The 144,179-nt window shown below is 44.2% G+C and overlaps 1 protein-coding gene across 1 annotated transcript; it reads right to left on the bottom strand.

Annotated features, from left to right (window-relative positions):
- Window positions 1-53,375: 53,375 nt before the first annotated feature.
- Window positions 53,376-100,159, bottom strand: LOC138638371 (carboxypeptidase B-like). The gene is made up of 11 exons (XM_069727605.1): window positions 99,921-100,159; window positions 99,768-99,843; window positions 94,508-94,632; window positions 93,207-93,312; window positions 89,971-90,072; window positions 87,153-87,254; window positions 70,671-70,781; window positions 70,487-70,577; window positions 65,430-65,632; window positions 63,906-63,990; window positions 53,376-53,629 (listed from the first exon to the last, which is right to left on the bottom strand). Exons 1-11 carry the CDS (start codon window positions 100,142-100,144, stop codon window positions 53,442-53,444), a joined length of 1,413 nt encoding a protein of 470 aa, XP_069583706.1. The 5' UTR covers window positions 100,145-100,159; the 3' UTR covers window positions 53,376-53,441.
- Window positions 100,160-144,179: the final 44,020 nt, after the last annotated feature.

Genomic DNA, 144,179 nt, shown 5'->3' with positions numbered 1-144,179 from the left:
AGAGACTCAAACATAATCTACGAGCACGCCCAAAATACTTGGAGAACACCCGAGCATGCTCAGAAAGCTCGCATAACGTGCACGCGCGCTCATCACTAGCAGTAAGCAGTCCCTTTACAGTTGATGGAGCCTCGTTGTTCTGGCACACTCAACCCTGTGCTTAAGACAGACAGCTAAACTCTTTTACATTGAGATAGACACAGGGGGGTACTTTACAACTTTTATTGATAGGATCAGTGTAAAACTACAAGAAAAATGAAAATAGTACAAGGCATAGAACATATCAAAAGTAGGGTTGAGCGAAACGGATCAGTCATTTTCATAAGTCGCCGACTTTTGGCAAAGTCGGGTTTCATGAAACCCGACCCGATCCCTGTGTGGGATCGGCCATGCGGTACGCGATCTTCGCGCCAAAGTCGCGTTTCATATGACGCGTTCAGCACCATTTTTCAGCCAATGAAGGTGGACGCAGAGTGTGGGCAGCGTGATGACATAGGTCTCAGTCCCCACCATCTTAGAGAAGGGCATTACAGTGATTGGCTTGCTTTCTGCGGCATCACAGGGGCTATAAAGGGGCGTTCCTGCCGACCGCCATCTTACTGCTGCTGATCTGAGCATAGGGAGAGGTTGCTGCCGCTTCGTCAGAAGCAGGGATAGCGTTAGGCAGGGTACATTAACCCCCATACCACTTGTGCTGTAGCGATTTCCACTGTCCAACACCACCTTTTGTTTGCAGGGACAGTGGAGGCAAGATTTTTGTTCATCAGCTCTGTAGCTTATTGGGCTGCCCTAGAAGGCTCCCTGATAGCTGCATTGCTGTTTGTATGCCGCTGTGCAAACCAACTGCTTTTTTCAAAGCACAAATCCTGTTGCTCCTTCCTTTCTGCACAGCTATCTTGTTTGTTTGTCCACACTTTATACTTTTGTGTGCAGCAGAGCAGTCCTTTTTATTGCTGCCTGCCATACTTTTCTGAGATTACTGTAGAGAGATAGTAATTGTAGTACAGTCCCTTTTTTTTGTTTTGTTTTGTTATATCTCTTCAAGCCACTTTCTGCCACAGAAAATATACTCTAATACAGTGGCCCTGATTTATTCACAATTCTCCCAGAAAAAATAGAACAAGTGGGAGATTAAGATTGGCAAATCTACATCTCTGCCAGTCCTGTCTGTGGCACCTGTCTTTCATTTTATGCCACAGATAATATACTCAAATACAGTGGCCCTGATTTCTTCACAATTCTCCCAGAAAAAAAAACAAGTGGGAGATTAAGATTGGCAAATCTGCATCTCTGCCAGTCCTGTCTGTGGCATCTGTCTTTCATTTTCTGCCACAGAAAATATACTCAAATACAGTGGCTCTGATTTCTTCACAATTCACCCATAAAAAAAAACAAGTGGGAGATTATGATTGGCAAATCTGCATCTCTGCCAGTCCTGTCTGTGGCATCTGTCTTTCATTTTCTGCCACAGAAAATATACTCAAATACAGTGGCCTTGATTTCTTCACAATTCTCCCAGAAAAAAAAAATAAAACAAGTGGGAGATGAAGATTGGCAAATCTACATCTGTGCCATTCCTGTCTGTGGTATCTGTCTTTCATTTTCTGCCACATAAAATATACTCAAATACAGTGGCCCTGATTTCTTCACAATTCACCCATAAAAAAAAACAAGTGGGAGATTAAGATTGGCAAATCTGCATCTCTGCCAGTCCTGTCTGTGGCATCTGTCTTTCATTTTCTGCCACAGAAAATATACTCAAATACAGTGGCCTTGATTTCTTCACAATTCTCCCATAAAAAAATAAATAAATAAAACAAGTGGGAGATTAAGATTGACAAATCTGCCTCACTGCCAGTCCTGTCTGTGGCATCTTTCATTTTCTGCCACAGAAAATATAGTCAAATACAGTGGCCCTGATTTCTTCATAATTCTCCCAGAAAAAAAAAACAAGTGGGAGATTATGATTGGCAAATCTGCATCTCTGCCAGTCCTGTCTGTGGCATCTGTCTTTCATTTTCTGCCACAGAAAATATACTCAAATACAGTGGCCTTGATTTCTTCACAATTCTCCCAGAAAAAAAAAAAAAACAAGTGGGAGATTAAGATTGGCAAATCTGCATCTCTGCCAGTCCTGTCTGTGGCATCTGTCTTTCATTTTCTGCCACAGAAAATATACTCAAATACAGTGGCCCTGATTTCTTCACAATTCTCCCAGAAAAAAAAATAAAACAAGTGGGAGATTAAGATTGGCAAATCTGCATCTGTGCCATTCCTGTCTGTGGTATCTGTCTTTCATTTTCTGCCACAGAAAATATAGTGAAATACAGCGGCCCTGATTTCTTCACAATTCTCCCAGAAAAAAATAAAACAAGTGGGAGATTAAGATTGGCAAATCTGCATCTGTGCCATTCCTGTCTGTGGTATCTGTCTTTCATTTTCTGCCACAGAAAATATACTCAAATACAGTGGCCCCCTGATTTCTTCACAATTCTCCCAGAAAAAAAAAAAAAAAAAAAAGTGGGAGATTAAGATTGGCAAATCTGCATCTGTGCCATTCCTGTCTGTGGTATCTGTCTTTCATTTTCTGACACAGAAAATATACTGTATAAGCGTGGGCCTGATTTCTTCAATATTCTCCCAGAAAAAATAAAAAGGGGGAGATTTTTATTGGTAGAGTGTGCATCTGCGTCAGTCCTGTTAGTGGCATATCTGTCTGCCACTTAAGCTGTGTACTGTTATACATCGGGCCTGATTTTCCCTGCAGTCTCACCCACCTATAAAGGGAGATATAAATTCACCACAAGTTTGAGTACACCTTGTAACTGGTTTTACAGTAACAAATACCGTTTGTTTGTTTGGTTACGTTTTTCAAACAATGAGGAAGTCTGGTGGAAGAGGTCGTGGCCGTGGGCGGTCATTGCCAGCTGGTAATGATGGTAGTGGTGGTGGAGCATCAGGTAGTCGTGGGAAAATCAATATAGCACCTAAGTCTCGAGTTGTTGAGCCAGCATCATCGTCTGGCTACACAAGGCCTCGAACGCTCCCTTTTCTGGGAGTAGGAAAACCGATTTTAAAGCCGGAGCAGCAGGAACAAGTTTTGGCTTTCCTTGCTGACTCTGCCTCTAGCTCTTTCGCCTCCTCTTCGGAAACTGCTAAATGTAAAAGCAGCGCGTCGTCAGTGGATGTTCCCGGTCAGGCATAAGTCGCTTCCTTGTCTTCTTCACCAAGAAGAACAGAGAAGGATGCGTCAGGCGACACAACGGGTTACTCCATGGAGCTCTTTACACATACCGTTCCTGGGTTAGAAAGGGAAATTGTTAACAGGCCATGCCCATTACAAGATGAATCGGACATGGAGTGCACAGATGCACAGCCACAGCCAGATTACTATGCTGTTCCTTTGACTCAGATCAGAACATTGCCCTCGCAGTGTACTGATTCAGAATCTGACCCTGATGAGACTATAGAGCCCCGTCACGAATGCAATAGCACCGGCTTACACGTTGACACAGAGAAAGTTGCACACGACATAGAAGAGGAGGTCATAGATGACCCAGTTGTTGCCCCCGATTGGCAGCCATTGGGGGAACTGGGTGCAGGCGGCAGTAGCTCTGAAGTGGAGGAGGAGGAGGAGCCGCAGCAGGCATCAACATCGCAACAGGTTCCATCTGCCAGACCCGTATCTGGCCAAAAACGCGTGGCAAAACCAAAAGCAGTTGTAGGACAGCGTGGCCATCCGGTTAAAGAAGCTCAGTCTGCAATGCCTGAAAAGGTATCCGATAGTAGGAAGAGTGCAGTCTGGCATTTTTTTAAACAACATCCAAATGATCAGCGCAAAGTCATCTGTCAAAAATGTTCAACTACCTAAAGCAGAGGTCAGAATGTTAAAAATCTAAATACAAGTTGCATGCGTAGACATTTAACCACCATGCACTTGCAAGCCTGGACTAACTACCAAACGTCCCTTAAGGTTGTAGCACCCTCTGCCAATGAAGCTAGTCAGCAATGCTACATCCCTTCCCTCACTGTAAGCCCACCGTTTACCGCACCACCTGCAGTAAATGTGCAGGTTGCGTCGCCAGGCCAAAGCAGTCAGGGAATCACCAGGTTCGTGGTAGGAAACACTGCATGTAGGGCATCAGCAAGAATACCATCTCCAACCCTCTCTGTCTGCCATGTCCACCGGCACCCCCGCTAGTTCCACCATCTGCAGCTCTCCAGTCCAGCTCACCCTACATCAGACACTCGTTAGGAAAAGGAAGTACTCATCCTCGCATCCGCGTACACAGGGTTTGAACGCACACATTGCTAGACTAATCTCGTTAGAGATGATGCCCTACCGGTAAGTTGAAAGCGAAGCTTTCAAAGCCCTGATGGACTACGCTGTACCACGCTATGAGCTACCCAGTCGACACTTCTTTTCGAGAAAAGCCATCCCAGCCCTCCACCAGCATGCAAAAGACCGCATCGTCCATGCACTCAGGCAATCTGTGAGTACAAAGGTGTACCTGACAACAGATGCATGGACCAGTAGGCATGGCCAGGGACGTTACGTGTCCATCACGGCACACTGGGTTAATGTGGTGGATGCAGGGTCCACAGGGGACAGCAATATTGGGACAGTTCTGCCTAGCCCACGGTCTAGGAAACAGTTGGCTGTAGGCGTTCGCCCCCCCTCCTCCTCGTCCTCCTGCAGAAGCGAGAGCTCGTCCACAGACCGCAGTCGCACGAGCACTCCATCCGCAGCTGCCACTGTTGCACACGAGGTGTCCCATTATGGGACAGCTAGTGGCAAGCGTCAGCAGGCTGTATTGGCTATGAAGTGTTTGGGCGACAACAGACACACCGCGGAAGTTCTGTCCGAGTTCTTGCAGAAAGAAACTCAGTCATGGCTGGGAACTGTACATCTTGAGGCAGGCAAGGTACTGAGTGATAACGGAAGGAATTTTATGGCTGCCATAGCCCTTTCACAACTGAAACACATTCCTTGCCTGGCTCACACCTTAAACCTGGTGGTGCAGTGCTTCCTGAAAAGTTATCCGGGGTTACCCGAAACTGCTCCTCAAAGTGAACAGTCTTTGCTCGCATATCTGCCGTTCGGCCATACACTCCAGCCGTATGCAGAAACATCAGCGGTCTTTGAACCTTTCCCAGCATCGCCTAATCATCGACGTTGCAACAAGGTGGAACTCCACACTGCACATGCTTCAGAGACTGTGCGAACAGAGGCATGCTGTTATGTATTTGTGGGAGGATACACATGCACGGGCAGGCAGTTGGATGGCAGACATGGAGTTGTCAGGTGTGCAGTGGTCGAAGCTACCTGTGTCAAGTCCTTCAGTGTTTTGAGGAATGCACACGGCTGGTTAGTGCAGACAATGCCATAATAAGCATGAGCATCCCCCTAATGCGTCTGCTGATGCAAAGTTTGACGCACATAAAGGAGCAGGCGTCTGCAGCTGAGGACGAGGGAAACCTTGATGACAGTCAGCCATTGTCTGGTCAGGGCAGTCTACAGGACGAGGTGGCGGGCGAAGAGGAGGAGGATAAGGAGGATGATGGGGATGAGTATTTTTTGGATGAGGAATCTTCTCAGGGGGCAATAGAAACTGGTGGCGTTGCAAGGCCGGGTTCAGGGTTTTTGAGGGAGACAAGTGACGTTGATTTGCCAGAAACTGCCCCCAACCCAGCACAAGCGCAGATTTGACAACTGGAACATTGGCCCACATGGCGGATTATGCCTTGCGTATCCTCAAAAGGGACCCACGCATTATAAAAATAATGACCGATGACGATTACTGGTTGGCCTGCCTCCTTGATCCTCGCTATAAAGGCAAATTGCAAAATATCATGCCACATGAGAACCTTGAACAAATATTGGCAACCAAACAAGCAAGTCTTGTAGACCGTTTGATTCAGGCATTCCCAGCACACAGCGCCGGTGATGGTTCTCACACGAGGTGCATGGGGCAACAGGGCAGAGGTGTTAGAGGTGCACAAATCAGAAGTGGTGTTGGACAGAGGGGTTTTCTGACCAGGTTGTGGAGTGATTTCGCAATGACCGCAGACAGGACAGGTACTGCAGCATCAATTCAAAGTGGCAGGAGACAACATTTGTCCAGTATGGTTACTAACTATTTTTCATCCCTTATCGATGTTCTCCCTCAACCGTCATTCCCATTTGATTACTGGGCATCCAAAATAGACACCTGGCCTGAATTGGCAGAATATGCATTGCAGGAGCTTGCTTGCCCAGCAGCTAGTGTGCTATCAGAAAGAGTATTCAGTGCTGCTGGTTCAATATTGACCGAAAAAAAGACTCGTCTGGCTACCCAAAATGTTGATGATCTAACCTTCATTAAAATGAACCACTCATGGTTTTCTAATTATTTTGCCCCACCTTTCCCGGCTGACACCTAGCTTTCCTATAAAAAGGTCAAGCTTGTGGACTGGTCTTACTGACTGTTCCAATCTCTTAATTTGCAGCTGCCGTTTGTCCAGCATACGACATGTTTACACCTCCCTAAATGGTCTAACTCCCCCCACGGGGCCGTGGGCTCGCCACTTGGTGCAAGCACCCGTGAGAGTGCCATTTGTCTGAAGAGGTGGGTGTGCCCACTTTTGGTCGACGGCACTGCCACTGGGTCCCTCATAGTACAATGAATTGTCTCTGGCGGTGGTGGCGCGCACCCAACGTCAGATACACCGTTGTAACATGAGAGGCCCTGGGCCTGAACCGCCGGCCGCAAGAGAGTGTCCCCCCCAGCTCAAACAGTGCTCTACCACTTGCAAAATTATCTCTCACAGCTCCACCAATGTTTAGTCTATGCACTGAAATCCTTCAATGCCTGGCACTGACGATACCAATTTGTTGACATGTATGATGCTAGTTAAAATAGTCAGGGGCCGTGTCCTATATTTACACCAGTAAATACTTTGCGCCAAATTACTATGTCTGAAAGTCAGCAGAGGAGCCCACCCCTGTACCTAAGTATGCCACCCTTTTCTTTTTTGTTGTTTTGTTGTTTTGCGAGACATTAACATCTATTTATTTTTTGGGAGTACTAACTGTGTCAGACACTCCTTCAAATTGTCCTCCGCTGACCACACCAATGCTGCCCGTGTACCCCTACCACATAATCAAAGCTGCATTGAGCCTATTTTGTTATTTTAGGCCTACTAAGTCTGTCTGTGGTCCCTCCTTCCAATAGTCCTCCACTGACCACACCAATGCTGCCTGTGTACCCCTGGAACCTAATTAAAAGTGCATAGAGCCTACTTTTTTATTTTGGCCTACTAAGTCTGTCTGTGGTCCCTCCTTCCAATAGTCCTCCACTGACCACACCAATGCTGCCTGTGTACCCCTGGAACCTATTTAAAAGTGCATAGAGCCTACTTTTTTTATTTTAGGCCTACTAAGTCTGTCTGCGGTCCCTCCTTCCAGTTGTCCTCCGCTGACCACACCAATGCTGCCCGTGTACCCCTACCACATAATCGAAGCTGCATTGAGCCTATTTTGTTATTTTAGGCCTACTAAGTCTGTCTGTGGTCCCTCCTTCCAATAGTCCTCCGCTGACCACACCAATGCTGCCTGTGTACCCCTGCAACATAATTCTAACTGCATTGAGACAAATTTTTTTATTTTAGGCCTACTAAGTCTGTCTGCGGTCCCTCCTTCCAATTGTCCTCCATTGACCACACCAATGCTGACCATGTACCCATGTAACCTTTTTTAAACCTGCGTCGATCCAACTTTGTGGTGTAAGGCCTACTAGCAGTGTCTGTCTGTGCCACTCTATACAGCTGTCCTCTTAAAAAAAATGACCTGCAATTGTCAGGTTTTCAGCCTATCGGAATTTTAAAACTGCAGTGGGGCTACTAGTTTGGTTGGGGCCTACTAACAGTGTCTGCCGCTCCAAGGTGTTCTCCAGGTTGCCTTTCCTGACCTTCTATCTTCAGGCTCTTGTTAAATAGTTGTTAAATGGAAGAAATGCAGTGGGGCTCCAAGTTTGGTTGGGGCCTACTAACAGTGTCTGCCGCTCCAAGGTGTTCTCCTGGTTTCCTGTCCTGAACTTCCATTTTCAGGCTCTCGTTAAGTAGATGTTAATATTACACTGCATTTAGCCTACTAGTTGGGTTGGCGCCTACTAACGGTGTATACCGCTCCGTGCTGTTCTCCTGGTTTCCTGTCCTGAACTTCAATCTTCAGGCTCTCGTTAAGTAGCTGTTAATATTACACTGCATTTGGCCTACTAGTGTGGTTGGGGCCTACTAACGCTGTATGCCACTCCGTGCTGTTCTCCTGGTTTCCTGTCCTGAACTTCCATTTTCAGGCTCTCGTTAAGTAGTTGTTAATATTACACTGCATTTGGCCTACTAGTGTGGTTGGGGCCTACTAACGGTGTATGCCGCTCCTTGCTGTTCTCCTGGTTTCCTGTCCTGAACTTCCATTTTCAGGCTCTCGTTAAGTAGTTGTTAATATTACACTGCATTTGGCCTACTAGTGTGGTTGGGGCCTACTAACGGTGTATGCCGCTCCTTGCTGTTCTCCTGGTTTCCTGTCCTGAACTTCCATTTTCAGGCTCTCGTTAAGTAATTGTTAATATTACACTGCATTTGGCCTACTAGTGTGGTTGGGGCCTACTAACGGTGTAAGCCGCTCCTTGCTGTTCTCCTGGTTTCCTGTCCTGAACTTCCATTTTCAGGCTCTCGTTAAGTAGTTGTTAATATTACACTGCATTTGGCCTACTAGTGTGGTTGGGGCCTACTAACGGTGTATGCCGCTCCATGCTGTTCTCCTGGTTTCTTGTCCTGAACTTCCATTTTCAGGCTCTCGTTAAGTAATTGTTAATATTACCCTGAATTTGGCCTACTAGTGTGGTTAGGGCCTACTAACGGTGTATGCCGCTCCTTGCTGTTCTCCTGGTTTCCTGTCCTGAACTTCCATTTTCAGGCTCTCGTTAAGTAGTTGTTAATATTACACTGCATTTGGCCTACAAGTTGGGTCTGGGTTGTAGGGACAGTGTCTGCCACTTCAAGGTGTTCTCCAGGTTGCCTCTCCCTAGCTTCTATCTTCAAGCTCTTGTTAAGTAGTTGTTGAAACAACACTGCATTAGGCCTACAAGTTGGGTCTGGGTTCTAGAGACGGTGTCTGCCGCTCCAATGTGTTCTCCAGGGTGCCTCTCCCTAGCTTCTATCTTCAAGCTCTTGTTAAGTAGTTGTTGAAACAACACTGCATTAGGCCTACAAGTTGGGTCTGGGTTGTAGGGACGGTGTCTGCCGCTCCAAGGTGTTCTCCAGGTTGCCTCTCCCTAGCTTCTATCTTCAAGCTCTTGTTAAGTAGTTATTGAAACAACACTGCATTAGGCCTACAAGTTGGGTCTGTGTTCTAGAGACGGTGTCTGCCGCTCCAAGGTGTTCTCCAGGGTGCCTCTCCCTAGCTTCTATCTTCAAGCTCTTGTTAAGTAGTTGTTGAAACAACACTGCATTAGGCCTATAAGTTGGGTCTGGGTTGTAGAGACGGTGTCTGCCGCTCCAAGGTGTTCTCCAGGTTGCCTTTCCCTTGCTTCTATCTTCGGGCTCTCGTTAAATTGTTTTTAATATAACACTGCATTTGGCCTACTTGTTTTGTTGGCCCTACTAACGGTGTCTGACGCTCCTTGATGTTCTCCTCCACTGAACAAACCAGTGCCGCCTGTTTACTTCTGTTACCAATTTTGAACTGCATTTCGCCTACTTACTGATTTGGGCCTACTCACTGTGTCAGCCTCTCATTACAGTTGGACTCCACTGAACAAAGCAATGCCCCCTGGTTAGTCCTGTTACCAATTTTGAACTGCATTTAGCCCACTTTATTATTTGGGCCTATATCTGTGTTTCCTCCTCATCCTGCCCATTGCCCAGCCAGTGATAGATGAGTCTGCTGGTACATTGACCCAGAACGCTACATTCCCCGTGCACGCTACACAGCAAGAATGTGACCCTGCTGAAAGTCAGGTTCCCCTTCCCGCATACCATACCACCTTACACGGGGACAAAGAGGAAGGTGCAGATGAAAGTGCAGGTTCCTTCATCAGGTGGGGGGGAGAATACTCGTTGGCGACGTCACTGGCACAGGGCCCCTCATAGTACGCAAAAGTGTCGCTGCCGGTGGGAGGCGCCCCTGCCGTGCAAACACACCGCCGTACTTTGAGGGGCCCTGTGCCAGTGCCAATGCCAACGAGTGGGCCCCCCCTGCTTGCTCAGGATCACAGCACTTGCAAAGTTGAAATACTTACCTCTCCCTGCTCCACTGCCGTGACGTGGTCCACATTTCCACTAAATACTTGAACCAGCCCTACCCCCCACAACTTTAGCCAAATGACCCCCAATTTCCAATGCCTAACTATTATTATAAGGTAAATTAAGATTGACAAGCTTCAGTAACAAGAATGGATGTTTTTGCCATTAAAATGGGCACTGTAGGGGTTTTCCTGGCCTCCACTCACTGCCGACTATGCTTCCCCATTGTCTTGCATTGGGTTTCGTGTTTTGGTCGATCCCCGACTTTTCGCGATAATCGGCCGATTTCACCCGACCCGACTTTTGAGAAAGTCGAATTTCGCGAAACCCGAAACAATCCTAAAAAAGTAAAAGTCGCTCAACTCTAATGAAAAGTACATAGCATTATGCATGGTACAGGACACACACAGTAATTACACAACAAAGCAAATATAAAAGCAGAAGACATATAGAACAGAGTAGCTACATCATACAATATGATGAGCTCTAACAAGGGGAACATAATAACTCACCGACTGTGCTATGTGGAGTCAAACACCAGATGGGCTGAAAATCAGAGAGACATGATCAGCATGTCAGCATCCATGAGGGCAAAATGGCTGCTGAAGAAGAAGGGGCAAAGCTAGTGCAGAGGCTGATGGGAAACTACAGAAGCCTTGATGAGCACAGATGAAATTGCACAGTAACCAATGAAACAGGAAGTAAAGCTGTAATGAGAACATTGTCAACAGATGGCACTGTGGGATATGTTTACAATACACTACTATGCAATACTATTAGGCTGTGTGCACACGTAGCAGATTTTTCGCGTTTTTTTCGCATTTTTTCGCTATAAAAATGAGAAAAAATGCAAACATTATGCATCCCATCATTTAGAATGCATTCCGCAATTTTTGTGCACATAATGAGTTTTTTTCCGCCAAAAAAAAAACGCATCGTGGTAAAAGACGCAGCATGTTCATTAATTTTAAGGATCTTTTGCAGATTTCCCACTATATTATTGCATTGGGAACCTCCGGAAAAATCCACAAAAAAAAAAAAACGCACCAAAAACGCGTGAAAACGCAGTAAAAAATGCGCAAAAAAAGCATGCGGATTTCAGAAATCCTCAACGTGTGCACATAGCCTTAGCATAGTGAAACTGATCACATGCATTGGCCGCCGCCAACCTGATATTGATGACCTTTCCTAAGGATAGGCCATCAGTATAAAATAAGGACAACCCCCTTAGGATACCAGATGGTTTTTATGCATTTTCAAAAGAACAGAAGACTATAATAATTATCTTTATTTATAATAATCTTTATTTTATTATATAGCGCCAATATATTCTGCAGCAGGGACATGTACAAACATAGAAGCTGGGTGATGATATACATTTTAGATAAAGTATCTTTATTAAAAGTGTTTTCAAGACTAAAGGTACTGTCACACTAGACGATATCGCTAGCGATCCGTGACGTTGCAGCGTCCTCGCTAGCGATATCGTCCAGTGTGACAGGCAGCAGCGATCAGGCCCCTGCTGGGAGATCGCTGGTCGGGGAAGAAAGTCCAGAACTTTATTTCGTCGCTGGACTCCCCGTAGACATCGCTGAATCGGCGTGTGTGACACCGATTCAGCGATGTCTTCGCTGGTAACCAGGGTAAACATCGGGTAACTAAGCGCAGGGCCGCGCTTAGTAACCCGATGTTTACCCTGGTTACCATCCTAAAAGTAAAAAAACAAACACTACATACTTACCTACAGCCGTCTGTCCTCCAGACAGGGAGCTTTCTAGGTAATTTCCCACGATCTATCTATGAACAGCCAGCAGAGGGCGCCTCACCGCAAATAAAGCTAAATATAGATCATTGATCTATTTTTAGCCTCATTCCCTGGGGTTTTGCAGCGAGGAGCAGCCTGCATTAGCACAGCTCCTTGCTGCAAAATGTTTTAACCCCTTCAGAAGGATTTACATCGTTGGACGTTACAGATCTGCGGAGGGTAAGTATATTGTTGGTTTATTATGTTTTTTTACTCACAGAACGAGGGTCTTCAGTGACTGGATTGGGCGTTGAATAAAATACTGCAACAACCATTGTTTTTATTTCATTAAAATAATTTTAAATAATGTGTTTGTGTTTTATTTAACCCTTCACTACAATTGGATTAATAATGGATAGGTGTCATAATTGACGCCTCTCCATTATTAATTAGGCTTAATGTCACCTTACAATAGCAAGGTGGCATTAACCCTTCATTACCCCATATCCCACCGCTACACGGGAATGGGAAGAGAGTGGCCAAGTGCCAGAATAGGCGCATCTTCCAGATGTGCCTTTTCTGGGGTGGCTGGGGGCAGATATTTTTAGCCAGGGGGGGCCAATAACCGTGGACCCTCTCCAGGCTATTAATATCTGCCCTCAGTCACTGGCTTTACTACTCTGGCGGAGAAAATTGCGCGGGAGCCCACGCCAATTTTTTCCGCCATTTAACCCTTTATTTTAAGAGCTACAACGGCCAAATTTTGCAGATACACACTACTGACATTAGTAGTGTGGAATCTGCAAAAAAAATGGAGAGAAGACATGGTTTACTGTATGTAAACCATGTCTCAAATCATGTCGGGTTTTAGGAAGGAGAAAGAAAAAGCCGGTAATTGAATTACCGGCTTTCAAGCTGTATAGCGCTGGAAAAAATATTAATATATATATACATATATGTGTCTCACTGACATATATATATATATATATATACCTATTCTACGTGTACACATTTATTCTACCTATTCTACTGTAAGCTGTCAGTGTGATTTTACTGTACACCGCACTGAATTACCGGCTTTTCTCTCTAATATATGTGTCTACTGACATATATATATATATATATATATATATATGTATATATATATATATATATATATATATATATATATATATATATATATATATATATATATATATTTTCTTTTCTTTTTGGGACACATGGATCACTTCTATAGCGGTATGTTGGTTTTGCTAGCCTGCGAGAAAACCACGCAGTACGGATGCCATACGGATTACATACGGAGGATGCCATGCGCAAAAAACGCTGACACACCCTGCCTACGGAGGAGCTACGGACCACTTTTTTCGGGACTTTTCAGCGTATTACGGCCGTAATATACGGACCGTATTGTTTTACGCTGTGTGTGACGCCGGCCTTAGATGGGTGAAGGTCTGGCTAACCAGCTAATCGTCTGTCTTTTTCTTCAGTGGAGACTGAATGTAAAAAGTGAACAACTCTGTAATCTGTATAGTGGCCTATCTTGAGAAAAGATCACTGGAGATCAACCGTCACAGCGAAACTAAAATAATGTAGTTGCATAAATATTAGCATCTGCTTATAATCAGGGATGTGCGTTCAGAATTAGCCAATCATATTTAATCTTTTCGCAACCTGCGCCGTACTAGTAATGCTCTACGGGAGGTACGTTCCTGCCCAGAGCAGTACTAGTACAGCGCCTCAATAGCGCGGCCTCACGCTAAGCGCCACGGCGATCGCATGCGGGTGTCAGCTGAATGTGACAGTTGACACCCTGCAGCAACGCCCACGATCGTTGCTAGCACTGTTCGTGGGCATTTAACCCCTCTGATGCCGCTTTCAGTAGTGACAGTGGCATAAAGAAGCATCGCGTATGGAGGGGTCTTCCTGCACGCTTCCCTCAGAACAACGCGATGCGATCGCGTTGTTCTGATGGTCTCCATGGAGATCCCCAGCACCATGATGGCCTTGGGGTCCTTTTGGGTCCTACAGGGAAGGTGACATGCCTCCTTCCCTGCCTTTCAGATCCTGATCTGATACTCTGCAGTGCAGAGTGTCAGATCAGCGATCTGCTGTAAAATAGTAATGTCCCATCCTGGGACGATGTAATAAAGTAAAAAAAAAAAAAAAAAACTATAATGTGTAAAAATATTTTTTTTAAAAATCCCCAAATGAAGAAAACATTTTTTTTAACCAATAAATACATTTATTTATGTAAATTAAGTAAACTATAAAAGTACACATATTTGGTAACAATCTATAAAATTGTCCCACTTGTTAACTCCTTTAGTGAACCCCATAACAAAAATAAATAAAGAAAGAGGCAAAAAACAATGCTTTATCACCATACTGCCGAACAAAAAGTGAAATAAAATGACGGATGTACTGTAAATAAAAATGGTGCCGCTGAAAACTTCATCTTGTTCCGCAAAAAACAAGCTGCCATACAGCTCCATCAGTGGAAAAATAAAAAAGTTACAGTATATCTCTTAGAATAAAGTGATGCAAAAATAATTTTTTTTTCTGTAAAATAGTTCTTATTGTGTAAAAGCACCAAAACATAACATTTTTTATAAATGAGGTATCGCTGTAATCATACTGACCTGAAGAATAAAACTGCTTTATCAATTTTACCACACGGGAAACGGTATTTTAAAAAAAGCAATTCCTGAATTGATGGTTTTTGTTCATTCTGTCTCCCAAAAATCGGAATAGAAAGCGATCAAAAAATGTAATGTACCAGAAAATAGTACCAATAGAAACATCAGCTTATCCCGCAAAAGACAAGCTCTCACATGACCCTGTTGGCCGAAATATGAAAAAATTATAACTCTCAAAATATGGTGATGGAAAAACTAGTTTTCGCAATAAAAAGCGTCATTTAGTGTGACAGCAGCCAAACATAAAAACCTGATATAAATCTGGTATCGCTGTAATCCCACCAACACGAAGAATAAAGTCGCCTAAACACTTATACCACATGAGGAACGAAGTAAAAAAATAACTAAAACCAATTCTTTACATGCTGTTGATTTTTTTCATTCTGCCTCCCCAAGACCGCAGTAAGGCATGGCACATATTTATCCTGTGCTCTGCACCGAGCGCTTACACTTGAGTTTCCATGTAAATCTCTGAAATACATGAGCTAGAACTCTATTGCCACCTTTTGGAAGGTAGCAATTCTACAAGTCAATGTTGACCCTTTAACGAGCTTTGTCACATGACTTAGGATAATAGCCAAACCAGAATCTCAATTTGTAGACGCTTTTTTGGGGTAGTGCCCCTCGTCAGTGCAAAGTGGAGATCTGGTTTGGCTGTGTGAGAGGCGTCAGACCGTTATCCAAGAAGTATTGTTTCTCCTTGCGGAGATCGACATGCTAAGCATGCCGAGATGAGGAGACTTAAAGCCTCAATGCTCCTCTGGGTAATATGCTAATTATGTGAGTCACCCGTCAAGACCGTGGGGTACTCGGTACCGGGTCTGGTACTTAAAGGGATGTGTCACAGCGGCGGTGACTCGGTCCGTGGCCCTGGGCGCCCATGTTAAAGGGTTGGTCTTTAAAGGGATTTGTAGAAATAAGGAAAGTTTGTGACGCCACCTGTGGTATTCGGTCAGGGGTTACCGACGCTGCTTAAAGGGGTCCTCTGGGGTGATGTTATGGCAGCCGGATGGTATAACTTCCCACAGGTGAAGTAGGTCCCCAGGGCTCCCGTGTGTAGATGGAGATGGTGTAATAAGAAACAGGGGACACAAGGTTGCAGTCTCTTTACCTCTTTACTGAAGCAATTCAGGCAGCCACAGTCCAGGGTACCAGATCACAGGTGCTGGTGGTGGTCCGGTCAGCTTGGAAGGAAGTTGGGATTTCCCCCTTACCAGGTGGAGTTAGAAGCCTTCTCCCTAGTGCTGAGGTGTATTTCCTTGCTGCCTATAGCTGTCCAACAAGGTCCTCATGAGGTTTCTGTCCTTTTGTGTAAGTGGGACACTAACCTGTATGTCAGGTGGCTTGAACTTTCCTTCCTCACATGTCGCTCTCCTCTCACCAACTAACTCTTCCTAACTGCCTAGCAGCGGCCTAGCAACTGACTCCTCCTTCTGACCAGAGAGAGCAGCTCCCCTGAAGTCGGGTATAGAGCTCCCCCTTCTGGCCTGAAGTCAGAATGGTGTTGTATGTGCTGATTACGTGATAAATGGATCCTTCCCTGCTTCCAAGCGTGATATCACTCTCCCTGTGAGGAAAGCAATGCCACTGTAACAACCAGTTACCTGGGGTGTTACATATGCAAATTGTCTCTTCGGAGAGGAAGAGAGCTAGAACTCTAGTGCCACCTATTGGCTCGTTAAAGTGTCAACATTGACTTGTAGGATTGCTACCTTCCAATAGGTGGCACTAGAGTTCTAGCTCTCATCCTCTCTGAAGAGACAATTTGCATAATTAGCATATTACCCAGAGGAGCATTGCGGCTTTAAGTCTCCTCATCTCAGCATGCTTAGCATGTCGATCTCCGCATTGAGAAACGATACTTCTTGGATAACGGTCTGACACCTCTCACACAGCCAAACCAGATCTCCACTTTGCACTGACGAGGAGCAGTACTCCGAAAAACAGTGTCTGCAAATTGAGATTCTGGTTTGGCTATTATCCGAAGTCATGTGACAAGGCTTGTTAAAGGGTCAACATTGACTTGTAGGATTGCTACCTTCCAATAGGTACTGATATTTGGAAGAAAGGGAGACACAAAGCGCAAGATAGGACCTTATCCCACAAATAAGCCGCAGACCTTCCAATCAAAAACTGCTCACCTGATATTACAGAGTAGAGCGTGTGTCGATTTAGGCTGCTGCAGATCCACGAGTCGATCAACGACCAAATAATACAGTATACCGCATAGAAAATGTGGATTACGTCCGCGCTGCCCCAGTAATGAAATTCCAGGAAATACAACATGCATAGATACATACATATGTATTTAAGCAATGTAAGTGCACTACCTATGTATGTTGTATGTGGTATTTCCTGAAGAAGGGGTCCTAATGACCTTGAAACGCGTTGAATAAACCACCTTTAAACTTCATCACTCCTCTAGAATTTCATTACTGGGGCAGCGCGGACATAATCCACATTTCCTATACGGTATACCTTTCAATAGGTGGCACTAGAGTTCTAGCTCTCTTCCTCTCTGAAGAGACAATTTGCATAATTAGCATATTACCCAAAGGAGCATTGCGGCTTTAAGTCTCTTCATCTCGGCATGCTTAGCATGTCGATCTCCGCAAGAAGAAATGATATTTCTTGGATAATGAAATACATGATTCAGACAGAACCCCCGGCAGAAAATTCCCTATAATGAGGCAGATGGAGGCACTGTGGGCGTCATAGGACCTGTGATCCGGCAGTGTCTGTCTTTTTTGGATTGCATGAAAGTGCCGTCGGCCACAGTTTTGTGCACTTCTGATAAAAAGGAAACCACGGAAAAGAGGCCAGATGGAGCCCAGAGTAAATCTGCTGCCTCATTATAGTGAATGAATCTATTGGAGGTTTCATCTGAATGACATCACTCAGAGATATAGATGGAATCCCCAAAGTAAGTAGTCAATGTAGAGCGCCGGATAACTGTGAATCCAAACATTACGGAAAATGATCCCAATAAAAGCACTCAGGTCTGTCATCTGCTAACAGAAATATAGTGGACTTCCATGTTACTGGTAGCACAAAGGCTCTGGAAAAGCGAAATGGCTCCTCACCTGCCAAAAGAAATTCAGCAAATTCTCCACTCCCTATTCCAAACACCCCCCCTCCCTTCTGAGCCCCAGTGTGCCTAAACAACATTTATTTAGTGCCTACATGTTTGGCATTTCTGTAGTGATGAGAGCCTGCCTAATTTACAGGTGACTGCAACGTACTAGTCCCTACAGTGTACTGGTCACTACAACGGCAGTTTGCAATTTGCACTCAGCAACACCCACTGCTGAGGTTTATTATTTCCAAAATGGGGTCACTTGAGGAGGATTCTGCTTGTTTAGCACTTAGAGGCTCTTTATATGGAATCCATAAACTAGTCTAGGAAAATCTGGATTCCAGGAGGCAAATAGCGCTCTGTCCCTCCTGAGTCACTCGGTATGGCAAAGTAGTACTGTACAGCCACATATGGGGTATTTCTACATTCAGCAGAAATTGTGAGACAAATTTTGGTGCCATTTTTACCCATTTCCCAGTGTGAAAATGTAACACTTGGGGCTAAGACACAATGTTGGTGGCAAAAATGTAAATGACTTTTTCTTCACTGCCCAATGGTATAAAAGTTTGTGACACACCTGTGGTGTCAATATAATCACAACACCCCTAGATGAATTCATTGAGAGGTTTAATTGGTAAAATGGGGTCACTTATGGGGGGTTCTGCTGTTCTGGCACCTCAAGGGCTCTGTCAGTGTAGCATGGCACCCTCAAACAAGTGCAGCAAAATCTGCACCGTAATATGGTGCTACTTCCGTTCTGAGCTTTGCACTGTGCCTCAAAAGTAGTTTTTGAGCACATATGGGCTATCGTTGAACTCAGGAGAAATTGCACAACAAACTTTGGGTCTGTTTTGTCCTTTTGCCCTTGTGAAAATATAAAATTTGTAGCCAAAAAAGATTTTTGTGGAAAAAATGTGATTTTTTTTTATTTTTTATTTTCACTGCTTGTTATAAACTTCTGTGAAGCACCTGGGGGTTCAAGGTACTCAATACACATCTAGATAAGGTCCCAAAGGGGTCTAGTTTCCAAAATTGTGTCACTTGTGGGGTGCTTCCACTGTTAGGCACATCAGAGGCTCTTCAAACTCGACATGGCATCCGCTAATTATTCCATCAAATGTTGCATTCAAAAAGTCAAATGGTGCTCCTACTCTTCCAAGTCCTGCAGGGCGCCCAAACAGTAGTATTCCCCCACATATGGGGTATCGGCGTATTCAGGAGAAATTGCACAACAAATGGTATGGAGCAATTTCTCCTGTTACCACTTATGAAAATGCAAAATATGGAGCTAAAAAAGATTTATTTGGGTAAAATGTGATTTGTTTTTTTTTTTCATTTTCACAGCTCTACGCTATAAACATCTGTGAAGCACCTGTGGGATCAAGGTGCTCAATACACATCTAGATAAGCGCAGAAGGACATTCATCAATTTGGTTCAGAGAGAAGTAGAACCGGTAATAATAATAATAACAAAAAACGCAGATTTAGAAAACGCCATCAACGCCGTCAGGGTGATTACCTAACCACCGACTCTGACTCGAGTCTGAGTGAAGGAGGGGGCATGAATCTTGAACCGGCAGAGGGATCAACCTCTGAATCATCTATAGCAGCTGCACCCCCTTTAGGAGAAGGACCCGTAGGGGGAAGAGGATGCAGAGGCTACACCCCCGGGTGGGGACACAAGAGGAAGAATGTGTCCTGGAGGCAGGGGCATTAATTTCTACTGCACCTGAGGAAAGTGTCATTAATCTAACCAACCGAATTTTAGAACCAGCACATCTCAACCTACTGGCCAAGGGCCTGAACTATTGCATTCCTGAGGACTTCGAGTTTACGGAATTTCGGATCGATTTGTTTAAAGCAATAAGGAAAATCCATCTACATAAGGCCTTTTCATCGGGTTCTGCTGCAGCGATTCCCCTGGAGGGTGAACGTCCCTGCCATATTGGACCCTTGGGCTTTTTGGCCGGTTCACCTGGAGAAGCGTTGGTGGACTACCGTGATGATGCCGCTCTGTTGTTGAGCCTGACTGATTCTGATTGTTTACCTAATGTGACAGCACCGCCAGAGTCTACCCCTTTTTTGGGGGGGGTCCCGTCGACCTATATACCACCCGTCTCACCAGGGAATATGGCGGATTTGTTTGAGACTCTAGTTTTAAGGGACATGGAAGCCCTTATTTATAAGAAGGCTCCCTTTAATTTGGCTATCCCTGAGAGAATGGCGTTGAGGGAAATGGCCAGGTGGTCTGATGTGATTCTGTGTCCGGCGGATAAAGGCGGGAAGACGGTTTTGCTATCTAGGGAGGCGTATGAGAGGGAAGCGTTGCGGCAGCTTTCAGATGGTGGCACATATCGGAGATTGTTGAAAGATCCAACGAATAAGTTTAAGATTGAGTTGCAATCATTTTTGAGGGCTTCGGTGTTGAAAGGAGTGATTACCCAGACGAAAGCAGAAAAACTTTTTCCACCTTTTCCCACCAAACCCTATTGGTATTACCTTCCAAAGGTGCACAAATCGGTTACCCAGCCCCCTGGTAGACCCATTGTCTCGGGGGTTGGGTCGTTAACCGAACCCCTCTCGCAGTATTTGGAATGGCTGCTACATCCTTTGCTTGCCTCCGTCCCGTCCCTCACCCGGGACACTAAGTCTTTTTTGCAACATATTCGAGATTTTGCATGGCGGCCGGGGTTCTCCTTGGCGTCCATTGACGTGGCTAACCTATATACCAGTATCCCACAATCGCTTGGGGTCGACTGCATCAGGCGTGTTTTATGCACTACTGATAGGAGCCGGGCCTTTGTCGATTTTGTATGCGATGGGTTCAGTTTTGTACTTACCCATAACGCTTTTACGTTTTTGGATACATGGTATCATCAGACCACTGGGACTGCCATGGGGACCCCGGTCGCATGCACTTTTGCCAATCTTTTTTTGGCCGTGTTTGAGGAGGATTATGTGTATTCGGACAGTAATGCCTTCCTTAAGCACATCAGATTATTTTTGAGATATGTCGATGACGTGTTCCTGGTGTGGGACGGCACGGAGGAGGATTTTGAAGGTTTTGTTAATTATCTGAACACCACTAATCAGATGGGTATGTCATTTACCTCAGTGTTTGGGGGATGTCGTTTAGAATTCCTGGACGTGCTGGTCACGATCGAGGAGGGCAATATTTGCACATCTGTCTATCGTAAGCCCACTGCCACCAATGCCATTCTGCATTTTAATAGCTTCCATCCGGCGCATGTCAAACGTTCTCTCCCCTATAGTCAATTACTACGTACGCGGAGGGTGAACAACACGCAGAGGGGGTTTACACAGCAAGCTGGTGAACTCTGCCAACGTTTAGGTGAGAGGGGGTATCCAAAAACCCTGCTGGATACAGCTATGGATAGGGTGGGTTCTACTACTGAAAAGCAGAATAGAGGAGAGCAGAGTCTAGTTGAACCACGTTTCACCTTTTGCTTTAAGTATGGTCCGTTAGACCAGGAGATTCGTGCGTCGATAAGACGCCATTGGCATGTTCTAGAAAGGGATAGGGATCTCTCAGGTAAGGCATCAGGGGGTCCATTGATCTATAATAGGAGGAGTACACGAGTTAGGGACATTCTGGTTCACAATCGGTTGTTGGGAACTCAGGGGAATTGGTTAGATCGGTCGACCCTTAGAGGTAATTACCGTTGCGGTCATTGTCACTTTTGCGCACGACATGTCATTGGACGGAGTATGAGCATAGGCCCTATTAGACACACGATAAGTCAGTTTATTTCCTGTAAGACTGATTATGTAGTGTATGTCATCTTTTGTCCTTGTAGAATGTTCTATATAGGCAAAACGATACGCCAGATGTACGTGCGATTTAGGGAACATGTCCGTTCCATTCAGACGGGGAAAGGCGTTCCCAGACTTATTAATCATGTAAGGGAAATGCATGAGGGTAAATCGGATGTTCTCACATTTGCTGGCATAGAACGGGTTGTGTTACCAGCGTGAGGGGGGGATCTACATAAATTGCTATTAAGGGCAGAAGCGCGGTGGATCATGCGCACTAACGCTACTGGTCCCGCTGGCTTCAATGACAGAATTGACATGTCTGTATTTTTATAGCCCCCTCTGTTGGTTATGCTGCATGAGTTTTGATGATTTTTTCTTTTTTTCTCTCTTTTTTTATCATTTTGCTTATTTCTGCGTTTTTCCTCTCTCCCCATTAGTTTTTTGTCTTTTTGTTTTCTGTTTTCTTTTTTTATGGAATGGTCTGTCACCGTGAGTAGGAAGAGCTGTAATATGCCCCTGCAATAGGCTTTCTCTGGCTTGAATTGATTTTTGTTTACTTTATTATAATTTTGATAGGGTGGATTATGCGTTCAGACCGGAGGCTTAATTTCCCTGATCGTCTGGTCTTGTTGAGGTTCGTCCTATAGTTTGTTTTCCAGGGATTTTGTTTTTAACATAATTTATGTGTAGTTTGTTATGCACCTGTTTTTATTGGTACAGGGGTCGTGGGCGTGCGGCGGGGTGGGGGCGGGTTGCTCTCACTCACCTGTTTTAAGTCGGCATCACTTCCCCTGCTTCCAGACCTGTAGAAGCGCTTGGATCAGCGCGAAACAGCTGTCGTCGTTCACCTGCTCACCTCCCGTCCATCTGCACTCCCTCGGACCGCAAGGCTGTATTTGTTCATGTTTTGAATAAAGAATTGGACCACAGATGGGTGAGTGCTGCCGCATTTTCTGTTCTGATCTACACATCTAGATAAGTTCTATAAGGATTCTAGTTTCCAAAATGGTGTAACTTGTGGGGGGTTGCCTCTGTTTAGGTACATCAGGGGTTCTTCAAACGAGACATGGCTTCTGCTAATTATTCCATCAAATTTTGCATTCCAAAAGTCAGATGACGTTCCTTCCCTTCCAAGCCCTGCCGTTTGCCCAAACAGTTGTTTTCCTCCACATATTGGGTGTTGGCGTACTCAGGAGATATTGCACAACTAATTCTATGTTGCAATTTCTCCTTTTACCCTTATGTAAATGCAAAATTTGGAGCTAAAAAGATTTATTTGGGAAAAATGTGATTTTTTTCATTTCCACGTCTCTACATTATAAACTTTAGTGAAACACCTGTGGGTTCACGGTGCTCAATACACATCTAGATAAGTTCCTTAAGGGGTCTAGTTTCCAAAATGATGTCACTTGGGGGTTTTCACTGCTATGGCACATCAGGAGCTCTCCAAACGCGACATTGCAACCGCGAATTTCTCCAGCATATTTTACACTCAAAAAGTCAAATTGGGCTCCTTCCATTCCGAGCACTTCTGTGTGCCCAAACAGTAGATTTCTCCCACATATGGGGTAAGGGCATGCTCAGGAGAATTAAAATGAGGTCTAAAGGAACATTTTTGTGAAAGAAAAGTAAATGTTTATTTTTTCCTTCCACATTCCAAAAAATCCTGTGAAGCACCTGAAGGGTTAATAAACTTCTTGAATGTGTTTTTTGAGTACCTTGAGGGGTGCAGGTTTTAGAATGGTGTCATTTTTGGGTGTCATATAGGCCCCTCAAAGTGACTTCAAGTGTGATGTGGTCCTTAAAAAAATGGTTTTGCAAATTTTGTTGTAAAAATGAGAAATTGCTGGTCAACTTTTAACCCTTATAACTTCCTAACAAAAAAATATGTTTCAAAAATTTTGCTGATGTAAAGTAGACATGTGGAAAATGTTATTTATTAACTATTTTGTGTAATATGACTCTCTGATTTAAGGGCATGAAAATTAAAAGTTTGAAAGTTACGAAATTTTTCGCCAAATTTCCATTTTTTTCACAAAGACATGCAAGTTATATCAAAGAAAGTTTACCACTATCATAAAGGACAATATGTCTCAAGAAAACAATGTCAGAATCACTGGGATCCGTTGAAGCGTTCCAGAGTTATAACCTCATAAAGTGATAGTGGTCAGAATTGTAAGGGTATGTGCACACGTTCAGGTTTTTTCACGTTTTTTCCGCGTTTTTTCGTGATAAAAACGTGATAAAAATGCATTAGAAACTGCAGACATATCCATCCTATCATTTAGAATGCATTCTGCAATTTTTGTGCACATGATGCGTTTTTTTCCGCAAAAAAACGCATTGCGGTAAAAAAAGCAGCATGTTCATTAATTTTGTGGATTTTTTGCGTTTTTCCCGCTATTCTATGCATTGGGAAAAAACGCGTCAAAAACGCACAAAAAACGCATCATAAACGCGAAAAAAACACATGCGGATTTCTAGCATGTCCAGTTTTTGTCAGGAAATTTCTGCTAGGAAATCCTGACGTGTGCACATATACTAAAAATTGGCCCGGTCATTAAGGTAAAATCAGACTTTGTGTCAGGAGGTGCCAGTATCCTCACGTACCGGAGACACTGACTCATGTAGACACAATAAAATCAATGTGTCTCTGCACATGTCAGCGTGTTTTCACGGACCGTGTGTCCGTTTGAAAAACACGGAGACATGTCAGTGTTCGTGGGAGTGCATGGATCACACGGACCCATTAAAGTCAATGGGTCCGTGTAAAACACGTACCGTACATGGATTCTGTCCGTGTGCAGTCCGTGTGCCGTGAAGGAGACAGCGCTACAGTAAGCGCTGTCCCCCCAGCTTGTGGTGCTGAAGCCCCATTCATTTCTTCTCTCCAGCAGCGTTCGCTGGAGCGAAGGAATGAAAAATCTTTTTTTTTTTTGCGGTGTAAATAAAGTTCCCTGTAACCAACCCCCTCCCACCCCCTCCCTCCCCCTGTGCGCCCGCCCGCTGGCATTAAAATACCCAGCTCCCTCGATGTTTCCTCTCAGCGTCGCAGCTCTTCCTGTATGAGCGGTCACGTGGTGCCACTTATTACAGTGATGAATATGCGGCTCCACCTCCCATAGGGGTGGAGCCGCATATTCATCACTGTAATGTGCGGCACCACATGACCGCTCATACAGGACAAGCACCGACGCTGAGAGGAAGCATCGAGGGAGCTGGGTAAGTATTTTAATGCCAACGGGCGGGCGCACAGGGGGAGGGAGGCAGGAGCTGACCGGGAACTTTATTTTAAACACACACACAAAAAAAACCCTGATTTTTCATTCCTTCTCTCCAGCGAACGCTGCTGGGTGGAAGGAATGAATTCTGGATTCAGCACCCAAAGCAGGGGACAGCGCTTACTGTAGCGCTGTCTCCTACACGGTCCGTGTGGTACCCAGTCAGCACACGGACGGCACACGGCTGCCGCACATGTGCCACACTGATGTGCCATGTGAGCACACGGACACACGGACAACTCCGGTACCGATTTTTCTGGTACCGGAATTATCTGGACATGTGGGACAGGCCTCAAAGTGGTTAAACTCCTGTTTAATAGTAGTCAGTACACAGCTATTTACCAATTACAATCTCTTGTGAGGGTATCAAGACAATTAACACATATTCCCCTAAAATCACCTTTTATTAATATATTTTAAAATGACCTACATTATGCCAACACACCAAAAATAACACATACAAAATATAATATGATACAGACTACGATGCAAAGACACCTGCTTTCAATTTCCTTGTTAGTGTATACTTTCTGCTCCTTGCTTAGGGTTCTGATGGTTCTATAGGTCATCAATTCAAATATGTGAATATTTTTGCAGCGTAAAACATTTTGTTGAAATCTTTTCTAAAATCCAATAGTCATGATCACAGATTGAGTACAACTTGTTGTGGTGGAATGGCTTTTACGCTTCTTCTTTTACTGAAATTGTCAACTGAGTACTCCATGTTTTTAGCAAGTGTTTCTATTTATTTACTTACTGTAGGGTTCCTATTAGTGATGACGAGTGAACGTGCTGAGATAAGGTGTTATTCGAGCATGCTCAAGTTCTAACCGAGTGTCTTCTGCGTGCTCGAAAAATATGTTTGAGTCTCCGTGCCTGCATGTCTCCCGACATGCAGGGATTACCTACCAAGCAGGCAATCTATGCATGTTTTGTGGCTGTCAAACAACCGTGAGACATGGAGGCACGACGGGAGTCGAACATATTATTTGAGCACACTGAAGACACTTGGTTAGCACCAGAGCATGCTTGGATAACACTTTATCTCAGCACGTTCACTCATCACTAGTTTCTACACTTTGTGTTTATTTTAGGTTATATCTATCTATTAATGGCCACACATTTATACATATATACTAGTAAATGTTCTTGCCCTTGTGTTTGGTTTTCCTTCAGTTACTTGTACTCAGTACATTTGGGGTTGTTGCCACCCCCCTTGTATATTCAGCTTTCCACAGACATGTATTAAAGGGAACCTGTCACCCCGTTTTTTGAGATTGAGATATAAATACTGTTAAATAGGGCCTGCGCTGTGTGTTACTATAGTGTATGTAGTGTACCCCGATTCCCCACCTATGCTGAGAAATAACTTACCAAAGTCGCCGTTTTCGCCTGTCAATCAGGCTGGTCAGGTCGGGAGGGCGTGTTCACAGCGCTGGTTCTTCCTCAGCTTTACGTTGGTGGCGTAGTGGTGTCCGCATGTTGAGGTGACTAATCCACTGTGGGCACGTGAACAAGCAGCACGCGATCTGCGCTGTCATCCCTTTCGTCGGTGGGGGCGGCCATCTTCCTGGGGCCGCGCGTGCGCAGATCGAGTGCTCTGCTGCACGGGGCTTCAGGAAAATGGCCGCGGGATGCCGCGCGTGCGCATTAGAGATCGCGGCGGCCATTTTCCCAAAGCCGAGATGTAAACTTATTTTGAGACCTACATGCACACAGGAAAATGAGATATTTTATATCGGAACCATCCTGATTGGGTACACTATATCGCGGTGGGATGGCTTTTAGGATTTTTTTTTTAATAAAAGCAATGTCAAGTAAGTATATATCTTTTGTATGTGTCACTTTGTGTTTACTTACTGCATTGCTTCTACAAATTGTTCGTATCGTTGGTTATATTTATCTGTGAATGGCCACAGTGTGTATGTGCACCTTACACATTACATTTATGCTAACAGGTGTGAAAGCCCTTGTTTTTTGGTTATGTGCGCAGATAAGCTCCACAAGTGTCACGAGAGCGATCCCCTACTAGAGGCAGGTCATTAACACTGCAGAATTTAGAAACTGAAGAATCATGTAAGCAACAAGTAGAATATAAATGTTTGTTTACCCTCAGGTCTTGTTAGAGCTCACAACTGTTGCACGATGCAGTGAGATCTCCCGTGCATTAACACACTTGATATATTAGTCACCCGGTAACATTAATCCATCGCAAACTGGGATCATCTCCTATTACAAAGCTACCAAACAGCTGCAAGTTAATCACGGCCTGTGCATCATACAGTGATCAGTCACAAAAGCAACACGGGGGCTTGGGATACAAGCACAATAGATGGTATCTACAAGCAATGAAACATCCACGGACTTTACAACGTTTTATAAAGTCATTTTTAGTGCTTATGCTACTGGCGGACTTGACACGGCTAGGGTTACATTTAGGTTGTCACCTTGTTACCCTCCAGTATGAAATGTCACCTCAGGTAAACATTCCCAGAACTTTTTATTTTTATACAAGGAAAGTATTTTGGTTTGAACTTTGCAGTATCAGACCATAACATTTATGAAATCTTCATCAATATTGGCATCAAGGTCTCATTTTTAGTAGTCTACTACCTACTGAAGTAAGGGTTAAACTGCCGTCACACTAGCAGTATTTGGTCAGTATTTTACATCAATATTTGTAAGCCCAAACCAGGAGTGGAACAATTAGAGGAAATGTATAACAGAAACATATGCACCACTTCTGAATTTATAACCCACTCCTGGTTTTGGCTTACAAATACTGATGTAAAATACTGACCAAATACTGAATATGTGATGTCAGCCTCAGAGTCGACAAAAGAGAGATGCTGAAGAAGTCAAAATGTGTACAGGTGAGGTGTAGCTTAGAAGAAGAATGAGAAGGGATGAGAATTACTACAATCAGAGAAGACAACAACTGGTGGTTGTCAAGTTTTTCGCGATTTGTTTTTCACAATCTCCAGCCGTCCATCATTTCGCTTGATCCTTCTGAGAGCCGGGAAGGGGTTGAAATAAAAAAAAAAGATTATATCTCCAGCTGGCTGTCATCTCACGCCCCTTAGAACTAGCCATCTCCACCTTTCTCGACCACTTCAACTGGCTACTTCACTTCCTCTTCGCTGACATACCCACTATCATCATGAGTGACTTCAATATCCCCGTTCACACATCCACCTCAGCTGCCTCTAAAATTAATCGCTCACTGCCTCCTTCAGCCTCACTCAATGGTCCTCTGCGGCCACTCACAAAGATGGTCACACACTGGATCTTATCTTTACCAGCTTCTGTTCCCTTACTAATCTTACTAACTCACCCTTCCCCCTGTCTGACCACAACCTACTGACATTCTCTTCCCTCTCCTCTCCTAGTGCACAACTCCCACTCCACAAACTCACTCACCCTCGCAGAAATCTCAAACACCTCAATTTACAATCACTCTTTGAGTCCCTTCTCCCTCTTACAGACATAGCTTCCCTTCATGATACAGATGCTGCTGCCACTTTTTATAACACCACAATAACAGCAACTCTCGATTTGGCCGCCCCCCTCATGCATATCCAAACTTGTACAATCAACAGGCAGCCCTGGCTGACCAGCCTGACCAAAGAACTGAGATGGGCTTTCAGAGTCGCTGAGTGGAGATGGAAGCGATCACGCACTGCTGACCACTTCATTGCATACAAGCAGTACTTCGCCAGCTTCAAGTCCAAAACAAACTTACTTCTCATGTCTCATATCCTCCCTGTCTCACAACCCTAAACAGCTTTTCAACACTTTCAATTCTCTACTTCGTCCACCAGCACCTCCTCGCTCTCCTCTCATTTCTGCTGAAGACTTTTTCTTTAAAACAGAAGATCGATACGATCAGAGAAAGCTTTGGCCCACAGCACCCAATGCCACTCTTAGCTGCTCAACCCTGTTCCTCCAAAAACCAACTTCTCTACCATGGCAGAAGATCAGCTCTCCACCCTTCTGTCAAGATCACATCTCACCACTTGCACACTTGATCCTCTCCCGTCCCACCTCATCCCTAAACTTGCCAGAGTCTTCATCTTAATCCTAACACACCTCTTCAACCTCTCACTCACATTTGGTGTCTTCCCCTCATCCTTCAAGCATGCCTCGAAAACACCCATCCTCAAAAAGCCCTCCCTCGACCCATCCTCTGTGTCTAGCTATTGGAGCGCCCCCAGATGCAGGGCCGCGGGTTACTCGGTACCGGTCCTCTGCTGGCTCAGTTCTGGGGATGTCACGGTGGCTGGACCCAGTCCATGACCCTGCTAAGGGGCGTCCAATGAAAGGTGATGCGAGTCTGTCAAGGTTTTGTGATGCCACCTGTGGTATTCGGTCAGAGTGACCGACGCTGCTTGGGGTCCACTGGGGTGATGTGATGGCAGCTAGATGGTAAACCTTCCCACAGGTGAAGTATGTCCCCAGGGCTTCCCAGTAAGGTGGATGGTGATGGTGTGAGGTACAGACAATAACGAGGACACAGGGTTGCAGTCTCTTTATCTCTTTACTGAAGACTTCAGGATCCTCAATCCAGAGCACAGTTAACAAGGCTGTCTGAGACCAGCCGGTCCGAAGGCACATCCAGAGTTCTCTTTGCAGGTGGAAATCAGTGCCTACCACTAGCGCCTGTGTATTGTAGTGCTTCCCTGCTGAGCATTCGGGAAAGTCCTCGCAACTTCTATTCTCGTTTCTTTCTAATTCGGACAGTTCTTTCTAGTTCTCCGTCCCCCAGGTATGTTATGGCTAGGACCCACCCGTTTGACGGGTAGGCTCGGAGTTCTTCCGGGACCCTAGAGACGCCCCTCTCCACGCGTTGCCCCCTATTTCTGCTTAGGTGATGTAAGGTAGACAGCCAACCTATAATTAACTGTCCTGCGGAGTTTGAAGTAAGGCATAGAGTCAGTTACTTCCTCGGTGTTCCGGCCACCGGCTACGCGCCTCAGTAGGATGTTGCCGTTCTCCGGGCACGACTCCTACTGGCTCTCCTTTGTGCTTGATCTCGTTTCTCACTGTCCACAATATCCTTCGCTTCGTGTCTCTTTCTTAGGATACCGCCGCGGGGTGTGCAGGCGCGGTTCCGTAACATTCTATTCTGGTCGCTAGGTACCTGCCAGGTTCCCATGCCTGACAGGGCCCCCCCTGAATCTTCTCCCTGCAACACCCCCTGCCACGGGATGTTGCCTGAATTAAACCCAGTCAGCTTCTGACTAACTTCCTATCCAACCCCTAGTTTTACCAGTGTGAGGAGTGGCCCAATAAATAAATCCTTTTTCTCCCCCTAGTGGCCGGAGTGTGAAGTGTAATGTGTGCTGGTGATACCTGGTCAGAAGAACTCCTTTACTGCCATCAGACGTACCATCACTCCCCTTAGTGGCAGAGCGATGTTACTGCAACAACCAGATCTCTGGGGCGCTGCACTCCCTTTCGGTTAAATCCAGTACTCCTGGACTGGGAAGAAGAACAACAATACATGTTAGCAAAAGACATACAAAAGTTTGGAATGCTTGAACAAGTAATTAGAACAATGCTTCCCTTTATGGGAGGTGAGGACACTTGAACATTACAAACAAAACAAGGTTAAATATTTTAAATAACATTCTGACTATAAATAACTTCTGGTACTCTTCCGGGTATTCTACTAAGTGCAACTTCTGAACAATAATTTAACTTCTCCTTTACGGGCGTATACGCTGAACCCACTAAAGGCTTACTATACAGTACTATAAGACAAACTCAACTTTTTCTTTTCTTTCTAACTTCACCAATGCAGGACCGCCTAGCTCCTTGGCTGGGCCTTCTGTCATTGTCGCAACCAGCTATCATTCTACGGTTCTCAGGAGGACTCTCTCTCTAACCCCTACGGGTTCACTTTCAACTTTTCCTGTCCTCAATCTCTAGTAACAATATCAACCGTTTCTAAATCTCAACATTATTACAATTCTAACTTTCCTAAGGCAATATCATACTTAAGTGCAACATGTGAACATTCCCTTTAAGAGGTAGTGCAGATTCTCTCTGTCTGCAAGTCCGTTTGAAAGCAAGATCTTCTGTGCTGTATTCAAAGCAGTCTCTTCACAAAGCCTTTTTTTCTGTGTAAAACCAGTAGAGGGCACCTTTAATAAGGTGCGAACTATATACAAAACAGTTTGTGAACCATTCACCGTCCATGATTCAGCAATCCTTGAAAACAATGATAACTTGTGCAAAAATAAAATAATAGGGATCAAGGGTAAACAAAGGGACCCCTTTAAGGATTAACCCTAGACGGGTACAAGTAGCAAAAGAGCAGGAAACAGTTAACTATGTACATGTTCGGGGTTTCGAGGTTTAGTGCTGTAACTCAGGGGGTAGCACCGGTCGAGGTAGCCCAGCTGGATACTGGCAGCTACCCGGTGCCACATAGGGGGCTCCCTCACTCCCGATGGGGGTCTGATGGCTTTGCATATCTCTTTTCTCATCCTATGCGGTATCAATGTCACTAATCGGTTTTTCAGGTACAATCTGAGTTCGAATGTCAGTTTTGGTAGTAGGTTCAGTAGCGGCAATAATGCCCACTGTGGTAGTAGTATTAGGATTTGTCAGTTCAGAGTTAGTCTTAGTCATGGCAGCAGGTGGCGCTGCTATGGGGCCTACCAGTGGGTCTTCTGTCACTGGGGCAGGGTCGGCGTCCTTACCTGCCACCACAGTGTCCTCGGGGTCGGCCGACTCTGCCGACGGCGGGCTCTGGAATGCCGACTGCGGGGCCCTGCGCTGTGGTGCTGTCATCTCTGTTTGCAGTATCTCGCTTTCCGGCAGGGCCTTGCTTTCTTGCTTCGGAGCGCTGGAACTTCTTTCTTGCTCCGGACCAGACGAAGCCACCGACAGATGTCTGGTGAGGCCCCCGGAGACGGTCTCCTTCCACCTGGCCTCAGTGCTCAGCTGCGTCTGCCGGAGTTGATCGCGGAGCTCGTCCACTCCGGCCTGCAGAAAGTCGAGGCTCATAGGTGACGCTCGGCCGCGGAATCTCTCTGGGTAGCTGGGGGAGTCCTCTGCTCCGACCCCACGCTCCGATCCCGGTCGGCTGGCCATGGTGTCTCCCACATGGCTCACTTCTTCTCCCTCGTCCTTTTCCCGCTCTCTCCTTCGTGGGCGGTTTCGCTTACTTTGTCTCCGCCCACCATTGAGGATCAGGAGGCGGATCTCGGCTGCTGACGGACACGTCCTCAAGGCACAGAAATATTTAGACTGGGCGGTCATTGTCGTTCGCGCTCTTCAGATTGTTCACGCCCACAACTCCACGCCCTTTTTCTCCTGCGCTCCTCGTGGCGCGGCAATGGCGGCGGTTTTGGCGGGAATCTTGGCGGCAGTTAGCAATACACAGTCTTTGCAATAAATCACAGTTCAAGCACAATTCAATCACAGTTCCAAGGCACACATGACCTGCTTCTCTGGCTTAAGTAGATCCTGTTCGTGACGCCAAGTTGCAGCGCCCCCAGATGCAGGGCCGCGGGTTACTCGGTACCGGTCCTCTGCTGGCTCAGTTCTGGGGACGTCACGGTGGCTGGACCCGGTCCGTGACCCTGCTAAGGGGCAACCAATGAAAGGTGATGCGAGTCTGTCAAGGTTTTGTGATGCCACCTGTGGTATTCGGTCAGAGTGACCGACGCTGCTTGGGGTCCACTGGGGTGATGTGATGGCAGCTAGATGGTAAACCTTCCCACAGGTGAAGTATGTCCCCAGGGCTTCCCAATAAGGTGGATGGTGATGGTGTGAGGTGCAGACAATAACGAGGACACAGGGTTGCAGTCTCTTTACCTCTTTACTGAAGACTTCAGGATCCTCAATCCAGAGCACAGTTAACAAGGCTGTCTGAGACCGGCCGGTCCAAAGGCACATCCAGAGTTCTCTTTGCAGGTGGAAATCAGTGCCTACCACTAGCGCGTGTGTGTTGTAGTGCTTCCTTGCTGAGCATTCGGGATAGTCTGTTGTGAATTCTGCTTTTGGGTTCCCTCCAGTGGTTGTAGGTGGTAATGCAGCTGTCCCTGAGTTGCAGTCCTGGTCAGGTGTATCTGCTGATTGCAGTTCTGACTGGGGTATTTAGGTGTGCAGGATTCATTAGTCCTTGCCAGTTGTCCATGGTTCTGGGAGGTTTTGGATCTTTGTCTGGTTCCTCCTGCCTTGCTGCCAATTCAGCAAAGATAAGTGTCTGGTTTTTGTTTCTGTGTGTTATGATCAGGCGGCCTTGGAACAACATGAAAAAACCTTCGCTGGAGCAGTGGTAACTATACAGACCGCTAACCCTGATCTTATCACAGACACTAGAAGTAGCCGTGGGGTGTGCCTAACCAGACCTAGACACCTCGACACAGCCGGAGGACTAAATATCCCTAAAGATGAAAAATAGGAAAACTGACTTGCCTCAGAGTAGACCCCCAAAGGATAGGCAGCCCCCCACAAATAATGACGGTGAGTAGGAGAGGAAAAGACACACGCAGGCGGAAAACAGGTTTTAGCAAAGGAGGCCACTTCTACCTAGATAGGAAAGTATAGTACAGGATACTGAGCGGTCAGCACAAAATCTACAAAATATCCACAGCAGAAAAATACAAAAACTCCACCACCTAACTAAAGATGTGGAGAGTATATCTGCAACTCCAGCGAATCCAACCAGACTGAGAAAACAACAGGACAGTCGAAGCTGGAACAAAATAGAAACTAAGAACAGCACTGAAAATAGACACACAGCCTGTGAGCCTAAGAAAAAGAATCAGACACTTATCTTTAGCTGAAATGGCAGCAGGCAGGAGAGGCCAGGCAGAGAACCATTACTGGCAATAGAACATTGACAACTGGCAGAGTCTAATGAGTCCTGCAAAGCTAAATCCCCCAGTCAGATTTGCAATTAGCAGATACACCTGTCCAATCCTGCAGCCCAGGCACAACTGCATTACCATCTACAACCACCGGAGGGAGCCCAAAAGCAGAATTCACAACACTGTGGCACACATGCTGTGTGCTTAATAATTCTGTGCTATTCATTGGTTTTCTCTTGTCCAGCTTAGATTGTGTCAGTGTTTTCTCAGTCTTGTTGGATTCTCAGGAGTTGCAGATATACGCTCCACATCTTTAGTTAGATGGTGGAATTTTTTGTATTATCTGCTGTGGATATTTTTTGGAAGGGTTTTAATACTGACCGCTTAGTATTCTGTCCTATCCTTTCCTATTTAGCTAGAGTGGCCTCTTTTGCTAAATCCTGTTTCCTGCCTGCGTGTGTCTTTCCTCTACTACTCACAGTCAATATTCGTGGGGGGCTGCCTATCCTTTGGGGTTCTGCTCTGAGGCAAGGTAGATTTCCTATTACCATCTATAGGGGTTTTTAGTCCTCCGGCTGTGTCGAGGTGTCTAGGATTTGTTAGGCACACCCCACGGCTACTTCTAGTTGCGGTGTTAAGTTCAGGATTTGCGGTCAGTACAGTTTCCACCAACTCCAGAGAAAGTTCCATGCGGCTCCAAGGTCACCAGATCATAACAGTACAACTGGCCGATAATGAGTTAAATGCATCTCAGAAGAAGGGAAGAAAGGTGTTGAGCCATTTTTTTTCTGCACTCTGCTTCGTCTTCTCTTCCCTCTTTTTCTCTTGGTGGCTGAGGAGCCTTGTGCTAGCATGGATGTTCAGGAATTAGCTTCTCGTTTGGACCAGCTTGCTGCTAGGGTACAGGGTATTTCTGATTATATTGTTCAGACTCCTGTTTTAGAGCCAAAGATTCCTACTCCTGATTTGTTTTTTGGTGACAGGTCCAAATTTTTGAGTTTTAAAAACAACTGTAAACTGTTTTTTGCTCTGAGACCTCGATCCTCCGGTGATTCCATTCAGCAGGTTAAAATCGTCATCTCCCTGCTGCGTGGCGATCCACAGGATTGGGCATTTTCCCTGGAATCTGGGAATCCGGCTTTGCTTAATGTACACTCCTTTTTTCAGGCTTTAGGATTATTATATGATGAACCAAATTCTGTGGATCAAGCGGAGAAGACCTTGTTGGCCCTGTCTCAGGGTCAAGAGGCGGCAGAATTGTATTGTCAGAAATTTAGAAAATGGTATGTGTTGACTAAATGGAATGTTGATGATGCTTTGGCGGCAATTTTCAGAAAGGGTCTTTCTGAATCCGTTAGATATGTTATGGTGGGGTTTCCCACGCCTTTCGGTCTGAGTGATTCTATGTCTCTGGCCATTCAGATTGACCGGCGCTTGCGGAAGCGCAGAACTGTGCGCGTTGTGGCGTTGTCCTCAGATCAAATTCCTGAGCCAATGCAGTGTGATAGGATTCTGTCTAGAACAGAACGACAAGGTTTCAGACGTCAGAATAGGCTGTGTTATTATTGTGGCGACGCTTCTCATGTCATTTCTGTCTGCCCTCAGCGGACAAAGAGGATCGCCGGTTCATTTACCATCAGTACTGTACAACCTGAATTTCTGTTATCTGTGTCCTTGATCTGCTCATTGTCATCATTTTCTGTCATGGCGTTTGTGGATTCTGGCGCCGCCTTGAACTTAATGGACTTTGAGTTTGCCAGGCGTTGTGGTTTTCCCTTGCAGCCTTTGTAGAACCCTATTCCTTTAAGGGGCATTGATGCTACACCTTTGGCTAAAAATAAGCCCCAGTTTTGGACACAGGTGACCATGCGCATGGCGCCAGCCCATCAGGAAGATTGTCGATTTCTGGTGTTGCATAATTTGCATGATGCTATCGTGCTGGGTTTTCCGTGGTTGCAGGTACATAATCCTGTGTTGGACTGGAAGTCTGTCTGTGACTATAAAGACACTTTGAGCAGGCACCATGCAAGTGTTAGTAAGAGGGGATCACCATATGCATACCTGTAAACAGTAGCAGCAAACAAGAGCAAGTGTATGCACACAAATAGGGATCACCACAGTATAATTTAAGAATAGAAAAAATCTTTATTCAAAGAACAACGTACACAAAGACATTTAAAAACATCTAAAAACATGTAGACAATGAAAATAATGGGTCCACCAAAATAACAAATAAATACTGACAGAAAAATGCACCCTACACAGCCAATATAAATGCTTTATCACCATTCAGTATAGGTCACAACTGATACTGACAGCACACCCAATCCACGTGTGCACATTATAAAGATAAATATAGATATAAATATTCCAAGGTGCTGGGCAATTAAATTGTCACTCATAGGCCACAAAGAAGTGTGGTCCCAAAAATATACTATAATAGAGTACTAACGAATGGGGGTATACTGAAAGGATTCTCAGTACACAATAGTTACCCCACTAAGTCCTCCTCAATGATCCACAAATATCTCTTGCCCAGCCCTAGTGCCAACACTTATGGGGATAATCCTAAGCCAGCAGGCACGTCATGTCAGAACAGTCAGGCTGTGTGGGTGCCAAGACCCACACGTATCGACGCTCAAGGCGTCTTCCTCAAGGTCAATGTGTTGCTATTCACTGTATTACCTTGCATATATATGGTCCAAAATGATGTAGTGAGCGCCTAAAGCTGTGCCGGGGCATGGTGGCGCCGGAGATTCCACCCGGCGTCATGAGCGGTGTATTGCGCAGGCGCTGGGAGAGCAAAAACCCAGAATGCTGTGCGCGAACATCAGGACATGCGCATAACAGCCAAAGTCCGGGTTTGGTCGCCATGGGAACCGTGAGCACGGAACACAATACAGGGCGTCCGCAAGGCAACAGAGTGCAAGCATCAGGCAGCGCCGCTGAGCACTTCATATAGAAGCGCTCAGCTCACCACATGCAAGAGAGTTTTTGCATAGTACTCAACACCCCATATTGCGCATGCACCCACAGGGGGAATAAATGCCCCCATACATAGGGTACGTACCAGTCCGGTGATGAGTCAATAAACTATACAAAGGCTTAGGTGCCTGCGTCGGATGAATGTGCGATTACTTAACTAACCGCAGATGTTGGACCAAATAAGTGTCACTCGTTTAGCTGTACAGAAGTACGGCAAAATAGACACAGCCCCCACCATCATCAAGAATTTTTAGCTGCCCAGTGCCACAGCAGTTCCACGGAGGGTAAAGTTTACACAATAAAGGTGCCACACACATGCAGTCATACACTAACCCTGGCCAGGGTACTAGCGCCAGCACATGCATGTCCACACACCAGAGACAGAGGTGCCACAACAATTGTGTTAGATACATCAACCACCCCCATTAATAAGGGGTAAGCAGGAGGCTGCAGCGAAGTAACTACCCCATAAGCAACCTATCGAATTACATTATCAACGTAAAAAGAAAAAAAAATAAATAAATATATAAAAAAATAGTTTCTCCCAACTCTCGGTCTAACATAGTCCTCCAACTCAAAAATACAGGGGGACCGGGCAGAGCATACTCAATGCTATGAAACAAGATGACATGATTTCACAGTATATAAAGTTGGGTTGGATAGTATGAGCGAGCTCACATATCAAAGAGACCTAAGACAGCATGTCACTAAAGCCTGACACCCAAAGGGAGGGATTAATGTAATTTATTAGTTACTTAGAAGGAAAGAAAAGAAAAGGAAAGGGGCAAGCATGGACCAAGAATCAGGCCAACATAGGGATCAGAGAACCGGACAAGATAATAGTGATCTCCCCACCATCCATTAGTCAGTAACAAGAAAGTCCTACTAGGTGGAGATATCTAATGTGGAAAAAATCTATTATGGAAAAAACAGTAACTACTTTTTGCATTCTCCAATCAAAAGACAGGAGGGGTTAAACAAGTAAGCCAAGCAGACCGGGACTAGTAATAAAATGTTAGGACAGTGGGAACACCACTGCCAAATGTTCCTTAAGTCCAGCGGTTATGTACTTCAGTTCCTCCAAAGTTTTTCTCCACCTGAAGGATTCCATCTCTAACAGGTCCTTGTAAGAATCGGGATTCAAGATCCATAATGCCTGGTCAGGCCGCCAGTAGTCGATGAGAACATCCACGTTACCTACAAGAAAAGCCAGGAATAAGTTTACCATGTCTGTGACTAATTGGGGTTGTCAGGGGATTCATAATGATGTTCCTCTGATGTCAATCTCCTCTTCTTCCTCTTCTGAAATTCCTAAGTTTTTGTCTGATTTTCAGGATGTATTCGATGAGCCCAAGTCCAGTTCCCTTCCACCGCACAGGGACTGTGATTGTGCTATTGACTTGATTCCAGGCTGTAAGTTTCCTAAGGGCTGACTTTTCAACCTGTCTGTGCCTGAACATACCGCCATGCGGAATTATATTAAGGAGTCTTTGGCGAAAGGGCATATTCGGCCATCTTCTTCACCGTTGGGAGCGGGATTTTTTTGTTGCTAAGAAGGATGGCTCCTTGAGACTCTGTATTGATTATCGCCTCTTGAATAAGATCACGGTCAAGTTTCAATACCCTTTACCTTTGCTTTCTGATTTGTTTGCTAGGATTAAGGGGGCTAGTTGGTTTACTAAGATTGACCTTCGGGGGGCATATAATCTTGTTCGTATTAAGAAGGGTGATGAATGGAAAACTGCGTTTAATACGCCCGAAGGTCATTTTGAATATCTTGTGATGCCATTCAGGCTCACTAATAATCCATCTGTTTTTCAGTCCTTCATGCATGATATCTTCCGGACTTATCTTGATAAATTCTTGATTGTATATTTGGACGATATTTTGATTTTTTCCGATGATTGGGAGTCTCATGTGGAACAGGTCAGGATAGTGTTTCAGATCCTTCGTGACAATGCTTTGCTTGTAAAGGGGTCTAAGTGTCTCTTTGGGGTGCAGAAGGTTTCTTTTTTGGGCTTCATTTTTTTCTCCCTCATCTATGGAGATGGATCCGGTTAAGGTTCAGGCGATTCATGATTGGATTCAACCCACATCCGTGAAGGGCCTTCAGAAATTTTTGGGTTTTGCAAATTTTTATCGCCGTTTCATTGCTAACTTCTCTAGCGTGGTTAAACCCTTGACCGATTTGACGAAGAAAGGCGCTGATGTAGCGAATTGGTCCTTTGCGGCTGTCTCTGCCTTTCAGGAGCTTACACGCCGATTTACTTCTGCTCCGGTGTTGCGCCAACCGGATGTTTCTCTTCCGTTTCAGGTTGAGATTGACGCTTCTGAGATTGGGGCAGGGGCCGTTTTGTCTCAGAGGGATTCTGTTGGTTCCTTGATGAAACCGTGTGCCTTCTTTTCCCGTAAGTTTTCGCCTGCTGAACGCAATTATGATGTCGGCAATCGGGAGTTGTTGGCTATGAAGTGGGCATTTGCGGAGTGGCGACATTGGCTTGAGGGAGCTAAGCACCGTATTGTGGTCTTGACCGATCATAAGAATCTGATTTACCTCGAGTCTGCCAAACGGCTGAATCCTAGACAGGCTCGATGGTCCTTGTTTTTTTCCCATTTTGATTTCGTGGTTTCGTATCTTCCGGGTTCTAAGAATATTAAGGCTGATGCCCTCTCTAGGAGTTTTTTTACTTGATTCTCCTGAGGTCCTAGAACCGGTCGGCATTCTTAAAGAAGGGGTGGTCCTTTCTGCCATTTTCCCTGATTTACGACGGGTTCTTCAGGAATTTCAGGCTGACAGATCTGACCGCTGTCCAGTGGGGAAACTGTTTGTTCCTGACAGATGGACCAGTAGAGGTATTTCTGAGGTTCACTGTTCTGTGTTGGCTGGTCATCCTGGTATTTTTGGTACCAGAGATTTGCTTGGTAGGTCCTTTTGGTGGCCTTCTTTTTCACGTGATGTGCGTTCTTTTGTGCAGTCCTGTGGGACTTGTGCGCGGGCCAAGCCTTGTTGTTCCCGTGCTAGTGGGTTGCTTTTGCCATTGCCAGTCCCTGAGAGGCCCTGGACGCATATTTCTATGGATTTTATTTCTGATCTTCCGGTTTCCCAGAAGATGTCTGTTATCTGGGTTGTTTGTGACTGGTTCTCTAAGATGGTTCATTTGGTGCCTTTGCCTAAATTGCCTTCCTCTTCAGATGTGGTTCCGTTGTTTTTTCAGCATGTGGTTCGTTTGCATGGTATTCCGGAGAATATTGTGTCCGACAGAGGTTCCCAGTTTGTTTCTAGGTTTTGGCGGGCCTTTTGTGCTAGGCTGGGCATTGATTTGTCTTTTTCTTCTGCATTTCATCCTCAGACAAATGGCCAGACCGAGAGAACTAATCAGACTTTGGAGACTTATTTGAGATGCTTTGTGTCTGCTGATCAGGATGATTGGGTGGCCTTCTTGCCTTTGGCCGAGTTTGCCCTTAATAATCAGGCTAGTTCGGCTACTTTGGTTTCGCCTTTCTTTTGTAATTTTGGTTTTCATCCTCGTTTTTCTTCTGGGCAGGTTGAGCCTTCTGACTGTCCTGGTGTGGATTCTGTGGTTGACAGGTTGCAACAGATTTGGGCTCATGTGGTGGACAATTTGGTGTTGTCTCAGGAGGAGGCTCAACGTTTTGCTAACCGTCGTCGGTGTGTTGGTTCCCGGCTTCGGGTTGGGGATCTGGTCTGGTTGTCTTCCCGTCATGTTCCTATGAAGGTTTCTTCCCCTAAGTTTAAGCCTCGGTTTATTGGTCCTTATAGGATTTCTGAGATTATTAATCCGGTGTCTTTTCGATTGGCGCTTTCGGCCTCTTTTGCTATCCATAATGTCTTCCATAGATCTTTATTGCGGAAATATGTGGTGCCCGTTGTTCCCTCTGTTGATCCTCCGGCCCCTGTGTTGGTTGATGGAGAGTTGGAGTATGTGGTTGAGAAGATTTTGGATTCTCGTTTTTCGAGGCGGAGGCTTCAGTACCTTGTCAAATGGAAGGGTTATGGCCAGGAGGATAATTCTTGGGTTTTTGCCTCTGATGTCCATGCTGCTGATTTGGTCCGTGCCTTTCATCTGGCTCGTCCTGATCGTCCTGCGGGCTCTGGTGAGGGTTCAGTGACCCCTCCTCAAGGGGGGGGGGGGGTACTGTTGTGAATTCTGCTTTTGGGTTCCCTCCAGTGGTTGTAGTTGGCAATGCAGTTGTCCCTGAGTTGCAGACCTGGTCAGGTGTATCTGCTGATTGCAGTTCTGACTGGGGTATTTAGGTGTGCGTGCAGGATTCATTAGTCCTTGGCAGTTGTCCATGGTTATGGGAGGTTTTGGATCTTTGTCTGGTTCCTCCTGCCTTGCTGCCAATTCAGCAAAGATAAGTGTCTGGTTTTTGTCTCTGTGGCACACATGCTGTGTGCTTAATAATTCTGTGCTATTCATTTGTTTTCTCTTGTCCAGCTTAGATTGTGTCAGTGTTTTCTCAGTCTTGTTGGATTCTCAGGAGTTGCAGATATAAACTCCACATCTTTAGTTAGATGGTGGAATTTTTTGTATTATCTGCTGTGGATATTTTTTGGAAGGGTTTTAATACTGACCGCTTAGTATTCTGTCCTATCCTTTCCTATTTAGCTAGAGTGGCCTCTTTTGCTAAATCCTGTTTCCTGCCTGCGTGTGTCTTTCCTCTACTACTCACAGTCAATATTCGTGGGGGGCTGCCTATCCTTTGGGGTTCTGCTCTGAGGCAAGGTAGATTTCCTATTTCCATCTATAGGGGTATTTAGTCCTCCGGCTGTGTCGAGGTGTCTAGGATTTGTTAGGCACACCCCACGGCTACTTCTAGTTGCGTTGTTAAGTTCAGGATTTGCGGTCAGTACAGTTTCCACCAACTCCAGAGAAAGTTCCATGCGGCTCCAAGGTCACCGGATCTGTTGTGAATTCTGTGGCTGAATTCACTCCTGTGGTCACAAGTGGTACTGCAGCTTCTGAGCTTCCTCCCTCAGGTGTTCTGGTGAGCTCGTTAACTGCTTCATTACTTAACTCCGCCTGATGCTGCTATCCTTGCTCCTTGTCAATGTTTCAGTGTTGGATCTGAGCTTCTCCTGATTGTTCCTGTGACCTGCTGCTCTGTATAGCTAAGTGCTTTTTGCTTTTTTGTTGCTTTTTTTCTGTCCAGCTTGTCTTTTGTTTTGCTGGAAGCTCTGAGACGCAAAGGGTGTACCGCCGTGCCGTTAGTTCGGCATGGTGGGGTTTTTTTGCCCCCTTTGCGTGGTTTTGCTTTAGGGTTTTTTGTAGACTGCAAAGTTCGCTTTACTGTCCTCGCTCTGTCCTAGAATATCGGGCCCCTCTTTGCTGAATCTATTTCATCCCTACGTTTTGTCTTTTCATCTTACTCACAGTCATTATATGTGGGGGGCTGCCTTTTCCTTTGGGGAATTTCTCTGGGGCAAGTCAGGCCTATTTTTCTATCTTCAGGCTAGCTAGTTTCTTAGGCTGTGCCGAGTTGCCTAGGTAGTTGTTAGGCGCAATCCACAGCCGCTTTTAGTTGTGTTTAGGATAGGATCAGGTGTGCAGTCTACAGAGTTTCCACGTCTCAGAGCTCGTTCTTGTATTTTTGGGTATTTGTCAGATCACTGTGTGCGCTCTGATCGCTAAGCACACTGTGTTTCTGGATTGCCTTCATAACACCTGTCATTAGCAAACATAACACGGATCATAACAATAGTCCTCACAACTTCTATTCTCGTTTCTTTCTAATTCGTTCCAGTTTTTTCTAGTTCTCCGTCCCCCAGGAATGTTATGGCTAGGACGCACCCGTTTGATGGGTAGGCTCGGAGTTCTTCCGGGACCCTAGAGACGCCCCTCTCCACGCGTTGCCCCCTATGTCTGCTTAGGTGATGTAAGGTAGACAGCCAACCTATAATTAACTGTCCTGCGGAGTTTGAAGTAAGGCATAGAGTCAGTTACTTCTTCGGTGTTCCGGCTACGCGCCTCAGTAGGATGTTGCCGTTCTCCGGGCACGACTCCTACTGGCTCTCCTTTGTGCTTAATCTCGTTTCTCACTGTTCACAATATCCTTCGCTTCGTGTCTCTTTCTTAGGATACCGCTGCGGCGTGTTCAGGCGTGGTTCCGTAACGTCCTATTCTGGTCGCTAGGTACCTGCCAGGTTCCCATGCCTGACAGGGCCCCCCCTGAATCTTCTCCCTGCAACACCCCCTGCCACGGGATGTTGCCTGAATCAAACCCAGTCAGCTTCTGACTAACTTCCTATCCAACCCCTAGTTTTACCAGTGTGAGGAGTGGCCCAATAAATAAATCCTTTTTCTCCCCCTAGTGGCCGGAGTGTGAAGTGTAATGTGTGCTGGTGATACCTGGTCAGAAGAACTCCTTTAGTGCCATCAGACGTACCATCACTCCCCTTAGTGGCAGAGCGATGTTACTGCAACGACCAGATCTCTGGGGCGCTGCACTATCACCTGATATCTCTTCTCCTTTACGCCTCAAAACAACTGGAACAGCATGTCCATCTTGAACTGTCCTCCCACCTCTCCTCCTGCTTCCTCTTTGACCGGTTACAATCTGGCTTCCGACCCCATCACTGAACTGACACTGCCCTAACTAAAGTCACCAATGACCTACTAACCGCCAAGAGCAAGCAACACTACTTTGTCCTCCTCCTGGACCTGACTTCTGCCTTTAACACCGTGAACCACTCTCTCCTGCTACGGGAGACTTAGCCCTATCCTGGATCTCATCTTATCTAACAGAATGAACATTCAGTGTCTCCCTCTCCCACACCACCTCCTCAACTCGCCCCTTGTCTGTCGGTGTTCCTCAAGGCTCAGTTCTAGAACCCCTACTCTTCTCCATCTACACCTTCGACCTCAGACAGCTCCTAGAATCCCACGTTTTGCAGTATCATCTCTACGCCGATGACACGCAGATCTACCTATTCAGATCTGACCTCACCTCCTTACTCACCAAAATCCCACACTGTCTGTCTGCTATCTCAACCTTCTTTTCTGCTCGTTTCCTAAAACTGAACATGGACAAAACAGAATTCCCCACCTCACTCTACCCCTCCACCAAACCTATCCATCAATGTCAATGGCTGCTTACTTTCCCTAGTCCCACATGCCCGGTGCCTCGGGGTGATCCTCGACTCTGCACTCGCTTTCATGCCACATATCCAAGCTTTTGCCTCCTCCTGCCATCTCGAGCTAAAAAATATTTCCCGGATCAGTAAATTCCTTGACCACGAAACTACAAAAACACTAGTGCATGCCCTTATCAACTCCCGCCTTAACTACTGCAACCTCCTACTCTCTGGCCTCCCCTCTAGCTTTCTGGCACCACTCCAACCCATCCTTCACTCTGCTGCCCGACTGTCTCTCGGCTATTCCCCAGCCTCTCCCCTATGCCAAGCCTTTCACTGGCTTCCTGTCATCCAGAGACTCCAGTTCAAAACGCTTACTATTACATACAAAGTCATCCACAACCTGTCTCCTCCATACATTTGTGACATGGTCTCCCGGTACTTACCTTTACGCAACCTTTAATCCTCACAAGATCTTCTTCTCTACTCCCCTTATCTTTTCTTCCCACAACCGCATCCAAGACTTCTCCCATGCTTCCCCCATACTTTGGAACTCTCTACCCCAACACATCAGACTCTCGCCTACCATGGAAACCGTCAAAAAGAACCTGAAGACTCACCTCCTCCGACAAGCCTACAGCCTGTAGTGATCCTCAACCTACTGAATCGCCACATAACCAGCTCTACCCTCTCCTAGTGTATCCTCACCTATCCCCTGTAGACTGTGAACCCTCACGGGCAGGGTCCTCTCTCCTTCTCTACCTGTCAGTGCCTTGTTTTTGCTCATGTTTATTGTATCTGTCTATATTTGCTCCCTTTTCACATGTAAAGCGCCATGGAATAAATGGAGCTATACAAATGTATAATAATAATAATAATACTCACCTGTCCTTCCACTGAAGCTCCCTGTCCAGTCCCCCAGTCTTTGCTTTAGATCTACCAGCCGGTGATTTTCAGTGCCATTTGTCATACCCCACATGACCGCATGAGATCCATTAAGCCCTGGAAGACCCAACGGCTGTAGGACAGAAGATATAAAACAAAGGACAAGGGGAAAGAGGGGATCTACAGCAGCAGAACTGGTGAGGTGGGGGCCGAGCCCAGAAGAATATGGTCCTATTGCTTTTTATCTCCTTCACTCCACTCCTGCCTTGAGGGCTGAAGAATCTTAGATTAAAGTAAATATCTTTTGGGGGTAATTTCGCTCTGTGTTAAATCGATTTCCTCTGAATTTTCCAGCCAGCTCTGCTATATCAAACGGAAAATTATTTTTTTTTAAAAATTGCTCATATTTAGCAAGAATGGTAAGTAATATCCATCTATATCATATTTGTCCACTATCCCTGAGGTTGCTAGTTAAAGAGAGATCATGACTATCGGAAAAGATTACAAATCTCCCAGGGGTCACAAAAGCTTCCATAACATCACGGAGAGCACTGCTTATGGAAGGTTTCTTGTGTGTGTTGACAGTATGTGCTGTTATGAGTTGGAGCACACAGTCACGGGCATGGGTTAATGAGAAATAGGTTGTGGAGGGGACTTGGAGAGACATGACTTGCTAGTCCAAAGTTGGTAAGTATGACTTATAGCTCAGAATATTAACATTACTACATCAGCAGCATTTACTTTGAATAGAAAAATAATGATACGTTTGTTCACATTTCATTACTGCCTTCGGACGAGACTAGAAGAATTCCCAGCGTATACCTTTAACAGGTATGAGGATTCAACAGCGCTGAGAATGAGGAGACAGTAGTCCTTAGACCAACAACTATTTATTTGATTAACACAATCAAAGGGATGCCTATGGCACAATATCAGGGAATAATAAAATGGTGAAAATGAAGCAAATTATGTTACAAAGAATATACAGCAATTCTGATAAACAAGATATTAACACAATGCTACTTACACACTATCATTCTGTTACTACAATGATGTCTTAGTCCTTATACCCCAACCTAAAGGGCATCGCCGTCACTATCAGGCCCATCACTGTCGTCACTATCTATGCAACACAAGACGTCACATAGGCCCTAAGAGGGGTCGACCATACTACCCATTAGGGTTCATACTCATTTGCGAGAAAAATGGATGAGTGCAACCCAATAAAATATCGGATTGCACTGGGACCAATGTTATTCAATGAGTTATCTCTCATCTGCGATTTTTTTTCTCAGCTGAAATCAGACTGAGAAAAATATCGCAGCATGATCCGTATTGCTGCAATTCTCGGAGAAGACTCACCAATGTAAGTCAATGGGTGCGAGAAAAAAAATCGTACAGTGCTGTGCGCACATGCGAGTGTTGTCTGATTTGTTCGCACTGATGTCATTTGAAAAGCCGGTAATTCATGTCCAACGTACAGTAAAATCACACTGACAGGTTAAGAATAGAAAAGATAGAATAGATATATACACATAGAATACATACATACAGTTAGGTCCATATATATTTGGACAGAGACAACATTTTTCTAATTTTGGTTATAGACATTACCACAATGAATTTTAAACAAAACAATTCAGATGCAGTTGAAGTTCAGACTTTCAGCTTTCATTTGAGGGTATCCACATTAAAATTGGATGAAGGGTTTAGGAGTTTCAGCTCCTTAACATGTGCCACCCTGTTTTTTAAAGGGACCAAAAGTAATTGGACAATTGACTCCAAGGCTATTTCATGGACAGGTGTGGGCAATCCCTTCGTTATATCATTCTCAATTAAGCAGATAAAAGGCCTGGAGTTGATTTGAGGTGTGGTGCTTGCATTTGGAAGGTTTTGCTGTGAAGTAAACATGCGGTCAAAGGAGCTCTCCAAGCAGGTGAAACAAGCCATCCTTAAGCTGTGAAAACAGAAAAAACTCATTCGAGAAATTGTTACAATATCACGAGTGGCAAAATCTACAGTTTGGTACATCCTGAGAAAGAAAGAAAGCACTGGTGAACCTATCAATGCAAAAAGACCTGGGCGCCCACAGAAGACAACAGTGGTGGATGATCACAGAATACTATCCATGGTGAAGAGAAACCCCTTCACAACAGCCAACCAAGTGACCAACACTCTCCAGGAGGTCGGCGTATCAATATCCAAATCTACCATAAAGAGAAGACTGCATGAAAGTAAATACAGAGGGTTAACTGCATGGTGCAAGCCACTCATAAGCATCAAGAATAAAAAGGCTAGACTGGACTTTGCTAAAAAACATCTGAAAAAGCCAGCACAGTTCTGGAAGAACATTCTTTGGATAGATGAAACCAAGATCAATCTCTACCAGAATGATGGAAAGAGAAAAGTATGGCGAAGGCGTGGTACAGTTCATGATCCAAAGATTACCACATCATCTGTAAAATACGGCGGAGGCAGTGTGATGGCTTGGGCATGCATGGCTGCCAGTGGCACTGGGTCACTAGTGTTTATTGATGATGTGACACAGGACAGAAGCAGCCGAATGAATTCTGAGGTATTCAGAGACATACTGTGTGCTCAGATCCAGCCAAATGCAGCCAAACTGATTGGTCGTCGTTTCATACTACAGATGGACAATGACCCAAAACATAAAGCCAAAGCAACCCAGGAGTTTATTAAAGCAAAGAAGTGGAATATTCTTGAATGGCAAAGTCAGTCACCTGATCTCAACCCAATTGAGCATGCATTTCACTTGTTAAAGACTAACCTTCAGACAGAAAGGCCCACAAACAAACAGCAACTGAAAACCACCGCAGTGAAGGCCTGGCAGAGCATCAAAAAGGAGGAAACACAGCGTCTGGTGATGTCCATGAGTTCAAGACTTCAGGCAGTTATTGCCAACAAAGGGTTTTCAACCAAGTACTAAAAATGAACATTTTATTTAAAATTATTGAATCTGTCCAATTACTTTCGGTCCCTTTAAAAACAGGGTGGCACATGTTAAGGAGCTGAAACTCCTAAACCATTCATCCAATTTTAATGTGGATACCCTCAAATGAAAGCTGAAAGTCTGAAGTTCAACTGCATCTGAATTGTTTTGTTTAAAATCCATTGTGGTAATGTCTACAACCAAAATTAGACAATTGTTGTCTCTGTCCAAATATATATATATGGACCTAACTGTATATATATATATATATATATATATATATATATATATATATATATATATTAGTTACACATATATACAGTATATATGTTTATATATCATAGACAGATAGATAGCAGAATAGCCGATAATTCATTTGTCGGCTTCTGCATAATCATTGCAGAAACCGACAGGGTAGGAGACATGGTTTACATACAGTAAACCATTGCAGAACAGATTTATAGATGTCAGTGTCTAATACTTTCAGTACTATGTGTGTGTAAAATTTGGGATCTGTTTGTATTTAATAAAATATTTTTTTCAAGGCAAAAAGGATTGGACTGGAGTGGAGTGATGTTGTAGTACAATTTTTTTTCTATCCCAGACAATCCCTTTAAAGTAAAGACAGCAATTACTATTTTGTCCATGGGCAATAACTTTGGTCATTAAATAATATAAAAGTATTTAATAAACTGTTTAATGGGCACCTGTTGTAGAGGATACCTGCTTTCCATATTAGTCATGGCCGAAAGTGTTGGCAAACTTGAAATTGTTCTAGGTATCATATTGCCCACACCTGTTACTTGCCACAGGTGAGTTTCAATGAGAATCACATGCTTAGAACAAAATTGTTTACCCACATTTCTAGAAAGATACCAAAAATTTTGTGCCTCCCATTTTGGGGGTTTTGTGTGAAATTATGTCCAGTTTGCATTTTTTTCAGTTATTTTGTGTTGTTCCAATACACACAAAGGAAATAAATGTGTCTATAACAAAACGTGACATTGCAATAATTTTCTGGGAGAAATACTTCACTTTCTGGAACAATTTCAAGAGTGTGAACACTTTCCACCATGACTGTATGTATTTATTATAAATAAAGCATTCATTCTCTAGTACAATTAGAATTACTTTATGTTATTTAGAAGCCTCCAAACTATGAACAATCACAATATGGTGCGGATCCTACATAGAGGAATAATGCTCATTCTTTTGAAAGTGAAGCATCATCGCCCTCTAGTGGGAAACATTCAGAATAATCTACTTCTGAGATCATATAATACAGTCACAAATGATGAATCAGGTGAAACATCTGAAATCCCTAAACCCTGTCCACAGTGGTAAACAAAAACCCCATATAAAATAGGCTACAATAAAGATGCAAATGGAAAGATGAATTTGGTTCAAAACAAATCATGCAGTGTAATTGTATTTTTTTCCAAGTGCTTCTATGGTTTCAAGTATGCTTCTTATGGAGCCTCATGATTTTTTGGATTCCTTCTCAGTATAACCAAAAAGTACATCTTGTGTTAGGTGGATGTTGATATAAGGAAATCAAAAGAACATCATAGGGTGCCATGACAAGAATTTAACGCATTATCTGTTACTCATCTGTCCTGTTTCTTGCTTACTCACCTATTCCGAGCTTTGTTTCTCCATTTCTCTATGGTTTGCACTCTGTGCTAATCAGTACTGTGTTACTATTGTAACCTAATTTCCACCTCTTAATTTCATCATCTAGAGCCTGTTAAGGCAGCCACCTGAGTATTCAGGTAGTAGTGCACACTGCTATTACGTGCTTTCTATGGGGTCAATCCACACTGCTGCAATCAGATGGCTATATACTCAACAAGTCCTATGTGCTATCTTGCATCAAGCTCCTACTTCCAATTGAGCCCCACTGTTTCTGGTGCACAACTGTGCTGTATTAAAGTACCTGCCAGCCTACTCTTATTTGCTATGTTAAGGTGCTGTCCACACCCTCAACTTTCCTGCAACTACGTAACTGAATGTCTACTCAACTCTACAGCTCCTGTATACTATCAGCACTCCTTCATCGGGTACACGATTGCATATACAGCTCTGTTGTTCCTCTGCTTATCCGCATTTCTGAAATAAAGTGACTCACCTCTGCTGCTCCTGTGTGATCCACATCCTAAAAGGGGCCTGATTACTCTGCTGTTCCTGTGTGCTGATTTCCAATACAACTCTGTTGTTCCTGTGTGCTGATTTCCTATACAACTCTGCTGTTCCTGTGTGCTGATTTCCTATACAACTCTGTTGTTCCTGTGTGCTGATTTCTTATACAACTCTGCTGTTCCTGTGTGCTGATTTCCTATACAACTCCGCTGTTCCTGTGTGCTGATTTCCTATACAACTCTGTTGTTCCTGTGTGCTGATTTCCTATACAACTCTGCTGTTCCTGTGTGCTGATTTCCTATACAACTTTGCTGTTCCTGTGTGCTGATTTCCTATACAACTCCACTGTTCCTGTGTGCTGATTTCCTATACAACTCTGCTGTTCGTGTGTGCTGATTTCCTATACAACTCTGTTGTTCCTGTGTGCTGATTTCTTATACAACTCTGCTGTTCCTGTGTGCTGATTTCCTATACAACTCTGCTGTTCCTATGTGCTGATTTCCTATACAATTCTGCTGTTCCTGTGTACTGATTTCCTATGCAACTCTGCTGTTCCTATGTGCTGATTTCCTATACAATTCTGCTGTTCCTGTGTGCTGATTTCCTATACAATTCTGCTGTTCCTGTGTGCTGATTTCCTATGCAACTCTGCTGTTCCTGTGTGCTGATTTCCTATACAACTCTGTTGTTCCTGTGTGCTGATTTCCTATACAATTCTGCTGTTCCTGTGTGCTGATTTCATATACAATTCTGTTGTTCCTGTGTGCTGATTTCCTATACAACTCCGCTGTTCCTGTGTGCTGATTTCCAATACAACTCTGTTGTTCCTGTGTGCTGATTTCCTATACAACTCTGCTGTTCCTGTGTGCTGATTTCCTATACAACTCTGTTGTTCCTGTGTGCTGATTTCTTATACAACTCTGCTGTTCCTGTGTGCTGATTTCCTATACAACTCCGCTGTTCCTGTGTGCTGATTTCCTATACAACTCTGTTGTTCCTGTGTGCTGATTTCCTATACAACTCTGCTGTTCCTGTGTGCTGATTTCCTATACAACTTTGCTGTTCCTGTGTGCTGATTTCCTATACAACTCCACTGTTCCTGTGTGCTGATTTCCTATACAACTCTGCTGTTCGTGTGTGCTGATTTCCTATACAACTCTGTTGTTCCTGTGTGCTGATTTCTTATACAACTCTGCTGTTCCTGTGTGCTGATTTCCTATACAACTCTGCTGTTCCTATGTGCTGATTTCCTATACAATTCTGCTGTTCCTGTGTACTGATTTCCTATGCAACTCTGCTGTTCCTATGTGCTGATTTCCTATACAATTCTGCTGTTCCTGTGTGCTGATTTCCTATACAATTCTGCTGTTCCTGTGTGCTGATTTCCTATGCAACTCTGCTGTTCCTGTGTGCTGATTTCCTATACAACTCTGTTGTTCCTGTGTGCTGATTTCCTATACAATTCTGCTGTTCCTGTGTGCTGATTTCATATACAATTCTGTTGTTCCTGTGTGCTGATTTCCTACACATCTCTGCTGTTCCTGTGTGCTGATTTCCTATACAACTCTGTTGTTCCTGTGTGCTGATTTCCTATACAATTCTGCTGTTCCTGTGTGCTGATTTACTATACAAATCTGTTGTTCCTGTGCTGATTTCCTATACAATTCTGCTGTTCCTGTGTGCTGATTTCCTATACAATTCTGTTGTTCCTGTGTGCTGATTTCCTATACTACTCTGTTGTTCCTGGGTGCTGATTTCCTATACAACTCTGCTGTTCCTGTGTGCTGATTTGCTATACAACTCTGCTGTTCCTGTGTGCTGATTTCCTATAGAACTCTGCTGTTCCTGTGTGCTGATTTCCTATAGAACTCTGCTGTTCCTGTGTGCTGATTTCCTATACAACTCTATTGTTCCTGTGTGCTGATTTGCTATACAACTCTGCTGTTCCTGTGTGCTGATTTCCTATAGAACTCTGCTGTTCCTGTGTGCTGATTTCCTATACAACTCTATTGTTCCTGTGTGCTGATTTCCTATACAACTCTGCTGTTCCTGTGTGCTGATTTCCTATACAATTCTGTTGTTCTTGTGTGCTGATTTCCTATACAACTCTGCTGTTCCTGTGTGCTGATTTCCTATACAACTCTGTTGTTCCTGTGTGCTGATTTCCTATAGAATTCTGCTGTTCCTGTGTGCTGATTTCCTATAGAATTCTGCTGTTCCTGTGTGCTGATTTCCTATACAACTCTGCTGTTCCTGTGTGCTGATTTCCTATACAACTCTGCTGTTCCTGTGTGCTGATTTCCTATACAATTCTGCTGTTCCTGTGTGCTGATTTCCTATACAATTCTGCTGTTCCTGTGTGCTGATACCCTATACAATTCTGCTGTTCCTGTTTGCTGATTTCCTATACAATTCTGCTGTTCCTGTGTGCTGATTTCCTATACAACTCTGTTGTTCCTGTGTGCTGATTTCCTATACAATTCTGCTGTTCCTGTGTGCTGATTTCCTATACAACTCTGCTGTTCCTGTGTGCTGATTTCCTATACAACTCTTTTGTTCCTGTGTGCTGATTTCCTATACAATTCTGCTGTTCCTGTGTGCTGATTTCCTATACAACTCTGTTGTTCCTGTGTGCTGATTTCCTATTACAACTCTGCTGTTCCTGTGTGCTGATTTCCTATACAATTCTGCTGTTCCTGTGTGCTGATTTCATATACAATTCTGTTGTTCCTGTGTGATGATTTCCTATACTACTCTGTTGTTCCTGGGTGCTGATTTCCTATACAATTCTGCTGTTCCTGGGTGCTGAATTCCTATACAACTCTGCTGTTCCTGTGTGCTGATTTCCTATACAACTCTGTTGTTCCTGTTTGCTGATTTCCTATACAATTTTGCTGTTCCTGTGTGCTGATTTCCTATTCAACTCTGTTGTTCCTGTGTGCTGATTTCCTATACAATTCTGCTGTTCCTGTGTGCTGATTTCCTATACAACTCTGCTGTTCCTGTGTGCTGATTTCCTATGCAACTCTGCTGTTCCTGTGTGCTGATTTCCTATACAACTCTGCTGTTCCTGACTGCTATCTGCACTCCTTTAACAAGGTACCTGATTGTCAAATCAACTCTGATGCTCCTATGTGTCATTCTTACTCCTGCATCAAGGCGCTGTCTGCACATTGGTCTCTGCTAAATCTTGTACTTCCATCTCCACTGATCCACATGCCGTCTTATATATCGTGGTCTGTTGGCCATGTGGCAAGTCCAGTTCCACTGCATCAACGTCTCTCAGTCCATGCATTTCACATGATACCATATTAAAAATGTTTCTGTTTTTCCCAATTTAACAAGAAAATGTAATAATTCAATTTATGCTACATCGTCTTTATAAATAAAAACTGTGCTTATAAGAATATTCATATAGTTTTGAGCGTCATGTATTATATTTGATTTCCTTTATGATGTCTGATTATATTATTTACGGTGTTTTGTGTTTGTTACTTCCAAAATTCTTCATATAATATAGGACTAATCACCAACACAGCAGGAGCCATATTAAATTTTCCAGTAGTAAGAAAAATCCCTCATCGTTCCAATACCTGTATATACCTTATAAATAAGCATCTCCCAATGACAAAGCTGCTGATAAGCCATTTATTTTTATGATTATGCTCAGTGAAGAATACAATAACTGTGACGAGACTTATTAGGAAATATGCGACAGAACATAATTGGCGATGTATTGGACGGCCAGTGTAGTTTCTTTACAGGTTGCTTTTATCTTAGACTCAGGTAGGAGGAAGCCATGTTTGCCCGTGTCCCGCAGCTCGAAGGTGAAGGCATACTGGATTCCTTGTGAATAGGCCCAGTCATCTGAAGATCCAGAAGTGGGATCTAGAAGATGCAATTTCACTGCGTTAATTGTATTATATTCGTTAATAGTATTGTCTCTTTAAGTTGTAATTTTATAAAACTTTTTTTGCTGCATGTGTCATAAATAGAAGTCACTTCCGGAAGAAAAGCAGCCTATGTGACCTTCCTGGAAATGCACTTGCTGAATTCCTCTACAGGTCGGCCATATCTGTTTAGCCATTCATTTAGCCCACTATTTCTTTTCCTATCTTCTACAATGTCTTTTAATGTGCTTCTGTTTCCACTTGCATGAAGGAAGGGTCTGGTTTACACCTACCTGCTGGATAGGTGGTAATTGTTAGATCTGTGTGATACCCATTGCTGAGATACCCACTGATGGCCAATACCAGGAACTTTTGTCCCTATTCTTCCCTTACTACAAGACTGTGGCCTGAAGCAGTTTAATGAAGCAGCAGGTCATGCATAAGCCCTGCCAAATCATAAAAAACCTACTGGGCTATCTTCATGTCTAAGGCACACGTACAATCCGCGGCTCAAATTAACTCCAGTTTGCAGCCTGAAGAAAACAAGGGGAAAAAACTGAACAGAAAATCTCAAATCACGTGATCAGTGAGGGTCCATGTCACACCAATCTTACTATTATAACCTAACCAATAGATAGGTGATCATTTTTGCAGACCGGAATATTCCTTTATCACTTCAAAATATCAACTTTCTAGATTCCTATCGTTTTTACTCACACTAATGTTTACGGCCATTTGTTACTGAAGTATTCTTCTGTCTGATCTCTACAATTTACAGTCTATAAAGATCTCTGCATCCAGACCTTTTTATTCCTCCAATCACTCCTTATATACTATTAGCTTAAGATGCTATAAAGGTCACTTACACCCCTACATGTCAGACCATAAAAGGGTTGTCTACCTTTAGGGACTTTTTTTAAATAAATTAATTAATTAATTTATCTTGACTTAAATACATGTATTTGGGGCAAAAAAAATATTTTTGCAACTGTGTTTCATTAAAAATGTTGCACCGTTTTGCTTTTACAGCTTCTTTGCTTCAACTTTCATGTGGTCGTAGTCATAAATCAGTTTATGGGAGCTCAGAAAAAGACATATAAACTCCAGGGATCAGGGTCAGACTGATCAGTTAAATAGCTTGGGCAGTCTCAAGAACACTGAACACCTGGAGAAAGTCCAGCACCTCCCAGTCACAGATTGGACAGGACACCTGAGCTGCCAATCAAAGCACCAACAGCTCACCACACCCATCACAAGGTTGGACAGCCAAGCCATCAATCAAAACACTGACAACTCAGCGTGATCCAGTTTCCATAAGACAGCATAACAATTACTCACTGAGCGGAGGAATCGTGACATAAACCCAGTTGCTAAAGTTATTTTTAGCCCCAATTAGATGCATTTAAATAAGAAAATGTAGACAACCTATTTATCCATAACGGCTCCCCTATTCTCTCCTGTCATGTTCTATTTATTTCCTTTTATAACCTTCTCTACACACAATTATAGGTTTTCTCTTGTGCTGCACCTATCCTGTAAAACTGGTTCTTAAAATAGTAGCATTATCTCATTTATCTTGTTTAAAGGGAATCTGTCACCCCCAAAATCGAAGGTGAGCTAAGCCCACAGGCATCAGGGGCTTATCTACAGCATTCTGTAGTGGTGTAGATAAGCCCTCGATGTATCCTGAAAGATGAGAAAAAGAGGTTAGTGTGGCACCCCTAGGGGTATTTGCCACAAAAATAGTTACTGACACTAAATATAAGTACTAAGATAGCAAAACTGCACTACCACCTCCGGCCAGAAGGGGGAGCTCCAGAGACTCCCCTTGATCCATTCTGGTCTGAGAGAAGAACTGGCAGTTGGGCTAAGGAGCTGAAAGTGAGAGGTCATACAGCTGAATTTCTAACAGCCCTATGACGGTTTCCAGGCCCAAATCACGGGCCTGAGGAGAAAAGGGACAGAGAAAAAGGACATTGTGAGAACCGGGTAGCATTAATCACTACCCAGAACAGGCGCAAAGACGGATACCGGATCCGTGGCTGTATTCATTATATATAATACAGCAACCGGAAAAACGTGAGGTGATATCAGCTTTACTAGGGCCGGACGCAGCAACAGACACAGAGTTCAGCGGTACTCCCGGAGGGGGTAAGCCGATAAAAGGACTCGGGTTGCCCGTCGAACCAGGACCCGGAGGGGACAGATTGGGCCGGCAGCCAGTTCACATACAGCAGCAGGGCCACACAGAAATTGCGTACAATAAGAGGCGAAGACCCCGGCAGGGTCAAAGTAATTCAGAGTTCCCATACAGACTCCGGTGACAGGACTGGTTGTAAATCTCTTTATGTTAAAGTAAACTGGTTAAACGTTTCAATGCCTCAGCCTTTCATTTGGACAATAGCCATCTATCCAGGATCGGGATCGTCACCGCTGGGAGAACCTGCTGCTGATCAAGTAAGTGCCTGTCCCCTCACGATACCCCTAACACTGTGCATTGCCTGAGGCCACAGCACCGGGTCAAGCCACTCGTGACATCCCGCTTAAGAGACAGACCCCATTGGTCCGGTGCTGGGTATCCCGGTCTCTTGGGCGTCACAATTGGTGTCACGAACAGGATTCAGCCAGCCCGTATACCGGGTATTGTGTGCCGTGATTGGAGCCCAAAACTGTGAAAACTTGGATGAAAAATCTTGAAAATTGACTTTATTAAAGAAAATTCCATTTCCCATTAAAAACTATTGAAAGTGACTTTTCCCCATTGGTTATAATGGAGTAAAGATGGCCGCCATCCCCTGAGGTAATCACCTCATAACCGTTAGGCACGAGACTGTTAATTGAGCTATGCCATTACCTGATCCCCAGTCTGACTGAAAAACTTCAGAATCCGCCATTACAGAGCGCGCGGCGGGCGGGAGCAGCAGGGGGCGTGTCATTGTGGGCGGCACCAAGCTGAGCGCTCTGACGTCAGAGCAAGGGGAAAACCAATCCTGCTGCACAGCGGAACAAATCTATACTATCCCGACGGAAGCAGAGGACCGGAAGGGTCCAGATTAACTAAGGGGGCACAGTATGTCGCAGCACGGAGACTGTGCTGATGCCATATACCCCGGGTGGCCCGTGGCTTCCAATGTATGAAGGTGAGCCTAATACCCTTGAAGATTTCAGAGAAAAGATGCTGGCCCATTTTAACATGTTCCCCGTGGGTGAAGTTCAGCATGTTAGTCTCCTGATGATGCAGTTAAGTGGCCATGCTAAGCGAGAAGTCACAGCATGGGCAGCTGATCTAAAAGGCACTGTTGAACGCATATTTGCTGGATTAAAAGCTACATTTGAAACCACTGCCAGCAGCAAAGCTAAAGTACGATTCTTTAATTGCAGACAAAAAGTTAATGAGGGCGTGAGAGACTTTGCCTTAAACCTGCAGGAAGCCCTTAAATCACTTACACTGGCTGAACCCATTTTTAACACCGGAGCGGATAAACTGCTAAGAGATCAATTTATTGAGGGACTCTACACCCCTTCTCACCGGGGGCATGTGAGCATGCTTGTATTTAAGAACCCTGAATTGACATTTGCCCAATTAAAGGAGAGCGCTATACGTCTCCAGCTGGCAGAGGCACCTCGGGATCAGGAGCCTGCGCAACCCATGGCAGAGGCTCCTCAACAACAGGGAGTGCCAGTGACATCAGCTATGTCCGGGGCCATTGCTAAGCCCCTGGGGCCCAGTACTAATTAGGCTCTTCAACAAAAGCTTGACTCTTTAACTGATGTTGTTGCTTCAATGGCTAAAACCATGCAGGAGATGAGAGGACCCAAGATGGAGTTGGTAAACCGTAGAGAAGATGTTCCATGGATGAGACCCCGGAGATACCCGACATGGAGAGGACGACCCCGCGACCGCTACCAACCGGATGGACAGCCCATTTGCCGCCGTTGCCAGCAGCCAGGCCACTTTGCACGAGATTGTGATTGAAACGGGAATCCCCTGGGAATGCGGGCCGCTTCGCAGGAATGAACTTTCAAGGCCCAACACCCTGGCACGACAGGTACATCGGAGGACGACCCATTATCCCTATCATGCTGGACGGAATTCCCCTCAACGCTTTGCTGGACACAGGTTCCCAGATTTTATCTATACCGTATATCCTTTATAAGAGGTACTGGGCTGATGCAGATATTGATAAAGGACCCTCTGATGTTGAACTAGATATATGGGCCAGTAATGGTAAGTTGGTACCGAAACTAGGATTCAGGGAGATGACCATAAAGATTGGTAAAGTAGAATTGAAGAAACAGGGTATAATTGTTGTTGATGTTGACCGGCGGAACTGTGAACCAACTATATTGATAGGAATGAATGTGTTAGAGAACTGCTTTTCCGAAGTTATTTCTGTCTAACAGCAAATTGCTGAAACTGCCCAATCCTGCCAACAGAGAGTTCTCCGGAGGGAAATAAAAGTATTGATGTTAAGGCAACAGGTAGAAGTTGCAGGTGGAGAAATCGGCAGTGTGAGGGTAAGTGATCCAACGTCTATTGTAATCCCACCAAAAACAGAAATGCTGGTATGGTGTAGAGCAGCCATTGGTACTAAGGGACGAGATTATCAAGCCTTAATAGAACCAGTGTACACCGACAGCAGGCCCACTATACTCACAGCACGAGGGGTAGTCGAGGTACACCGGGGACGAGTGCCGGTACGACTTTTGAACTGTGGAGAGGAAGAGGTCACTTTGCCAAGGTATGCTACAGTGGCAAAGCTATATACTGTTGACAACAATGCCATCACAACCATTGAGCCCTTAGAACCAACCTGTCAGGTGGAAGTCAACGGCTCAGATGGAGAATTAGAGGATTGGTGCCAACAGCTACACGTGGGCATAAATTCAACACCTACCCATCAAAAACAAGGGGTGTATAGGCTAGTGACGGAATATGAACAAGTCTTCAGTAAACACCCATTGGACTTCGGACGGATAGAAGGGGTAGAACACACAATCCCCACCGGTGACCATCCCCCAATAAAAGAAAGATATAGACCCATACCGCCCGCTCACTATCAATGTGCAAAAGATATGCTGAGGGAGATGAAACAGGCCGGGGTAATAAGAGACAGCTGTAGCCCCTGTAGTGATTGTCAAAAAAAAAGACGGAACCATGAGAATGTGCGTAGACTACCGGCAGATTAATAACATCACCCATATAGACGCCTACCACTTGCCTAGGATAGAAGAGTCCTTGACCGCTTTGAAATCTGCTAATTATTTTTCCACCTTAGACTTAACAAGCGGGTATTGGCAAGTCCCTGTGGCTGAGAGAGATAAGGAAAAGACGGCATTCACCACACCAATGGGTCTAAGTGAATTTAATCGCATGCCGTTTGGACTCTGCAATGCATCCGGTACCTTCCAGCGGCTGATGGAATGCTGCCTCGGACACAAGAACTTCGAGACCGTCCTCCTGTACCTAGATGATGTAATCGTTTACTCAAAGACTTACGAACAACACTTAAAAGACCTGGCAGAAGTGTTCTAAGCCTTATCCAGGTATGGCATGAAAATCAAGCCATCCAAATGTCACCTTCTCAAGCCAAAGGTACAGTACCTGGGACACATCGTGAGTTCGGAGGGAGTAGCACCGGATTCTGAGAAAATAACCGCCATAAGGGATTGGCCGAGACCTACCAGCGCAAAAGAAGTGAGGCAATTCCTGGGATTGGTGGGTTACTATCGCAGATTTATAAAAGGATTTACCAAGTTGGCAGCACCCTTGCAAGATGCCTTGGTAGGACAGATGAAGAAACCTTCAAACCGAAACCCTCCTTTCCAGTGGAACGACGAAAGGGAAGACTCCTTTGAACAACTAAAGAAGGCACTAACCGGTGAAGAGGTTCTGGCATACCCAGATTACCATCAACCTTTCATCCTCTACACTGATGCCAGTAATGTGGGACTAGGAGCGGTGCTGTCACAAAAGCAAGAAGGTCGGGAGAAAGTCATCGCCTTTGCAAGTAGAAAGCTCCGGCCTACTGAAAGAAATCCAGAAAATTATAGCTCCTTCAAATTGGAACTACTGGCAGTAGTTTGGGCTGTGACTGAACATTTCAAACACTATCTGGCCGCTGCAGAATTTATTGTCTATACTGACAACAATCCGTTGACCCACCTGGACACAGCCAAATTAGGTGCGTTAGAACAGCGATGGATAGCCCGGTTATCTAATTACAACTTCAAGATCAAGTATCGAGCAAGTCGCAAGAATGGAAATGCTGATGCCCTATCCCGGATGCCACACTTGAGAGATGTAGAAGAAGAAACGGGGGAGCTTGAAGAAATTGAACTACCAGCCTTCCATCATCCCAAGGCAAAACATCATCAGTCAAGTACCTATCAGAAACAACAAGAGGTGAATTTTAATCCGTTAGCACACCATAGATGGGCTGACTACCAAGACAGCAATCCGGCTGTGAAGTTGGTGAAGGAACTGTTAACTGAGCAAAGTGCATATCCCGATGAGGATGCCCCAGAAGAGACGCATCAACTCTGGAAAGAGAGAGGCAAAATGTTCCTGTATCAAGGGAAGCTCTGTAGAAGGTACACCAATCCGAAAACACATGAATTGGTTTGGCAGATTATCGTGCCTAAACAAGATGTCAAGATGGTCCTCGAAGCTTACCATAATGGTGCTGGTCACTTCGGTTGGAAAAAGTTAGAAGTACTTCTAAGAGAGAGATTTTATTGGGTCGGGATGAGAAAATCAATCGAACAGTGGTGCAGAAATTGTGGCCCGTGCAACCTCAGAAGAAACGATCAAAAGAACCAAAGAGCACCACTGCAGCCCATAATCACCAAACAACCACTTGAACTTGTAGCCATGGACCACGTGAAGTTGACACCAAGCCGGTCTGGCAATGTCTATGCCTTGACCATCGTGGACCATTATTCACGCTTCTTGGTAGTAGTACCCGTAAAAGATCTGACAGCAAAAACAGCAGCCAAAGCGTTCCAAACGTACTTTTGTAGACCCCATGGATAACAGGTTCTCACCTACCAAGGTACAGCCTTTGAATCAGAGATCTTCAGAGAATTCTGTAATATGTATGGTTGCAAAAAGATCCGGACGACGGCCTATCATCCACAAACAAACGGCTTATGCGAGAAGATGAACCATATTGTAATAGACCTACTAAAGACTTTACCTGAGACAGAAAGGAATCAATGGCCAGAGAAATTGCCTGACTTGGTGGATCTGTATAATCATGTCCCGGTGAGCTCCACCAACTGCACCCCAGCTTACCTTATGCGTGCAAGACCCGGCCAATTACCAATCGATCTAGAAATGGGAATTCTGAAACCAGATGCAGAAGTTCAAGACTCCAATTGGGATATCATACGGCAAAAGCAGTATCGTCAAGTGCAAGAGAGTGTGGAAAGAAGCCTTCAGCAAACTAGAGAAAGACAAGAGCGAACTTTCAACCAGAATGTTCTAGCGACCCCATTAAGACCGGGTGACCAAGTGCTCAAGAGAAACCGTCGAACCAATAAACTAGACAATCAGTGGGAAGCCGTACCCTACACAGTTTTACCAACAAGAATGGATAATCCTAAAATGTGTCTCATTAGCAAAAACGGAGGCTTAACATCTGTATTAGTGTCAAGAGACAATCTTAAATTGTGTCCAGAAGCATTGAAAGAGCCAGACGTTGTCCAGCCAGAACCAGAAGTTATTCAACCCATACAGGTTCAACCAGTAAAGGAAAAAGAAGAGGAAATGTATCACACCTGTATAGGAGACTTTCCCAAAACCCTACTAACATACCATGGTGCAGTAGTTGGTTCCCATGGTGGCCTTTTACCCAACACCGAACCCAATACCAGAAGTCCCAAGACAGGAAGAGGCTGACCCCGTACTACAGGAGGTTCCAGGCCAGGAAGAACAGATTCCTGATCAGAGTAATTCCATTCACGGTGGACTTGCCAACTCCATAGTCATGGAATTATCTTTAGCAGAGTGGGCAGATACTACATCCGCAGTAGACAGTAGTACACCACATGGAGAGATACCGCTATTACGTAGATCACAGCGTAGTACCCATGGTCAATTACCGGCCAGGTATGCAGATTACCAACTATAAAACTATAGTCATTGTTATCATTCTGCAACGTTTAAGCCCAGTGCCTACAGAGACTTGTCTGTATGAACTTCTTGCATATTCTTGAACTTGTTATCAACCCGGAGGCACTAAATCAAAGCTCCGGAAAGACTGCTTTTTGAACCTTGCTTTTTGCTCTTTTTGAACTTTCTTTAGATTTTATATTGACAACTCTGTTGGAAAAATGGAACTAAATTCCTGGACACAAAGTGCAGTGCCTTTCCTAGTACCTTCAAGGATAGAACTGTATTAATGGACGCTATTTGAAGTGACTTTTTACAGAACTCTATTTTTGTTTCCTTGAGTGGTCTTTGTAACTTTTCATTTTTAAGACTCTGTACATATTAATTGTTATTTCAAAATGTTATCGTCCCACAGTCCTGGAGTACTGTTCTTAACTAAGGGGGAATGTGGCACCCCTAGGGGTATTTGCCACAAAAATAGTTACTGACACTAAATACAAGTACTAAGATAGCAAAACTGCACTACCACCTCCGGCCAGAAGGGGGAGCTCCAAAGACTCCCCTTGATCCATTCTGGTCTGAGAGAAGAACTGGCAATTGGGCTAAGGAGCTGAAAGTGAGAGGTCATACAGCTGAATTTCTAACAGCCCTATGACGGTTTCCAGGCCCAAATCACTGGCCTGAGGAGAAAAGGGACAGAGAAAAAGGACATTGTGAGAACCGGGTAGCATTAATCACTACCCAGAACAGGCGCAAAGACGGATACTGGATCCGTGGCTGTATTCATTATATATAATACAGCAACCGGAAAAACGTGAGGTGATATCAGCTTCACTAGGGCCGGACGCAGCAACAGACACAGAGTTCAGCGGTACTCCCGGAGGGGGTAAGCCGATAAAAGGACTCGGGTTGCCCGTCGAACCAGGACCCGGAGGGGACAGATTGGGCCGGCAGCCAGTTCACATACAGCAGCAGGGCCACACAGAAATTGCGTACAATAAGAGGCGAAGACCCCGGCAGGGTCAAAGTAATTCAGAGTTCCCATACAGACTCCGGTGACAGGACTGGTTGTAAATCTCTTTATGTTAAAGTAAACTGGTTAAACGTTTCAATGCCTCAGCCTTTCATTTGGACAATAGCCATCTATCCAGGATCGGGATCGTCACCGCTGGGAGAACCTGCTGCTGATCAAGTAAGTGCCTGTCCCCTCATGATACCCCTTACACTGTGCATTGCCTGAGGCCACAGCACCGGGTCAAGCCACCCGTGACATCCCGCTTAAGAGACAGACCCCATTGGTCCGGTGCTGGGTATCCCGGTCTCTTGGGCGTCACATTAGATTATACTCATCCTGCTGCAGTCCTGTCCGGGGCCTCCCATCTTCATCAGATGACGTCCTCTTCTTGTATTCACGCTGCGGCTCCAGCGCAGGCGTACTTTGTCTGCCCTGTTGAGGGCAGAGCAAAGTACTGCAGTGCGCAGGCGCTGGGCCTCTCTGACCTTTCCCAGCGCCTGTGCACTGCAGTACCATTGGGCCGGACCGCAGCGGGACCGTCCCTGGGTGAGTATAATATAACCTCTTTTTCTCATCTTTCAGGATACATCGGGGGCTTATCTACAGCATTACAGAATGCTGTAGATAAGCCGCTGATGCCGGTGGGCTTAGCTCACCTTCGATTTTGGGGGTGGCAGGTTCCCTTTAATAAATTCCAAGAAACTCTGACTTCCTCAATATTTCCTATTCACCTTGATTAGAATTATCTTGTTACAATTTGTCACATCGGCTTAACCCCTTATAATATCACATCTTGGCTCTCTTCTTTATGTAGAAAGGAAACTCTTGTGCACTCTTGTCCATTTTCTGTACATCTTATGACAAATATATTATCTTATAGAATTTGCAAATCTGCTTTTAATGTTGGCACCTTGTAAATTAGGATGATAATATTATTTCCAGAGTTATTCTGTGGCATTGACAGTCTATTATATGTTACTGTGTACTATATATATTCCTATGTTACTAATGTTTATTACTATTATATGATATTACAGAAATGAAGCCATTTTCTTCTAAATTCTCTTACTACTAAAAGAAACGGAGAACAAATATAAAAGCAATATTCATTAAAATACAAAAATTAGAAAGTGAGTGGCTTACAAATGGTGGATGCGGAGGGTCCGTAGGAGTATAATGTTTTATAAAGACTGGATAATTTTGATATGGCTCCTTTAGCTATTTCATCCTGGGTAAAAACAGAACATTTTCTTTACTATGGTAATAAATAAAACAGTGAAATATTTTCAGATCATTAGCGTTTTGTGGTGCCTTTGTAGCACAGACATGGTGGGGTGGTCTGTTGTCTCAGTGCAGAAGTTATTGTAAAGTGTAAAGTTATCAAATGGAATAATAACGTCAGTCAGGGATCCATCAATGTATCGCTATGTATGGATTTATTGTCAGATAAACAGGTATGTAGAAATGAGTGAATTCCTTTGAATGAAATTCAATTAGCCTTGAATTTCACAATTTTTTTTTTGTCTTTTCCAAGAATCCAAATTTTTTAAAATTTAGGCTATATTCACAAGCTGCATTTTTCCTGCATTTTTTTTCTGCATTCAAAATGTTCTGGAAGCTACTAAAAAAAAAGCAGGTGTTACTGTGTATTTGCTGAGTTTTTGTTGTCTCCTGGGTAAAAAAAACACTGCAAAAACGCTGAAAGAAGTGACATGCTGCAGTTTTAAAAATGTCATCAGTTTTCCAAATGAGTCAGGAAAACCAATGTGTGCACATGAGATTTCGGAGATCTCATAGGCTTTGAAGGTACTGTACCGCAGCTTAAAATTTGCATAAAAAAGGAGCAAAAATGCAACGTGTGAACATAGCCTTAATTTGCACAAACCCACGATAATGATGTTATTTTCCTGGATTCCAGGACCTAATCTTTCTATTTTGTCCTAGTCACAGGTGGTGCGATCTTCACTTGGCCATCTTTGACATTTTCTGGTGCCTGGCAAATATGAAATCTCTTGTGCTTCCTACTAGTGATGAACGAATAGCATTGCTGCTTGGGTCTCCCTGAGCATGTTCAGGTGGTCTCCGAGTATTTTGGCGTGCTCAGAGATTTAGTTTTCGTTGCCTCAGCTGCATGATTTTCGGCTGCTGGACAGACAGCCTGAATACATGTGGGAATTCCCTAACAAACAGGCATTCCTCACATGTATTCAGCTTGTCTAGTAGCCATAAATCATGCAGCTAAGGCAACGAAAACTAAATCTCCGAGCACACCAAAATACTCAGAGACCACTCAAGCATGCTCGGGGAGACCAGCGCAATGAGTATACTCGCTCATCACTACTTTCTACCCAACAATGTCATAACATTACGTTTCCAATGCCATGCTACATCATTGCAGTCAAAGAAAAGGACAAGTCCGAGGTAAGGCTGCGCGGTGGGACAGGTGAGGACCGGATTAGTACACTGGAGAGACCTCCAAGAATAATAATATCAATGTGATTCATACAGAATAAATTTGTTACACAATTCAAGTGAACAGACAATTGTTGTCACATTCGCTCATCACTATAGATATAAGTATAGACAATGAAATATGATTCTTCCCTAGGTTTTTTTTCCATAACTCTGACTCCACAATGAAGTTAGTTATGTTAACAGTTTACTTACCAGTTCCTGCGAATTTGGGGCTGGGTTAAATGTGTATGAGTAGGGGTACAGTAACAACTGGGAGTATGCATGGATACTTATGTAGGCTTTGATTGACTTTAGGCGGTTGGAGATAAAATTGACTACATTCTTTGTTTCTTCCTCAGACCCTGGTGACTTTCCACAGTAGATTTCAGTGCAGGAATAATCTGATGCTCCTATCTCTACAAGACATAAGTGAACTTCAGTTAATATTTTGGATAATTTGAAATAAATTTTGAGTAATTTAGCCACTTTTTTAGAGGCACCTGCTGTTTCACTATTGGAGATTCCCTCTATGGAAATTGAATACGTGACCGCAGGAGGGCAACATAACATCAAGTGAGCAAGATTTCTGTGGATCAGCTTCAGTATGAATTAGCATGGGAAAATCAAACAATCTTACAGATGTAGAATGAGAAATGATCATCAATGCTGGATTAGCCGGGCCAGTTGTTCAAAACTACCGTGTGGGGTTTTCTCATGTAACACAGTTGACAGTAAACCTTGAATAATGGTGTTGTATGTCTGCACTTAGTATACGGAGACAGGACAAAGAAACAGGGTTTCTTTGGAATCTCCAAGGGATTTTACTCAAGGCTACCATTAACCAGAATCATTCACAGTTGATGGTAGGTAACCGTTTCCAGGCAGAGGTTCATTATGAGGTTTTAATCAAGCTTCTTTCCATTACACAGAATCACTTCTCTTCATACAATGCTTCCAACAAACATATATGAAATTCTCTTCACAGACAAATTCTCTTCACACACAGTGTCTATATACAGAAAACCACTACTGCACTGCATATATTCATCATGCAGTGAGGTGGAGGGGGTGAAGGGGGTCCAGTGTCTGCTATCTCACACCCTTATCTTGAAGCAACAATGATGGCTCCTGGCTGTCCTGACTGCAGTCACTTCCCTGACAGAACTGGTTTTGGCAGCTTATCATAGCTCAGTCTGACAGGAGACTCTCACAATGCTTCTTCAGGCAGGTCCACAACAGCTTTCCCAGAATACCCCAGGGCTGTCCTAAACACTCCCAGCTCCTGTAACCACTTTCACCCCTCTAGTTACTGGATGATTCTAAATCATGAATGCAGCTTCTACTTGTCACACTCTTCCCTACTAATTCAATGTCTTCCCTAACATTCCTCTTAGTTCTGGTTGGTCTAACCAGCCCTTGGGAGCTATTCTCCCTTAGTCATCCAAGGCCAGCATCTATAAGTTTTCCTCAATGTGGGATGTCTACCACACCCAAGGTTTCAGTATCACTGGTTCTGACAACTGTTTTCCCCTGTAACTGCCCTTTTGGGAAAGGCAATGAAAGTTGTGTAACCCTGTGTACATGTTGAACATTGTTATTTTGGCATTACATTTTTAAAAATTAACAACAACAACAACAACCTTATTTTAACTAACTTTTCTTTGAGGGTCTCCTGCAAGAAATCAAACAACTTAAACAATCAGCATCTCTTCAGCTGGAGCTCTTCTTCCATCTTCAACTAGCTCAGGCTAACTAGTATCAAGTACTTTTACCATTCTTTATTACTACAAAGTCTTTTAGTTTAAGTTAAAGGGAACCTGTCACCCCCAAAATCGAAGGTGAGCTAAGCCCATCAGCATTAGGGGCTTATCTACAGCATTCTGGAGAATGGATGGAGCCATGTACCGTAAAATCCTGAGTGACAACCTCCTTCCCTCCACCAGGACATTAAAAATGGGTTGTGGCTGGGTCTTCCAGCAAGACAATGACCCAAAACATACAGCCAAGGCAACAAATGAATCGCTCATAAAGAAGCATATTAAGATCATAGAGTGGCCTAGCCAGTCTCCAGACCTTAATCCCATACAAAATTTATGGAAGGAGTTGAAGCTCCGAGTTGCCAAGCAGCAGCTTCAAAATCTTAATGATTTAGAGATGATCTGCAAAGAGGAGTGGACCAAAATTCCTTCTGACATGTGCGCAAACCTCATCATCAACTACAAAAAAGTCTGACTGCTGTGCTTTCCGACAAGGGTTTTGCCACCAAGTATTAAGTCTTGTTTGCCAGAGGGATCAAATACTTATGTCTCACTGAAAAATGCAAATAAATGTATCGATTGAAACCATCCAAGTAGAAAAGAAAAGGCAGCACTCATCGATCCTTCCAAGAGAGGTAACTTTATTTGCTTACATTAAAATCTTCACGGCCGGGGGTGCAGATTTTCAGAGTGCGGCAAGCCCGACGACGGCCGTTTCGCACCCACCTGGCGCTTCCACAGGTCAGTGCCGCACTCTGAAAATCTGCACCCCGGCCGTGAAGATTTTAATGTAAGCAAATAAAGTTACCTCTCTTGGAAGGATCGGTGAGTGCTGCCTTTTCTTTTCTACTTGGATCGATTTTATGACGTATTTTGGCTGAAGCACCCGTGATCCGGCGGCCACACTCCCATCGCAGGTGAGCAGGCATAATTACCCTCTTGAGCAGTGGTGCGGTCAGCTGTGCTTTCTTATAGATCGACAAATGTATCGATTGGTATTCGATCCTTTTGTCTGCCCTTATTCACACACTAAGGTCAACTCTGACATATGGTAAGGTTTTTAATATTAGACAGCGTAGGATCGTCCCAATCAGGGCACCTTGTCGAAGATGGGATGGCTTGTATGCTATTTTTGATGAAAAACAGTATTACTAAGAACCCTAAGTTATTAAAATGCACTTGCTTTTTACTTATTTAGTTACAGCAGGGTTTTTGCTCATTTTGTTTCTTGCAAGTTTTGTTCGCTTTATGGCCAATGTGAACATGCATTTATGTGCTGTATGTGCAACACCCCAGGTAACCAGTTGTTGCAGTGATGTTGCCTTCCTTTTGGGGAGGCCAATATCATGCTTGGAGGCAATGGAGTTCTCTTTATCATGTAAAGCACCCACATACAACACATTCCAAATCCAGGCCAGGAGGGTGAGCTCAGGACCCGGATTCAGGGGAGCTTCCCTAGCTATAGGCTTCCTGGTCTGGAGGAGAAGTGAGACAGTTGGTCCAGGGAGACCAAGGAGAGCAGACGTCTAGGAGAGACACAGAGCAGACAGCAGAGCTGGAAGCCAGGATTGAGCTGCAGCTCCAGGAAGGACAGATAACCCGAGGGGTTGAATGTGGTGGAGCTACAGAGGAAAGGAGCAGAGGAGAGACAAACAGGGCTCAGAGGGGAACTGTGACCGAGCACCCTCAGAGCCAGAACGCAGAAACCGGGTACCGGAGCCCGAGGCTATAGTGGGACTCTAGGACACTTGGCAGAACCTGAGGACTAAGAACTTTAAGTCACTAGCGCGCACCACACCTGAGACACAGCAGCACCTGAAGAGCCCAGGGTACGATAGAGTACCTATAAAAAGGCTCAAGCTGCCCGTCATGCAGGTACCTGTTCAAGGACAGTGAAAAGAGGACTTTGCTAAAAATCTTCAAAGCAACAGGGACCTCATACAACAGTGCAAGTAGGAAAAGCTCACGGACCTCAACTGAGAAGGAGCTTCTCCTATTGCCTCTGAGCCGGCCGGACCAAAGGACACCTGTGTCTGGTACCCTGGACTGTGGACTACTACATCTTCAGTAAACCAGGTAAAGACTTTACAACCTGTATCCTCCACTTATTCGTCGGCATCCACCACCTTGCCACACACCTTAGGAGCCCTGGGGACCCCGCTTCACCTGTGGGAAGTGTTACCATCATTGCTGCATCAACATCCCCCAGAGGTCCCCTTTAAAGCAGCGTCGGTCCCCCTATTGACTGAACTCCAGAGGTGGCATCACGACAGACTTTATCACAATTTCCCTTAAAAGACCTTTCCCCTTTAATTGGTTGCCCAGGGCCACGGACCGGGTCGCAGCCAGTGTGACATCCCCTTTAATAGCGCTTTATGGCCAATGTGAACATGCGTTTATGTGCTGCATGTATACCAACTTAATCCAAGCTCAAGTTTTGTGTTTTGTTTTTTTAATTTATATAATTTATACAATGTGATTTTCTGGATTTTATTTTTGACATTCTAACTCTCAATGTTAAAATTAACCTACCCTTAAAATTATAGACTGTTCATGTCTTTGTCAGTGGGCAAACTTACAAAATCAGCACGGGATCAAATACTTATTTCCCCTACTATAGTTTCTAAGTAAAAAAACTGGTGACAGGTTTCCTTTAAGTAGGAAAACTGTATTGATCAAAGGGGAATTATCAGCTTGTCTATTCTCTCAGGGTGGCCAGCATAACAGTGAACATCTCGGTTTCCTTACCGGACCCTACATGCCCGCTCACTTGGTATTCAAGCAAGCATTTGCCATTCTGGAAATATTTGTTATGTGATTGTGATTCTTTCTAAATGATTAGTAAAACTTTGTACAGTATCAAATTATGCATTACACTGTTCATACCTCCCAAGTGGCTGCTTTGGAGAAATTGTTCACACTCTGGTCCAGCAACCAGGTGGGTATTCCATGGCCATTGCACAGGAGCCCTGGGAACTACCTCATCTTCAGGCATCCTCTTTCGATTAGCTGTCTGGCACAAAGTTCTCTGCGCTTCATGACGATGACGTTGTGCCAGGCTGGCTTACCAAAAGTGGATCCACAGTTCCATCAGGTTGGAGGTGGTTTGCAGGGCTCCCTCCAACTGCCACAAAGTTTTGACCTGGCTGCTGGAACAGGGTTCTGCGAATTGCTCCGCTCATCTCTAGTTCCTACTATTGATGCTGATTGCTCCACTCATCCTTGCTTCCAAATTGTCACTTTTTTTACTTGATTATTAGACTTACATTAAGAAATGTATCATCTCTACAGAAAGCATTTGCTTGGTTTATATCTATATATTACGTATACTCCAAAGAGTATATTATATCTTGATTTGTAGGTATTTTAACAATAAATATCTCTAAATTCAGATGATTTTTGTGCTGATGTGCAGACAAAAAGCTGTTTAAGTGCATAGATGTGACTAAGTGTCTCTCTTTACTCATACAAATAATTGAGAAATTTGGTATGAATTATATATTGCTTTCTTACCGCACCATGAAATGTTAAAGTTCCTGTTGAGGTCTGTGCCAACACAGGGTCCATCTGATGCTGGTGAGCGATTCTTTCTCCACATGCGATCCTATAAAATGGATTTTGTTTTTACAGATTATAAGTTAGTGTTGGTCGAGGGCCATTGTATGTGATCTTAACATTAGTTATAAGACGTTATTACCTCTGTCCAGGTGTAAATATAACCATCTATGTTAATTACAGGGAGAATGTAGAAGTTCAAGTTTGTCAGTAGTTTCTTTATTCCTTCATCTTTGGAATAACCTGAAACAAGCTGAATAGGAATGATAAACACAGTCATAAGCTTGTTAAAAAATGTCATAAGCTAGTTAAAAAATTTTTTCTAACCACAACTCAATACATTTTGGTAAACCAACCTACGCACATACATGAAACATACTCATGAGGCTATGTGCCCATGATCCGGTAGTAGCAGCATTTTGGATACGGTGTATCCTGAACCATGCGGATTTACCACGTCCAATACATTCTGATGTGGAAATTTCTGTTGTGGATGACATGCTGTGGATCTGAAAGACGCGCCACATGTCAATTTCCGCAGGTGATCTGCAAGTGCACATAGACGTACAGTGGGCATGGGGTTTCTACATGTCCCATCCACTATGCTGGAACATCTGGCAGCTGTGGTTTTCACCCTGCATAAATATGCGGCGTCAATACCGCAGAAAATTCTAAACGTGGGAATGTACCCTTCATACTAACCAGGATAAATGCACAATTAGAAGTATATTGATGGTGAATGATCATTGAGTGACTTTATAGTGTTTTGATTAAATAGGAGTTTTAAATATATTTGCACAGGATATATCTCTCAGTTTTGACCAACAGGATAAGAATGAATTCAAGAATTAAAGGGAACTTGCTATGAAACAGACTGACCCTCTCCCGCCACCAAGACTGTTATACAAGTTAGTAGTTGCTCTCTAAAGATGTCTGCTATTCTCTATCCAAATGAGCCTCTGAGCATGGAGGAAAAAAGAAATTCTTTCTTGGCATTACAAGCCAGCTCCATTTCTATCCAATGCACAGTGAGTAGGTAAAGCTGAGTCCAGAACACGTTGCACAATGTACATGAGTTGCTGTTTGAGCTTGCTTGGACGGATGCTAATTTGGCCAGCAGTTGTTCCTCCAGGCGAGGGTATCCAAAACTCCAGTCCTCATGGCCCATAGTACGTCATGTTTTCAGGATTTCCTTAATATTGCACAGTTGATTATTATTAAGGCATCAGCATCTGCCACATGTTCTCTCACCCAGGGGTGGACACTGACAGCTTGGGGCCCCTGTGCAAGAAATCTGTCTGGGCCCTCCTCCTTTTATGGTGACAAAGCTACAGATATATATATATATATATATAACCACACCCACACCCCCCCCGCACTCCTTTATTATGCATATTGCCGTCTCTTATTACACAGTGCCCTCTCTTGTTATGTACAGCACTGTCCCTTACATATTGGGTATTTAGAGTGCCCCTTTATTACATACCATCCTGTCTTGTTAGATATATATTGCAATTCAATGATGGCTGATGGAGCATGGGAAAGCTTATTTTCTAATGGAGGAGCTGATGGACTGGTCGTCTGGTCACCGGCTGCTCCATCAGCAGTCATTTTATTTCTAATAAGAGAGGGAACTATTTAATAAAAGGGGGCACTGTGAATAGGAAAAATAAGAATACTCTATGTAAGAGACAGCACTGTACATAACAGCAGAGGAAGTTATATAATGAGGGACGGCACCATATACAACCCCTTGCAAAAATTATGAAATCACCGGCCTTGGAAGATGTTCATCCAATTGTTTAATTTTATAGAAACAAGAGAAACACACAGAGTTCACTATAACCAATCAAAACATTATTGTTGACAATAATAATGACAGTGACAACATTGTTGAAATTATTAACGGCCATATATTAATTAATGCATAGCGGCGCCATATAGTAGAAGCATAGCATAATTGCAAAAACACCACAAACATACAACACTATAAAGATAAATATATAGCCGGACAAAACATCATATATATCATATGAGAAAATAGCTATAAATGAAGACAGAAAATACAATATAATATAAATGGCTCACACATGAACCAGAATAACAATATATATATATGTATTTAAGGCAGTGACCGGTGTCATATGCGAGGGTTCGCTATGTGTCCCCCAGGATGTGCTTAGAAGCATATTAGATCCGCTGGAGTGCCCTGTGCTCACAGCAGGTTTGCCTGTGAGACACAGGGAAGAATAAAAGTGAGTGTGAACTGGATCAAGTTATTTGTCCCAGAAATTATTCAGGAAAACCTGGTATGGGCTTTTATTTTGAAACGGACTGCAGTAAGGTAGTGGAGCCGGTCCGTTTCCTCCAGCCCAGATCTTATAGTGGCCCATGGCCATAGAATCTGGAGGATAGAAAAAAAAAACCCTGCAAGAGAGTTTGGGTGTGTCAGTCTGGTCTGGGAGTCAGACCTAGCAGGAGGCTTGTGCAGAGCTCTTTCCGTGTGGAGAAACACGGGCCAGGCAGAGCCTGAAAAGCCAGACACCCCACCGTACACGGGGGTGTAATACGCTCACGGCAGCGGATTGTGGACTGTTGTTATTTTTTCCCGGCTGCATACCGAAGGACTTGTTTGCTTTCTTTTCCGGTTTGTGAGTATGCTGTGAAATAAACAAGACTTTGTTTGAACTTTATATGGGTCACTGCCTATTCACTGCAAAGCAAGGACATCGCTACATCACATTTGGTGGAGAATGCGGGCAGTGTGAATTAAGGCATACCCCAACATCATTTGCATGTCTGTTATTAAGCCTGCTACATTATAATTCAGGCCTACAGACAAAATGGAGGAGATCCTGAGGCAGCTGGTCCTCACACAGCAACAACAGCAACAAACGAATAACCTGTTGCTGCAGCAAATTACAGCCCTGCGTGAGGCACCTCCAGCACCGACCCCGGAACGTCGCGATGCCTGAGACAAGGTCCGCTCCGCTTTAAGGAAATTGAGTCCGGAAGATGACGTGGAAGCTTTCCTCACCGTCTATGAGCGCACGGCAGAGCGGGAGAATCTGCCAGCAGCACAGTGGGCTGAAGTTGTGGCTCTGTTCTTGAGGGGTGATGCACTAAAGGCCTACTTTGACCTCAGTCGGGAGGATGCCCAGGACTATTCCAAGCTAAAAGGTGAGATCTTTGCCCGACTGGGGGTTAATACTTATGTGAGAGCTCAGCAGGTGTTTTCTTGGACTTTTGTGGAAGCCCAGCCTGCCCGGTCTCAGATTTTTGACTTACTGCAGCTTGTGAAACGGTGGCTCCAACCTGAGACTTTAACCACAAGTCAGATAGTGGAGAGGGTGGTGGTCGACCGACTGGTAAGGGCTCTGCCAGCAGCCATACAGCGTTGGGTGGGTCAAGGGGACCCGGGTACCCTAGACTAGGTTGTAGGTCTGATAGAGCGATATATGGCCACCCAGGACTTTATATGGGACACTGCTCCGCTTCGGCTGTCACGTAAGGCTCCGCCAGCTCAGGAGTCTGAGAAAAGTCCACGGCCCTCCACTGGGACAAGACCGGACCGAGTCCGTGCTGAGGGGTTGTCTCGGAAAGAGAGTGACCACAGACCTGTGTCCCCTAAACTGGCTCCAAGGTTACCTCGTGCCACAGTCATTACGTGTTGGCGGTGCCAAGAACCTGGACATGTGGTTGCTAATTGCCCCCCTAACAACAGAACCCATGGACTGCGGGTATACCCGCCGCGTGTCTATGTATGCCCAGCCAGTCTGCATTGCCACTACAGACCCTGCCGGTACCGAACCTCAGCTGTGCAGAGTGCTCATTAACGGGTACCAGACGGATGCTCTCTTGGACTCGGGGAGCTTGGTGACCCTGGTACACGGGTCCCTGGTTGCTGGGGACAGTCCTAATGGACGAAAGGTGGGGGTAGTGTGCATACATGGGGACCTCCGAGAGTACCCGACTGCGGAGGTCACGTTCTCCACCCCATGTGGAGAGATAAAACATGTGGTGGGAGTGGTAAAGACTCTTCCGTATGGGACTGTGATGGGTAGAGACTTGCCGTTGTTCTGGTCCCTCTGGGAGACCAGAGTTAACCCTCTCAGGGTAAAAAGCATTCCGGGTGCGGAACCCGAAGATCCCGAGTCAGGGACACCTGCCGTAGGGGTCGCCACGATAGGGACAGTGTGTAATCCCGATAGGTTTCCCCTAGAGGTATTGGCAGGAGAAGTGGAAGAGAATCCACCAATTCCTGAGCTGGAGGTGTCACCTGGTAAGTTTGGGACTGCCCAGGATCCCACTCTGATCCGGGCAAGGGAAAGAGTAATCGAAATGAATGGGGTGGCACAACAACCTGGTGCAGAAAAGGAGTTTCCCCGGATGACGGTCAACCAGGAGTTACTGTACAGGGTTGATAAAATCCGGGATGAGGTGGTGGAACAACTGGTAGTGCCCCAACCCTATCGTCGGGCGGTGCTCGACATGGCTCACACTCACATGTTGGGGGGGCACTTGGGGGCCAAAAAGACGTTAGAGCGCATATTACAGAGGTTTTTTTGGCCTGGTGTCTACGCTGAGGTTACAAAGTACTGTGACACATGTCCTGAGTGTCAACTAACCTCACCCACCACGAACTACCGGAGTCCATTAGTGCCTCTGCCCATCATAGAAGTACCCTTTGAGCGGATAGCGATGGATCTGGTGGGACCAATAGTAAAATCCGCCCGGGGCCATCAGCACATTTTAGTAGTCGTACACTACGCCACCCGGTATCCAGAGGCGATACCGCTCCGGCACACTTCGGCTAAACTAATAGCCCGTGAACTGTTTGCCATGTTTTGTCGCCTTGGGCTTCCCAAGGAGATCCTTACAGATCAGGGAACCCCTTTTATGTCTAAAGTGACTAGGGAGCTATGTAAATTGCTCCAAATTAAACAGTTGCGTACGTCAGTGTACCATCCACAAACCGATGGGTTGGTCGAGAGGTTTAATAAGACCCTCAAGGCCATGCTCAAAAAGGTGGTCGCCAAGGATGGGAAGGATTGGGATATGTTATTGCCATATTTAATGTTCGCCATTCGCGAGGTACCACAGGCATCCACAGGGTTCTCCCCATTTGAGCTATTGTATGGCAGGCACCCAAGGGGACTGCTGGATGTAGCCAAAGAGACATGGGAACAGGAGCCCACTCCACATAAGAGTGTTATCGAGTATGTGGCAAGTATGCAGGATCGGATTGCAGTCGTGCAACCCATAGTAAAGCAGCATCTGTTGGATGCCCAGGCCGCTCAGAGCCGTACATATAATAAAAAGGCCACGGTCAGGACCTTTAAAGAAGGAGACCGGGTGTTGGTACTAGTACCCACCCCAGAGAGTAAACTCATGGCCAAGTGGCAAGGGCCTTATGAGATACGGGGGAAGGTGGGGGAAGTGAATTACAAAGTGTACCAACCCGGGAAAAGAAAACCCGAGCAGTTGTACCATGTAAACCTGCTAAAGGCCTGGAAGGACCGGGAATGTTTGGTCACAGATGCAACTACGGTCATCCAATTGGAGGTCCCTCTGGCACTGGCCAAGGACACAGCCAGGTGTGAGGTGAAAGTCAATGATGCCCTCACAAAACAGCAGCGGCGGGAGGCTCGAGCTTTGGTACAGCAGAATATGGATATATTCTCAGAGCTGCCGGGGCGAACCTCAGTGATTCAGCATGACATTGTCACTGAGCCCCGGGTAAAGTTGCGGATGAAACCGTACAGAGTGCCAGAAGCCCGAAGGCAAGCCATCGCGGCCGAGGTAAAGCAAATACTTCAGTTGGGAGTCATTGAAGAGTCCCGAAGTGAGTGGGCTAGCCCCATTGTACGAATACCAAAACCTGATGGGTCATTACGCTTCTGTAATGACTTTAGGAAGTTAAATGAAGTGTCAAAATTTGACCTGTATCCCATGCCACGGGTGGACGAGCTAATTGAGAGACTGGGGAAGGCCCAGTACTTCACCACGCTGGATCTCACAAAAGGTTACTGGCAGGTTCCCTTAACAGAGTCAGCTAAAGAAAAGACTGCTTTTATAACCCCAGAGGGTCTCTATCAATACATTGTCTTACCTTTTGGGTTACATGGGGCTCCGGCCACATTCCAGAGGCTGATGGACATTGTGTTAGCGCCACATAGAGATTACGCATCGGCCTATTTGGATGACATAGTCAGATTTAGAACCGACTGGGATACCCATCTGACCCAGGTACAAGCAGTGCTGGAGTCTCTTAGAGCTGCAGGGTTAACAGCAAACCCAAAGAAATGCGCGATAGGTCTCACGGAAGCCCGGTACTTGGGATACGTGATCGGCCGGGGGGTTATCAAACCTCAAGTTAACAAAATTGAGGCCATTCAAATCTGGCCCAAGCCCTTAAATTCCAAACAAGTGAGGGCATTCCTTGGCATCATTGGGTATTACCGTCGATTTATACCCAATTTTGCTGGTAAATCGGCTTCCCTAACGGACCTGTTAAAAGGGAAGAAAACGGTGATGGTCAAGTGGAATCCTCAAGCAGAGGAAGCTTTCCAGTCCCTGAAGTCGGCGTTGTGTGGACAGCCGGTCCTCATCAGCCCTGACTTCAAGAAAACCTTTGTTGTGCAAACCGATGCTTCAGAGGTAGGCTTAGGAGCGGTGCCGTCGCAAGAGGTGAACGGGGATGAGCATCCAGTCACCTATTTAAGCAGGAAACTGACCCCGGCAGAGAAAAATTATAGCGTAGTGGAGAAGGAGTGCTTGGCGATTAAATGGGCCTTGGAGTCTCTACGCTACTATTTGCTCGGGCGTCAGTTTCGGTTCGTAACGGACCATTCACCCCTTGTCTGGATGAGAAATGCAAAAGAGAGGAATGCCCGAGTCACCAGATGGTTCTTGTCCTTACAAAACTTCAGCTTCTCTGTGGAACATCGGGCTGGGAAGTCACAGGGAAATGCCGATGCCCTGTCACGGGCACCATGTATGCTGACAAATGTTCAACCCCACAAGTCTGAACAGAGGGGGGGGGGGTATGTAAGGCAGTGACCGGTGTCATATGCGAGGGTCGCTATGTGTCCCCCAGGATGTGCTTAGAAGCATATTAGATCCGCTGGAGTGCCCTGTGCTCACAGCAGGTTTGCCTGTGAGACACAGGGAAGAATAAAAGTGAGTGTGAACTGGATCAAGTTATTTGACCCAGAAATTATTCAGGAAAACCTGGTATGGGCTTTTATTTTGAAACGGACTGCAGGAAGGTAGTGGGGCCGGTCCGTTTCCTCCAGCCCAGATCTTATAGTGGCCCATGGCCATAGAATCTGGAGGATAGAAAAAAAAAACCCTGCAAGAGAGTTTGGGTGTGTCAGTCTGGTCTGGGAGTCAGACCTAGCAGGAGGCTTGTGCAGAGCTCTTTCCGTGTGGAGAAATACGGGCCAGGCAGAGCCTGAAAAGCCAGACACCCCACCGTACACGGGGGTGTAATACGCTCACGGCAGCGGATTGTGGACTGTTGTTATTTTTTCCCGGCTGCATACCGAAGGACTTGTTTGCTTTCTTTTCCGGTTTGTGAGTATGCTGTGAAATAAACAAGACTTTGTTTGAACTTTATATGGGTCACTGCCTATTCACTGCACAGCAAGGACATCGCTACATCACAGTATGTATATATATATATATATATACATATATATATATATATATATATACATACACACATATTTAAAAAAAAAGAGAAAACTTTTAAATCACAAAAATATAGCTCAGATGACTTGGGAATACGATATTCATCCGCAGACTAAAAAAAAAAGCAGATCAAAGCAGACCCCTTGGAGGATGTTCATTCAGTTGTTTAATTTTGTAGGAAAAAAGCAGATCACAGACATGGCACAAAACTAAAGTAATTTCAAATGGCAACTTTCTGGCTTTCAGAAACACTAAAAGAAATCAAGAATAAAAAGTGTGGTAGTCAGTAATGGTTGCTTTTTTTAACCAAGCATAGGGGAAAAATTATAGAGTCACTAAATTCTGAGGAAAAAAATATAGAATCATGAAAAACAAACAAAAAAACACTCCAGCACATCACCAGTATTTTGTTGCACCACCTCTGGCTTTTATAACAGCTTGCAGTCTCTGAGGCATGGACTTAATGAGTGTCACACAGGACTCTTCATCAATCTGGCTCCAACTTTCTCTGATTGCTGTTGCCAGGTCAGCTTTGCAGGTCGGAGCCTTGTCATGGACCATTTTCTTCTTCCACCAAAGATTTTCAATTGGTTTGAGATCCGGACTATTTGCAGGCCATGACATTGACCTTATGTGTCTTTTTTCAAGGAATGTTTGCACATTTTTTGCTCTATTGCAGGAAGCATTATCATCTTGAAAAATGATTTCATCATCCCCAATCACCCTTTCAATTGAAGGGATAAGAAAAATGTCCAAAATATCAACATAAACTTGTGCATTTATTGAAGATGTAATGACAGCCATCTCCCCAGTGCCTTTACCTGACATGCAGCCCCATATCATCAATGACTGTGGAAATTTGCATGTTCTCTTCAGGCAGCCATCTTTACAAATCTCATTGGAATGGCACCAAACAAAAGTTCCAGCATCATCACCTTGCCCAATGCAGATTCGTGATTCATCACTGAATATGACTTTCATACAGTCATCCACAGGCCACAATTGCTCTTCCTTAGCCCATTGTAACATTGTTTTTTTCTGTTTAGGTGTTAATGATGGCTTTTGTTTAGCTTTTCTGTATGTAAATCACATTTCCTTTAGGCGGTTTCTTACAGTTTGGTCACAGACGTTGACTCCAGTTTCTACCCATTCGTTCCTCATTTGTTTTGTTGTGCATTTCCTGTTTTGGAGACATATTGCTTTAAGTTTCCGATCTTGGCGCTTTGATGTCTTCCTTGGTCTACCAGTATGTTTGCCTTTAACAACCTTCCCATGTTGTTTGTATTTGGTCCAGATTTTAGACACGGCTGACTATGAACAACCAACATCTTTTGCAACATTGCGTAATGATTTACCCTCTTAAGATGTTGATAATCTTCTCTTTTGTTTCAATTGACATCTCTCGTGTTGGAGCCATGATTCATGGCAGTCCACTTGGTGCAACAGCTCTCCAAGGTGTGATCACTCCTTTTTAAATGCAGACTAACGAGCAGATCTAATTTGATGCAGGTGTTTTTGGGTATGAAAATGTACAGGGTGATTCCATAATTTTTTCCTCAGAATTGAGTGATTCCATATGTAACGGGGTCTACCGTGCTGGAGTACCTCTTTCAGTACCACCCCGTGTTTCAGGAGGTCCACTCTGCTTTGGCTGAAGTCTGAATGAAGGACGCTGGCTGGAATTGCTTGGTTACATGGACGCATATAAAAGATCACTGCTTCTCCACGTATTTCCAGTATGACAACGCTTTACTCACAGGACACAGGCCAGACATACATTACAATAGCCGCAGGTGGCCGGAGTCTGCCGATATTCACTGTGGGAATTACAAAGGTGGGGGGAGGACAGAAGGGGAATATCTTGTCCCCTCTGCCCAGGGGCGCAGCCTGTGGGCTGATGCATTAGGGACATGCATCTACCATGGAACCTATTATACATACATAGAACTGCACAACATATGCTGGGTGCTGGGGGGTTCCGTAACACCATAATTTTTCCCTTATGCTTGGTTAAAAAAAGTAACCATTACTGACTACCACATTTTTTGTTCTTGATTTCTTTTAGTGTTTCTTAAAGACAGAAAGTTGCCTTTTGAAATGACTTTAGTTTGGTGCCATGTCTGTGATCTGCTTTTTTCCTACAAAATTAAACAACTAAATGAACATCCTCCAAGGGGTTGTATAAATTGAGAGGAAGGTACGTAATAAGTGACGGTGTTATACATAATAAAAGAAGACACTATATACTAAGTACCTGTGCTATACATAAATGGGTACACTACATACTAAGAGACTGTGCCATCTACTATATAATTGTCTAAGGGTCACTTCCGTCTTTCTGTCTGTCTGTCCTTCTTTCTGTCATGGATATTCATTGGTCGCGGCCTCTGTCTGTCATGGAATCCAAGTCGCTGATTGGTCGTGGCAAAACGCCAACGACCATTGCCACAACCAATCAGCGACGGGCGCAGTCAGGCGGCAACATGGCCGCTCCTTCCTCCCCGCAGTCAGTGCCCACTCCGTACTCCTCTCCAGTCAGTGCTTACACAGATTTAATGGCAGCGCTAATGGACCGCGGTGTAACGCACTCCATTAACACCGCTATTAACCCTGTGTGACCAACTTTTTTACTATTGATGCTGCCTATGCAGCCTCAATAGTAAAAAGATCTAATGTTAAAAATAATAAAAAAATAAAAAATCATCATATACTCACATTCCGGCGCCTTTCCCGCTCCTCGCGACGCTCCGGTGACCGCTCCATGCAAGCGGCAGGTTCCAGTGGCAAGGATGGTATGCGACAAGGACCTGCCATGACGTCATGGTCATGTGACCGTGACCTCATCACAGGTCCTGCGCGCTTGCGCGAGATGGACCTGCCATGATGTCATGGTCATGTGACCGGACCGCGACATCATCACGGGTCCTGCGCTACCAACCCTGGAACCGGAAGCTGCCAAGTGCACTGCACATAGGCAACATGACTACAAGGGCTCCCTCGGAAGGTGAGTATATGTTTATTTTTTATTTCTTAACCTGTGACATACGTGGCTGGGCAATATACTATGTAGCTCGGCAATATACTACGTAGCTGGGCAATATACTACGTGGCTCTGTGCTGTATACTACGTCACTGGGCAATATACTACGGAACTGGGCAATATACTACGTAGCTGGGCAATATACTACGTCACTGAGCAATATACTACATAACTGGGCAATATACTACGTGGCTGGGCAATATACTACATCACTGAGCAATATACTACGTGGCTGGGCAATATACTATGTGGCTCTGTGCTGTATACTACGTCATTGGGCAATATACTACGTAACTGGGCAATATACTACGTTGCTGGGCAATATACTACGTCACTGAGCAATATACTACGTAGCTGGGCAATATACTACGTCGCTGTGCAATATACTACATGGCTCTGTGCTGTATACTACGTCACTGGGCAATATACCACATAACTGGGCAATATACTACGTGGCTGGGCAATATTCTACGTTACTGAGCATTATGCTACATGATTGGGCAATATACTACGTGGCTGGGCAATATACTACGTGGTTGGGCAATATACTACGTGGCTGGGCAATATACTACGTGACTTGGCAATATACTACGTGGCTGGGCAATATACTATGTGGCTGGGCAATATAATAAGTGACTGGGCAATATACTACGTGGACATGCATATTCTAGAATACCCGATGCGTTAGAATCGGGCCGCCATCTAGTACATAATAAGTGACTACACTATATACTAAGGGACTGTGCTATATATAATAAGTGAGTACACTATATACTAAGGGACTGTGCTATACATAATAAATGAGTACACTATATACTAAGAGATTGTGCTATACGTAATGAGGCTACATGCATGTATCTGTATGCAGTGTCAGTTTGCAGTGAGCTTCTACAGATGTATTAAAGATGTTCTGATGTCCTGTTCTGATTCCCAAAATTGGATCACAACAGAACATTCTCTGACCCTCATGGATCTCATTAACAGATCTGTGATTTTCATGTAATAATAATAATAATAATTTTTATTTATATAGCGCCAACATATTCCGCAGCGCTTTACAACTTATAGAGGGGACTTGTACAGACAATAGACATTACAGCATAACAGAGATCACAGTTCAAAACAGATACCAGGAGGAATGAGGGCCCTGCTCGCAAGCTTACAAACTATGAGGAAAAGGGGAAACACGAGAGGTGGATGGTAACAATTGCTTTAGTTTTTCGGACCAGCCATAGTGTAAGGCTCGGGTGTTCATGTAAAGCTTCCTTCATGAACCAGTCAACTACCTAAGTATGTAACAGTACAGACACAGAGGGCTATTAACTGCATAAAGTGAATGAGAACATGATACGAGGAACCTGATTATGTTTTTTTTTTTTTTTAATAGGCCACACAGGGATAGTTAGGTTAATGCATTGAGTATGTGTGAATGGACCTATAAAACTCTACGAGCCCATGTGCCATCCAATAAAAAAACCTGGAAGCATACGGATATTTCATACAAATGTGAGAATGTAGAATAAGGGATTTTACAAATAACATTATCACTCCAATTCACACAGTGCAGATACAGAATAATATTTACATCGAGGCATTTATCTCTGATTAGAGCTGCATTCTCCTGTTTCTTCTCCATCTGGTCAGACCTTCATGTCAACATATCCCAGACACAACTCATCTTGTCGCAATGATCATCACAGCCTTGAAAATAACAAGGTCACATACATTGTATACATACATGTGTCTCCCCCTGAATACAGATTTGTACCCCACCATTAAAAATATAAAGTGATAAGCAGCACTATGTCAATTATTAAATATAATGTTTGACCCCCAATAATATAAATTACTCAGTCTTTGACTCTCCCTGACAGGGTCTTCTCCCAACTTTCAATTCATTATAAAGGGTCCTATGCACCTTTTCGCCTCCTTTCCCACTCCCCAATAAATTTTAAGTCTCCCGAGAGCATCAGAATGAATTGTGAGATGGAGGAGGATACTATCAGGGATTTAGCATCCTCTTCCACCACCTAATTCATTTTACATCCATATCTAAGGTCCCCCTTCCTCCATCCCAATCTCCTACATCTCTCATTGTCCTCTTTCCTCCCGCAACCCATCATTGTCCTCTCCACCACCCCCACCTTTGCCCTCTCCACCACCCCATCATTGCCCTCTCCACCACCCCCATCATTGCCCTTCCCATCACCTTCATCATTACCCTCCCCATCACCTCTATCATTGCCCTCCCCATCACCTCAACCATTCCCCTATCCACCCCTCCAATCATTGTCCTCTCCACCATCCCAATCATTGCCCTCCCCATCACCTCCATCATTGCTCTATCCACCACCTCAATCATTGTTCTCCCCTTCACCTTAATCATTGTTCTCCCAACCACCCCAATTATTGTTCTCACCCACCACCTACATCATTGCCCTCTCCTCTACCTCCATCATTACCCTCTCCACCACCCTAATCATTGTTCTCTCCCACCACCTCCATCGTTGCTTTCTCTGCCACCTCCATCATTGCCTTCTCTACCACCTCCATCATAGCCATCTACCCCACATCCATCACCACCCCAACATTGCCTACACACACACCACCACTCACCTCTCCACACATTCCCCACAGCCGCAGCATCTTTGTTACCGGCAGCTTTCTATCTGACACAGGCGCGTGCTGAATGCTGATGTCATCCAATCACGCAGCTGTCAGACAGGAAGCGCCGGGCAGAAAGCGGAGGATGGATTCCTGCAGCTCCCCTCCGCTGCTATTTTCTCCTGCAGGCAGCGGAGCTGCAGGATCATTCACTGCCTGCTGTAGGTGAGGGCAATCTGGCCAGGGACCCCCCGGAACCTTGGGGCTGGAGAAACAGACCAGATTGCCCTCAGTAATAGCTGCCCTGCAGGGGCTTAGGAAACACTGCTCCAGATCAACCATAGACATGGTGCATGAATTTGTTCTTTAGACTGAGCAGAATGTGATTTGCTATCAGGCTTTACGGTTTGTGGATTCTCTCCCCAGAGAACTTTCTTTTTCTTGAAATCTACTGGTTTGGGAATGTTGAGGCATGCTAAACAGTTAAACCACAAATAGTAACACCTTCAGGGATAAAAATTATACAGTATAGAAATATGAATTATATATATATATATATATATATATATATATATATATATATATATTGTGAGGCTGTGGCCTCTGATACAGCTATGGGGCGCTGTTTGTTCCCCCCAGAATATGCATGCAGACGGATGAAGTCCGTAGGTGTGCATGAGAGTCATGGATTTTCGGTCCGGGTTTTTCATTTGGCTGAAGGCCACAGGTTTGTGTGTGTTTAAAAGCCCTGCAGTAAGGGGTATGTATGGGGGTGTCAGGCCGTGTCAGGTGTCTGGTCAGGTCAGGCCAGGTGTGCGAGGTGCACGTCAGAGTCAGTCTGGTGTGTGCTTGTCTGCAAAGTGCATGGAGGCCAGCAGAGCCAGCACCCAGGGTAGCTGAATAGCCTGGCACCCGCAGCGTACACAGAGATGCAAGTCGTCCATGGTACTGGTCTCGGATGTGGTCAGTCCTGTGCCCGGAGGTGGATATCCTGTGCCCGTAGGAGTCGGATGTGGATAGTCCTGTGACCGGAGGTGGATGTCCTGTACCCGAAAGATGACTAGCATGTGCAACGATTGCAAACAGGTGGATATGGTGCCCGGCTGCTATCCGGAGGATATCCTGAACTGTGTACGACTGTGTGAGTAATGAGTCTGTAAGAGACTGTGATACAGTGATGCAGGACACCCACGAGAACTAGTCAGTGGAGGGCTGGCGTGTGTAGTGTCTGCAACATATGAGGCTGTGTGTAGGGAGACATATAGAGACTGAGATGGCGTGCGGTCGCCCAGGGAAACAGGACAATGGAAGTCTGGCCTGTTTAGGGACCGCAAATCTAAAGCCATGTGATATGCATTTCTCTGAACTGGTGTAAAAGTTATATGCATTTATGTGAAGTGGAGTTTAATGCTGTGAAGAAACACATTAAAAGAGACTTTGGTGTTTGAATTTGTGGGTCACTGCTTCTTCACTGCGTACGAAGCTGCTGCAGCTTTACAATATATATATATATATATATATATATATATATATATATATATATGTATATATAAAGTGTAGTATTAAACCACCCGGTGCACTATGAAACAGTACATGCTAAACAGTTAAGAACAGATACCACTGATGCATATCTTAGAGAAAAGTACTGGGAGTATATACCCTATTCATTTGGACACAATAAGAATCACAAGGACACTCCGAAACTATATATCCTACAACAAACTATGGAGTAAACAGTCCCATAAACAAGTGATAAAAATATAACAATAGATTTTATTGACAATTAGATACAGACTGACATAACAAGATCCAACCATGGTACATGAACAGGGGACACAAACTACTGTAATCACAATATGGGCTCAATGAGTGGATCACTGAGTAATGCATATAGTATATCATACATCAAAAAAAGTGCTTAGTGCAAGACAAAGTGCCAGAATATATGCGGATCAATCCCTGCAAGTAAGTAAATCTCCATGTGGTCCATACCATATATATAGTCAAAGGGAGAAAGGTAATATGGAACCGCTCATCTTACCCATCAATGTATGCCAGTGTGTGTGGGCTGCCGGACACACACTGGCATACATTGATGGGTAAGATTAACCCTGAGAGAGCAGGACATGAACCATGTCCTATGCCATGGCAGGACTACTTTGGATTTGGTGTATTACTGTGGACCTTCATGAGATTTTTAACTTTTATTTTTTTAATAAATTGGTAAGGGATAGCGCGTGGGAGTGTTTATTCAAATAAAGTGTTTTTTTGTGTGTGTGTGTGTTTTTATTTTTTTACTATCGGGTTAGTAATAGGGGTGTCTTTCACTTCTCCATTACTCTCAGCAAGAGTTGATGGCAGCTGTGATTTTTGACAAATGACAGCTGTCATCACCCACAACCCCGACTGCCACTGCCTCAGTGCAATTGGAAAGAGGCGGGCAAAGAGCCAAAACTTTTAGGCTCACAAGGGCCCAATAACTGGGGACGTTCCCAGCCTGATAATATGAGCTAGCAGCTGTCTGCTTTACCTTGGCTGATTATGAAAATTAGGGGGACCACATATTCTTATTTTTCATTTACTTAATAACTAAATACAAGTACAGTAAACTATACACGCAAAGCACTAATTATAATCACGGATATCTATCTATCTGTCTATCTGTCTATCATCTCTATCTTTGCAGATCTAACTCATCTCTCATTTCTATTCTGCATTCCATTCCAGTATGTGTCACATGGATGATGCAGACAGACGGCACACGGACAGACGGACATGGAGAGCACAAGCTAATGTTTTGCAGCACCGGAAATATCAGACGTGTAAAGGAGGCCTTATATGTAGAGGACGCCCTGTTGATTGAGCCTTTACAGCCACACATTCTCTCTGTGGTGGCCTGGACAGGGGGAATACAATATTAATATGTTAGTGGCTCTCCTGTGTCTTATAGACGAGGTCTTGAGTAGGGTAGCCCTCTGAGATGATTATATGCTGTAATAAAATATTGCTGTGTTAAAACAACCTGTTAAAGGGATTGTCTGAGATGATGAAAAAAGTTATATTTTCATGAAACATCACCACATACAATCATGAATTCATCTGATAGTACACCTTGATAGCAGACAGCCTGTGGATTAAAATGGCGCTGTTTTTAGAAAAAGGTCCTTATTTTTATCAATATTGGAAAATCACATTGGAAAGACCCCTGTATTGCAAGGAGAAGGTAGTGCACCACCTTGCAATGTATGAGTCACTGCGCCTATGGATACTTCTACTTCTACTAACCTCTCTAACAAACCACTGACAGAAGGCAGGGGAGATCCATTCTCTGGCATGTATACCACAATCCATGAAGATGGCCGGGCCGTCGATGCTTGATTTCCCAACCTATCCAGACAATGAATACACATTATAAGTATTATACTGTACAGAACATGACAAGCATTTTCTATTGTTATCGTTTCTAAACCTTTGTTTCAGAATCTGTAACACAGGATTTACCTAACAAGCAGATGTTGAATTTTTGTAGCATTATTGGACTGATTACTTAGCACAAAAGCCCTCTGTTATCCATCAATCTCTTGATTTTTTTTCCCTGCTTTCAAATACACAGTTTGAATAATTTAAATTATTTCCATGATTAAAAATGTCCGCTAAATAGTGTTATTCATAATGCAGCAACTGAACTAGCTGTGCATTAAGTGTGGTCTGAAAATAATGGCGCCAAGTCATGTCTTGGAAGCTGCTTTATTGATTTAGAAGGTAAAATACTGAATTCATGAAATAGATCTGTATTCCTATAATGATTATCTGATTATGAAATATTTAATCAGTCAATACCATTCATATTATGGAGCTTAAAGTGAATATATCAGCGGGCTTTTGCTATGTAATCTGACAGCAGTATAATATTGGGTCAGAGACTGTGATTCCCCAGATGTATCACTTAGTTTACTGGGTGCAGCAGTTATAATAGAGTCACAGTTTTCTCTGTTGCAGATTTAGCAGAGCTCAAATGCTGAGCTCCTTATAACCCCACCCACGCCACAAGTCACTTCTCTCTTCTAGGATCTTGCTATCTTTTGTCTCTGTCTCCTCTCTAGTTAGAGACACCCACATCATGCGGCACTGTCACATCAACCTTAGGTCCTCTTGTTATGCACTATAAACCCTTTTGAACATTGTTAAATGAAACTACCTCTGTCCCCTCAGCTTAGCCTCTCCCACTCTGGGCTAGTTCCAACCATTAACTCTAGCTTTCTCTACTGTCAGGCAGCACACAACATGAACCTCATTAACACAGGTCATAATTCACATTACACAACATAACATTACATGTGTTCTTCAAGGACTAACGTTGGGCAATCTGTCCACCTCCTTACGCAGGTAGGCTGTACTAACAATGAGGTAATTCAGAAAGTATGAAAACCTGTAATATTTTGAAACTAAGGCTCACAAAATTATGTCCACAACATATTTTTTAATAAAAATACTGTATAAAGTGGACAACCCCTTTAAAATGGTCAAAAGCATCGGACCTCTAAATCAACCCTGTTATCTGCTAAATATATGAGATGAGTAGAGTTAGAGGGGTTCTTCACCCTGTTGGGAAGGAAGTTCTCAGATGCTGCTGGAACACAACATCTCCATCAAAACAACTCCATCAATTTGAATAGGGGGTGGATCTGAGTCGCCCGCCAGGGCCGTGGGGTACCCGCTACCTGGTCCGTTGTTCACAGGGGGATGTCACGGTGGTGACCCGGACCATGGCCCTGGGCGCCCATGTAAAAGGGGAAAGTCTTTAAAGGGATTTGGTGAATAGAGTTTATGTTCGTGACACCACCTGTGGTATTCGGTCTGTGGAGACCGATGCTGCTTTAAGGGGTCATCTGGGGTGATGGCAGCTAGATGGTATAACTTCCCACAGGTGAAGTATGTCCCCAGGGCTCCCGGTATGTAGATGGAAGATGGTGAATGGCGCAGTAAGAAACGAGGACACAGGTTTGCAGTCTCTTTACCTTGTTTACTGAAGACTTCAGGCAGCCACAGTCCAGGGCACAAGATAACAGGGCAGGCAGAGTCCAGCCGGCTTGAAGGCAAGTTCAGAGCCCCCTTTACGAGGTGGAGTTAAAAGCCTTCCTCTAGCGCGATGGTGTTGTAGTCCCTTACTTGTCTATGGCTTCACATAAGGTCCTCACAGTTCTCTCTGTCCCCATATAGGATAGGACATAACCCATATGACTGGTGACTTGAGCCTTTTTACAGGGACTCTAGCACGCCCCGGGCTCTATAGGTGTCACTGTGCCTCCTGGGTATTAAGGCGGACAGGTAACTTGCAGTTCAGCTGTCCTGCCAGTCTCTGCTGTAAGTCGTAGAGTCCCTTACAACCTTGGTGGTCCAGCTACCAGTTATCTGCACCTCAGAAGGAGGCAGCCTCCTCGTAGCTGGTCTCCCCTGATGTTACTCTCCTGTGCTTTGCTCTCCTTTACGCTCACTGAACAATAGTCGTCTCTCTGTATGTCTCTTTCTGGGAGCTGTGGTACTTCAGACCACATGGCCCCTTTAGACCTTCTTCCTGCCTTAGACTGCTCCAGTCTGCTGTCTGGCACTGACTGACTAACTTTCCCTCCAAAACTAACATATATATGGGGAGTCACCTAGTAAATAGGATCAAAAGCTCCCCCTGGTGGCCTAGAGTGTGAACATGTTGCATGCTTGTGTTTACCTTGTCAAAGTTATCCTTCCTTGCCTTCAAGCGTAACATCACTCTCCCCATGGGGAAAGCAATGTTACTGTGATGACCAGGACCCTGGGGTGCCAGAGATCTGCAGTACCTTGCCATGGCCACTATAGAAATGGCGAAGCTGCTGTGTTCCACCAGCATCTGAAAGCTTCTGGCCATTGCCACCAGTATGAGCTGCCGGTTGTCGCAACCCCAAATGAACAAATATTGACGGCCTATCCTAATGATAGGCCATCAATATAAAAGTGTTGGCAACCCCCTATAAGGAGTCGTTGGTATGAGGTGGACAATTCCGTTATTCCATTTTCATACAGGCTATAGAAATTTCCAGAATAAGTCATATTTTTAATATTTTCTCACCCTAAGAACATACATTGTACGGCCTTCATAGGTTTTACCAATTTTAATGCGTCTGACAAGATCTGAATGTTTAGTAGTCATCTCGCCCATCCACTGAACAATCTAGATCAAACATGTAAAGGAAGAAAGGTATTTAGCATCAATAAAGGAAACTTTCTAAATATGACCTAATACACATGTAGAATCAAACAAACTAACATTTAGGAGTGAATGTGCCAAAATCACTAAATGCTTTGTATACCTTTGCACAGATTTTTGTATTGTTCATGTGCTTTCGAAATACAAAGTTAAGAAGCTTTCTAAATAGTTTTCATTAAAAATGTGCTCCTTTTTGGTGCTGCAAGTGAAGACACCAGCACTCTGGATACACACAGAACTCCCATCAGCCTGTATTACAGGGAGAGGCACTCCCGCAAGAGAAAAATCTGAAAGTTAGATTAGGCAGCAAACTGCATTTCAGGCGGGTCTGAAAATGAAGAAGGAGTGAAGATTGCAGACTGAATATGCCACTAACATACCTGCAGGTAAAACATTTTGTTCTATGTCAAAGGCCTTCAGAGTATTTAAAGGGAACCTGTCACCTCTTTTTAGTGTCTGAACAAATGCCTCCAGTTTTTATATCTCCTGTAAAGCAAACTTGTCTATTGTCTCCTGACTCTCCCTGTATACCCCCAAAAATACCTTTTGAATTGCTCCAGTGCTGTATGCAAATCAGTTGGTCTGGTCCAAAGGGTGTCATTCCTGCAGTGTCTGTGCCTCCTCTCTGCTCCTAATGGCGGTCCTCCAGCTTTGACTGATGTGGATGACATGTCCTGCGTCATCCATGTAGCGCAGCGAAATCACACACCTGCGCAGTAGCATCACCGTCTCGAGCAGGCGCACTTTGCTCTTCCCTACTGGTTCTGGTACATAGGAGCTGGAATTACGTTGTCATGACACAGCTGTCGGTGACCTGGGACCAGGGGCTCCTTCCCTGTCCCTAACACTAGGGGGCGCCCTAGCTCACCCTGCTCCCTGAGATACTTCAGATGACGAAGATGCCTTATCTCCTGAGTTAGCCCTCTGTCTGTTCTCTTTCCCCACCCAGGGAAGAGGGGGCGCTACTGTGCACCGTAGTACAACAACCCGACAAACAAGGCAACATGGACAACGGTTAATAGAAAACTCCAGGTATAAAAAATATTCACTCACATACTGTATAACAGAGGAATGCACCGTGGTGTGAAGGTAGGGGAATAAACAAAAACAGAAAAGCGTAAGGAATTACCACACATTAAAACCCAGCAACAGTCACTAATAACTCCTCCAACTCTCCTTCTCATATGAACTCCTCTTTAGCCATGCAGCAAATACTAGCTCTGACAAGGATTTGTAACAGAGCCCAGATTATAAAGGGGAAGGTAGTGGCTAAACGAAATCAGCTGTTAACATAAGGACTTCCAACACCCTTGTTCTGCCAGAAGAAATAAACACCTTTAAAAAGAAGGAGAAGTGCTTCTTCTCAGCGCTGGAGTAGTAGAAGCAATCAGACGCTGCGGTCTTCTGGCTCCACATTGTTGTGGTAACACTGTGACAGACGTATCTTCACATACGCGCAGTTATGTTTTATGCCTTGCCCATAGTAAAGCAGAGCAAACTGCGCCTGCGCAAGCTGGTGATGCTACTGTGCAGGCGAGAGATTTTTGTTGGGCTATGTGTATGATGCAGGACATGTCATCCACATCAATCAAAGCTGGAGGATGGCCATTGGCCATTAGGAGCAGAGAGCAGGCACAGATACTGCAGCAATGACGACCATTGGACCTGATCATCTGATTTACATACAGCGCGGGAGCATTTCAAAAGGTATTTTGGGGGGTATACAGGGAGGGTCAGGAGACAAGAGACACATTTGTGGAATGCAGTACAGGAGATGGAAAAGTTGGAGGCATTTGTTCAGAGACTAAAAAATAGTGACAGGGTCCCTTTAAAGGATTAATCCTGAGGTAGATATAGTGCATGGTCTGTCAGTGGTGCGCTGTGTCCTCATGTTCTGCTCTAAGCATAATATTTATACAGTGTCGGACTGGGGTGACAAGGGCCCACCAATAACATTGACTTTAGGGGGCCCACTTTTCACCTGCATGCAAATATTCTACTACCTTCGTTCACAAATTTACCTATATCTCTATGTAATAATAAACTGGGTAGCGTGGTTAATGAATGATGAGATGCTGCTTTTTCTGTTCGGAGTGGATCAAGTGAATTGTGCCAAGTACTGCCCATAAAGTGGGGTTGGGGGCCCAGATCTACACAGGGACCCACCGGGGGATTCCCCTGTTACCCTGTGGGCCAGTCCGGGCCTGTATTTATATTTAGCATTTTTGGAGTTTTGCTTATAAAGAAATGCATTACCTATATTTGTTTACTAGTTACATCCAGTTGGTGAAACATTTATTCTTTTTAATCTAATTATTTTTTTTTTACATTTTATTAAATCCTATTTCTTGTGCATAATTATGGGGGGAAGGGGAATTTTGCCTGAGCTTCCGTTAACGGTGTTTGGAGAAGACCATAGCCAAAAAAGATTGGTTCTGATCCATAGACTTCTGCATGACAGTTTGCACGGATGCTCTGATCTGAGCACAGGTGATTGGACTGAGGGAGGCTGTGACCAGCCGCTGCTGTGAATGTTGAATCCTGTGTTATCTATATACAGGTTATGCCTCGACCAAGTGAGTGATTTAGTGTGTTAATTGCCTGTGTATGTAGTGTGTTTGGGTCCTTATTTATTCTAGGGTGTGGATAGGGGTCTTTACTTTTTATAGGAATCTGGTCTGGGTGCAGTTTTATTTTTGGGGTCTTGGTGTTTAAATTAATTTCTTTCTGTATTTTGAAGTGGTTTTAGGTACCTGTTTTGGGGATCTTCTAGGTCTGTTTTTATTTTTGGGGCTTGTCTGGAGCTTGTACTAATTCTGGGGTCTGGTCTAGTGAGCGGCTGCAGTGGTTACTACTTGTAATCATGATGTCGCCCCTGCAGCCTTTAAACAATGACTGTAAGTGACGACGGAGAGGCAGCGTTAAATCAGGTGAAGGATGAGTATAGCTGGATTTGCTATTTTCAACACCCACATGCTGAAGGAAGGTGATAGTGAAATTCTCAATATACTATTAAAATAAGCAGAAAAAATAAATAACATTCGATAATTGCAAAGCCAGACACCAAACATCTGTGTGCAATATATTAAGGTTCTTACGGTTTCCCAATCATTGTACTTATTGTATTTATGCTTCCTAGACTTCTGAAGCCTAGAATTATCCCGCTGAGCTTCAATTCCTGCTTGGAGGTCATGGAATAAAACCCTAATAAAAAAGGAATGAGCGATATATGTTAATTTCCAATTGTCATTGCCTAATTTATTCCCCTACATTGCATTTACTGTAATTCAGATACTCTTAATATATGTTTTCTATACATATGCACCAGTTGCACACAATGTGGAAGTAGCAGCGTTTTGGACATAGACACTGGTCTCTGCCAGAGAAATAGACATGCTGCGGTCTGGAGAGACGCGCCGCATGTCCATCTCCGAGGGTGATCCATGGGCCTCTGTGGACATATAGTGGACACTGGATTTCTTGAAATCCCATCTACTATGCTGTAACATCTGGCTGAAGTGGGTTTGATGCTGCACAAGTACACAGCATCCAACCCACGGCAACTCTGGATCGTGTGCACGAACCCTATAACATCACAATTCTGAAACTGGAAGGGACAAAGAAAAATAATTATTAACTAATAATAACTTTTAATAGGGTTCCGCAGCAGATAATAAGGAGGGCCAAGTTGGCCTCTAGTCTAGTGATCTATTCTAGTCAAGAAACATATCACCCCGCTCACTTCATACTGTAGTTCAGCTCTCCAGCACTGAATATCTACATGAAAGATATTTAAAAGGAATCTGTCAGCAGGATTTGCCCAAAAACAATTATTATATGCATGTAGTTCTTTTAAAAACAAGTCCAGCAATATTTTTAAATGGCCAGTCTGTCCCTCTGCTATTGAAAAATCAGCATTTGAATTAATATGCAAATGAAGGTGTAGTTATGACGTCTCTGTCACTCCAGCTCTATTCCTCACCCATCACCATTTCTTTCTGCTTGAGTGACAGCCTTTATGCTGTGTGACTTCAGGCAAAGGAGCCGTCACTCAAGCAGAGGAGGCAGCTTTGAGCGGTGAGTAGAGCTGGAGTGACAGAGGTTTCAGATCTTCAGCCTTATTTGCATATTCATTCAAACACTGATTTCTCAGTAACAACATAACGGGCTGGCCATGCAAATGTATCATTGAACTTGTCTTTGAAAGAGCTACAGGTGCATATAAATAGTTTGGGGGTGAAATCCTTCTGATAGACCCCCTATAAGAGCAACGACATATTTACTGCTTGTATTAAATATTTGTTTGTCAAATTTAATTAGTAAAATTAAAGGTTTAGAATGAAATAATTAAATATCTGCTGATCATATAATGACACCTACTCCATATAATGACACCTACTCATAGTGTATGGAATTCTGCTTCAAAAGATGAAGGACAGCTTCAGTCTGATTGGCATGAATATGGAAATCCACGGTCATCCCTGGAGCAATGCACGATGATGAATCTGGGCTCCAAAAATCGAACTTATAAAAAATATACAAAAAACAATAAGGTTAGTGATGCAAACTGTGGAGATAAAGCAAATGTAAAAGCCCCCCATACACCTTAGGTATCTGCTATCTTGCCCAACTCTTTCATACAAGGAGCGCTCATTCTGCCAAGCACATCTTTGATCTCTATGCGAGAGCTGCTGCCAGCCATGGCTTTTCTCTAGAGCACCAGAGCACTGTGTTTCTTTGATGCTATAGAATAATGGCTGCACAGGAGATTGTACAAGGTTGGGTTAGGTGCCATAATGGTTGCACAGGAGATTGTGCAAGGTGGGTTAGGTACCATAATGGCTGCACCAGATATGTTTATATATATATATATATACCTGTATGTCATCTCCCCTGTAAATAGTATATACCTGTTGTATGTTATCTCCTCCTGTATATTGTATATTCCTATCTGTCAACTCCTCCTGTATATAGTATATACCTGTATGTCATCTCTTCTGTATATAGTATACTGTATATGCCTGTATGTCATCTCCTGTATATAGTATATACCTGTATGTCATCTCCCCTGTATATAGTATGTACCTGCTGTATGTTATCTCCTCCTGTATATACCTATGTGTCATCTCCTCTTTTATATAGTATATACCTGTATGTCATCTCCTCCTGTATACAGTATATAGCTGTGTGTCATCTCCTCTTATTTATAGTATATACCTGTATGTCATCTCCTTCTGTATAGAGTGTATACCTGTAAGTCATCTCCTCCTGTATATAGTATATACCTGTATGTCATCTCCTCTTATATATAGTATATGCCTGTATATTATCTCCTCCTGTATATAGTATATACCTGTAAGTAATCTCCTCCTGTATATAGTATATACCTGTGTGTCATCTGCTCCTGTATATAGTATATACCTGTGTGTCATCTCCCCTGTATATAGTATGTACCTGTATGTTATCTCCCCTGTATATAGTATGTACCTGTATGTCATCTCCTCCTGTATATAGTATATACGGTATGTGTGTGTCATCTGCTCCCGTATTAGACCTCATTCACACGTTATTTGGTCAGTATTTTTACCTCAGTATTTGTAAGCTAAATTGGCAGCCTGATAAATCCCCAGCCAACAGGAAGCCCTCTCCCCTGGCAATATATATTAGATCACTCATACACAAAATAGACAGGTCATGTGACTGACAGCTGGCGTATTTACTATATGGTTCATTTGTTGCTCTTGTAGTTTGTCTGCTTATTAATCAGATTTTTATATTTGAAGGATAATACCAGACTTGTGTGTGTTTTAGGGTGAGTTTCATGTGTCGAGTTGTGTGTGTTGAGTTGCATGTGGTGACATTCCTGGGCAGCACGGTGGCGCAGTGGTTAGCACTGCAGCTTTGCAGTGCTGGAGTCCTGGGTTCTAATCCCACTCAGGACATCTGCAAAGAGTTTGTATGCTCTCTCTGTGTTTGAGTGGGTTTCCTCCGGGTACTCCGGTTTCCTCCCACATTCCAAAGACATACTGATAGGGAATTTAGATTGTGAGCCTCATTGGGGACAGCGATGATAATGTGTGCAAACTATAAAGTGCTGCGGAATATGTTAGCGCATATAAAAATAAAGATTATTATTATTAATAAAGATTATTATGTAGCGACTTTTGTGAGATGAGTTTTGTGTGGTGACATGCATGTAGCAACTTTTTGTGTGTCGAGTTGCATGTGACAGGTTAGTGTAGCAAGTTGTGTGCAGCAAGTTTTGTGCATGGCGAGTTTTGCGCATGGCGAGTTTTATGTGTGGTGTGTTTTGAGTAGGTGCAAGTTTTGTGTGAGGCAACTCTTCCATGTGTTGCAACTTTTGTGCATGTGGCAATTTTTCCACGTGTGCAAGTTTTGTGGCGAGTTTTCCATGTGGCGAATTTTGCGCTTGGTGAGTTTTGAGTGGCGACTTTTGTGTTTTGAGTTTTATGTGGCGAGGTTGGTGTATGTGTGGTGAAATGTGTGCTGAGGGTGGTATATGTGTTCAAGCACATGGTAGTATGTGGCGCATTTTGTGTGTGTGTTCATATCCCCGTGTGTGGTGAGTATCCTATGTCGGGGCCAAACTTTAGCAACTGTACGGTATATACTCTTTGGCGCCGTCGCTCTCATTCTTTAAGTCCCCCTTGTTCACATTGTCAATTTGCCTCCAACACTTTTCCTTTCACTTTTTCCCAATTATGTATATAGGGGCAAAATTGTTTGGTGAATTGGAACACGCGGGGTTAAAATTTTGCCTCACAACATAGCCTATGACGCTCTCGGGGTCCAAACGTGTGACTGCGCAAAATTTTGTGGCTGTAGTTGAGACTGTCCAGATGCCAATCCCGGACATACACACATACATACATACACACATATACACACATTCAGCTTTATATATTAGATACTGTATATATATACACTAAGGGACTGTGCTATACATATTGAGTACATTTTATACTAAGAGACTGTGTTAGACATAATAATCGATAATAATGTCTTCCTCCACCTCCCCTGTTCCTAAATCCATTATAAATCCCCCTTCCTCCCATCCCGATCCCCTCCACCCCTCATTGTCCACCTCCCCCCACATCCCATTCTTGCCCTCTACCCCACCCCCATGATTGCCCTCTTCACCACTTCCATCATCTCCCCACCACCCCAATATTGCCCATTCCACCGCCTCCATTATTGCCTCCTCCCACCACCCCATCATTGTCCTTTCCACTGCCACCATCATTGCCTTCTCCCCCACCACCCCATCATTACCCATTCCACCACCCTCATCATTGCCTCCTTCCCACCACCATCATTGCCTCCCCCACCAACCCCATTATTGTCCTTTCCACCACCTCCATCATATCCTCCTCCCCACCACCCCATCATTGTCCTTTCCACCCCCATGATTGTCCTTTCCACCGCCATCATCATTGGCGTCTCCCCAACCACGCTATCATTACCCATTCCACCACCCCCATCATATCCTCCTCCCCACCACCCCATCATTGTCCTTTCCACCGTCATCATCATTGTCTTTCCCCCCACCACCTCCATCATTGTCCTTTTCCCCACCTTCATCATATCCTCCTCCCCACCACCCCCATCATTACCATTTCCACTGCCATCATCATTGTCTTCTCCCCACCACCCCTATCATTACCCATTCCATGACCTCCATCATTTCCTCCTCCCCACCATCCCATTCATTACCCATTCCACCACCTCCATCATTGCCTCCTCCTCCACCACCCCAATCATTGCCCATTACACCACCTCCATCATTTCCTCTGCCCCATCACCCCAATCATTACCCTCTCCATCAACCCAATCATTGCCTTCTGCCCCATCACCCCCATCATTGTCTTCTCTGCCCCATCACCCCATCATTGCCCTCTCTGTCAATCGAATCATTGCCTTCTGCCCCATCACCCCATCATTGCCCTGTCAACCCAATCATTGCTTTCTGCCCCATCACCCCATCATTGACCTTTCTCTCAGCTCAATCATTGCTTTCTGCCCCATCACCCCCATCATTGCCCTCTCCTCCACCTACACACACAGACACAAACAGCACCATTACCTCTCTGCAAACACACACACAGCACCATTCACCTCTCTGCACACACACATACACACACACTGCCCCATTCGCCTCTCTGCATACACACACACACACAGCACCATTCACCTCTCTGCAAACACACACATACACACACCTCACCTCACCTCTGTGCACGGTATCCTAAAGCCGCACCATCGCCGGCAGCTTCCTGTCTCGCATAGCTGCGGCGCTGAATGATGATGTCATTCAGCTGCTGCTGTTTGAGACAGGAAGCGCGGGCAGGAAGCAGATTGGATCCTTTCGCTGCAGCTCCACTCCACTGCCATTTTCTCTTGCAGGAAGCGGAGCTGCAGGGATTGCTCCCTGCCCCCCGCACATGAGGGCAATCTGGCCAGGGCCCCCTGGAGCCTCGGGGCTAGATAAACTGGCCAGATTGCCCTCATTATTAGCCGCCCTGCGGGGGCCCCCCGGAGACTCCAGGCCCCGATGTGGCCGCACCGGTTGAACAGGCGGTATGTCCGCCTATGGCACTATGTATAAAAGGAGGTAGCGGTGCTGTTGAAACATATATTGCTCCAGCAATCACAAAATAGCCAGGTAAAAGATTACATGACAAGATCATTAGTCTGCACAGACCCAAGAGTGACCGCTTTCAGTGCTACTTTACTCTTAGGGTATGTGGAAACGTTGCGGATTTGGCCCTGCGGATCTGCAGCAGTTTTCCATGCGGTGTACAGTACCATGTAAACCTATGGAAAACCAGATCCTCAGTGCACATGCTGCGGAAAATTCCGCACAGAAACGCAGCGGTTTATTTTCTGCAGCATGTCAAAACGCAGGCTAATTCCGCACAAAATCTGCACAAAATCCACAGAAAACTTGCAGGAAATCCGCAGATAAAACGCAGGGCATTATAACTGAAGATTATACAGAATCTGCGCAGAAAAATCCGCAATGGAATCTGCAATGTGCGCACATACCCTTAATCTGATGCTGCTTTCTCAGCTACAATTATAGGGGAAATAAGTTACAGGAAAAAATATCTAAAAACAAATCAGAGGTCTTTTCTGACTCGTTGATGGACAAATCATAAAAAGTAAAGTAGCAGTAAAAAGTACAATATAAAAAAACATACATATTAATGATAAAAACCATCTGCCAATGACAAACAAAGCCATGGCACAGACACAGTGACTTTAACTAGAGCATACATAATAATTGTCTCACAATAAGGGAAAAAAGCACACATTTTATATTAGGATTTTTATTTCACTTTATTTTTTTAAAAATATTGAATGTGAAAATAGTTATTTCTTTTTTTTCCCCACACACTAAAAGGACAATATTGCTAAAAAAGGCCCCCCATAATCGCTATTTGGTTAAAATGGTAACATAATATTACATAATCTATTACTTTACAAAAAACAAAGCGAAACAAAAACAGTTCTAGGTGTTTAATTTTACTGCTACTTGGAAGAAATTGAAAAAGAAGAATCATGAAATTCACTGTCGGAAAATATTTTTCAGACCTCACCAAAGCTTCTCATATACTTTTCTCAATATGACTACTTACATTAAATGTCTTGTCCATACTTTTAATAATCTTCACATGTTCTTCCGTCTCCAGCTCAATCTGGATCACCTTGTGTCTGGAATGAATTTTGGAGATTACTTTGTGAAGTTTTCCTGGTTCCATCAACATTTAGAAATACTGTAGAAAAGTTACCCATGAAAATTGAGAGTGTGTGAGGCAAAACACACAGCAGGGACACAAAACCAAATCCACAGCAATCTCATGATGTTCAAATTAGTCATTTGATTGGTTTGAGAGCTGTTCTCTCCTTTTTGTAGATGTTTCCTGGTTGTGTTGTTTCTCCTCCTCAGCTCTAAGAGGATTTCCCAGCTTACATGAATATTATGCTTAGTTTCTTCTTCTGATTTGCTTTTCATTTCAATTGTTCACCACTTTTAAAATTTTTTGCTTGCTGTCAGTGACAGTGTAAGTTTTTTACAACATTTTGAGTTTGTAGTCTGTGAGCGAAAATATGTTAGTATGTGTGTTTGTCCACCAATAAAAATGATTCATTTTGTATAGAGAACCGATGTGTCAGTCATTAATAATCTAGTGAACTAGCTAGATGCATATATGGGGCCCTTGAGTCTGGGGGTCTTGCTGCAAGCAGCGGTAGCAAGGTCCATACCTACGGCCCGACAGCACACTTTCAACTGTATCGGGATCCTGAATGTCGATACAGCTGAAAGCAATTGTCACGATTCGACTGGCGAGTGACCCGGGACCAGGGGACTGCTTTCCTGACCCCAACACTAGGGGCGCCCTAGCTCGCCCTGTTCCCCAGGATACTTCATATGGCAAAGATGCCGGGCCCCTGCCTGTGCCTTATCTCCTATAACAGCCCTACGTCTGTCCCCTTCCCCCACTCGGGGAAGAGAGGCGCTACTGTGTACTGCACTACACCAACCCGATAGACAAGGGGACAAGGACAAGGGTAAAAAGAAAACTCCACTCACACAAAATATACACTCACATATAACAGAGGTGTGTATGGAGGGGGAAGAAAGTAAACGGGAAAGTATAAGGAATTTCCAAGTGTACAAACCAAGCAACAGTGGCTTATAAACTCCTCCAGCTCTCCTTCACAACATCAGCTTCTCCCACTCCAGATCTAAGTAGCTAATGCTAACTCAGCCCTGCTTTTATAGGAGAAAGGAGTGGTTAACCAAGCACAGCTGAATGTGGGAATTTCCAACATGGCCGATTAACCCCTGTTCAGCTAAAAGAAACAAACATGTTTAATAGTACTTCTTCTCAGTCAACAGGCGGTGCGGTCTTCAGGCTCCGTTCTGTTGCGTTAACCCCGTGAATAGGGAGCTCCCTCTGCCATCATTTTCCTTCTGCGTTTGAGCTCTGATGTCTCAGCGCAGTGGGCATGATGACATCACTACATTGCACCCACGGTCCTGAGCAGCGAAGAGCTTCAGAACACATGCTACAGAGACCAGAGCTGTGGGGGAACAATGTGAGGTGAATATTTTTCTTCTGTTTTTTTTTTTTTAAATCAATGAGAACATTGTAGGGGCCATCAAACTGTTTGTGTGCATTATATTTTAATGGAAGGCTATGTGGGTCAAATTATATTGCATAGAAGGCAATGTGGGGCCCATAATACCTTATTGGACGCAATTTAGGGCACATTATACTGTATGTAAGACATTGTGGGGCCCATTATATTGCATGGAGGACTATGTGGGCACTTTATACTGTATGGAAAGTAATATTGGGCCCATTATATTATATGGAGGACTATGTGGGGCTTCTTATACTGTTTGGAAGGCATTGTAGACTCATTATACTTTATGGAAGGCAATGTGGGGACCATTATATTTTATAGAGGACTATTTGGAGACAGTTATGCTGTATGGAAGGCAATATGGAGCCTTTTGTACTGTGTAGAATTCAATGTGAATTTCATTATACTGCATAGAGTTTTTTTTTGAGCCCTTTATACTATATCAAGGGCTATATGGGGCCCATTATACTGTATGGAAGGCTATGTGAGGGGCATTATAGTATTCTGAGGGCTATGGGGGGCCATTATATGATTTTGAGGGCTATGTGGTAGCATTAGTGAGGGATATATACAAATCTAATAGATCTGGAATGATTTAGGCTAGTTTCACATTTGCGTTAGAATCCGCAGCGTTTAATCCGCAACAGCAAATGCCGGAAAAACCGTATTGAAACGCATACAAACGCAGCATTTTTTAGACTGCTGAAATCTTCACAGTTTGCTACTGTATCCTGTGTCATGATGGATCTTCGCATGGAGAGCTTTTATTTCAACCTGGATTTAAGCATCAAGCTGTTTCTTGCCTGTGGGTTTGCTTGGGAGCAACAAAGAAATAGAGAACGACAGAGACAGAGAAGGACACGGCGTTGGCGTTTTTGGAGACACCCCATTATTGAAGTCCGGGAGAGCTGTGGAGCCTATCACAAGCTATATGGCTAGCTTAATGCCTACCCGGACAAATTCCAGGAATTTACCAGGATGTCTCAAGACTCTTTCCGGGAATTGCTTGGCCGTGTCCAAGGAGCCATTCGGAGACAGGACACCCAGCTCCGTATAGCGGTTCCAGCAGAGGAACATCTCCTGGTTACATTAAGGTATGTAATAATTCTAAACAAATGCTAGTCATAATTATTATTGGTCTGCCATGCATTATTTGTATTTTCCTTTATGTCTTTAGCTAAACACCACCATAAATGGAATTGATTTTAATATTATTTTTTTTTTTATTTCAGATTCCTGGCAACCGAAGAGAGCTTATCATCCCTCCACTTAGAGTACCGGCTTGGAATTTCCACCATGTCTGGAATAGTTGCGGACACCTGCCAGGCTTTGTGGAATGTTCTCTGGGATGAGTTTATACCCCTACCCACGGAGGACATGTGTATTGAAATTGCAGAAAAATTCTGGAGTGTGTGTGATTTCCCCAACTGTTTGGGAGTGGTGGATGGAAAGCACATACGCATCATCAAACCCACCAGAACTGGATCGGAGTACTTCAACTACAAAAAATATTTTTCAGTTGTGCTCATGGCAATAGCAGATGCGGACTGTCGCTTCATCGCCGTGGACATTGGAGCTTTTGGCTGTGGCAATAACTCACAGACTTTCAAGAACTTTGATATGGGTCGACGTGTGTATGCAAAAAATTTTAATTTTTCACTGCCACGACCTCTCCCCAACACTCAAGGCCCACCGATGCCATTTGTTATGGTTGGGGATGAGGCCTTTCAGATGGGTGAAAACCTAATGAAGCCATATTCCAGTCGGGACTTGAACCACCCTAAAAGGATTTATAACTACAGACTGGCCAGGGCCCGAAGAACAGTAGAGTGTACCTTTGGGATTCTAGTCTCAAAATGGCGCATTCTTGCGACAGCCATTAATCTAAAAATGGAGACAGTCGATGAGGTGGTCAAAGCCTGTGTGGTTCTCCACAATTACATAATGGCTAAGGAGTGACCCAACATTGAACTGGATGAACCAGTTGCAAACCCATTGCCAGATTACCAGCATCACACGCTGCGGTCAACTGTTGAAGTTGGCCACATGCGGGATCAATTTGCTGCCCATTTTGATTCTGATATTGGACGTGTGGCATGGCAAGACAATATTGTGTAAAATTTCCTGTTGTGTTTGGGCCTGTACCAGTTATGTTATAAATGTTAATAATATTTTTTGTTAATAAAATTTGTGTTTTGATATCTTGACCAAGTATCCACTTATGTTGTTAGTGGAAAGGTAGTTGACGTCATTACATCCTGATTCTGTTCTGCAGTATCTATTGGACGCAGACTGAAGATACAAATAACAGCCTCATGAATTCACTATTTCTGACACCTGTCCAGGTGAGTATAGATATGCCTTGTATGACCTCATTCGTCTCTTCAGTTTGTGTGAAATAGATTACGTACACTGAAGAAAAAATGGAAGTTATACAAGGCAGTTCACTACTCACCAGGTCAGGTATAATAAATATTTTTTTGAACCATGACCTGTTGAGTATAGTTCTGCTTTGTATTACCGCCATTTTCTCTTCAGTCGGCGACACAGATTAATCAGACTGAAGAGATTAAGGAGAAAATACAAATAATTTTGTTTTTTTTTGGTCACCTCAGTGCTCTATACCAAACACACAAAGGTGCAGTGTTCTACTTAATAACTACTGGAGTTATGAGGTGGCCAAAAAATAAAGTGTGTGGCGCAGTGTTTTATTCGGCGCACGTTGTGTGTTGCCAGCGGGAAAATACACAATAAACCAAACATTATTGGGGGCAAAAAATTTTATTATTTATTTTTTAACAAACAAATTAATTTAACTACGCCTGCTTGGGGTAGAGTGTTAGAAATGGGGTGTGTGTAGCTGTCAGACCTGGCTTAATATGGCCGATGCAGGGGTGGCAGGAGAAGGGGCAATTAAAGTAGTGGGTTCTGGGAGTTCGGGGATTGGGCTTGATACACGAGAGGGCAGAGACACACTGGAAGGGTGAGACAAACCTGACATTACAGACACATTGGGAGGCGAGGGGGGAGGAATTGAGATCATCCTTTGTTTTTTATTTTTTTCCCTTTTTGGGATCGGCGCTGTAGTCTGGGGAGCCTCGGTGGGCTCATTTGTTGTGGCCTGGTCGTGGTGGCCGACCTGTCAGGGTCCTTGTGCCGCTGCATGGTTGTGGTAGTGGGGAAGGCCATGCCAGGGTCCGGGTGCTGCTGCTACATCCTGGTGGTGGTGAAAGCCATTCCAGGGCCCGGGTGCTGCTTCTGCTGCATGCTGGGGCTGAAAAGCATGCCAGGATCTGGGTGCTGCTATTGTAGCTGGGACCTGGAGATGGTGGCCGACCTGTCCTGATCCGGGTGCTGCTGCAGCATGGTGGTGGCAGTGGTGGAGGTCCAAGCAGGAGCAGCAGTTGTCATGGTGGTGGCGGTGGGCTGTCCAACAGCACTCGGCATGGTGGTGGTGCTGTAGTGGTGTCCGGCAGTGCTTGGAATGGAGGTGGCCATGCAGTGGTATGCAGCAGAGCTCGGCATTGAGGTCAAGCGTGACAGTGTAGGCACAGGTGAATATGCTGCCACTGTCTGCTGAAAATACCGACTCTGCTGTATAGCCTGCACGTAAGCAGCATTGTAGGCCTGCATGACACATAGCAGGATATCAGGAGTAAGGTGTTCTGACATGCCCTGTTCAATTTGATTGAAAAAATGATGTGCTGGCCTCTAGAGGTCAGCTTTCACTTGGTCAAGGCATTTGGTGACCTCCTGGATACGTGTATTCATATTGTTTATGGCACTATCCAGTTGGTCACCCATCGCCTTGAGTCCATCATGAAAGACCGAGCTCAAGTGCAAAAACTCGGGCATGAGTGACCTGTCCAAGGCCCTCTGCCGCTGCCGGGAAGAGCCCCCCCCAAAAAAAGAGGCAGAGGACTGGGACAGGGGAACACCTCATGGACCAGCTTCCTGGTCTGCAGTCTGTGTGGCAGGTCCACTTGCTGCAGCGCTGCTGGAAGGCTGGGACGGGTCCGTGGCTGTTGGATGAAGGACCGCTCCAGAACCAGGGTCAAGAGTGCTGCTCCATGTGCTGTGAAAAAAAGAAGAAAAACAGTACCAAACATTTACAATAGTAAAGCGCCAACTCCTGTGGAATAGAAAAATACAGATTAGGCAATCCAACACAACCCATTACACCACTAACAATACTTACGTTCTCTGGGCAAGGACCAGTCTCAAAGATGCAAGGATGCTGTGATACTTGTATTTGCGGATCCTTGCTCCAGAACCACTAGGAAGCCGGCTCTCTTGACGAAGGTCCTTGTTGAAGTGATCCTTCATCGAACGCCAATGTGTTTTGACTTTGAGCACTGTTAAAAAATATAAATAATGGTTAGACAATGCACTTTTGACCGTGATCACACAACTGTGTCTGATGAGAGAAACTCTCAGGAGGTTCTCTCATCACACAAAGTTGTGTGATCACGGCCAAGGTCACTACTGCAGCACACCGCATTGCAATACTTACAAAATGCATTTCGGACACGAGTCGGGGCATTGTCCCAGCCATCCCACATCGCTTTGGCCACCTCCATAGCCGCCGGATTGTCACGTTGTCTGAGTGCTGCGGAACCCGGGTGTCCCACAACGGGACTCGCTCATGGACCTGGGAGATTAGGAGGACATTTTCAATGAGGTCCCCATTCCGTTCTGGAACCTAAAAAATAAATAAAGACATTAATGTAGGAGACATTAACATAAGGAAAAGAAAGAAAACAGAGACAGAAAACTGGCATGAATATTGAAAGTCAAGAAAAACAGGAGTCAAGAAGAAAAAGGTAAAGAAAGAGGAAAGTAAAGAAATGAACATTCAAGAATAGTAAAGTCAGGATACAATAGTCAGCCAGGTATACTTACACGCTGCCGCCTTGCCACCTGACCGTGACCCCGCTGCTCCTGCTCAGCCTCTGCCGCAGTGGAAGAAGTGCTCTAAAAAAAGGGAAAAAAAATGTTATATGTGTAGATGTAACAGTGAATACTTACCAATCTGAGGAGGTGAGTACTCACTTCACTAAAATGTTCGACTTGTGCAGGCCCAGGACGTTGCTCCTCAGAAGAAGATGACATTCTGATGCATGCAGAAAAAAAAATGCAGAAATTAGGACATATAGAGACAGAAAATAGAAAATAAAGACATTGGCTAGGATATACTTATATTGTTCAGTGTCTTGTTTCCTCCAAGGTTCTTGCCTGTGTCTGCTCTGCTTCTCTGTCTGCTGGGTAGTGTTCTGCAAATGCCCACTCCCTCCTTTTATCAGTTTGTATGTGGGTGGTGACTAATCAGTATCTAGACATGTTTTTCTTTGGTGCAAAGCATGCATTCACAAACGCAAGCAAACGCATGTGCTTGCGAACGCATGCGTTCACATAGACAGTAAAGCGTTTTTTTGTCGCATTCCTTCCGCTAACAACTGCATACGTTTCTAGGTGGCAAATTGATGCCCCTAAAATTACTACATGTAGCATTTACCGTGCCAAACCGCAGATGACGAAACGACCCATGCGTCGTCTAAAGTGGCAAAACGCAACCGATCGGAGACACATGCGTCCCTAATGTTAAAGATAGGAATACACGACGCATGCGGATAATTGCGGCACAAACGCTACGGACACAACGGCAAATGTGAAACCAGCCTTACTGTATGTAAACCATGTGTCATATCCTGCCAGGTTCTGCAATGATTTTACAGAACCTGGCAATTGAATTATCGGCTATTCTGCTATCTAGCTCTCTATAACGCTGAATAGGAGGATTTGTGGCTTATGATCCGCGCTGCCAGCTCATCCAGAAACAGACAAAATGTACAATTGAACAGTGGTTTATTCTACGCGTTTCGGAGTGCATATGACTCCTTCTTCAGGAAGGGAAAAAGGACCACTGTTCAATTGTACATTTTGTCTGTTTCTGGATGAGCTGGCAGCGCGGATCATAACCCTCAAATTCTCCTATTCAGCATTTTAGCTACGGTCGCGTGTCGACCGGTGGATCTGCAGCAGCTGGCACTATATGCCTAAGAATCTTCTACATCAGGTGAGCAGTTACATTACTGGCGAATCTTCCTTTAAATCGTGAGATAAGACACTATCTGTGCTTTTTCTTTCCTATAAGGTATATCACTATCTAACTCTCTATGAAATCTACTATATAAAGCTGAATGTGTGTGTGTGTATGTCCAGGATTGGCATCTGCACCGTCGCAGCTACAGCCACAAAATTTTGCACAGTCACACGTCTGGACCCCGAGAGCGTCATAAGCTATGTTGTGAGGCGAAATTTTAACTCCGCACGTTCCAATTCACCAAACAATTTTGCCCCTATCTACATAATGGGGAAAAAAGTGAAAGGAAAAGTGTTGGAGGCGTCGCAGCTACAGAAACAAAATTTTGCACAGTCACACGTCTGGACCCTGAGAGCGTCATAGGCTATGTTGTGAGGTGAAATTTTAACCCCGCGCTTTCCAATTCACCAAACAATTTTGCCCCTATCTACATAATGGGGAAAAAAGTGAAAGGAAAAGAGTTGGGAGGCGTCGAAGCTACAGAAACAAAATTTTGAAGACACAAAAGAGAATGGTAAAACCAAAAACACTCAGTTTGAAAAAATGTTTGCAGTAATCCGCAAGTGCTAGTAAAAGATGTAAATAACAGGGTATTTGGTTGATACGTTTTTTGCAAAAAATGTATACTAAGCTGCTCTACCAATCTTCACGGTATACCCATATCAGAGCAGTCCTAACTAATGTATGCAATCCCTATCTGATGTATTTAAAAACCTGATCATCTGTACATTACCTGTGTGAACAGGGTTCAGAGAGGAAAAATCCATGTGTGCATACAGGGTAGAACAGCTTTTGTGCAGCTAGCCCAAGAGGAGTGGTGGAACTCCCCAGTCTTGTAGACACAAGAGAACAATTATGGAAACAGGAACACATGGGCTACCTGCACAGAGAACAAGTCTGTAAGAACATGTTCACACACCACCAAGAAACCTGAAGACACAAAAGAGAATGGTAAAACCAAAAACACTCAGTTTGAAAAAATGTTTGCAGTAATCCGCAAGTGCTAGTAAAAGATGTAAATAACAGGGTATTTGGTTGATACGTTTTTTGCAAAAAATGTATACTAAGCTGCTCTACCAATCTTCACGGTATACCCATATCAGAGCAGTCCTAACTAATGTATGCAATCCCTATCTGATGTATTTAAAAACCTGATCATCTGTACATTACCTGTGTGAACAGGGTTCAGAGAGGAAAAATCCATGTGTGCATACAGGGTAGAACAGCTTTTGTGCAGCTAGCCCAAGAGGAGTGGTGGAACTCCCCAGTCTTGTAGACACAAGAGAACAATTATGGAAACAGGAACACATGGGCTACCTGCACAGAGAACAAGTCTGTAAGAACATGTTCACACACCACCAAGAAACCTGAAGACACAAAAGAGAATGGTAAAACCAAAAACACTCAGTTTGAAAAAATGTTTGCAGTAATCCGCAAGTGCTAGTAAAAGATGTAAATAACAGGGTATTTGGTTGATACGTTTTTTGCAAAAAATGTATACTAAGCTGCTCTACCAATCTTCACGGTATACCCATATCAGAGCAGTCCTAACTAATGTATGCAATCCCTATCTGATGTATTTAAAAACCTGATCATCTGTACATTACCTGTGTGAACAGGGTTCAGAGAGGAAAAATCCATGTGTGCATACAGGGTAGAACAGCTTTTGTGCAGCTAGCCCAAGAGGAGTGGTGGAACTCCCCAGTCTTGTAGACACAAGAGAACAATTATGGAAACAGGAACACATGGGCTACCTGCACAGAGAACAAGTCTGTAAGAACATGTTCACACACCACCAAGAAACCTGAAGACACAAAAGAGAATGGTAAAACCAAAAACACTCAGTTTGAAAAAATGTTTGCAGTAATCTGCAAGTGCTAGTAAAAGATGTAAATAACAGGGTATTTGGTTGATACGTTTTTTGCAAAAAATGTATACTAAGCTGCTCTACCAATCTTCACGGTATACCCATATCAGAGCAGTCCTAACTAATGTATGCAATCCCTATCTGATGTATTTAAAAACCTGATCATCTGTACATTACCTGTGTGAACAGGGTTCAGAGAGGAAAAATCCATGTGTGCATACAGGGTAGAACAGCTTTTGTGCAGCTAGCCCAAGAGGAGTGGTGGAACTCCCCAGTCTTGTAGACACAAGAGAACAATTATGGAAACAGGAACACATGGGCTACCTGCACAGAGAACAAGTCTGTAAGAACATGTTCACACACCACCAAGAAACCTGAAGACACAAAAGAGAATGGTAAAACCAAAAACACTCAGTTTGAAAATATGTTTGCAGTAATCCGCAAGTGCTAGTAAAAGATGTAAATAACAGGGTATTTGGTTGATACGTTTTTTGCAAAAAATGTATACTAAGCTGCTCTACCAATCTTCACGGTATACCCATATCAGAGCAGTCCTAACTAATGTATGCAATCCCTATCTGATGTATTTAAAAACCTGATCATCTGTACATTACCTGTGTGAACAGGGTTCAGAGAGGAGAAATCCATGTGTGCATACAGGGTAGAACAGCTTTTGTGCAGCTAGCCCAAGAGGAGTGGTGGAACTCCCCAGTCTTGTAGACACAAGAGAACAATTATGGAAACAGGAACACATGGCCTACCTGCACAGAGAACAAGTCTGTAAGAACATGTTCACACACCACCAAGAAACCTGAAGACACAAAAGAGAATGGTAAAACCAAAAACACTCAGTTTGAAAAAATGTTTGCAGTAATCCGCAAGTGCTAGTAAAAGATGTAAATAACAGGGTATTTGGTTGATACGTTTTTTGCAAAAAATGTATACTAAGCTGCTCTACCAATCTTCACGGTATACCCATATCAGAGCAGTCCTAACTAGTGTATGCAATCCCTATCTGATGTATTTAAAAACCTGATCATCTGTACATTACCTGTGTGAACAGGGTTCAGAGAGGAAAAATCCATGTGAGCATACAGGGTAGAACAGCTGTTCTCTGTGCAGGTAGCCCATGTGTTCCTGTTTCCATAATTGTTCTCTTGTGTCTACAAGACTGGGGAGTTCCACCACTCCTCTTGGGCTAGCTGCACAAAAGCTGTTCTACCCTGTATGCACACATGGATTTTTCCTCTCTGAACCCTGTTCACACAGGTAATGTACAGATGATCAGGTTTTTAAATACATCAGATAGGGATTGCATACATTAGTTAGGACTGCTCTGATATGGGTATACCGTGAAGATTGGTAGAGCAGCTTAGTATACATTTTTTGCAAGAAACGTATCAACCAAATACCCTGTTATTTACATCTTTTACTAGCACTTGCGGATTACTGCAAACATTTTTTCAAACTGAGTGTTTTTGGTTTTACCATTCTCTTTTGTGTCTTCAGGTTTCTTGGTGGTGTGTGAACATGTTCTTACAGACTTGTTCTCTGTGCAGGTAGCCCATGTGTTCCTGTTTCCATAATTGTTCTCTTGTGTCTACAAGACTGGGGAGTTCCACCACTCCTCTTGGGCTAGCTGCACAAAAGCTGTTCTACCCTGTATGCACACATGGATTTTTCCTCTCTGAACCCTGTTCACACAGGTAATGTACAGATGATCAGGTTTTTAAATACATCAGATAGGGATTGCATACATTAGTTAGGACTGCTCTGATATGGGTATACCGTGAAGATTGGTAGAGCAGCTTAGTATACATTTTTTGCAAAAAACGTATCAACCAAATACCCTGTTATTTACATCTTTTACTAGCACTTGCGGATTACTGCAAACATTTTTTCAAACTGAGTGTTTTTGGTTTTACCATTCTCTTTTGTGTCTTCAGGTTTCTTGGTGGTGTGTGAACATGTTCTTACAGACTTGTTCTCTGTGCAGGTAGCCCATGTGTTCCTGTTTCCATAATTGTTCTCTTGTGTCTACAAGACTGGGGAGTTCCACCACTCCTCTTGGGCTAGCTGCACAAAAGCTGTTCTACCCTGTATGCACACATGGATTTTTCCTCTCTGAACCCTGTTCACACAGGTAATGTACAGATGATCAGGTTTTTAAATACATCAGATAGGGATTGCATACATTAGTTAGGACTGCTCTGATATGGGTATACCGTGAAGATTGGTAGAGCAGCTTAGTATACATTTTTTGCAAAAAACGTATCAACCAAATACCCTGTTATTTACATCTTTTACTAGCACTTGCGGATTACTGCAAACATTTTTTCAAACTGAGTGTTTTTGGTTTTACCATTCTCTTTTGTGTCTTCAGGTTTCTTGGTGGTGTGTGAACATGTTCTTACAGACTTGTTCTCTGTGCAGGTAGCCCATGTGTTCCTGTTTCCATAATTGTTCTCTTGTGTCTACAAGACTGGGGAGTTCCACCACTCCTCTTGGGCTAGCTGCACAAAAGCTGTTCTACCCTGTATGCACACATGGATTTTTCCTCTCTGAACCCTGTTCACACAGGTAATGTACAGATGATCAGGTTTTTAAATACATCAGATAAGGATTGCATACATTAGTTAGGACTGCTCTGATATGGGTATACCGTGAAGATTGGTAGAGCAGCTTAGTATACATTTTTTGCAAAAAACGTATCAACCAAATACCCTGTTATTTACATCTTTTACTAGCACTTGCGGATTACTGCAAACATTTTTTCAAACTGAGTGTTTTTGGTTTTACCATTCTCTTTTGTGTCTTCAGGTTTCTTGGTGGTGTGTGAACATGTTCTTACAGACTTGTTCTCTGTGCAGGTAGCCCATGTGTTCCTGTTTCCAGAAACAAAATTTTGCACAGTCACACGTCTGGACCCTGAGAGCGTCATAGGCTATGTTGTGAGGTGAAATTTTAACCCCGCGCTTTCCAATTCACCAAACAATTTTGCCCCTATCTACATAATGGGGAAAAAGTGAAATGAAAAGTGTTGGAGGCGTCGCAGCTACAGCCACAAAATTTTGCACAGTCACACGTCTGGACCCTGAGAGCGTCATAGGCTACGTTGTGAGGTGAAATTTTAACCCCGCGCTTTCCAATTCACCAAACTATTTTTCCCCTATCTACATAATGGGGAAAAGTGAAAGGAAAAGTGTTGGAGGTAAATTGACAGCTGCCAGATGTGAACAAGGGTGACTTAAAGAATGAGAGCGATGGCGCAAAAGAGTATATACCGATCAGTTGCTAAGGTGGGGCCCCGACATGAGATACTCACCACACATGGGGATATGAACACACACACAAAATGCGCCTCACACTACCACGTGCTTGAACACATATACCACCCTCAGCACACATTTCACCACACATACACCAACCTCGCCACATAAAAGTCGAAACACAAAAGTCGCCGCTCAAAACTCGCCACGCACAAAACTCGCCACGTGCAAAAACTAGGCTCACTCAAAACTCGCCACAAGTGCAAAACTCACCTCATGGAAAACTCGCCACACGCAAAACTTGCACACGCGGAAAAATTACCACATGCACAAAATTTGCAACACATGCAAAAGTTGCCTCACACAAAACTTGCACATACTCAAAAGGCACCAGACATAAAACTCACCACGCGCAAAACTTGCCATGCGCTAAACTTGCTGCACACAACTTGCTACACTAACCTGTTACATGCAACTCGACACACAAAAAGTTGCTACACGCATGTTGCCACACAAAACTCATCTCACAAATGTCGCTACATGCATGTCACCACACACAACTCAACACACACAACTTGACAAACGAAACTCACCCTAAAACACACACAAGTCTGGTATTAGCCTTCAAAAATAAAAATCTGATTAATAAGCAGACAAACTACAAGAGCAACAAATGTACCATATAGGAAATACAGCAGCTGTCCGTCACATGACCTGTCTATTATGTGTATGTGTGAGCTAATATATACTGCCAGGGGGAGGGCTTCCTGTTGGCTGGGGATTTATCAGGCTGCCAATTTATCTTACAAATACTGAGGTAAAAATACTGAGCAAATAACGTGTTAACGAGGTCTAATACAGGAGATCACACAGGTATATACTATATACAGGGGAGATGACACACAGATATATACTATATACAGGAGAGATAACACACAGGTATATACTATATAGAGGAGGAGATGACATACAGGTACATACTATATACAGGAGGAGATGACATACAGGTATATACTAAATACAGGAGGAGATGACACACAGGTATATACTATATACAGGAGCAGATTACCTACAGGTATATACTATATACAGGAGGAGATGACATACAGGTATATGCTATATATAGAAGATGACATACAGGTATATACACTTAGGTCCATATATATTTGGACAGAGACAATATTTTTCTAATTTTGGTTATAGAAATGACCACAATGAATTTTAGACAAAGCAATTCAGATGCAGCTGAAGTTGAGACTTTTAGCTTTCATTTAAGGGTATCCACATTAAAATTGGATGAAGGGTTTAGGAGTTTCAGCTCCTTAACATGTGCCACCCTGTTTTTTAAAGGGACCAAAAGTAATTGGACAATTGACTCCAAGGCTATTTCATGGACAGGTGTGGGCATTCATTATGTCATTCTCAATTTAGCAGATAAAAGGCCTGGAGTTGATTTGAGTTGTGGTGCTTGCATTTGGAAGGTTTTGCTGTGAAGTAAACATGAGGTCAAAGGAGCTCTCCGTATAGGTGAAACAAGCCATCCTTAAGCTGCAAAAACAGAAAAAACCCTTCCGAGAAATTGCTACAATATTAGGAGTGGCAAAATCTACAATTTGGTACATCCTGAGAAAGAAAGAAAGCACTGGTGAACTCATCAATGCAAAAAGACCTGGGCGCTCACGGAAGACAACAGTGGTGGATGATCGCAGAATAATCTCCATGGTGAAGAGAAACCCCTTTACAACAGCCAACCAAGTGACCAACACTCTCCAGGAGGTCGGCGTATCAATAACCAAATCTACCGTAAAGAGAAGACTGCATGAAAGTAAATACAGAGGGTTCACTGCACGGTGCGAGCCACTCATAAGCATCAAGAAGAAAGAGGCTAGACTGGACTCTGCTAAAAAACATCTAAAAAAGCCAGCACAGTTCGGGAATAACATTCTTTGGACAGATGAAACCAAGATCAACCTCTACCAGAATGGTGGAAAGAGAAAAGTGTGGCGAAGGCGTGGTACAGCTCATGATCCAAAGCACACCACATCATCTGTAAAACACGGCGGAGGCGGTGTGATGGCTTGGGCATGCATGGCTGCCAGTGGCACTGGGTTACTAGTGTTTATTGATGATGTGACACAGGACAGGAGCAGCCGAATTAATTCTGAGGTATTCGGAGACATACTGTGTGCTCAGATCCAGCCAAATGCAGCCAAACCGATTTGTCGTTGTTTCATACTACAGATGGATAATGACCCAAAACATAAAGCCAAAGCAACCCAGGAATTTATTAAAGCAAAGAAGTGGAATATTCTGGAATGGCCAAGTCAGTCATCTGATCTCAACCCAATTGAGCATGCATTTCACTTGTTAAAGACTAGAATTCAGACAGAAAGGCCCACAAACAAACAGCAACTGAAAACCACCGCAGTGAAGGCCTAGCAGAGCATCAAAAAGGAGGAAACACAGCGTCTGGTGATGTCCATGAGTTCAAGACTTCAGGCAGTCATTGCCAACAAAGGGTTTCCAACCAAGTACTAAAAATGAACATTTTATTTAAAATTATTGAATCTGTCCAATTACTTTTGGTCCCTTTAAAAACAGGGGTGGCACATGTTAAGGAGCTGAAACTCCTAAACCCTTCATCCAATTTTAATGTGGATACCCTCAAATGAAAGCTGAAAGTCTGTACTTCAGCTACATCTGAATTGTTTTGTTTAAAATTCATTGTGGTAATGTCTATAAACAAAATTAGAAAAATGTTGTCTCTGTCCAAATATATTTGGACCTAACTGTACTATATACAGGAGGAGATGACATACAGGTATATACTATATATAGGAGGAGATGACATACAGGTATATACTATACATAGGAGGAGATGACATACAGGTATATACTATATACAGGGGAGATGACACAGGTATATACTATATACAGGGGAGATGACACACAGCAGGTATATACTATATACAGGGGAGATGACATACAGGTGTATACTATATACAGGAGATGACATACAGGTGTATACTATATATAAGGGAGATGACAAACATGTATATATGGAGGTGAAAATGAGAGGTGTGAGGTGAAAATGAAAAGGTGTGAGTGCAAAATGAGAGGAGTGAGGGAAAATAGTGTAGTGATCGGAAAATGACAGATGTGAGGTCGAAATGACAAGTGTTAGGGGGGAATGAGAGGAGTGAGGGAGAAAATGAGAGGTGTGAGGGAGAAAATGAGAGATGTGATGGGAAAATAAGAGAAGTGACGTGCTATAACTAACCACAGATATTTGCTATGCCCAGGCAACGCCGGGCTCTTCAGTTAGTCTACTATATAAAGCTGAATGTGTGTGTGTGTGTGTATGAGTGTATGTCCGGGATTGGCATCTGCACCGTCGCAGCTACAGCCACAAAATTTTGCACAGTCACACGTCTGGACCCCGAGAGCGTCATAGGCTATGTTGTGATGCGAAATTTTAACCCCGCGTGTTCCAATTCACCAAACAATTTTGCCCCTATCTACATAATGGGGAAAAAAGTGAAAGGAAAAGTGTTGGAGGCGTCGCAGCTACAGAAACAAAATTTTGCACAGTCACACGTATGGACCCTGAGAGCGTCATAGGCTATGTTGTGAGGTGAAATTTTAACCCCGCGCTTTCCAATTCACCAAACAATTTTGCCCCTATCTACATAATGGGGAAAAAAGTGAAAGGAAAAGTGTTGGAGGCGTCGCAGCTACAGAAACTAAATTTTGCACAGTCACACGTCTGGACCCTGAGAGCGTCATAGGCTACGTTGTGAGGTGAAATTTTAACCCCGCGCTTTCCAATTCACCAAACAATTTTGCCCCTATCTACATAATGGGGAAAAAAGTGAACGGAAAAGTGTTTGAGGCGTCGCAGCTACAGAAACAAAATTTTGCACAGTCACACGTCTGGACCCTGAGAGCATCATAGGCTATGTTGTGAGGTGAAATTTTAACCCCGCGCTTTCCAATTCACCAAACTATTTTTCCCCTATCTACATAATGGGGAAAAGTGAAAGGAAAAGTGTTGGTGGCAAATTGACAGCTGCCAGATGTGAACAAGGGGGACTTAAAGAATGAGAGCGATGGCGCAAAAGAGTATATACCGATCAGTTGCTAAGGTGGGGCCCCGACATGGGATACTCACCACACACGGGGATATGAACACACACACAAAATGCGCCACACACTACCACGTGCTTGAACACATAGACCACCCTCAGCACACATTTCACCACACATACACCAACCTCGCCACATAAAAGTTGAAACACAAAAGTCGCCGCTCAAAACTCGCCACGCGCAAAACTCGCCACATGCAAAAACTAGGCTCACGCAAAACTCGCCACAAGTGCAAAACTCACCTCATGGAAAACTCACCACACGCAAAACTTGCACACGCGGAAAAATTGCCACATGCACAAAATTTGCAACACATGCAAAAGTTGCCTCACACAAAACTTGCACATACTCAAAAGGCACCAGATATAAAACTCACCACGCGCAAAACTCGCCATGCGCAAAACTTGCTGCACACAACTTGCTACACTAACCTGTCACATGCAACTCGACACACAAAAAGTTGCTACACGCATGTTGCCACACAAAACTCAGCTCACAAAAGTCGCTACATGCATGTCGCCACACACAACTCAACACACACAACTTGACAAACGAAACTCGCCCTAAAACACACACAAGTCTGGTATTAGCCTTCAAAAATAAAAATCTGATTAATAAGCAGACAAACTACAAGATCAACAAATGTACCATATAGGAAATACGGCAGCTGTCAGTCACATGACCTGTCTATTATGTGTATGTGTGAGCTAATATATACTGCCAGGGGGAGGGCTTCCTGTTGGCTGGGGATTTATCAGGCAGCCAATTTATCTTACAAATACTGAGGTAAAAATACTGAGCAAATAACGTGTTAACGAGGTCTAATACAGGAGATCACACAGCTATATACTATATACAGGGGAGATGACACACAGATATATACTATATACAGGAGAGATGACACACAGGTATATACTATATAGAGGAGGAGATGACATACAGGTACATACTATATACAGGAGGAGATGGCATACAGGTATATACTATATACAGGAGGAGATGACAAACAGGTATATACTATATACAGGAGCAGATTACCTACAGGTATATACTATATACAGGAGGAGATGACATACAGGTATATGCTATATATAGAAGATGACAAACAGGTATATACTATATACAGGAGGAGATGACATACAGGTATATGCTATATATAGAAGATGACATACAGGTATATACTATATACAGGGGAGATGACACACAGGTATATGCTATATACAGGAGGAGATGACATACAGGTATATACTATATATAAAAGGAGATGACATACAGGTATTTACTATATATAGGAGGAGATGACATGCACGTATATACTATATATAGGAGGAGATGACATACAGGTATATACTATATATAGGAGGAGATGACATACAGGTATATACTATATACAGGGGAGATGACACACAGCAGGTATATACTATATACAGGGGTTCCTGTGTCTACCGTGCGCAGTGTCATCAAGAAGTTTAAAGCCCATGGCACTGTGGCTAACCTCCCTAGATGTGGATGGAAAAGAAAAATTTACAAGAGATTTCAACGCAAGATTGTGCGGATGTTTGATAAAGAACCTCGACTAACATCCAAACAAGTTCAAGCTGCCCTGCAGTCCGATGGTACAACGTTGTCAACCCGTACTGTCCGTCGGCGTCTGAATGAAAAGGGACTGTATGGTAGGAGACCCAGGAAGACCCCACTTCTTACCCCGAGACATAAAAAAGCCTGGCTGGAGCTTGCCAAAACTAACCTGAAAAAGCCTAAAACGTTTTGGAAGAATGTTCTCTGGTCAGATGAGACAAAAGTAGAGCTTTTGGGCAAAGGCATCAACATAGAGTTTACAGGAGAAAAAAAGAGGCATTCAAAGAAAAGAACACGGTCCCTACAGTCAAACATGGTGGAGGTTCCCTGATGTTTTGGGGTTGCTTTTCTGCCTCTGGCACTGGACTGCTTGACCGTGTGCATGGCATTATGAAGTATGAAGACTACCAACAAATTTTGCAACATAATGTAGGGCCCAGTGTGAGAAAGCTGAGTCTCCCTCAGAGGTCATGGGTTTTCCAACAGGACAATGACCCAAAACACACTTCAAAAAGCACTAGAAAATGGTTTGAGAGAGAGCACTGGAGACTTCTAAGGTGGCCAGCAATGAGTCCAGACCTGAATCCCAAAAAACACCTGTAGAGAGATCTAAAAATGGCAGTTTGGAGAAGGCACCCTTCAAATATCAGGGACCTGGAGCAGTTTGCCAAAGAAGAATGGTCTAAAATTCCAGCAGAGCATTGTAAGAAACTCATTGATGGTTACCGGAAGCGGTTGGTCGCAGTTATTTTGGCTAAAGGTTGTGCAACCAAGTATTAGGCTGAGGGTGCCAATACTTTTGTCTGGCCCATTTTTGGAGTTTTGTGTGAAATGATCAATGTTTTGCTTTTGCTCCATTCTCTTTTGTGTTTTTTCATTTAAGACAAATTAAATGAAGATAATAATACCAAAGAATTTGTGTTTGCAATCATTTTCAGGAAGAAACTGAGTATTATCTGACAGAATTGCAGGGGTGTCAATACTTTTGGCCATGACTGTATATACTATATACAGGAGGAGATGACACAGATATATACTATATACAGGGGAGATGACACACAGGTATATATTATATACAGGAGGAGATGACATACAGGTATATACTATATATAGAAGGAGATGACATACAGGTATATACTATATATAAGAGGAGATGACATACAGGTATATGCTATATACAGGGGAGATGACACACAGCAGGTATATACTATATACAGGGGAGATGACATACAGGTATATATTATATACAGAGATGACATACAGGTGTATACTATATATAAGGGAGATGATAAACATGTATATACTGAGGTGAAAATGAAAGGTGTGAGGTGAAAATGAAAAGGTGTGACTGCAAAATGAGAGGAGTGAGGGAAAATAGTGGAGTGATCAGAAAATGACAGATGTGAGGTCGAAATGACAAGTGTTAGGGGGGAATGAGAGGAGTGAGGGGGAAAATAAGGAGTGAGGGGGAAAATAAGGAGTGAGGGGGAAAATAAGGAGTGAGGGAGAAAATGAGAGGTGTGAGGGAGAAAATGAGAGATGTGAGGGGGAAAATGAAAGATGTGATTGGGAAAATGAGAGGCGTGATGGGAAAATAAGAGAAGTGTGGTGCTATAACTAACCACAGATATTTACTATGCCCAGGCAACGCCGGGCTCTTCAGCTAGTATAAAGATATATATATATATATGTGCGTGTGTCAGTGACATATACAGTATATATCTACCTATACTATGTGTATTTTATTTATTCTATTTTTAAAATGTCAGCGTGATTTTACATTAGACTGCACTGAATTGCCGGCTTTTCTATACGACACCGATGCGTATTTCTCGCATGTCACACTGATGATCCGTGTTGTGTGCGAGTTTTTCTCGCACCCATAGACTTGCATTGGCATATTTCGGGCGTACTATGGTGACAATTGCAGCATGCTGCGAATTCCCACTCACGTATAATACTGCTGAGAAAATTACGCCTGATGCGAGCTGCCCCATAGATTAACATTGGTCCGAGTGCTATGCGTTTTTTTTATCGCATAGCAGTCATCCGTATTACGCTCTAGTCTGACTCTGGCCTTATACTCACCTCTGGGGCTCAAGATATTCCAGTGTTGTTCACACTGGCCTTCCCGAGGTCTCACAAAACATAATCCCTGCAGCCAATCAGCGGTGGTTTCACTCTCCTTGGTACAGTGGGTACAGAAGGTATTAAGACCCCTTTAAATGTTTCACTCTTTGCTTCATTGCAGTCATTTGGTAAATTCAAAAACTTCATTTTTTCTCCTTAATGTGCACTCTGCACCCCATCTTGACTGAAAAAACAGAGATGTATAATTTTTTGCAAATTTATTAAAAAAGAAAAACTGAAATATCACATGGTCACAAGTATTCAGACCCTCTCACTCCTTAATATAAAAAAATCAACATCATGCCTGATGGATGTATTATATCTGTGCAAAGTGGACTACTTGGTGGAGCATGAGCTATGATTACGGATAGTTTATGATTAATGTTGCCATACAAGATTTCTGGAAAGTGTTTTATAGAGTGTATTTATTCAAAAGGCTCTCTTCATCCCTACTCTATTATATATTATTTTCCAACCTTATTGAGAGGGCTGTGATAGGGAAGTGAGGGATAGACCACGTTGAGTGGTGGCGCCAGATCGTTCTTTAGGGTGCCAACCTCCAGAGCCAGGTAGGGATTTATCTAGGTTTATTGCCGGGAATCTGTAGGCAAATTAATGTTGGTCAGTGTATCATATTGGTATCAAACCTTTTTTCACTAGGTAGGTGTATTTTTTAAATATTGTAAAATAAAGCTAGTTTTAGAGGGAATTTATGTTCACATATTTAATTTAATTCCTGGCTATACCTCTTTTTGGATATAAATATTCAGATCCTTTCCTCAGCATTGAGTAGAAGCACCGTTTTGTGCTAGTACAGCCATGAGTCTTTTTTGGGAACTATGCAACAAGTTTTTCACACCTGTATTTGGGCATCCTCCGCCATTCTTCCTTGCAGATCCTCTCTAGTTCCGTCAGGTTGGATGGTGAATGTTGGTGGACAGCCATTTTCAGGTCTCTCCAGAGATGTTCTTATTAATACTGTTTTTGATGAAAAAACGCATAAAAGCCATCCCTCCTTTGACAAGCTGACTCTGATCGCGATGGTCCTACACTGTCTAATATTAAAAACCTTACCATGTGTCACAGTTGACCTCAGTGTGTGAATAAGGGCAGACAAAAGGACCGGGTCCCAACCAGTGGACACCAGTCTAGGGAAACCTTTAAATGTAATCTCCAGCTCAGAAGTGGGAGGCCACACCCCGCCTTGCAGAGAATGCAAAAATACAATGAAAAAAACACAAAAATTGAGCTTGGTTTGATTTGGCATACTGTACATGCAGCACATAAATGTATATTGACATTGGCAATAAAACATACAAAACCTACAAGAAACAAAATGAGCAAAAACTCTGCTGTAACTAAATAAGTAAAAAGCAAAAGTTCATTTGAATAACACAGAGTTCTTAGTAATGCAGTGTGGAGCCGTCCCAATCAGAGTGACCTTGTCGACGGTGGGATGGCTTTTATGCTATTTTTGATCAAAAACAGTATTACTCTGTATTATTTAAATGCATCTTTGCTTTTTACTTATTTAGTTACAGCATGGTTTTTGCTCATTTTGTTTCTTGTAGGTTTTGTATGTTTTATGGCCAATGTGAACATACGTTTATGTGCTGCATGTATACCAACATAAACCAAGCTAAATTTTTGTGTTTTTTTCTTTGTATTTTTGCATTCTGTGCAAGCCAAGGTGTGGCCTCTCCCTCCTGAGTTGGATATTACATTTAAAGTCTTCCCTAGACTGGTGTCCACTGGTTGGGACCCGGTCCTTTTGTCTGCCCTTATTCACACACTGAGGTCAACTGTGACACATGGTAAGGTTTTTAATATTAGACAGTGTAGGACCATCCCGATCAGAGTCACCCTCTCAACGGTAGGATGGCTTTTATGCCCTTTTTGATCAAAAACAGTATTACTCAGAACTCTGTGTTATTTAAATGCACTTTTGCTTTTTACTTATTTAGCTATAGCAGGGTTTTTGCTCATTTTGTTTCTTGTAGATTTTGTATGTTTTATTGCTAATTTGAACATGCGTTTATGTGCTGAATGTATACCAACTTAAACCAAGCTCAATTTTTGTGCTTTCACTCTTCCATAAAGATAAAGGCCAGATTTGTGGAGAAAACAACTAATAGTTGTCCTGTGGACAGATTCTCCCACCGGAGCTGGGGATCTTAGCAGCACCTCCAGGGTGACCATGGGCATCTTCACTGCTTCCTTAAATAATGCTCTCCTTGCTTGGGATGTCAATTTAGGTAGAATGCCATATCTTCATAGGTTTTCAGTTGTGCCATTCTTATTGTATTTTTGGAAGCTGGATTGAACAGTGCTCCATGAGATGTTCAGAGCTTGGGCTATTTTTTTTTCTAATCTAACCTCGTTTTACTCTTCTCCACAACTTTATCCCTGACCTGTCTGGTGTGTTCCTTTGTTTTCATGATGCTGTTTGATCCCTAATGTTCTCAAACAGAGTTGTGAACTTGTGAGGCCTTCACAGAACAGCTGTAGTTATACTGAGAATAAATTACACACAGGTGGACTTAATTTACTAATTACTGTATCTGACTTCTGGAGGTAATTGGTCACTAAGGATTTTATTTAGGGGTATCAGACTACAGGGGGTTGAATACAAATGCAATTCCCAATTTTTATTTCCATTATACTTCATAAATAATTACTTTGAACTTTGTGCTGCTATATCACATAACAATCTCAATTAAATAGATGTAAGTTTGTAAGTGTAACGTGAAAAAAGGTGAAAAAAGTTCACTGAGTATGAATTGTTTTTCAAGACACTGTACAAGATACTGTCATAAATTCAAGCAGAAATAGTATTAAATAATGTCATGTGCGATGACCATAATGCATATGTAAAAACACACCAATAGAGCGATTGCTTAAAGGGAACCTGTCACCCCCAAAACCAAAGGTGAGCCAAGCCCACCGGCATCAGGGGCTTATCTACAGCATTTTGTAATGCTGTAGATAAGCCCCCGATGTATCCTGAAAGATGAGAAAAAGAGGTTAGATTATACTCACCCAGGGGTGGTCCCGGTTCTGTTCTGGTCCGAGGGCGTCGCGGTCCGGTCCGAGGCCTCCCATCTTCATAGGATTACGTCCTCTTCTTGTCTTCACGCTGCGGCTCCGGCGCAGGCATACTTTGTCTGCCCTGTTGAGGGCAGAGCAAAGTACTGCAGTGCGCAGGCATTGGGAAAGGTCAGAGAGGCCCGGCGCCTGCGCACTGCAATACTTTGCTCTGCCCTCAACAGGGCAGACAAAATGTGCCTGCGCTGGAGCCGCAGCTTGAGGACAAGAAGAGGAAGTCATCCTATGAAGATGGGAGGCCCCGGACCGACCCGCGACGCCCATCGGATCGGACCGCCCCTGCATGAGTATATTCTAACCTCTTTTTCTCATCTTTCATGATACATCGGGGGCTTATTTACAGCATTACAGAATGCTGTAGATAAGCCCCTGATGCCGGTGGGCTTAGCTCACCTTTGATTTTGGGGGTGACAGGGTCCCTTTAAGAAAATATAGAATTGCTAAAAATCAGTCATCACCTGCTTGTAAAAGCCATGGTTGAAGCAGAACAGTGTGTCAGCAATGGGCCCACTGTTCTATGTGCCCATCTGCATAGCTGTGACGATGGGTTGCCACGATGGCTAGGGGTCTGCTGAAAAAAGCCAGCCCATGGCTGATGTTCATGGGAGATTTTTGCTATACATAGTAATACTGTGGTATTGCTGTGTATAGCACAAGCGATCAGGGGATTGCAGGTTAAAGTCGTCGAGGGGGACAAAGAAATAAAATAAAAAGTAGAAATTTGTTTTTTAAAAAATTACAAAAATTAAAATCACCCTCCTTTTCACCTATCAAAAATAAGAAAAAAAAAAATAAAAACAATGCACATATTGGATATCTCTGTGTTCGTACAAGTCCATTCTTTCAAAATATTAACCCCTTAGCGACCGCCGATACGCCTTTTAACGGCGGCCGCTAAGGGTACTTAAACCACAGCGCCGTTAATTAACGGCGCTGTGGAAAAAGTCCATAGCGCCCCCCAGAGGCCGATTTTCTCCGGGGTCTCGGCTGCCGAGGGTAGCCGAGACCCCAGAGAACATGATTCGGGGTTTTTTTAACCCACCCCGCATTTGCGATCGCCGGTAATTAACCGTTTACCGGCGATCGCAAAAAAAAAAAAAAAAGCGATCTCTTTTTAATTTCTCTGTCCTCCGATGTGATCGCACATCGGAGGACAGAGAAAAGGGGTCCCAGGTGGCCCCCCAATACTCACCTAGCTCCCCCGATGCTCCTCGTGTCTCCCGGTGGGCGCCGCCATCTTCAAAATGGCGGGCGCATGCGCAGTGCGCCCGCCGGCCGGCACCGGGAGAATCTTTGGGGTCTCGGCTGCCGGGGGTAGCCGAGACCCCAAAGAGCACGATCGGGGTCGGTATTACCGACCCCTGTTTTGCGATCGCCGGTAATTAACTGTTTACCGGTGACCGCAAAAAAAAAAAAAAAAAAGTAAAGTGTAATTCTCTGTCCTCTGATGTGATCGCACATCAGAGGACAGAGAAATAGGGGGATTCGGGGACCCTAGCATACTCACCTAGGTCCCTGGATCCTCTTGCTGCTCCTCCTGGCCGCCGGCAGCAGAACATGGCGGACGCATGCCCAGTGCGCCCGCCATCTGTCTCCATCTGCCGGCCGGCAGGAGAACAGCAGTTGGGGCTAAAATTAGGGTTAGGGGTAGGGTTAGGGTTAGGGGTAGGGTTAGGGGTAGGGGTAGGGTTAGGGGTAGGGGTAGGGTTAGGGTTAGGTTAGGGTTAGGTTAGGGGTAGGGTTAGGGGTAGGGTTAGGGGTAGGGTTAGGTTAGGGGTAGGGGTAGGGTTAGGGTTAGGTTAGGGGTAGGGTTAGGGGTAGGGTTAGGGGTAGGGTTAGGTTAGGGTTAGGGGTAGGGGTAGGGGTAGGGTTAGGTTAGGGGTAGGGTTAGGGCTAGAGTTGGGGCTAAATTTAGGGTTAGGGTTGGGGCTAAATTTAGGGTTAGGGTTGGGGCTAAATTTAGGGTTAGGGTTGGGGCTAAACTTAGGGTTAGGCTTCTTTCACACTTACGTCGGTACGGGGCCGTCGCAATGCGTCAGCCCGACATACCGACGCACGTTGTGAAAATTGTGCACAACGTGGGCAGCAGCTGTAGTTTTTCAACACATCCGCTGCCCAATCTATGTCCTGGGGAGGAGGGGGCGGAGTTACGGCCACGCATGCGCGGTCAGAAATGGCGGATGCGACGTACAAAAAAACGTTTCATTGAACGTTTTTTTGTGCCGACGCTCCGCCAAAACACAACTGATCCAGTGCACGACAGACGCGACGTGTGGCCATCCGTCACGATCCGTCGGCAATACAAGTCTATGGGCAAAAAACGCATCCTGCGGGCACATTTGCAGGATCCGTTTCTTGTCCAAAACGACGGATTGCGACGGAATGCCAAACGACGCAAGTGTGAAAGTAGCCCTAGGGCTAGGGTTAGGGTTGGGGCTAAAGTTAGGGCTAGGGTTGGGGCTAAAGTTAGGGTTAGAGCTGGGATTAGGGTTAGGGTTTGGATTAGGGTTCGTATTAGGGTTAGGGTTGGCATTAGGGTTACGCTTGGGATTAGGGTTAGGTTTGGGATTAGGGTTAAGGTTAGGGTTGTGATTAGGGGTGTATTGGGATTAGGGTTAGGTTTGAGGTTAGGGTTGAGATTAGGATTAGGGGTGTGTTGGATTTAGGGTTTTGATTAGGGTTATGGTTAGGGTTGACATTAGGGTTGTTTTGGGGTAAGGGTTGTGATTATGGTTAGGGTTAGTGATTAGGATTATGGATGAGGTTGGGATTAGGGTTAGGGGTGTGTTGGGGTTAGGGTTGGAGCTAGAATTGGGGGGTTTCCACTGTTTAGGTACATCAGGGGGTCTCCAAACACGACAGCCAATTTTGCGCTCAAAAAGTCAAATGGTGCTCCCTCCCTTCTGAGCTCTGCCGTGCGCCCAAACAGTGGGTTACCCCCACATATGGGGCATCAGCGTACTCGGGATAAATTGGACAACAACTTCTGGGGTCCAATTTCTCTTGTTACCCTTGTGAAAATAAAAACTTGGGGGCTACAAAATCTTTTTTGTGAAAAAAAAAAAATTTTTTATTTTCACGACTCTGCATTCTAAACTTCTGTGAAGCACTTGGGCATTCAAAGTTCTCACCACACATCTAGATAAGTTCCTTGGGGGGTCTAGTTTCCAAAATGGGGTCACTTGTGGGGGGTTACTACAGTTTAGGTACATCAGGGGCTCTGCAATCGCAACATAATGCCCACAGACCATTCTATCAAAGTCTGCATTCCAAAAAGGCGCTCCTTCCCTTCCGAGCTCTGCCGTGCGCCCAAACAGTGGTTTACCCCCACATATGGCGCATCAGCGTACTCGGGATAAATTGGACAACAACTATTGCAGTCCAATTTCTCCTGTTACCCTTGTGAAAATAAAAACTTGGGGGCTACAATATCTTTTTTTGTGGAAAAAAAAAATATTTTTTATTTTCACGACTCTGCATTCTAAACTTCTGTGAAGCACTTGGGCATTCAGAGTTCTCACCACACATCTAGATAAGTTCCTTGGGGGGTCTAGTTTCCAAAATGGGGTCACTTGTGGAGGGTTTCTACTGGTTAGGTACATCAGGGGCTCTGCAAACGCAACATAATACCCGCAGACCATTCTATCAAAGTCTGCATTCCAAAACGGCGCTCCTTCCTTCTGAGCTCTGCTGTGCGCCCAAACAGTGGTTTACCCCCACATATGGGGTACCAGCATACTCAGGACAAATTGGACAACAACGTTTGTGGTCCAATTTCTCTTGTTACCCTTGTGAAAATAAAAATTTGGTGGCTAAAAAATCTTTTTTGTGGAAAAAAAAAATGTTTTTTATTTTCACGGCTCTGCATTATAAACTTCTGTGAAGCACTTGGGCATTCAAGGTTCTCACCACACATCTAGATAAGTTCCATGGGGGGTCTAGTTTCCAAAATGGGGTCACTTGTGGGGGATTTCTACTGTTTAGGCACATCAGGGGCTCTCCAAACGCGACATGGCGTCCGATCTCAATTCCAGCCAATTCTACATTGAAAAAGTAAAACGGCACTCTTTCTCTTCCAAGCTCTGCGGTGCGCCCAAACAGTGGTTTACCCCCACATATTGGGTATCGACGTACTCAGGAGAAATTGCACAACAACTTTAGTGGTCTAATTTCTCCTGTTACCCTTGTGAAAATAAAAATTTGTGGGCAAAAAGATCATTTTTGTAGAAAAAATGCAATTTTTTTTTTTCACGGCTCTACGTTATAAACTTCTGTGAAGCACATGGGGGTTCAAAGTGCTCGCCACACATCTAGATAAGTTCCTTAAGGGGTCTAGTTTCCAAAATAGTGTCACTTGTGGTGGGTTTCCACTGTTTAGGCACATCAGGGGCTCTCCAAACGCGACATGGCGTCCAATCTCAATTCCAGCCAATTCTACATTGAAAAAGTAAAACGGCACTCCTTCTCTTCCAAGCTCTGCGGTGCGCCCAAACAGTGGTTTACCCCCACATATTGGGTATCAGCGTACTCAGGAAAAATTGCACAACAACTTTTGTGGTCTAATTTCTCCTGTTACCCTTGTGAAAATAAGAATTTGTGGGTGAAAAGATCATTTTTGTGTAAACAAAAGCGATTTTTTATTTTCACGGCTCTACGTTATAAACTTCTGTGAAGCACTTGGGGGTTCAAAGTGCTCACTACACATCTAGATAAGTTCCTTAAGGGGTCTAGTTTCCAAAATGGTGTCACTTGTGGGGAGTTTCCACTGTTTAGGCACATCAGGGGCTCTCTAAATGTGAAATGGTGTCCGATCTCAATTCCAGCCAATTCTGCATTGAAAAAGTCAAACGGCGCTCCTTCACTTCTAAGTTCTGCGGTGCGCCCTAACAGTGGTTTACCCCCACATATGGGGTATTGGCGTATTCAGGAGAAATTGCATAACAAAATTTATGGTTACATTTCTGTTTTTACACTTGTGAAAATAAAAAAAATGGTTCTGAATTAAGATGTTTGCAAAAAAAAGTTAAATGTTCATTTTTTCCTTCCACATTGTTTCAGTTCCTGTGAAGCACGTAAAGGGTTAATGAACTTCTTGAATGTGGTTTTGAGAACCTTGAGGGGTGTAGTTTTTAGAATGGTGTCACACTTCATTATTTTCTATCATATAGACCCCTCAAAATGACTTCAAATGTGATGTGGTCCCTAAAAAAAAATGGTGTTGTAAAAATGAGAAATTGCTGGTCAACTTTTAACCCTTATAACTCCCTAACAAAAAAAAATTTTGTTTCCAAAATTGTGCTGATGTAAAGTAGACATGTGGGAAATGTTATTTATTAACTATTTTTCGTGACATATCTCTCTGATTTAAGGGCATAAAAATACAAAGTTTGAAAATTGCAAAATTTTAAAAATTTTCGCCATATTTCCGTTTTTTTCATAAATAATCGCAAGTAATATCGAAGAAATATTACCACTACCATGAAGTACAATATGTCACGAAAAAACAATCTCAGAATCAGCGGGATCCGTTGAAGCGTTCCAGAGTTATAACCTCATAAAGTGACAGTGGTCAGAATTGCAAAAATTGGCCTGGTCATTAAGTACCAAATTGGCTCTGTCACTAAGGGGTTAAATGAATCTGATTTGTAAACAACATAGTGAAAAAAAATAAAAACATATTGCCAGAATTGCATTTTTTCGGCCGTTACAACAACAACAACAAAAATATAATACAGGGTGATCAAAAATTTATCTACCCAAAATTATATAAATTAAAACATAGGCACCTTATGATTCATGACTAGGTTTTGGGCATCATTTGTCTATGTCATGTGACTCCTACATTTCTGAATATGGCACCAAGCCATCTGTCAAAGTTAAATGTGACTAACAAGGTAAAAAATGTTGGTAGTTCTGATGAAGAGCTTAATAAATACATTCACTTTATTTTTCTCTAGCAATATTTTTTTATTTACTCTCTAATGTTTTGCTTAAGGTCTGATAACAGGGTGCGATTAGTGAAATATGATCATTACTTGAGTACATAAGTTGCGGTTTAAAAACTGTTGGTCACAATACTTATCTATTAAAGTGCTGATAGGATAAAGCAGAAATGTGGTCTCAAGAATATCATCCATGAATCTCTTGATAATGATAAGCATTACAGTACATTGTGACAGTTGTACATGTTATCTGTGTCATTTAAACGGACTCTCCTTTCAGAATAGTAAAGTCTCCATGGTCTGAAGACTTGTTCGGAAAACATGACTTGTTGGCAGTGCCAGTGAGGTATAATGAATGTACTTAACTAACAAATCAGCTACATCAAAAAACAGTAATTAACAAATTAAAGCTGCACTCTGAAAAGCTAAACAGTGAATATATGAAATTGGAACTGCATTACTGCTGTAGAAAACATGTTAAAAATGGAGGTACTTGGCGCACAAATTGGTCAAATCATGTGAACTCAACAGCCAGCAACACGGCGTACACCTTTTTTGGGACCTTAAACCTAACACAATTAAAGGGAACCTGTCACCCCCAAAATCGAAGATAAGCTAAGCCGTCATCGAAGGTCATTAAAGCGCTCATTCTTAGGAAGAAAAGCATGGCGATTGCAGCGGTGACAACCAGGGCCCGTCCGAGGGTAAGTATATCAATATTTTTTATTTTTATTCTTTATTTTACACATTAATATGGATCCCAGGGCCTGAAGGAGAGTTTCCTCTCGTTCAGACCCTGGGAACCATTACGGGATACCTTCCGATATTTGTGTCCCATTGACTTGTATTGGTATCGGATATCGGTATCGGCGATATCCGATATTTTTCGGATATCGGCCGATACCATCCGATACCGATACTTTCAAATATCGGTCGGTATCACTCAACACTACACACGACCTTCCCTGGCTCCAGGTTGAGTGTAGGCAGCCACTGCTCAACCTCGGCATGGATAGCTGTCCACAACTGTTGATCTGTATGACTGCGATCTCCAAGGCATATTAATTTAAATGCTGCCTGATTGCGGTGAGCCGTTGCTGCGCAGTACAGAGGTGGTGGGGATTCCCTCTGCAGTTTCTGTTATGCACACAGGGTGTGATAAAGTATAGTGGACTCACTAGACGACTGTAGGTGCAGTGGTAGCTGTATATCTGATACGCAAGATGCAGGAGAATGAGCTTCAAAAAACCAAAGGTATTTATTAGAGGAAGCTTGACAAAAGAGAAAAGGTGCATGAGGGGAGAACCCTCTGGAACACAACACTGTACCACCGATCAAGGGACTCCCCAGTCGCAACACCAGGTGGCCTAAATGCCACAAAACCCAGACCAGAGGGATGACCCGTACAGATCATATAGACAAGACTGTGGAATACTGGCTCTGTCGGTGGAGAGAATCCTGGCTAGCCAGCAGTGATATCTGGTTGGTTCCGTGAGGAGCGGCTTGGTCAGCCTGGAGTGGAAACTGGAGAGTCCAGAAGGATCCAGGATAGGGAACTGCCAGTAGAGGTTTCTGAGGAGACAGAGGTATTATTATAATGCAGAGCAACAATCTTCAGATCGCAGAGCCTGAGTAGGAGTTTGGCCTGAGTAGGAGGCAACGATTCCACAAAATGAACATGTTGCCCAGGCACCTCCCTTTAAGTTGAGGATGCCTTTTATGCAAAGAGCACCACAGCACAGACAGACCTAATAGAGAACAGGTGCCATGCTGATTTAAGTATGTGCAGGAAGCGAGGCACGCATCTTAAGAGCATTTCATGGAGGCCTGCCAAGGAGATGCAGGTTCCTAGTAGAGAAAGAAGCACCCGATCATCTGGAGCCACGGACAGGGTGAGCAGTGTCAGTGGAGCTGTGTGATAGGCACCGGTCTCCCTGCACAGCAGAGACCGGGCCCACAGCTGAAGAAATGACAGTTTCATTAAGGCAGAGGTTGAGGGTACAGGTGGAGGCCCTAAAAGAGGTGGAGGAGGCAGAAGCACTGGAGGAAGTATTAGATATAGAAGTTTGTTCCGCAAGCCCTGGGGATTCCAAGACTTGGTGTCTATAGACACCTTGCTGTCTAGTTCATTAAGTCTCAATCCCCTGGTGTGTAGTAGTTTAGTTGTCCAACTCAAGCTGTTTTGTAGTTTAGTTCTCTAACCCCTGTTGTCTAATAGTTTAGTTCTCCATATTCTGGTGTTTATTTGTTTAGTTCTGCAATCATAGCTGTTTAGTAGTTTAGTTCTCCAACCCCTGTTGTTTAGTAGCTTAGTTATCCATCTTATGGTGTGTAGTGGTTTATTTTTCCATCCTCAAGTGCCCTGCAAGCCATGGGGATTGCAAAACTTGTGGAGCAGCCCATTCCCCGACTGCCCCTACAGCCACCAGAGTCAACCAGTTCCCAGTCATCTAAGTGTAATTCCCCTGTCCGTGCTTGCTTGTCCAGGTGTCATTGTTGAAATTCACCCTGGCAGACATATAATTTTTCAGGGAACAGGTGATGTTGTCTGCAATTTGTTGCTGTAGCGCAGGCACATCTTTCTTACAGAAGTAATGGTGACTGGACAACTGGTATTTGGAAACCAATTGTATCCATAAGGCGTAAAGGCTGCATTCCGTGGCCCACAGATTGGAGTGGCCTTGCAATAATCACAGAGATCACAGGCCATGAGTCAAACAGAATCAAGCGCTGTGATCTTAATAGTGAATAGCTCTCAGCTGGCCCCTATGGACCAGACAATGACACGATTGGGCCATGAATCATCCGAGGAAGCCGCAGGCTGTTCACAATAATTAGTTCTCAGAAAAGTAATAGTGAGTGTACGGCTTATCCATATCCAGATTACAGCACATGGAATATGCGTACAGTGCTGGAAATAAGTATTTGATCCCTTGCTGATTTTGTAAGTTTGCCCAGTGACAAAGACATGAACAGTCTATAATTTTAAGGGTAGGTTAATTGTAACATTGAGAGATAGAATATCAAAAATAAAATAACATTGTATAAATTATATAAATTTATTTGCATTTTGCAGTGAGAAATAACTATTTGATCCCTCTGGCAAACAAGAAATAACTATTTGATCCCTCTGGCAAACAAGACTTAATACTTGGTGGCAAAACCCTTGTTGGCAAGCACAGCAGTCAGATTTTTTTTATAGTTGATGATGAGGTTTGTGCACATGTCAGGAGGAATTTTGGTCCACTCTTCTTTGCAGATCATCTCTAAATCATTGAGCTTTCTAGGCTGTCGCTTGGCAGCTCAAAGCTTCAACTCCCTCCATAAATTTTCTATGGGATTAAGGCCTGGAGACTGGCTAGGCTACTCCATGACCTGAGTGTGCTTCTTTTTGAGCCTCTCCTTTGTTGCCTTGGCTGTATGTTTTGGGCCATTGTCTTGCTGGAAAAGGGATGGAGGTTGTCACTCAGGATGTTATAATATATATGGCTCCATCTATTCTCCCACTGATCAGTAATAAAAACCCCCCACAATACTATCACCATCAGTGCCATTATACACAGGAGATCTGTACTTAGTATGCAGTGTCTGTGTACAGGTAATACAGTGATCACCGGTGACATTATACACAGGAGCTCTGTATATAGTGTATAAGTAATACAGTGATCACTGGTGACATTATACACAGGACCGCTGTATATAGTATACAGTGTATAGTGTCAGTGTATAGGTAACACTGACTCACCAGTGATGTCTCTAGGTGAAGTCCATCTTTCATCCAGCACAGACCGCCATCACTTCATCCAGCCAGGACTCGTCTCTGCAGGAAATAACACAGTTATCTCGAGCTCCGCTTGCAGAACACATTACTTAATTTTCCCAACTTCTACATTACACCACATGAAGAAAAAGAGGCAACATAGTGTCACTCTCCACCAGTGTTCCCCAAGTCCAGTCCTCAAGAGCCACCAACAGGTCATGTTTTCAGGATTTCCTTAGTATTGCACAGGTGATAATTGCATCACCTGGACAGGCAAGCATTCACTGACCTGTGTAATACTAAGGAAATCCTCAAAACATGACCTGTTGGTGGCTCTTGAGGACCGGAGTTGGGGAACACTGCTCTACACAGTAACAGGACCGCCCTCCAGTTAAAACAGTATACTCAAAAAATAAAATAAATACATCACTGCAGTAATAATATCGCTTAATTAGCCCCTATGGTAATAATATTCCCCATCCTTGCCCCGTTTATCTCATTTCTGGCTCCAGCCATATGTTCTCGCATCCTGCCTTCATGAGTATCCATTCTGCCCCATATGATCTCCCCATCCTGCCCCATCTGTCTCCATCGCATCCATCTTGCCCCATGATCCTGCCCCATCTGTCTCCAATCCTGCCCCAGTGTTTCCAATCATGCCCGTATCTCCATTCTGCCCCGTCTCCAATCATGCACCCATGTCTGCAATCATGCCTCCTGTGTCTACATTCTGCCCCATCTGTTTCCAATCCTGCCCCATCTGTCTCCAGTCATGCCCCAGTGTCTCCAGTCATGCCGCCATGTCTTTCATCCTGCCCCCTGTGTCTCCAATCATGCCCCGTATCTCCATTCTGCCCCTGTGCTCTGCTCCTGTGTCCAGCGTTCTGCCCCCGGGTCCAGCATTCTGCTCCTGTGTCCAGCGTTCTGCCCCTGTGTCCAGCGTTCGGCCCCTGTGTCCAGCTTTCTTCCCCTGTGTCCAGCTTTCTGCCCCTGTGTCCAGCTTTCTGCCCCTGTGTCCATCGTTCTGCCCCTGTGTCCATCGTTCTGCCCCTGTGTCCAGCTTTCTGCCCCTGTGTCCAGCGTTCTGCCCCTGTGTCCAGCGTTCTGCCCCTGTGTCCAGCTTTCTTCCCCTGTGTCCAGCTTTCTGCCCCTGTGTCCAGCTTTCTGCCCCTGTGTCCATTGTTCTGCCCCTGTGTCCATCGTTCTGCCCCTGTGTCCAGCTTTCTGCCCCTGTGTCCAGCGTTCTGCCCCTGTGTCCAGCGTTCTGCCCTGGGCCCCCCGGATCGCCGCTCTCAATAGAAAAAAAAAACAAGTTCTTCTCACCTTGACCGCGCTCCTGCGGCGGGCGAAGTTCTCTCCACGCAGCTGAAGCGCGCACTCGCCGGCGACTGACAATGACATCAGATGCCGGCGACATGCACGCTGCGGCAGACGTCAGCTGCCAGGCTCAGATTGGCTGGCGGCTGTTAACTATTGATGTGTGGGCACGAGCCCGCACGTCAATAGCGTTAAACAGCTGCAGCGCCGCCGCTAAGGGTCCGGTTAGCCTGCGGCTTCCGGTAGGGGCCCAGTGAGCAGATGAGACGGGGCCCGATGTGTGCCCCTCTGCCCACCGGGCCCCATACGCCAGTCACGGCTGTAATGCCCTGATGGCGGCCCTGAGGATACCCCACGAGGTGAAATTTTGCATGGTGCCCCAGATCGATGTCGATTGACAGTCATTTTGCATTTTTTACATTTTCTTTTTCTTTTAAACATCTTTTTATTAAATTTTGTGAATATAGACATCAACACTATAGATCATCATAGAAAAAAAAACAGGAACAGTATAGCACTTATAAAGACGTACAGCAAAGGCAAAAGAGAGAGGAAAGTTAGAGAGAGAAAAAAGAAGAAAAAGTTACAGTAATTATGTTGCCTACAGTCAAAACTAAACCTGAAAAGTTAAGGTACCGTCACACATAACGATATCGTTAACGATATCGTTGCTTTTTGTGACGTAGCAATGATATCGTTAACGAAATCGTTATGTGTGACAGCGACCAACGATCAGGCCCCTGCTGGGAGATCGTTGGTCGCTGGGGAAAGTCCAGCACTTTATTTTGTCACTGGATCTCCCGCTGACATTGCTGAATCGGCGTGTGTGACGCCGATTCAGCGATGTCTTTACTGGTAACCAGTGTAAATATCGGGTTACTAAGCGCAGGGCCGCACTTAGTAACACGATGTTTACCCTGGTTACCGTTGTAAATGTAAAAAAACAAACACTACATACTTACATTCCGGTGTCTGGTCAGGTCCCTCGCCGTCAGCTTCCCGCACTGACTGGTGAGGGCCGGCCAGTCGTAAAGCACAGCACAGCGGTGACCACAGCGGTGACGTCACCGCTGTACTTTACGGCCGGCGCTCAGTCAGTGCGGGAAGCTGAAGGCGAGGGACCTGACCAGACACCGGGAATGTAAGTATGTAGTGTTTGTTTTTTTTACATTTACAACGGTAACCAGGGTAAACATCGGGTTACTTAGCGTGGCCCTGCGCTTAGTAACCCGATGTTTACCCTGGTTACCCGGGGACTTCGGGATCGTTGGTCGCTGGAGAGCTGTCTGTGTGACAGCTCTCCAGCGACCAAACAGCGACGCTGCAGCGATTGACATCGTTGTCAGTATCGCTGCAGCGTCGCTTAGTGTGATGGTACCTTTAGTCTTCACTGCTTCCAGTCAGCTGCAGCCAGTACTGAAATCCACAAGTCTCAATCAACAAGATAAAGAAAATGTCCCAATCTGTCTCATTGTTTCCAGCAGAACAGCAACATTGTTCAAGGTGTTGTAGTCCGCAGGACGAGATTGTGTATATGAGCATGTGTGCGTACACCTGCCAAGATGCCCACATACTGGCACGCACTCACCCACCACTCCTCTTGCATATACATATATATAAAGTACTTGAAACCAGGATAAAAAGATAAAATAAGAGAAGAAAGTAGAAAAGTAGAGAGCCAGAAAGGAGAAGGGAAGATCCAATTTTAGAATGCAAATGCGATTGGGGAGGGAGGGGGAGAGAGAGAGAATGTAGGTACTATAAGTATCAGAATTCCTAGAGACTGTATTGAATATTAGTGTTTAGAATGAGTGTTCTGCCAAAGGCGCCACGTATCAGTGTACTGTCTATGTTTCTTCGCCTCCCAACTTGCCAGTTTCTCTAATCTATATATTTGCTCTACCCTGGTCCTCCAGTGCAAAACACAATGATTATTCCTGCTGGAGGATACAATAAATATTGTAACACAATAGTTAGAACACTAACCAAACAAAAATAATGGTATCCAATATGAAAAAGGATGAAAAATTTGTTCTAGGCAAAAATCCACATGAACATACAAAAAAACACGTATTTATGAACAATGGTAGGAAGCTTTATTGAACATTAAAAAACAATGAACATGTTAAAAACATAGCCAATAGTGTCTAGGTGAGCCAAAGATGACAAAGAAAGGCATCACCATTAGGTGGGTAAAGTACTCACAAAGAATAACAAAATAAACTGCAATGTGGTTACTAGAAATATGGATCCTAGGTAGCAGGGGTATGTATAAATTAAATTAACTTAAAGGCTAAACAGTGCCATCATATGTACCAAAAAGTAGCCCCTAATGCCAGGATCCATGGATCATCAATATATAGACCCTGTAACATGAATGAACCACAGACTACGGGGTTAAGAAAATCAGCCGACTACATATAAGTAATGGTGTCATAGACAGACCAAAAAAGGCCCCCGGTGCTAAAGTCCATAGATCTCCAATAGAAGGATAAGCACATACAAGCAGTAAGGTGCAAATAGGAATACAGATCAAACTTACCAGCACCCAAATGGCGACGCCACAACCCCAATGCGCATTTCAGCAATGTGCCTTCCTCAGGGTCTATATATTGATGATCCATGGATCCTGGCATTAGGGGCTACTTTTTGGTACATATGATGGCACTGTTTAGCCTTTAAGTTAATTTAATTGATACATACCCCTGCTACCTATGATCCATATTTCTAGTAACCACATTGCAGTTTATTTTGTTACTAGCTATTGAACCCGTTCTACGCCCGGGTGTCGAGCATTTATATTGGTATATGGTCTCCATCCTGGTATGTGCTGCTCCATCCTGCATCCCCATCCTGTCATGTGCTGCTCCCATCCTGAGCCCCCATTCTGTCATGTGCTGCTGCCATCCTGCGCCCCCATTCTGTCATGTGCTGCTCCATCCTGCTCCCCCATTCTGTCATGTGCTGTTCCCATCCTGCGCCCCCGTTCTGTCATGTGCTGCGCCCATCCTGCGCCCCCGTTCTGTCATGTGCTGCTCCCATCCTGCGCCTCCATTCTGTCATGTGCTGCTCCCATCCTGCGCCACTGTTCTGTCATGTTCTGCTCCCATCCTGCACCCCCGTTCTGTCATGTGCTGCTTCCATCTTGCACCCCCATTCTGTCATGTGCTGCTGCCATCCTGCACCCCCGTTCTGTCATGTGCTGCTCCATCCTGCGCCCCCATTCTGTCATGTGCTGTTCCCATCCTGCGCCCCCGTTCTGTCATGTGCTGTTCCCATCCTGCGCCCCCGCTCTGTTGTGAATTCCGCTCTTGGGCTCCCTCCGGTGGTGGTTTGTGGCATTTTTGTGAGTTCTGCTCTTTGGCTCCCTCCTGTGGTTTTGAGTGGTATGGCTGCTTCTTGGAGTTAGCTTCAGCAGCTGTTTTCACTGATCATCTTTCTGGCTCGGCTATATTAGTCTGGCCTTATCCCTCATTCAATTTCAGTTGTCAATTGTTCCTGCCTGGAGTCATTGCTCTTAGGACTTTCCTGATACTCTGACCAGTTCATCAAAGCTAAGTCCTTGCTTGTCCTTTTGCGGTTCTCTTGTTGTGGACTTGTTGTTCAGCACTTTCTTGTTTTTGTTCATTCGTCCAGCTTTTCAGTATGGATCTATTCAGCTAAGCTGGAAGCTCTGGGCAGCAGAGTTTGCCCTCCACACCTTTAGTCAGGTGTGGAGATTTTTGCATTTCTCTGCAGTGGACTTTTTCTAGTTTTTATTACTGACCGCACAGCGTTCTGTCCTGTACTATTTTCTATCTAGCTAGAAGTGGCCTCCTGTGCTAAATCTTGTTTCATACTACGTATGTCATTTCCTTCTCCTCTCACAGTCATTATTTGTGGGGGGCTAATCTATCCTTTGGGGATTTTCTCTGAGGCAAGATAGTTTTCCATGCCTCTCAAAAGAAGGAAGAGAAAAGGAGTTCTGAGCCATTTTTTTTTCTTTAGTTTGTTTTTTCTTTTTCCTTCCTATTGATCTCTGGGTGATTCGGGATTTGGATACAGGCATGGATGTTCAGGGTTTGTTTTCTCATGTGGATCAGCTTGCTGCAAGAGTACAGAGTATTCAAGATTATGTGGTTCAGACTCCGGCCTTAGAGCCTAGAATTCCTACTCCGGATTTGTTTTACGGGGATAGATCTAAGTTTTTGAACTTTAAAAATAATTGCAAATTGTTTTTTGCTCTGAAACCCCGTTCCTCTGGTGACTCCATTCAGCAAGTAAAGATAGTTATTTCTCTTCTGCGTGGCGACCCTCAGGACTGGGCATTCTCACTTGAGCCAGGGAATCCGGCATTGCTTAATGTAGATGCATTTTTTCAATCGCTCGCATTATTGTATGACGAACCTAACTCTGCAGAGCATGCTGAGAAAACACTGTTGGCCCTGTGTCAGGGTCAGGAAGCGGCAGAATTATACTGCCAGAAATTTAGAAAATGGTCTGTGCTCACTAAATGGAATGAGGAGGCTCTGGCAGCAATTTTCAGAAAGGGTCTTTCTGAAGCCCTTAAAGATGTTATGGTGGGGTTTCCCACACCTGTTGGTTTGAGCGAATCTATGTTTCTGTCCATTCAGATTGATCGGCCCCTGCGCGAATGCAAAGTGGTGCACCATATGGCAGTGTCCTCTGAGCAAAGTCCTGAGCCCATGCAATGTGATAGGATTTTGACTAGAGCGGAACAGAGGGGATACAGACGTCAGAATGGGCTGTGTTTTTACTGTGGTGATTCTGCTCATACTATTTCTGATTGTCCTAAGCGTATTAAGAGGGTCGCTAGATCTGTTACCATTAGTACTGTGCAGCCTAAGTTTCTCCTGTCTGTGACCCTGATTTGCTCATTGTCTTCTTTTTCTGTCATGGCATTTGTGGATTCAGGCGCTGCTCTGAACTTAATGGACTTAGAATTCGCTAGGCGCTGTGGTTTTTCTTTGCAGCCTTTGCAGAGTCCCATACCCTTGAGGGGTATTGATGCTACACCATTGGCCAAGAATAAACCTCAGTACTGGACGCAGATGACTATGTACACGGCTCCTGCACATCAGGAAGATTGCCGTTTTCTGGTGTTGCATAATTTACATGATGTTGTTGTACTGGGTTTTCCATGGTTACAAGTACACAATCCAGTGCTGGATTGGAAATCAATGTCTGTGACTAGTTGGGGTTGTCAAGGGGTACATAGTGACGTTCCTTTAATGTCAATTTCCTCTTCCCCCTCTTCTGATGTTCCTGAATTTTTGTTAGATTTCCAGGATGTATTCGATGAGCCCAAGTCCAGTTCCCTTCCTCCACATAGGGACTGTGATTGTGCTATTGAATTGATTCCTGGCTGTAAGTTCCCTAAGGGCCGACTTTTCAACCTGTCTGTGCCAGAGCATGCCGCCATGCGGAGCTATGTTAACGAGTCTTTAGAGAAGGTGCATAGTCGGCCGTCTTTGTCACCATTGGGAGCGGGATTCTTTTTTGTTGCCAAGAAGGATGGCTCCTTAAGACCCTGTATTGATTATCGCCTTCTTAATAAGATCACGGTCAAATTCCAATACCCTTTACCTTTGCTCTCTGATTTGTTTGCTAGGATTAAGGGGGCTAGTTGGTTTACCAAGATTGACCTTCGAGGGGCATATAATCTTGTTCGTATTAAACAGGGTGACGAATGGAAGACTGCATTTAATACGCCCAAAGGCCATTTTGAATACCTTGTGATGCCATTTGGGCTCTCTAATGCTCCATCTGTGTTCCAGTCTTTCATGCATGATATTTTCCGCAATTATCTTGACAAATTCTTGATTGTGTATTTGGATGATATTTTGATTTTTTCCGATGATTGGGAGTCTCATGTGAAGCAGGTCAGGATGGTATTCCAGATCCTTCGTGATAATGCTCTATTTGTGAAGGGGTCTAAGTGCCTATTTGGAGTTCAGAAGGTCTCTTTTTTGGGGTTTATTTTTTCTCCTTCGTCTATAGAAATGGATCCTGTTAAGGTCCAGGCCATTCATGACTGGATTCAACCCACATCTGTGAAGAGCCTTCAGAAAGTTTTGGGCTTTGCTAATTTTTATCGCCGTTTCATTGCCAACTTCTCTAGTGTGGTTAAACCCCTGACCGATTTGACGAAGAAAGGCGCTGATGTGACTAATTGGTCCTCTGAGGCTGTTGAGGCCTTTCAGGAGCTTAAACGCCGATTTACTTCAGCCCCTGTGTTGCGTCAACCGGATGTTTCTCTTCCTTTTCAGGTTGAGGTTGACGCTTCTGAGATTGGGGCAGGGGCCGTTTTGTCACAGAGGAATTCTGATGGTTTCTTGATGAAGCCATGTGCCTTCTTTTCCCGAAAGTTTTCGCCTGCGGAACGCAATTATGATGTCGGCAATCGGGAGTTGTTGGCTATGAAGTGGGCATTTGAGGAGTGGCGACATTGGCTTGAGGGAGCCAAGCACCGCATTGTGGTCTTGACCGATCATAAGAATTTGATTTACCTTGAGTCGGTCAAGCGGCTGAACCCCAGACAGGCTCGGTGGTCCCTGTTTTTCTCCCGTTTTGATTTTGTGGTCTCGTATCTTCCAGGATCTAAGAATGTTGAGGTGGATGCTCTCTCTAGGAGTTTTTTGCCGGATTCTCCTGGAGTCCTTGAGCCGGTTGGCATTCTTAAGGAAGGGGTGATTCTTTCTGCCATCTCCCCTGATTTGCGGCGGGTGCTTCAGGAATTTCAGGCTGATAGGCCTGACCGCTGTCCTGTGGGGAAGCTGTTTGTTCCTGATAGATGGACGAGTAAGGTGATTTCTGAGGTCCATTGTTCAGTGTTGGCTGGTCATCCTGGGATTTTTGGTGCCAGAGATTTGGTTGCTAGGTCCTTTTGGTGGCCTTCCTTGTCTCGCGATGTGCGTGCTTTTGTGCAGTCCTGTGGGACTTGCGCCCGAGCCAAGCCTTGCTGTTCCCGCGCTAGTGGGTTGCTTTTGCCTTTGCCTGTCCCGGAGAGGCCTTGGACGCATATTTCCATGGATTTTATTTTGGATCTTCCTGTGTCCCAGAGGATGTCTGTTATCTGGGTGGTTTGTGACTGGTTCTCTAAAATGGTCCATTTGGTACCTTTGCCTAAATTGCCTTCCTCCTCTGATTTAATTCCATTGCTTTTTAGCATGTGGTTCGTTTGCATGGCATTCCGGAGAATATTGTGTCTGACAGAGGTTCCCAGTTTGTTTCCAGGTTTGGGCGGGCCTTTTGTGCTAGGATGGGTATTTATTTGTCTTTTTCTTCGGCGTTCCATCCTCAGACCAATGGCCAAACTGAGCAAACTAATCAGACCTTGGAAACCTATTTGAGATGCTTTGTGTCTGCTGATCAGGATGATTGGGTGACTTTCTTGCCGTTGGCCGAGTTTGCCCTTAATAATCGGGCCAGTTCGGCTACTTTGGTTTCGCCTTTCTTTTGCAATTTTGGTTTCCATCCTCGTTTTTCTTCAGGGCAGGTTGAGCCTTTTGATTGTCCTGGTGTTGATTCTGTGATGGACAGGTTACAGCAGATTTGGACTCATGTGGTAGACAATTTGACGTTGTCCCAGGAAAAGGCTCAGCGTTTTGCTAACCACCGTCGGTGTGTTGGTCCTCGGCTTCGTGTGGGGGATTTGGTTTGGTTGTCCTCTCGTCATGTTCCTATGAAGGTTTCTTCCCCTAAGTTCAAGCCTCGGTTTATTGGTCCTTATAAGATTTCTGAGATTATCAATCCTGTGTCTTTTCGTTTGGCCCTTCCAGCCTCTTTTGCCATCCACAATGTTTTCCATAGATCTTTGTTGCGGAGATATGTGGTGCCCGTTGTTCCATCTGTTGATCCTCCTGCCCCGGTGTTGGTTGAGGGGGAGTTGGAATATGTGGTTGAGAAAATTTTGGATTCTCGTTTTTCGAGGCGGAAGCTTCAGTATCTTTTCAAGTGGAAGGGTTATGGCCAGGAGGATAATTCTTGGGTTGTTGCCTCCGATGTCAATGCCACCGATTTGGTTCGTGCTTTTCATTTGGCTCATCCTGATCGGCCTGGGGGCTCTGGTGAGGGTTCGGTGACCCCTCCTTAAGGGGGGGGGGGACTGTTGTGAATTCTGCTCTTGGGCTCCCTCCTGTGGTTTTGAGTGGTATGTGTTGTGAATTCTGTGGTCAAGCTCCCTCCTGTGGTCATGAGTGGTACTTCGGCTGGTTCTGTCTATGAGCTTCCTCTGGTGGATGTGAGTGGGGCTGCGGCTTCTGAGTTTCCTTCCTCAGGTGACGAGGTTAAGTCGTTAGGTGCTACTCTATTTAACTCCACCTAGTTCTTTGTTCCTGGCCTCCAGTCAATGTTCCAGTATTGGTCTTGCTCTCTCCTGGATCGTTCTTGTGGCCTGTCTGCCCTGCATAAGCTAAGTTTTGCTTGTGTTACTTTTGATTGCTATATTTTCTGTCCAGCTTGCTATATTGGTTTTTCTTGCTTGCTGGAAGCTCTGAGACGCAGAGGGAGCATCTCCGTACCGTTAGTCGGTGTGGAGGGTCTTTTTGCCCCCTCTGTGTGGTTGTTTGTAGGTTTTTGTGCTGACCGCAAAGCTATCTTTCCTATCCTCGGTCTATTCAGTAAGTCAGGCCTCACTTTGCTAAATCTGTTTCATCTCTGTGTTTGTATTTTCATCTTAACTCAAAGTCATTATATGTGGGGGGCTGCCTTTTCCTTTGGGAAATTTCTCTGAGGCAAGGTAGGCTTATTTTTCTATCTTCAGGGCTAGCTAGTTTCTCAGGCTGTGCCGAGTTGCATAGGGAGCGTTAGGCGCAATCCACGGCTACCTCTAGTGTGGTATGATAGGATTAGGGATTGCGGTCAGCAGAGTTCCCACGTCTCAGAGCTCGTCCTATGTTAGTAACTATCAGGTCACTTTGTGTGCTCTTAACCACTAGGTCCATTGTGGTTCTGAATCACCTGTTCATAACAGTACTGGAGGCCCAAAGTACTAATGCTTCTCAATAGAGGGAAAAGAGAAGTTCTGAGACCATTTTTTTTTCTCTGTACTGTGTTTTGTCTTTCTTTTCCCCTAGACATTTGGGTGGTTCAGGACACAGGTGTAGTGATGGACATTAAAGATCTGTCTTCTTGTGTGGATCATCTCACTGCAAGAGTACAAAATATTCAAGACTTTGTGGTTCAGAATTCTATGTTAGAACCAAGAATTCCTATTCCTGATTTGTTTTCTGGAGATAGAGCTAAGTTTCTGAGCTTTAAGAATAATTGTAAACTGTTTCTGGCTTTGAAACCCCGCTCCTCTGGTGACCCAGTTCAACAAATTAAGATCATTATTTCTTTATTACGTGGCGACCCTCAAGACTGGGCATTTTCCCTTGCGCCAGGAGATCCTGCATTATGTAATATTGATGCGTTTTTTCTGGTGCTCGGATTGCTGTATGATGAACCTAATTCAGTGGATCAGGCAGAGAAAAATTTGCTGGCTCTGTGTCAGGGTCAGGATGAGGTAGAGATATATTGTCAGAAGTTTAGGAAGTGGTCTGTGCTCACTCAATGGAATGAATGTGCGCTGGCAGCAATTTTCAGAAAAGGTCTCTCTGAAGCCCTTAAGGATGTCATGGTGGGATTTCCTATGCCTGCTGGTCTGAATGAGTCTATGTCTTTGGCCATTCAGATC

The sequence above is a fragment of the Ranitomeya imitator genome, chromosome 5, assembly GCF_032444005.1.
Source record: "Ranitomeya imitator isolate aRanImi1 chromosome 5, aRanImi1.pri, whole genome shotgun sequence".
NCBI classification, from domain to species: domain Eukaryota; kingdom Metazoa; phylum Chordata; class Amphibia; order Anura; family Dendrobatidae; genus Ranitomeya; species Ranitomeya imitator.
This window is presented reverse-complemented; position numbering and strand designations above follow the sequence as displayed.

What these genes read in the sequence shown, in the direction of transcription:
- LOC138638371 (XM_069727605.1), bottom strand. Translation starts at nt 100,144, where the DNA reads ATGAAAAGCAAATCAGAAGAAGAAACTAAGCATAATATTCATGTAAGC. An exon ending in GTATGGACAAGACATTTAAT is followed by an intron (nt 94,633 to 99,767) that starts GTAAGTAGTCAT and finishes ATTTTTTATAAG; the next exon opens with TTCGATTTTTGGAGCCCAGA. An exon ending in ATATTTACACCTGGACAGAG is followed by an intron (nt 70,578 to 70,670) that starts GTAATAACGTCT and finishes TCCATTTTATAG; the next exon opens with GATCGCATGTGGAGAAAGAA.